The sequence below is a fragment of the Lynx canadensis genome, chromosome C1 (assembly GCF_007474595.2).
Source record: "Lynx canadensis isolate LIC74 chromosome C1, mLynCan4.pri.v2, whole genome shotgun sequence".
Taxonomy (NCBI): domain Eukaryota; kingdom Metazoa; phylum Chordata; class Mammalia; order Carnivora; family Felidae; genus Lynx; species Lynx canadensis.
In genome coordinates, this window is record NC_044310.1 from 24219893 (window position 1) to 24350123 (window position 130231).

Consider the following 130231-nt stretch of genomic DNA (forward strand, 5'->3'; position numbering starts at 1 on the left):
TCTAGGTTTTTATTAAGGTGGAGGATCTAAAAACATGTTCATTTGCTGATGGGAGTAGTCCAGGAGAGGGGAGGATAATTGATGGTGGAAGAGAGGGGCAGTTGATAGATCGAGGGCAGACAAGGTCCCTGTACAAATGGCAGGGACAGTCTGGCTCTGCATGTGAGGAAGGACAGTTTGTTCGTAGGAACAGGAGTGAAAGCAGACCACATGTGTTCATAGGAGAGTTTGGGGGTAGCTGGGAGCATGTAGAGGGTCTCTTCTGATTGCTTCTCCTCAGTTAAAGCAGCAAGGATGGTGGCTGAAAGGAAGGAAGGGGCAGTGGGGGTGGAGAGCTGAGCAGAGGGAGGGTGTGGAATAGTCCCTGAAGAACCGAGGGCTCTGATAGTAGTGCTCAGAGAGTGATGGTTAGATGGATTTGAAGTGAGACTAGAACACACAGTTGTGTTATTTTTCACCAGTGATGTTAGCTTGCCTTGTTTCAGGTATGGAATAGGCATAGATTTGTATTTACCCAGAATTTAGGTTTAACCAGGGGAATACAGATAGAGGGAGAGAGAAGACTCAGGCAGTTGAGGGTGGATGTGAAGGAGTGATTTCAGTGATGGATTGTGGGTACTAAACTGGGGAAGGAGAGGCATGAGGATCCAAGGAGGTGAAGGACAGTAAAATGGCAGCATAGTCCATGGCTTGGTCCCAGCCAAGAAAGGACACTTAGGGGGTGAGCTGGAAAGATATGAGATGGTGACTGGGAAGTGGGGTGCTTGAAATGTGGACTGTGGAGCAAATGCAGTTAATGGCAATATCTTGGTATGGGGCCATGATTCCGCTCCCAACTATACACTAGCAGGGTGCTTTAAAAATATGCTTGGGAGGCACTTGGGTAGCTCAGTCAGTTAAGCATCAGACTTTGGCCAGGTCATGATCTCAGGGTTGGTGAGTTTGAGCCCACATCTGGCTCTGTGCTGACAGCTCAGAGCCTGGAGCCTGGAGCTTGGATTCTGTGTCTCTCTCTCTTCCTGCCCCTCCCCAACTCGTGCTCTGTCTCTCCCAAAAACAAATAAGCATTAAAAAAACTTAAAAGATATGCTTCAGACAGAGATTGGACATCAGTATTTTTTAAGTTTCCCAGGTGATTCTTTTTTTTTTAAGTTTATTTATTTAATTTGAGAGAGAGCATGAGTGAGGGAAGGGCAGAGAGAGAGGGAGAGACAGAGAATCCCAAGCAGGCTCCACACTGTCAGCGTGGAGCCCGACATGGGTCTCAAACGCATAAACTGTTGAGATTGTGACCTGAGCCGAAATCAAGAGTTGAATGCTTAACTGACTGAGCCACCCAAGCACCCCTTTCCCAGGTGATTCTGATATGCAGGTCAAGTTGAGAACTCTTGGTCTGGGACCGGGTAGCTGACATGGGGTAGAAGACAAGGAGGAAAGGAGGTCATGGAACAGAGAGGCCAGGGTGTTGGGTCATTTTCAGTATTCACACCAAGAATTACGCTAGGAGTTATGTTGTGAAGGCAATGTGCTCAGATCTCCATGGAATGACGAGGTGACGTCGGGGCTCCTAGATGACTATGATAAGGAGAGGTTGGTATGCTACTGATGAGGTTTTGGGGTGATGGTAGGGTGGTCTGGAGCTGATGGCCAAGAAGGAAGTCTTGAAGACGTCTTTGGTGCAAAAGGTGATTTTATTAAAGCTTGGGGACAGGACCCGTGGGCAGAAAGAGCTGCGCTGGGGTTGTGAAGAATGGCTGGTTTTATAGTATGGAGTTTGGGAGGAGGCCTCCAGAGGGACTTTGACATGCTAAAGCAGACTCCTAAGATACCTGAGGCCTTGCTATCGTCAAGCCAAGGTTGTTTTCCCTCTAAGTAAGGCATTAACATTAGGACAGTAAGGGTTTCCTGGAGAAATGTTATACTCTGTATTTGCCTCAAGTATTTGTCAATGGGCTGCAGGTTATAAGGAATGTAATTTTACCTGCCATTTCCTTCTTGCCTTTGTTTCCCACATCACTATTGAGGGGTGATGTTGGGGCTCCAGGAAATGGAGTCTATAGGTTTCTGGAGATTGGGCTGTGGATAAGATTGCCTTTTTCTTGCAATTTACTAAGATATTTGTAAACCCATGTCCTATAAGACTGTGATCTCTGTCAGTTGGCCATTTCCTTTGTCCTTAGGCAGCCAGGAGTGCCTAAGGAATATCACACACGTCCCACCTGGGGAGGAGGGTGTGCTAGCTTGCATTTTGTCCTTAGCCCACCTCATGCTCTCTCATCACTATCATTCGATGGTGTGAGCTTCAAAAGATTCTTAAGGTTTTCGAAGATGGAGGGAGGGACAGTGGTCTGGAGATGACAGTGAAGCACAAGGAAGATCCTACTCACCTCCGACCCAGAGATGTCAGGGTTATGGGGTAAGGGAAGCAGGGTGTTCAGGGGAGAGCCGGGTCTCAATTAAAGCAACAGGTCCAACTTGCTGAAGATTTGCAAAACTGTATTCTTCCCTTCTTTCCCTAAGTTCCAGATGTATCTGTCTAACCCAGATATTCCCCCATGGATGCTATGGGGCTGCTCCAAACACAGTAAAATCCAAACTGAACCCCTCATTGTCCCAGTACCTGCTTTTTCTCCTGTGTTCCCTGCCTCAGTTTATTCCACTGTCATCTACCAAATCAACGGACCCACAATCTGTGTCATTTTGAATCTTCTCTTTCCCTTCTCTCCCCTCCCCCATGTGGTCACTGCATGCTGTTAACTTTACTTCTCTGCTTTAATTCATGACATCTCTCATCCTCTCCCCCTCTCTTCCTGCCTTTCATCTTGCCTCTCTTAAATCCTTCCCCTGCATTGCCCTCTGAGGGAGCTTTTAAAACTCAGATCTGACCATGTACTCCCCCTCCTTAAGATTCTAGCTGCTTAAAGAATAAAGTCCAAGAGAGATGCCTCGGTGGCTTAGTTGGTTAAGCATCCAACTTCGGCTCAGGTCACAATCTCAAGGTTGGTGAGTTCGAGCCCCGCGTCGAGCTCTGTGCTGACAGCGCGAAGCCTGAAGCCTGCTTCGGATTCTGTGTCTCTGTCTCTCTCTGCCCTGCCCTCACTCATGCTCTGTCTGTCTCTCTCTCAAAAATAAATAAACATGAAAAAAAATTCTTTTAAATCTTGCTCAAAGATCACTCTTCTGTGAAATCCTTTTCTGAACTCCTAGAGAGAATTCATTACTTTCCTGTCTATACTTCTTCATCACTTTGAAATTTGCATGTGTTACATTACATTGCATGAATTTGTTCACATGTCTTTCTGTCCTGCTAAACTTAACTTCTTGAGGGAGGAAACCGGTGTCTTGGTAATGATGGACCTTGTTAACGCAGTGTTGGGCATTCAGATGAACGTTTGTGTTGGTGAAATCAGATCATGAGAGGGGAAGGGGAGTGTGCTAATTCTTACTTTTCTGGTGGAGAAATAGTTAACAATTGTTTTTTCCAACGACTAACACTGGACCCATTTTACTTAATGTTTTTGTAGATAATTGAGAAGAAAGGTAAAGTATAACACCAGGCCGGTGAGGATAGATGGCCAGAAGGTTCCACAACACCTGAGGAGGGAGCAGGAAACTGGCATCTCAGCCCCAGTGTGACCAATGAGAACTCAAATGATCTAACATATGTATATAGTGATGAGCCAAGAGCTGCTGCTTTTATTCTAGGAAACCGCTTTGGACTCACTATAGATTATGAAGAGTGTTAGGCATTATCGGACGGGAACTAGAAACCAGAGAAAATCTCCACCCTTATGTAGAATGATGTTGGGTTCTCACTTGCGGTTCAGCTTGCCATATTTTTGGCAGCACCTTGGAAAAGACCAAGCCCAGCTAGGTATCCCGAGAAGGTCCCAGAGAAAAGGAGTTACTCCAGTGTTGAAAGAAAACACAGAAGCCTGGCCTGCTTCATCAGTAAGGACACCAAGGACTTGGTGTTTGTGTTTATTGATGATGGTGACAAAAATGGCTGATATTTATGAGCCCTTACCATGTCCCAGGTGCCGTGCTTTAGGTGTTACTTCATTTCATTCTTACCATAATCCTTTAAGGTGGGAACTATTATCATCCGTATTTTACATACGAGTAAAGTAAGGCGCAGAGAAGTTACGTGAGATGTCCAAGGTCACACGGCTGGTAAGTGGTACAGCTGGGGCCTGAACCCAGGCTTCGGTGCCCGGAAAGCTTGAGTCACTAGTGCCTTCCTATGTGACGTGATATGGGCAAGGTCTACAAAAAGTCCTGAAGGGCGTGGATAGAGGGGACACATCTTGGAATACTGTAGTAAGGGTAACTCGGGAAACTTGAACAGTTTTTATACCTGGGGATTAATTGTGTTGCCAACCATAATGGTTGTACAAGTAAGATGGGGAAAAAAAGTTGGAAAACGATTTAAGTGAATCCCTGGATAGTTGATGATCTCAGGTATATAGAGTTAATACGAATTCTAGTTTACGGTCTGTGTCATAGCACACCATTTCTGCACATGCCTGGAAGCTGTTCTTAGGAGCTCCTGTCAAAGAAAGCATGGATCTTAGGGGAGAGAGAGACAGAGAGAGACAGAGAGAGACAGAGAGAGAGAACATGGATCCTGATCCGGGGGTGTGATCCATCAATAACAGAGGTTTCCAAACTTTTGGGGGTCATAAGGTCAATTGAGGAGGTCTGTGTTAGTCAGTTCAGGCTGCCACAGCAGAATACGACAGACTGAGTGGCTTAAACAACAGAAATTTGTTTTCTCACAGTTCTGGAGGCTCAGAGTCCAAGATCAAGGTGCTGGCAGGGTTTTTTCTTTCTGGCTGGTGGACAGCTGCCTTCTTGCTGGTCCTCACGTGGCCTTCCCTCTGTGCATGAACAGAGAGAGAGTGAGATCTCTGGTGTCTCTTCCTCTAATTATAAGGACACCAGTCCTATCAGGGTAGGGCTCCACCCTTATGACCTCATTTAACCTTAATTGCCTCCCTATCTCCAAATATAATCACACTGGAGTTTAGGGCTTCAATGTATGAATTGGGGGGGATGCAATACGGTTCATGACAAAGTCTCAATCAGCGTTGTCTTAAAATGAAATCAAACAGATTGACTGTTATTTTGGGAAGCTTTTCCACTTATCCACTGGAAGACACCCCTGAGGTGGTGATGTAAGCTGTATCTCTAACTGAGCCACAGAGGTTGAAAGCCAGTAAGAACTGTACGGCATTCCTTGCAACCCTTTACCCTCCGGCTGATGGGGAGCCAGACAAAGACTTGAAATTTGCAGTGTCTTGCCGTTGGCTTGTGGTAGAGTTGATGTCCTCCCTCTCAATCTGGGCTGGAGGAATTCCCCAGCTCCTGATCACCTGTCGGAGGGTGGCTAGTGTCATTGTTGCTTACAGTGCAGCTAAATCAACCCATTTGGTTCCCCAGGTGATGTGCTGGTGGTCCCCATCAAGCTCCACAAGTGTCCTTTCTGCCCTTACACTGCCAAACAGAAGGGCATCCTTAAGCGGCACATCCGCTCACACACAGGCGAGCGGCCCTACCCCTGCGAGACGTGCGGCAAGCGGTTCACTCGACAGGAGCACCTGCGGAGTCATGCCCTAAGCGTAAGTGTCTGGACTGGCAGGTCTCCTGTGGTGAGGGCAGCGGGGGACACAGGGGAGGGGGTTCCCGACATCTGTCTGAAGTAAGGGTAAACCAGCCTGTCTTTTGGGGCGCCTAGGTGGCTCAGTCAGTTAAGTGTCCAACTCTTGATTTCGGCTCGGGTCATGATCTCACAGTTCGTGAGTTTGAGCCCTGCATCAGGCTCTGAGCTGATAGTGTAGAACCTGCTTGGGATTCTCTCTCTCTTTCTTTCTCTCTCTCTCTCTCTCTCTCTCTGCCCCTCCCCTGCTGGCGCTGTCTCTGTTTCTCTCTAACAACAAAAACAAAAACAAAAAACAACAAACAAACAAACAAAACCTTAAAAAACGAACAAAACAGTTTGTCTTCTGTGTCTTTGTCCACTGGACTATTTTCAGAGAATTTTAAACATATGTTTCTACTAAATTAAAGCTGGGTTGGTAGCACTTAGAGAAAGTTAAAACTTATATGATTACAGACCAGTTTTCTTAGACTCAAGAAAGTTTAGATCCTAGTTAGGGATGGTTGTCATAAGGCAGAGAACAGCGGGGCTTGGACAGGGGATTGTGGGTCTGTTCTCACCAGTGTGATACTAAAGGTGAGAAAGCTGATCCTCAGTTTCCCACCTAATGCCAGTACCTGGACATAGGAAAAGTACATGCTGCCCTTCATAAGGCCACCTGTGGGCAGCAAACAGGGCTCCAGACCAAGGTGACCTCCCCTCCCACTGGCTACTCCCTGGGAGCCCATCTCCCAGGTGAGTGGTTAATTCCCACCAGTTAAAAGGCATTCAGGCCATTTAGGAAGGCATGTATTTAAGATCATCTTTGAGCAAGGCAATCAGTCTTTGGGAAATCAAACATAAAAATGGGTTTGGACTTCAAAGGACACTATCAAGAATGTGACAACCCACAGAAAGGGAGAAAATACTTGTGAACCGCTTATCTGCTAAAAATCTAGTAACCAGAATATATAAAGAACACTTTCAATTTAACAATAAAAAACAAATAACCAGATTAAACAATGGATGTGAAGAGACATTTCTCCAAAGAGATACAAATGGCCAATAAGAACATGAAAAGATGCTCAACATCATTAGTCATTAGGGAAATGCAAATCAGAGCCACAGTAAGATACCACTTCAAATATACTAGAATTGTTATCATCAAAAAAAAAAAAAAAAAAGTGTTGGCAAGGATGTGGAGGAATTGGAATGTTCATACACTGCAGATAGGAATGTAAAATGGTGTAACCAATGTACAAAACAATTTGGTGGTTCTTTAAAAAGTTAAGCATAAAATTGCCATAGGTCCCAGCAATTCTACATCAAGGTATATACCCAAGAGAACTGAAAGCATGCATTCACCCAAAAAAGTACATGCCCACAAATGTTCACACCAGCATTATTCACAGTGGCCAAAAAGTGAAAACAACCCAAGTGTCCATCAACTGATGAATGAATGAAGAAATTGTGGTCTATCCATACAATGGACCCTTATTCAGCCATAAAATGGAATGAAGTTCTGATACAGCTACAACATGGATGAACCTTAAAAGCATCATGCTGCTTGAAAGAGGCCAGTCACAAAAGGCCACGTATTATATGATTTCATTTATATGAAATATACAAAATGTGCAGACTCGTGCATATAGAGTAGATTAGTGGTTAGTAGGGGCGAGAGGGGTGTCGGATGGTAGCGGGGTGACAGTTAATGGGCACACGGTTTCTTTCTGGGGTGAGGAAAATGTTCTGGAATTAGCGGTGCCTGGGTGGCTCTGTTGGTTAGGCATCGACTTCAGTTCAGGTCATGGTTTATGAGTTCGAGCCCCGCATTGGGCTCTCTGCTGTTAGCACAGAGCCCGGTTTGGATCCTCTGCCCACCCCATCCCTCTGCCCATCCCACCTGCCCTTCCCCAGCTCATGTTCTCTCTCTCAAAAATAAATAAACATTAAAAAAAATGTTCTGGAATTAGATGGTGGTGATAGTTGCACAATCTTGTGAGTGTACTAAAACCCATTGAATTGTTTGCTTTAAAAAGGTGAATTTCGGGGCACCTGGGTGGCTCAGTTGGTTGAGTGTCCGACTCTTAACTTTGACTCAGGTCATGATCCTAGGGTCATAGGATCGAGTCCCACGTTGGGATCCGTGCTGTGCACGGAGCCTGATTAAGATTCTTTTTCACTCTCCCTCTGCCCTCTCCCCTGCTCCTCTCTCTCTCTCTCAGAAAAAAAAAAAAAAAGGTGAATTTTATAGAATGTGAATTATGGGTTTGAAAGAATCCAGACTTAAGATAAGTACAAAGTTACTGACTGCCTCTGCTCTCAGGGCTGGCCCCAGCACACTTGTCTGAAAGTACCTTCATTCCATGGTCTTAAGTTTTTGTTTGTCTTTTTTCCTCCTCAATTTATATCTCCAGTCTGTCTTGGCAGCAACAGGTCCCTGGTGCCCCTAAGATGTTTCATTGATTGGAATCCTCATTCCCTCTATCTTTCCACATTATACAAAGTCCAGTCTACTGCAGCCTAAAGACGTGGTTTTCAAAGGCACCATCAGGTTGCAAAGGTCATGTACATATTCTGGTTGGCTCAAGTGCTGTGGGGTGAGTGTAGGAAGCCCAGAAGACCCCATGGAAGACAGGGACATTGGCCAGGATGTAGTGGCAGCTCCAGCAAGCTGGGTATAGTGCTGTTGGCCCTTGTCCTCCACCATTTCTCTCTGTCTCTACCTCTTGTGTCCATCCTGCATCCAGAGTCTCTACAGGAGAGGCTTTGGTTCACAGAGCTCCTTTAGGCTGGAGCTCCTGAATAGCGCACACATTAGACAGTCCCTTATATGGAGGGGGGCCCTGGGGCTGCTGCCCTGAGGAGTTGCTGCATGGGGTAGGAGATCAGGTTCCTTTTTCTAGTATGCAAAGTGCTTCTCCTCGGTAAGGAATGTATTTATCAATGAAGAGTTAAGAATGAGACATCTGCCACAGATGGAGAAGATACCATCTAACAAGTCTGCCTCCCTAATAACTAGATAGTCCCAGGTACAGAAAAAGCCATGCTTAAAATCCCCATCAGTTTCCTGAATGCTCTTTATATGCTGGACATAGGGATATAGTAACAAATGTGACAGAGAACATGAATGACAATGGTCCCTGCCTTCTTGGAGCTTATAGTCTAGTGAATTTACCAATAATTTGTTAGAAAATCAACAAAGGAAGGAGTATAGGTGGGAATATATAGCTGGGGACCTAACCTGACCCAGAGCATCAGCGAAGAGTTCCTTCAAAGGTATTAGTAGTAGCGGAGGCCTTGGCAATGGGGGGTGGGCACGTTCCTCGCATATCTAATGGCCTTGGGGTGGAAACACCTTCGTGAGGCTGAGGCTGTGGCAGAGAGAGCAAGCAGGAGAACGTTTACTGTGTCTGCTTGTAATTTTAGGTCCATAGATCCAACCGTCCAATCATCTGCAAGGGCTGCAGAAGAACCTTCACGAGTCACCTGTCCCAGGGACTGCGGCGCTTCGGGCTGTGTGACAGCTGCACCTGTGTTACAGACACACATGATGATGAAGACGATTTGATGCCCATCAATCTTAGCCTGGTGGAGGCCTCGTCCGAAAGCCAAGAAAAGAGTGACACAGACAATGACTGGCCAATCTATGTGGAGTCTGGTGAGGAAAATGACCCCGCTGGAGATGATTCTGATGGCAGACAGCAGATTCGGCCCAACTTGTCAGATCAAGAGACACTTACGTAGCGGAAAATTCTGGGGGTGGGTAGGGGGAGAGGTTTTAGAATTTGTTGTTGCTCATTCTATGTTCGAAAGCCACCATCTGTCCAATTTTATGGAAACCCGAGAGGAACATGTTTTCACTGTTACTATCGTTACATTTTTGTTACATTACACGGTGAAGGTTGGATTTTGTGACTCAAAGGACTGATGACTTCTTAGTGGAATGCCCTTGCTTTCTGAGGGCTTTGTTGAGTTAATTCTGAGTGAATTAATGCTTGCCCCAAGGCTTCCCATTTTTCCTGTTGTGCACCTAAACTCTGGTTAGGAGAAAGACAAGAAAGTCCCCATGCTTGAGACATTTAATTGTCTCATTCCTCTAGATTCCTTTTTTTTGGTCAGGTTTTTTCTCTGGAAATGTAGGCAAAAATATTTTGACATCAGTCTTACCTTTGCCAAGCTTCTCCTGATGGATTCCATATTTTAATTTTCTGGTGAAGTATTTTTTTTTTTTAACATTTATTTATTTTTGAGAGACAGAAGGACAGAGCACGAGTGGGGGAGGGGCAGAGAGAGAGGTAGACACAGAATCCGAAGCAGGCTCCAGGCTCCGAGCTGTTAGCACAGAGCCCCACATGGGGCTTGAACCCATGAACCGAAGTTGGACGCTTAAACAACTGAGCCACCCAGGAGCCCCTCTGGTGAAGTCTTAAAGACAAAGCTTCACTGATATAAGGCAGGCAGGGCTGTTTGGCTCCATGAGTGTAAAGATACTTCTAAGAGTTCAGTTTTAATGGCTGGGAGTATTTATGTGCACGCAAGCATGGCAATGAGCTGAGAGACTCCTGGGCACTCTGACTTGCCCAGCTAAGTTCAACTTTAAGTTAGTCCTGAGAAAGGAGACTGTGAGCCCAAGTCTGGGTGGTTTCCCTGTTTAGTTTGGGATCTGACCGGTCTGCACACACAGATGACCTGTTTTGTGATCATAAAACAAGTCATTTGGATGAAACTCAAACCCCTTCCCTGTGTTTTCCTGCCATTTTCAAGAGCCGCTGCTGTGTAATGTGGAAATGTAGCCCCTGCTGACGGCCTTCTACTTCGATTATGAATAGAACTTTGATTGGAGGGAAAGTGTGAGCCTGTATAAACAAGTTATATTTCTAAATCGTTTGCCTTTTAAAGTTTATTTATTTATTTTGAGAGAGAGAGTGAGAGTGAGTAGAGGGAAGGGGCAGAGAAAGAGGGGAGAAAGGATCCCAAGCAGGCTCCGGGATATTAGCCCAGAGCCTGATGCAGGGCTCGATCTCACAAACCATGGGGTCATTACCTGCGCTGAGATCAAGAGTCAGACACATCTTTTACCTTTTAAAAGATCCTCTGGAGGGAAAGAGAAGATTGGTAGAAGAACAGGTTTTTAAAATCTTTGCAGCCAACACAGTTATTCTAACAGAAGAGGCTATACTTCTTTAAAAGGCTGAAGAGCAGGAAATATTAGGGATTAAGGGATAGTCAAGGCACTTTCATAATTTTGTCTTATATTAAAGACATAAGACAAAAAGATAAAGACCTAAAGATAGATTTTAAAAAATTATTTATGTATTTATTTTAATTAGACTCCACACCCCACATGGGGCTTGAACTCATGACCCTGAGAGCCAGCCAGACACCCTCCAAAATGGATTTTTAAAAGAAATCCCTTTTTCTTCCTTTAATTTTAGTCTACTTGTGTTTCCAAAGGTAGTGAAATCACCTTTCTGCCTCTTGAGCAAAAATAATAATAATAATAAAAAAAACCATTATAAATTGGCTTGTGAATGTTAGTCATTGAAGAGTTCAAAATGTGCTTAAATCATCTTCTCAATAGAGGTTAGAACTCCAGAATGGTATTACTCGAACTGTGGCCCCCAGACAGCTGGTCTGTGAATTCTTCGATACCAAACTACACAGCAGGACCATGTGTTGGCCTGTAGTAGGTTGGAAACCTCAAAACTGGTCTTTTACCACAGATAGTTTGAAAATTATTGTTCTAGATCAAGAGTTGAAGACTAGAAATTATCAAGGACCAGAAACACTTTTCTTACCTGAAATGGAAATATTAGCTGTTGTTTAAAAGGAGGGATCTTCGCAAATGGGAAACCTAACCGATTGTGTAGAAGGTGTACTTTGCAAGGAGTTAGGTTTGATATTTTTGCTCTGTTGAAGTTATTTCTGATGGGGTTGTTTTTTTTTTTAAAGATTTTATTTATAAGTAATCTCCATACCCAACATGGGGCTCAAACTCACAACTCTGAGATCGAGAGTTGCACGTCTCACCAACTGAGCCAGCCAGGCACACCTAAATTATCTCTGGTGTTTTAATGTGACTTTTCTACCTCCCAGTTCAACTTCTGTGCCCACTTTCTTTGGTAGAGCAACCTCTTCAGTGACTCCATGACTTAATCATATGGCTGGGTCCAAAGTAAACACATTTACACTAGCAATTTCACTTTAGGACAGTGACTTTCAACTGCGGGTGATTTTGTCCCCCAGAGGACATTTGGCAATGTCTGGAGGCATCCTCAACTGTTACAACTCAGGGCAGGGTACTGCCGGCAGCCGGATGAGGTTGGTGTTCAACATCCTACAACGCATAGGATGGCCCCTTATAACAAAGGATTTTCTACTCCAAAATGTCAGGAGTACCAAGGCTGAGGAAACTTACCATCAGAAAAGTTGGATTTTTAAAATGACCTTTAATGAGTGAACTTAATTTTGTGTTATGTTTTAGGTTACCTTTTACCTTCATAATATTTAGTAGGCCCTCATGCTCCCACAAGTCTTGGAAAAGAGTGGAATTAGTAAAATCAGGAGCTGAGGCTAAATTGTTCATAACTTGCCTAAGCTCTGATTAGGTTTGTGATGTAGAAACTTAGAAGTTCTAGGAGCACCTGGGAGGCTCAGTTGGTTAAGCGTCCAACTTTGGCTCAGGTCATGATCTCATGGTTCATGCGTTCAAGTCCCGTGTCAGGCTCTGTGCTGACAGAGCTCTGTCTCTCAAAAGTAAACATTAAAACAGAAATGAAGGAAGGAAGGAAGGAAGAAAAGGAAGAAAGAAAGGAAGAAACTCTGATCTGATTCATACTCCCAGAACCATTACTAGGTTCTCGTCATTTTAGCACATTTTATTTTATTATTATTTTTTTTAATGTTTATTTTTTGCGAGAGAGAGAGAGACTGAGCATGAGCAGAGGAAGGGCAGAGAGAGAGGGAGACATAGAATCTGAAGCAGGCTCCAGGCTCTGAACTGTCATCACAGAGCCTGATGTGGGGCTTGAACTCACAGACTGCGAAATCATGACCTGAGCTGAAGTCAGACGCTTAACCAACTGAGCCACCCAGGTGCCCCTATTTTATTATTTTTTTTAAAGTTTATTTATTTATTTTGAGATAGAGTGCACGCATACACATGAGCGGGGAAGGGGCAGAGAGAGATAGAGAGAATTCCAAGCAGGCTCTGTACTGTCAGCACAGACAAACTGTGAGATCATGACCTGAGCCGAAATCCAGAGTGGAATGCTTAACCTACTGAGCCACCCAGGTGCCCCTTATTACATTTTACAGTAGCAAAATTACTGGGAGGAAAATGGAACATGAAGCTTAATATTTAAATTATTCTTTCTGTAATGTCTCAGATTGTTGCATTTCCAATTGGCTGTTTCGAGTTTGTATGCTGACTTTAGTACTAACTGGACCACTGAGTTCTATCACTTTTAATGGAGATAATCCCTTTATTTGGATTATTGAATCATAAACATCCTCTGTTTTAAATTTATGTTCACAGTTAGCGGTCAATATTTATAATTGCACAGTGTCTTTGGGGTGTAATTAATGGGGCTGGTGACATCTCTATAAGTAAATTAATAGTTGGGTCCAACACAGACCATTAATGATTTATTTTATATCTGGCGTCTTTCTGGCACCCTCTTCTTCCCCTCCTCCCCCTCCTCCTCCCCCTCCTCTTCCTCCTCCTCATTTTTTTTAATATAATTTATTGTCAAGTTGGTTTCCGTACAACACCCAGTTCTCATCCCAACAAGTGTCTTTCTGGCACATTCAATCCAAGTTCACAAAGAGATTATTTGTCTTATGTTAGATACATTGCATGGACAGTAACAGAATTCTTATTGGTAATGGAATTTAAAAATGGCATTCATGGGAAGTTGTTTCTTTTGGGGGAAAGGGACAGACCTTCATAGCAAGGGTTGGAAAGGAATGTAAATGAGGCTTGTATCTGTAATAGACTAAGAAATGACATAGAGCAATGGGACTTCTGGTCATTTGGTAGATAGATGCCATTTTGATGTAAATATTTTGGTGGTCACTACAGTTGGAATATTCCTTGAGAAAACTACTGACCTGGTGGTTTGCAAAATATTGTGAAATTGAGTATTCTGGGGGTTCAGAATACACGATGGGTTTTTGTTGTCATTAATTGATGTTGTGATAAACTGCTTGGGGAAAAAAGCCATGTGTATGGCTGCATGTGCTGATTCTGAGGGCAGTGGGAAGACTGGAGTGGCCTTTGGTCAACTGAGTTCATTGGACTTATAAGTTTTTTTATGTGTTTCTTGTGCATTGATAATAGAATGACCTCTGTGAAGTCTAGTGTCATGGGGTGGGAGGGACAAAGGGTTGGGGTGTGTGAGAAGTTCCTATTGCGCTCTGTTTTGAGCAGCACCACTGTACTTCCTGTCGTTGTTCGTCTCTTGTAGCTTGCTTTGTGCTTTCATGTGGCTGTGCTGTCTTCCAAGTCCAAAAAGGGGCACTTGATTCAGTTGCTTATGATGGACAATGTTTTCATGGATTTTTGTTCAGTATTTCTGCTACATATGACTGTGCTCCTCAAACGTTTCATTGTAGTGTGGAAAAATTGAATTCTTTTCTTCAGATGATGCTTCTAGAGGGAGAAATGAAAAGGTTTTTTTGTTTTGTTTTGTTTTTGTTTTTTGGCAGGAGGAATTTGGTTGGTTCCTAACACGCCCTAGTTTTAAAAGGTGACAGTAACTCACACTGTTGTGATCAGAGGATATGGAACCTTCATAACTGGAGGACTTCTAGCACCTGCTCTGACCTCCAGGTAGATTATTTTACTACCCCCAATTCTTCATTCACAACTCTGGTCTGAGGGAACAATTTTATATCCATCATTTGATTTTTGGACCTTTGTCAGTAGCATGTTAAAAATTGGGGGGTTAGCGTGGGGACTGTGTGCTTGGGTAGAGAAGGTTCAGTAGGAACAAGCTTGGGGATTTTAAGGGAAGGCATCAAGTTGAGATATATGTCTTGGTGACGTAATGGAGATGGATTGTCCATCCTGCAGACAGTGAAGGGTACGATCACGAGTCTTTTGGAAGCAGAAAACCATGCCACACAGTGTCACATCTCTCATAGTCCCTGTGGAGCATCCACTACGAAACAAAATGAAACGAAACGAAACAAAACACGAAGCAAGTAGTATACGATGCCCTCCGGGGGTCTACTTAGGCTCAACTGAGCATTTAGAAACATTCATACTCTGAAACTGCTACACTTGTTATCATCGGAGTCACTTAGAAGGATGTGGGATGAGGAGCACAGCTCAGCAGCAGGGCAGAACTAGATGTTGCTCTTCTACGGGAGTCCCTACAACTCTCTGTGTGTCGTAGCTTCAGTGCAAGGAGACGGACCCACATCAGGCATGTATGGAACCTATCCTGGCTCAAAGCCTCTTGTCTCGTGGGAGCAAGTGTCGGTTATAACCACTCCCTAGACATATTTTCCAGGGTCCCCTCAAGAGATATGTCTGTTCCAAGAGTCACTGTGCTCAGGGAAGCCCAGAGCTGTGGCTTCCTCTCAGGCATTTATAGTTCTCCCAGTCTGGATGCAGTTTACCAATTAGGGGTCAGCTCTACCATATGTAATGATTCCAGCAACATACGTGATGCACTATTCTTTATTAGGCTGCCAGGGGAACAGAGCTAGAAAGTTAACGAAAGGTCAGATTCTCATATGGAAGGGGGAAAAGGTCCTGTTAATCCATTACCAAGCAGTATGCTGAGCAATTGCACAGCAGATACCCCACCTAGTTCCTATAACATGCAGCCAGAGGAATGTCCTATTAAAATATAGCCGACACCAACTCATTTTCTTCTCTTGAAGGGTATTCATTCTTTGTGTTTAGCAGCTTGTGGTGAACACGCAGTTGGCAAATTTTCTGAGGAATGAGTAAGAGTTGGGTAAATTGTCAAAATGGTCCCACGGAAAGGCCGTACATCCTTTGGTGCTACTAATAGTAGGCAGGTATAGTAGGACATTCCAAAAGGACATTATTGAATGGACGTTTGTGGGGATTCCGTGAGTCACACATTGATGGGAATCTATGTCCTCCGGGCAACCACAAACACTAGGCTCTTGGTAACAATGCCTCTTATTGCTGCCACGCGGTCCTACTCTTGCTTGCTTCTGTTGCTTCTGGAAGATCAGTAAGTGGAGATAGCTGGCTATTTATGCAATAGTTATCCAACAATTATTCATGGAGTCCTTGCTGTATGTCAGGCACTAGGGGTACACCAGTGAACAAACTCCCTGCCCTCAAGGAATTTGCAGTGTGTGGTCAGGGGGACTAGCAATTAAGCAGCTACAACATAGGTCTAGGTGTGACAGTGGGGCAAGGATGCAGTGGGGGCTCTGAGAGAGCTTGGGTAGAACACCTGCCCCATCTAAGCAACTGTTATTGTGGTCCTTCTCATCCGGTAAACTTCTGTCTCTGGGATATAATTTATAAGCACTACAAAATTTTTTTTAATGTTTACCTGTTTTTGAGACCGAGAGACAGAGCATGAGTGGGGGAGGGGCAGAGAGAGAGGGAGATATAGAATCCGAAGCAGGCTCCAGGCTCTGAGCTGTCAGCACAGAGCCTGACACGGGGCTCGAACTCACGAACCATGGGATCATGACCTGAGCCAAAGTCAGATGCTAACCGATTGAGTCCCCCAGGCACCCCAACACTTTAAATAGTTTCTGACACTTCCTGCCTTTTCCAAACATGGTGGCTTTAGACATCAACAACGTTTAGATTACTTGTTTTATTAAGGGATGCACAAATATTGTAAGCATTTCAGAATATCCTACTCTTTAGAAAATATGCATCAGATGCTATGGTTTTTGTATTCAAACACCACTCCCACCATTCCCACCACCACCACCACCACCACCACCACTAAATAACTTCCCATTATCCTCATCCCGTGTGATAAGATAGAACAAGGTATTGTCACTGTGACAGATGTGGAGGAGCCCCATTGTGTCTGGATTGGGTCTTGGCTGGCCATGTTAACTAGTTAATACCCCGGAAACCAGATAGATATGGAACAGAACCATTCAATCAAAGAATTAGAAAAATAGAAAGGACTTTAGGGATAGTCTAATCTAACTCTATTTTACAGAGAGATGAAATGACTAGTCCCTAGTTCCCACACAGCTAGTTAGGGTCAGAGACCAGTTCCTGCCAGGCCAATGCTGATAATAAACATGTTGGGGCAGGCAGCAAAGACCATCCATAGATAGCATTAGTTTCCTTGGGTGCCCATCAGACTAAAATCACAGAAGAGGAAAATGCTCTGACTCTGTGTGATCATGGCTTACATTCTTGTAATGCTTAGACAGGAAGAGGGCAAATCACATGCTGAGAATGGGGAAGTTACTTTAATTTCTGTGCCTGTAATACCTACACATATCTGAACAACATAAACCACCATCAACACACACACACACACACACACACACACACACACACACACAGGGCAAATCAAAATCTTTATTGCTCACTTATTTAATATGTATCATGTATTTGATTTTTTAAATAGAGGTTTTTTATTAAAGATATTTTTAAAGTTTATTTATTTATTTTGAGAGAGAGACAGCACAAGTGAGGGAGGGGCAGAGAGAAAGAAGGAGACACAGAATCCCAAATAGGTTCTGCACTGTCAGCATGGGTTCAAACTCATAAAACCATGAGATCACGATCCTGAGCTGAAATCAAGAGCCAGATGCTTAGCTGACTGAGCCACCCAGGAGCCCCCACAAGAACAATCTTATCTGAAACACGAACCACATATTTTAAATCAGCAGCACATATAATATAATATTATGGTATACACAAAATGAATTTGGGTATTTCTTGATTTAGTGTATTAAAAATTTTTTAAAAATTTTTTTCATGTTTATTTATTTTTGAGGGTGGGGGCAGAGAGAGAGAGGGAGACACAGAATCCAAAGCAGGCTCCAGGCTCTGAGCTGTCAACACAGAGCCCAACGTGGGGCTTGAACTCACAAACCATAAGATCATGACCTGAGCTGAAGTCAGATGCTTAACCAACTGAGCCACTCGGGTGCACTCCCCCAAATTTTTTTTTAAGTTTATTTATTTAGGGACACCTGGGTGGCTCGGTCGGGGTTAAGCACCTGACTTTGGCTCAGGTCATGATCTCATGGTCCATGAGTTCAAGCCCCACATCGGGCTCTCTGCTCTCAGCGCAGAGCCCGTTTTATATCCTGTTTCCCTTTCTCTCTGCCCCTCCCTTGCTCACACTCTCCCTCTCTCTCTCAAAAATAAATAAACATTAAAAAATTTTAAAGTTTATTTATTTATTTTGAGAAAGAGAGAGAGACACACACACACTAAGTGGGGGAGGGGCAGAGAATGGGAGAAACAGAATCCCAAGCAGGCTCCACAACATTACTGCAGAGCCCCATCTCGGGGCTTGAACCCATGAACTGTGAGATCATGACCTGAGCCGAGATCAAGAGTCTGTTGTTCAACTGACTGAACCACCCAGGTGCCCTGATTTAGTGGATTTTAATAAACTTTCTGCAAAAGCTAATTTTATTTAAAGGTCCATGACAATATATAATAGTTATTTGTAAAATAGATTAGCCACTTTATGATCTAAAAATATGTAGAACCGGTGATCTTGGTTAGTAATGAAATATTTATCAAGTTTGGGGTTAAAATTAGTGCAAATCATCTGTGACTTGGTTAAATCAACCTGAGACTAAGTAGGAAATAGACTGAAACTAAATTTTTCTTTGGATTTATGTGAAATCAGATTGAGACACCCTAGTGACAAGTTTATAATAGAAACAGCCTTATCCTGGTTCAGGAAAAAGGTTTGTTTGTTTTCTTCATTGCTCATTTTGTCTTCAGAAACCAATGTAATTTAACTATTTTCTATACTTGGAGAATTTAAAATTGACCTAAGTTAGATAACTGGGAATGTTGGAATGACTAAGTTTGAAATGGTTAAGGCAGTTGTAGAATGAATGAAATGAATTGAGGATTGATCCCCTCACATGAATGAGTTAATAAACCATCGTAATTTAAAGTTAGTTAACTTTTTCTCAGTGCAATTATTTTACGTGAAATTCTAATGAGGAATTCTATGAATAAGATATTAGTTAAGAAAACAAAGAAAGCTGTTAAATAGAACTCTAAACAGAAGCAGCTCCCATCAAACATCTTTTCACACCTTTCTGTCCCTTGGTGATAGGACCAATTACTTCCTTAAAAGAGACAGTTTCTGGGCAGAGAATCCCAAGCCAGGACACCTAGATTCTGTGACAGAAGACTGCCCACTGTTTGATGAGTGAGTAATGCAGAACGCAGTAAGAGGCAAAACTAATGGCAGGCAACACAAAAATCAGAGAAGACACAACCATTCTAAGCCCTGAGCTCTACAGTCACACACTTTGCAACAACTCTTAGAAGGAAAATAAAAACTGACTTGATCTTTGGCCGTCAAGTCTTACAAAGGCACTTGTCAAAACTGCTATCAGAAAAAAAAAAAAAAATTGAGAGAGAAGATAAAGTTGGAAATGATTCTGACCATTAAAACAACAGCAACTGAGATCTTTTTTAAGGAGGGGGAAACCTGCTTTTTGGAACCAAGTTGGTCTTTATGTTAAAATGGCTATGTACAAAGTCTGTTTATATGATTCATTGTTGTCTGGGTTATGTGTTGATTTGCTATTTTTACTTTTTATATATAAAGAACTAAAAATAAGAGAGAATAAAGTAATACATTGGTGGATATAATCTATATAATATAGATCTAACTTCTTGTTTCTGTTGTCTCGACATTCCATTTTTAATGTAAACCTTTAAGACGTGCATATTTTTGTTTTGAAAATTATTTCTGCTTAAACAACAGTGTCAAATATTTATCCTTTAAAGATAGGAAGGTGGTTCAGTTTTAGCTATATATTGGTATAATTTTACATTTTTTGAAAATGTTTAGGCTGGGTTTATTTAAGATTGGCTGGGCTTACTGCCAGCTCTTGAGAAAACCTATAGTTTTTTTTTTTTTTTTTTTTAATTTTTTTTTTTTCAACGTTTATTTATTTTTGGGACAGAGAGAGACAGAACATGAACGGGGGAGGGGCAGAGAGAGAGGGAGACACAGAATCGGAACCAGGCTCCAGGCTCTGAGCCATCAGCCCAGAGCCCGACGCGGGGCTCGAACTCACGGACCGCGAGATCGTGACCTGGCTGAAGTCGGACGCTTAACCAACTGCGCCACCCAGGCGCCCCAAGAAAACCTATAGTTTTTAAGAGTCCCCATTAGAATATATAACTGCTAACAGTAAATACACTTTCCATCTGTTTGAAGACTCATTAACTTCATTTAATAATAGAAAAAAAAAGTACTATCTAAAACAGAAGTTGGGCCGAATCCTGCTTGCCGCCTGTTTTTTGCAAACAAAATAAAGTTTTATTGGAACACAGGCACACCCATTCCTTTCTACATTGTATAAGCCAGCTTTTGTGCTATGGTGGCAAAGTTGAGTGGTTGTGACAGATATCTTTCATGTGCAAAGCCCCAAATAGTCACTATCTGGTACTTTACAGAGTGTGCCTACCAGCGATCTAAAATGTTGGTTGGCACGAGAGAGAGATCTATTATACCTTATATAGGATAGTGGGCATCACTAGGATTAAACCTATCTGGTATGTATGGACCAATCTGTGAACATCACTAAGATTTAAACATATCTAATATGCATGAGGGTCAGGGAAGGGACACAGCTGATCCATATGAAGTTTTCTGGGGGGAAGTCTCTGGAAATATCTGACCAGGAGAAAAGATGGTCACTTGGCTCAGCTCCAGGGAAGTATGCCTGAGCCTGCAGCGCGAGAGCTATAGGCAGAAACTAAAGGAGCATGAGCTTAAATCTTGGTGAGATGCTGGGAGCTCAGACTGCACTGCTTGGAACACCTGCCAAAAGCATGAGGCAGAGCAGGAGGGTGGGGGCACTGACTGCCCTGTGTTTCGCAACTCTGCACATCCTCTATCCTCGTGTATCCTTAGCACAGCTAAGGCAAGAGAGGTTAAATCCAGCTGGATGGGCCCTATTGGTGAGCACTGCAGGCAGCCAGGACTTCAGCTTTTCCAAGCCCCTACAGATTCAGCAGCAGACATCAGAGTGCTTTTGGCTTCAAGGAACAGGCATTCAAGCAAGCTGAAGGTAATGGTTCTCAATGTGTGGTCCCAGAACCATCAGCATCAGCATCATCCCAGGGGCGTTCTGGTGTAAACTAAAATTTGAAAGCAGTTTTAAAAGGATTTGTTTCAAGATTCATATGAGGGATTTTATGAACATCCTAGGGGAAGAAATCAGCAGATCACCTGGAATTAGCAAGTAAGGACTGGGACTGCTCCTGGTCTCCCATGGTCCTTGTCTATACTCCTTGGCTGCTTCTCTCTGCCAAGCGTGAAGTTCCCCAGCCACTCTTAGAGGATTAGCTTTCTTCTGTCCATTCATTGAGCTCTAAATGGCTGTCCCAGCCCTGACCTGACCACTGCTCTGTCCTTCAGGTAAAATTCTCCAAAGGAAAACACCTCCATTTCTGCCCAGCAAAGCTGGGTTTTATGGGGTCACATGGCACCGTGGGTCAGGCAGCAGGGGGTTCTAATCAAGAGGTTAGGGTGGGATGGGGAGTGTGTTATTTGGAAGCTGGGGCTGGGTGATAGTACAGGGGACAGATTCTCTGGGAAGGGGTGTTGGAGACAGCAGAAATATTGTCCCATGTGTCTCCTTTTTAAAAAAAAATTTTTTTTTTTTTTAGTGTTTTATTCATTTCCTGAGAGTGAGTCAGAATGTGAGCAGGGGAGGGGCAGAGAGAGAGGGAGACACAGAATCCAAAGCAAGCTCCAGGCTCAGCTCAGATGCCAGACTTGAACTCACCGACTGTGAGATCATGACCTGAGCAAAAGTTGGATGCTTAACCAACTGAGCCATCCAGGTGCTCCTGGCCCACATGTCTCCTATATGAACAAAATCAAGGCAGACAGGAAATTTTACTAGAGCAGGCATTGTATACCTCCAGGAGTTCCCAGAATCAATGGGGAGAAACCTGCAGGTGGCTGGACAGTTTTTCCATTAGTAGGACAGCAAAAGTCAATTCAGTTATACATACTCAGGAGAACTGAATTTGGAAACAGGTGTTCATACAACTTGTACGTACATGCAAACGATCACAGCAGCTCTATTCACGATAGCCAGAAGGTGGAAACACCCAAATGTCCATCAACTGATGAATGGATAAACAAAATGTGGCATATGCAATTGGTGGGATATTCTTCACCCATCAAAAGGAATGAGGTTCTCATACAGTCTACAACATGGATGAATCTTGAAAACACTATGCTAGGTGAGAGAAACCAGCCACAAAGGGCATCATATTGTATAATTCCACTTACATAAAATGGCTGGAATAGACAAATCCACAGAGACAAAAAAACCAAAACAAAACAAAAAACAAAAAATAAAAAACTGTGGGGGTTGCCAGGGGCTGGGTGGGAGACAATGCAGGTTTCCCTTCGAGGTGGAGGGAAAAGTTCTGGAAGTAAATAGTGGTGATAGTTGCACAACACTGTGAATGCATTTAATACCAAGGAGTTGTCCTTAAAATGATAGGTTTTATGGGTACTTCACCACAATCTTTTTTAAAACGTCTATTTACTTAGCGTTTCTGGGGTTCCCGGAGGTGTTCGCGCGGAGGTCGGGCGGGGCGTCGGGGCTGCCAGGACCGGCCGCGCGCCTGGCTGCTGGCGGAGGGCGGGCGGCGGGATGCGGCCCGGGCGCGGCGCCCCCAAACGTCCCCGGGCCGGGAGAGCGGCGGGAGGCACAGAGGCGGGCGGGCGCCATTTGCAGCCCCGGGCGCGGCGGCGGCGGCGGCGGCGGCGCGCCGGTTCCGAGGGGCTAGGGACGGTCACAGAGGCGGTGCGGGCGGCTGGCGGCGGGGGCCCCGGCCTCGGGGCGGCGGCCCGCGGGGAGAGGCGGGCAGCGCCGGGGCGCACCGGCTCGGGACCCCGGAGGCCGCCCTTCTCCGCGGCCGCCCGGCCGCCCCTCCTGTGTGCCCGGGAGGGGCTGCGAGACAATGGCCGCGCCGTCGCCGCCCGCGCCCGCTGCGCCGCCCGGGCCCGGCCCAACCGCGGCGCGGGGAAAGGTGGGAAGGCGCGCGGAGCCTCCTGGCGGCGGCGCGGGGACGGTGCCCGGCGTGTGTGGAGCCGTCGGGCGCCGCGGACTCCCAGAGGGTCGGCGGCCGGCCGGGCTCCGGCTGCGCGGCGAGTGACGGGGTCCCAGCTAAGGTGGAGATTGTCCCTCCGTTTGCTTTTGTGTGTCCAGTCTTGCCTGCATCCAGGCTATGCATTTCTGGTAGGACCATCACAGAAGTGATGCTGCGTCCTTCTCAACGTATCGTATCAAGTGGCACTCAATTTGTCAATTTGGCACTCAGCTTCGTCGATTTGTCTCATTACTGATGCTGTTCACTTGGATGCTTGATTAAGATGATGTCCCACATGCTTCCCCACTTGTACAGTGACACTTTTCCCTTTTGAAATTATGAAGTGTTATATACAGAGGTATTTGAAACTGTAGCAATCACCCATTTTTCATCAAACCTTTTAATATTCATTTATTTTTTTATACCACATGGACTCGCGGTTTCCTGTTTTAGCCATTGGGCTAGAATCTGTTGCTGTCATTTATTTTAATGCTTCAGTTCCAGATTTGGCCAGTGAAAGCCCATTCAGCCAGCTTCTGTGTCTACTTGACATGTCCCAGCTTCTGTGTCTACTTGACATGTCTACTTGAACGCTTCCTTTCTCCCACAAGATGTTCCAGGCTCGCCTTGTGTTTTATCCTTGCCCCAGTCCTGGAATCAGATACTTCTCCAAGTAGCTTTGGTTCTTTTAGTGGAGAGCTCTTACTTAGAAATGGATATCATCATGCTGGGTATGCTCATTGCTTTTGAAATGTTGCTGTTTTCATGATCTCTCAGTGGACATTTACATAGAGACTGTGATAGCTAGATTGACACCTAGGTGTAGATACACAGATACAGATTGATATATACATAAGTAATTCTAGGTCCAGTCCAATACCACAGGATTCATTCTACAGGTATACCACAGAGATATTGCAGGTTCATTTCTTTTTTTTTTTTTTTTAATTTTTTTTTCCCAACGTTTATTTATTTTTGGGACAGAGAGAGACAGAGCATGAACGGGGGAGGGGCAGAGAGAGAGGGAGACACAGAATCGGAAACAGGCTCCAGGCTCCATCAGCCCAGAGCCTGACGCGGGGCTCGAACTCACGGACCGCGAGATCGTGACCTGGCTGAAGTCGGACGCTTAACCGACTGCGCCACCCAGGCGCCCCTGCAGGTTCATTTCTAAACCACTGCAATAAAGTATCACAATAAATCAAGTTAAATGAATTTTTTTTTTTTTTTTTTTTTTTTGTTTCCCAGTGCATATAAAAATTATGTCTGGGGCGCCTGAGTGGCTCAGTGGGTTGAGCATCCAACTTCGGCTCAGGTCACGATCTCACGGTTCATGGGTTTGAACTTTGGCTCAGATCATGATCTCACGGTTCATGGGTTTGAGCCCCGCATCGGGTTCTGTGCTGACAGCTCTGAGCCTGGAGCCTGTTTTCAGTTTCTGTGTCTCCCTCTTTCTCTGCCCCTTCCCTGCTCATACTCTGTCTCCAAAATAAATAAACATTAAAAAAGTTAAACAAATTATGTCTATACTATGCTGTAGTCTAGTAAGTATGCAATAGCATTAAGTCTGAAAAGTGTACAATACTTTATTGCTAAGAAATGCTAACCATCATCTCTTTCAGCAGGTCTAATCACTGATCACAGATCACCATAACAAATATAATAATAATGAAAGTTTGAAATATTGCAAGAATTACCAAAATGTGACACAGGGCACAAAGTAAGCAAATGCTGTTGGAAATATGGCGGGATAGACTTGCTCAAAGCAGGGTTGCTACAAACCTTCAATTTGTAACAAATGCTATAGGTGGAAAGTGCAATAAAGTGAAATGCAATAAATCAAGGTGTGCCTGTAATTTTCTCCTTCTTCATTATTTCTGGTACTACCACATTTTTTCTTTCAAAAATTGTTATTTTCATTATTAAAGTAAAATGTTCCCTTCAATAAAATTTGAAAGTACCGAAAAATAAAGAGAGGAAAATCAACCATAATTTGGCATAAAAATACAACCATGTTTTGTAGATTTACTCTCAGTCTTTTCTTTATGTGTCAGTCTCCTTTTTTGAGTTATGGAAATCACACTACAAATACAATTTTGCATCCTGTTTTTCACTCAATTTTGTATGGGTAGGCAAGTCAGCCACAGGCCAAACCTGGTCCACTGTTTGTTTTTGTCTACAAGCTAAAATTGGTTTTTACATTTTATTTATTTATTTATTTATTTATTTATTTATTTATTTATTTATAATATATTTTTTAAGTAAACTCTATCCCCAAGGTGGGGCTTGAACTCACAACTCTGAGATAAAGAAATCATATGCTCTACTGACTGAGCCAGCCAGGCACCCCTAAAACTGGTTTTTATTATGTATTTATTTTAATTTAAAAAAATGTTTATTTATTTTTGACAGAGAGACAGAGTGCAAGAAGGGGAGGGGCAGAGAGAGAGGGAGACGGAGTCTGAAGCAGGCTCCAGGCTCTGCAATGTCAGCACAGAGCTCGACACAGACCTCAAACTCAACAAACTGTGAGATCATAACCTGAGCCGAAGTGGGATGCTCAACCTAATGAGCCACCCAGGCATCCCTAAAATTGGTTTTTAAATTAATAATGTTTATTTATTTTTGAGAGACAGACAGAGACAGAGACAGAGCATGAGCGGGGAAGGGGCAGAGAGAGAGGGAGACACAGAATCAGAAGCAGGCTCCAGGCTCTGAGCTGTCAGCATAGAGTCTGATGCGGGGCACGAACTCACAAACTACAAGATCATGACCTGAGCTGAAGTTGGATCCCCAACCCACTGAACCCCCCAGGCGCCCTGGTATGAAATTCAAATTTAAGTGTCCATAAATTAAGTTTCATTGGAACACAGTCATGCATATTCATTTATATATTGCCTATAGCTACTTTTTGCTGCAACAGCATAGTTAAATAGTTGTAAAACAGACTGTATTGCCCACCCAAGCATAAAATATTATTTGGTCCTTTCCAGAAAAAGTTTGCCAACCCCTGAAATATTGCATCTTAGTCACATTATTAAATTGGCTGCTAAATCTGTGCTTTGAAATGTTATGGGAGTGACAATACTTAACATATTTTAGGTCCTTAATAAAGGAATTTCCTCTAAAGAATCCAGGAAGGGAAGGGAATAGGAGGAAGAAGAGGAAGAGGAAGAGGGACGGTTTTTAGACGTGTCTGTTTTCAGGTATCTGCAGAATTTATAATTCCAACCAGTGGAAAAGGTGTCTTCTCACTAGTCATTTAAAAGAAAGATGTCTTTCATGGCTAAGATAATACCTTTTTAAATGCCCTTTTAAAAACTTATTGAGGGCCAAGATAATCTTGTTGCTACCAAATTAGTAATATATCTAATTTTAGCCAGCTTTTCCCCTTAGCTTTGCAGAAACTTTGGTGAATTTTTAAAATGCCTCCATAACAAATGTGGACAGATCCTAGGGAGCTGAAGAGACCTCTCCTACCATTGTCCTCCACACCCTGCCAACCCCCAGCCATGGGGTCTGAGCAGGGATAAATGCTGAGAAACCGCCTATGTAGATCTCTTTGACCAAAAAACAGCCACGAGTTTGTTGTTTTTATTATTTATGTCTGTAGTTTTTGAAAGTGGCAAGGAATTATTTTAATCCTTCTCCCACCGAGAGATGGGTCTTTGGACTCTGTCCTTGAATCTGGATGGGTTTGTGACTGCTACACCCTATAGGGTATGGCAAGAGTGACGCGTGATTTCTGAGGCTAGGAGAGGCCATGCGTCTTCCACTTAGCCGTCTAGGAATGCTGATTCCTGAGACATGCCTTCTGGGTTTGCTCCCCCATGGAACCCAGCCACCATGCAGTGAGAAGCCCAGCCACATGGAGAGGCTGTGTACAGGTGCTCTGCAATGACAGTTCGAGTTGAGCCTAGCCTTCAGCCTTTCCAGCCCAGGCTCAGCCAAGTGAATGAGGAAGCCACTTTAGGATTCCTGCAGCCCCACCCCTTCTAGCTCCCAGCCGAAGCTCAGGATAGGGTGGAGCGCAGAAGAGCAGCCCCTACTGTGCTCTTTCAGAATTCCTGATGCGCAGAATCAGTCGGCATGATAAAGTGATTGTTTTATACCACTACATTTGAGATGGGTGTTGTGCAGCAGTGGTAACTGGAACACCACCTTCTCAGTAAAGGCCCTTACATATGATCGTTAAGTCAATGTAAATAACAAAAGCCACGGAGAGCAGAGGGATAATTAAGGGTAAAGGTAGTTAGTATAACTGAATATTAATGGGGCACCTGGGTGGCTCAGTTGGTTGAGCGTCCAACTTCGGTTCAGATCATGATCTCACAGTCCATGAGTTCAAGCCCTGCATCGGGCTCTGTGCTGACAGCTTGGAGCCTGCAGCCTGCTTCAGATTCTGTGTCTCATGCTCTCTCTGCACCTCCCCCACTCATGCTCTGTCTCAAAAATAAATATAAAAAAAAATTAAAAAAATAAATTTAGGGGTGCCTGGGTAGCTCAGTCGGTTAAGCGTCTGACTTCAGCTCGGGTCATGATCTCACGGTTGGTGACTTGAGATTCTCTCTCTCTCTCTCCCGCTCTCTGCCCCTCCCCTGCCTGCTCTCACACATGCTCACTATCTCAAAATAAGTAAATTTTATTTAAAAAAAATTTTTTTTTTCAACGTTTATTTGTTTTTGGGACAGAGAGAGACAGAGCATGAACGGGGGAGGGGCAGAGAGAGAGGGAGACACAGAATCGGAAACAGGCTCCAGGCTCTGAGCCATCAGCCCAGAGCCCGACGCGGGGCTCGAACTCACGGACTGCGAGATCGTGACCTGGCTGAAGTCGGACACTTAACCGACTGCGCCACCCAGGCGCCCCAAAATAAGTAAATTTTAAAAAATAAGGGGTAACTTCTTTATCATCAGTTTTATAGAATTCACAAGGGCCGTTTCAAATATGGACCATTAATAAAATCCAAGTACACGACACTAAGTCATAAACTCATATTGTCTAAGTGTGTAGTTTGATTCAGAGACAGAGCTTATAAAATCCAGAGGAACAAGTGATTAGCACATTCTTTTGACCCTCTGAGCAATCATATCAACCAGGCTTTCAGCAAGGCTTGTCAGCATCCAATTAATTAAAGAATACATATTCCAGAGGCGCCTGGGTGGCTCAGTTGGTTAAGCGTCGGACTTTGGCTCGGTCATGATCTCACATTTGGTGGGTTCAAACCCCACGTCAGGCTTTGTGCTGACAGCTCAAAGCCTGGAGCCTACTTCAGATTCTGTGTCTCCCTCTCTCTCTGACCCTCCCCCCTGCCATCTTAAAAATAAACATTAAAAAAAATTTTTTTAATAAAAAATGTGTATTCTGGTGAATAACTGGATCACGGGAATTCTGTGATGTTGATTGCAGGTAGTCCCTTGCATGATTTAAAACACACAAAAAAGAAGGTGGCAACACCTATAACATCTCAACATGGAGGTGGCGCTATAGACTGGAGGCAGGGCTAGAGCTGTCTTGGAAACTCATCAGAAAAAAACAATTCAATTTTTTAAGATGAGCAAAAGATGTGAACTTCACCTAAAAAGACATATGGATGGCAAATAAGCACAGGAAAAGATGCTCAACAGTATTAGTCATTAGGGAAATGCAAATTAAAACCACAATACAAAGTAAAACCATACCACACACTTATTAGAAAGGCTAAAATCAAAGCCAAAAACCCAAACCCAAACAAAACCTGGTAATACCATGCACTGGCAAGGACACAGAGCGCTGGAACTCTCATATGTTGCTGGTGGGAATGCAACATGGTACAGCTACTTTGGGAAACAGTTTGGCAGTATTTTGTAATGCAGAAAGGACACCTAGCATATGACCCAGAAATCCTCCTACGTATTTACCCCAAGTAAATACTCCTAAGTATTTACCCAAGAAAAATAAGCACTTAACATTTAAACAAAAATCCATATGTGAATGTTTAAAGCAGGTTTTTGCATAAATACCCCAAACTGGAAACAATCCCAATGTTCTTTGTCTTATGGATAGATAAATGGGTGGTATATTCATACAATGGAATACTGCTCAGCAGTAAAAAAGGAAGCGCATACATGCAACAACATGGATGAATCTCAAATTATGTTGAGATTCATTATGTTGAGAGAAACCAGACTCAAAAAGTTACCACCCAACGGTTTTATGGCAAATTTAATGCTATATTCATATTTTCACACACACACACACACACACAGACTACATAGTATAGGATTCCATTTGTGTGCCATTCTGGAAAAAAACAAAGCTAGAGAGATGGAAAGCAGATCAGTGGTTGCCAGGGGGCAGGGGCAGGGAAGGAGGAAGGTTAACTACTAAGGTTCAGCGTAAGGGAGTTTTCTTGGGGATGTGTGAGAATTGTTCTGTATCTTGATTGTGGTGCTAGTTCCATGACTCTACACCTTTGTCAAAACTCATGGAACGGGGGGAGCCTGGGTGGCTCAGTCGGTTAAGCAGCCGACTTCGGCTCAGGTCATGATCTCGCGGTCCGTGAGTTCGAGCCCAGCGTCGGACTCTGTACTGACAGCTCGGAGCCTGGAGCCTGTTTCAGATTCTGTGTCTCCCTCTCTCTGACCCTCCCTTGTTCATGCTCTGCCTCTCTCTGTCTCAAAAATAAAATAAACGTCAAGAAAAAAATTAAAAAAAAAAACTCATGGAACAGTACACCAGAAAGAGTGAATTTTATTCTATGTTAATTAAAAAATAAAAATTTTAAATTTCTAACAGACTAATTTAAAAATGATTAGATATTATCAATATTAAAATTAATATTATTAGTTTACCATTTTATTTAACTCAATGGGCTAAAAATATAATCTCAATATGTAATCAATATAAGAAATTCTTAATAAGATATTTTACATTTTTTGTACTAAGGCTCAGGGATTTGGTATGTGTTGCAACATACAAGCCACGTTAGTTTGGACCAGCCACATTTCAAGCGCTCAGCAGCCACATGTGGCTTGAGACCACCATAATCAGACAGCACGGGTCTAGATCATGGTCTTTTTTTTTTTTATGAAGACTTTATTTCTAAGTAATCTCTGCACCCAACATAGGGCTTGAACTCACAACACCAAGGTCAAGAGTCGCATGCTCCACTGACTGAGCCAACCAGGTGCCCCTACAGCACGATCTGAAAAAAAAAGTAAGGTAGTGTTTCCACCCTCAAGCAGCTATCATCAAATAAATAGTAAAATATTTCCACCAAGTAGCATACGCTGCTTAAAATGGTCAGACTTTTAAAAAATCTTAAAACAATCATAGTGAAAAGGTAAACATAAAGTTATAAATATTAACTCAAGGGAGTCATAGTCTTGCTGATGCAGCCAAACTGGCATCATCTTCAAAGTGACCTTGCCCTCTCACTTGCATCTTCTGGAATACTCCCTGAAAATGCCATTCCCTTTCATGTTGCATTTGCTTACGTTTTCTTCTGCTCGCTTATCTCTTCCTCACTCTACACACCCATATATACACTTCTCCACCCTGGGGAAGACTTACTTCTCCTTTACAGCCCAGTCCCAGTGGACTGTCTGTCCCCCAAATCCCTGCTCCATGAGGGCAGGAACCATGCTTTATTTTTCTGCACGGTGGGCCCTCAACGCTCTTCTTTCTTCCAATGTTTACTGAGTCCCTCTCCGTGCTGGAGATACTGGGTGAAAGACATACCGCCCTGCCCCCAAGTATCTTGCGGTCTGGTGGGAAGGACAGACAAATTAAAAAAGGACTCGACTACAGTTTGCTAAGTGCCAAAGCACGGTGCTGTGGGGAAGCCAGCCTTTCCTGCACAACCTCTGAGGCAGTCAGTCTCTCTCCTTTTTCCTTTAAGAGGTCACTGTGGAAGTCAGCACAGGATGGGCCTTGCCATGAGTCCCCATGCCTACTCAGCCTCAGCCAGCTGAGTCTTATGGGGGGGAGGGGCACTTCAGTGGAGATCACTGGGAGAGCGACCACGGAGGTGAGATTGCTTTGTCTCTATGCTAATATTAAAATGTGGACACATTCCCACCAGACTCATTCCCTGGTGAAAACTCACCAGCAGCCACCTCCCTTGGAAACCCCTGCCTGTACCACTTTAAAGAAACAATTGTCCCACAGTGGAATCCAGGGGACCTTGTCCTTGGGTGAGCAACCTCATCTACCAATCCTCTTGAGGGCTGAGCCACCCGTCCAACAATGTACACAGAAGCCAGCTGTCTTGAGCCCCCAGTGGGGAAGGGCAGTAAGAGGAGAATGTAAGGCTAATTGCACATACTCTATTTCTCACTTCTAAGGAAGAAAGGACATTTCCGCAGGAGGGAGGAGGTGGTGTTGGTGACAGTGCCAGTGGTTGGCAAGGGTGCTGATCCCATCCCTCTCTACCAGTCACAGAATGATTTGTGTTTGAACACCTCCTGTTTTCAAGTGCAGATAAATTTGCAGAAATTTAAAAGTCATTCTTTTTTTAAAAATTTATTTATTTTGAGAGAGAGTGCGCGTGCATGAGCAGGTGAGGGGCACGAAAGAGAGAGGGAGAGAGAGAATCCCAAGCAGGCTCTGCACTGTCAACACACAGCCAGACATGGCGCTCGAACTCACAAACCATGAGATCATGACCTGAGCCAAAATCAAGAGTCAGACACATAACGGACCGAGCCATCCAGGCACCTCTAAAAATCATTCTTAAATCACTGTGAAGTGTTAGAGTGAAATAGTGAGACTGACACCCTGAGTTAGGGAAGGAGCTTCAATGATGATTAGGAGGAAGGAAAGAAAATTAAGGGTGGGTGGGCTTGGAGGAGGCAGGAGAATGGGAGGACTTTATTAAAAACGCAATCTTTGTCTACTTCCTGAGTTTTATTGAATCTTTGCGGCAGCAAATCGATTTTAGCTTATTTTTATTTTTACCTATTTGTTTAAGTAGGCTTTACGCTCATCACAGAGCCCAATACAGGGCTTGAACTCATGATCCTAAGATCATGACCTGAGCTTGAGACTGAGAGTGAATGCCCAACTGAATGAGCCACCCAGGTGCCCCAATTGTAACTTATTTTTAAACATTGCATTGTTGACTGGTTGATAGGTGACAAACACCTGCTCCCCAGAAAAAAAAAAAAAATGAGTTTCTCCTCCTCTGAATTCTCACAGGCTTTCAGTCAACAATACTTGTTCAATGCCTGCTATTTGCCAGATCTGGTGCTAGGTTCTAGAGCTTTTGAATGTTTTGCACTTAGCATATTTCATCTTATATTACGGATGGATAAAAGTTCATGAATTTAAAAAATACTCCACATGTAGCGCTAGCTTTTCTTTTGCTGGATGGTGAGCTGTCTCTGCAGGGAATGAGATTCATTTGAGAAAAAGAGCTCACTGAAAATATTCCAGTCATCTCTGTAGCACTAAGTATCTAGCTTAGTGCCTGGTACATAGGCGGTGCTTACTCAATGTTTGTTGAATGACTACAAGGCCTCCCAAGTTCACCGCCATGGAGCTGAGAAAGGTGATGTCAGACAGGGAGAGATGTGCTACAGAGGTCCCCCTTCATGAAAGATCTGGCTGACAGCCTCTGATTGTTAGTGCCTTCAGCTACTTCAGCTTTCCAGAAGCCTGGCCAAAACACGGGACTCCTCCACCGGGCAATGACCGCTCTGGAGGTTCCCAATGCTTCTGCTTCCTTTCCTTCCCAGGCGTTACTCCCCACCAATTCTTTTATGTTCCCAATTTTGTCTCAGCATCTGCTTCCTAGAAAACCCAACCCATAAGGGACTTTAGTCCTAAGCCCATTCACTGTAGACTCGTAGGAAAACACGCAATTCTGGCAATAAACCAAAGACGATTGATGCAAAGAAGTAATGACAATAGTAAACATTTTCTTGGTGCTTTTGTACAAGGTTACTTTGCTGAAGTTATAATTTTTTAAAAATGTTTATTTATTTATTTATTGAGAGAGAGAGCGAGAGAATCCATGCTGCCAGCGTGGAGCCGGATGTGGGGCTCAATCTCACAGACCGTGAGATCATGACGCTTAACCAAGGCACCGCTGAGCCAACCAGGCACCGCTGAAATTATACATTTTAATTTCAGTGTAACAACGAGTGCCAAAATGGGCACAGAAAGAAATGTACCTTATTAAGCCTTAATAAAAAGGTTATTCCATTTAAAATTAATGCTGTAGGGAGCCTGGGTGGCTCAGTTGGTTAAGCATCTGACTTCAGCTCAGATTATGATCTCACAGTTCATGAATTCAAGCCCCGCTTTGGGTGAGCTCAAGCCTTGCTTTGGGTGAGCATGAGCCCTGCTTCAGATAAAACAAACAAACAAAAACAAAAACATAAACAAAAACATGAGCCCCACTTCCGGTGAGCTCCACTTCTCTCTCTCTCTCTCCCTCTGTCTCCCTCTGTCTCTCTCTCTGGCCCTCTTAGGATTCTCTCTTTCTCCCTTTTTGTCCCTCATGGGATTCTTTCTCTTTCCCTCTCTCTCTCTGCCCCTCGATCACTTGCACCCTCTCTCTCTCTCTCAAAAAAAAATCAAATAAAATTAACGTTGTAAAGTATAATACAAAGCTATAGTCATTAAAAGCAGTATGGTATTAGCACATCAGTGGATAATAGATGAACGGAACAGAATACCATAACCAGAAAAAGACTCTTGACTGTATGTAAGTTTAATGTATGATAAAAGTTTTTTTTTTTAAACCCAGAAGGTAAAGATGATTTATTATATAAACATCATTGGGACAACTGGATAACTTATTGGGAAAAAATTAGACCCTACACATTAAAATAAAATGTAGATGAATTAGAATTCCAAACATAATGAGATAGTTATGAAAGTATTAAAGGAAAATAAAGGATGATATTTTATAATCTTGATGTGAGGAAGTCTTTTCTAAGGAAGAGCATAAAACCCAGAGACCATAAAAGAAAAGGATGGATAGGTTTCACCATATCAAATTAAATCTTTTGTAGAGTGAAAGATATTATAAACAAAGTTAAAAGATAAGAATGAATGGAGTCACATATTTGGCAAAGAAAAGAGAAAAGATGAATATCAAAAACACATAAAGAACTCCTTAAAAGAAGCCCAAAGATCTCAATAAAAAAAAAAAAAAAAAGGCTGTGGGGGAACTTATAGAAGAAGAAATAAATAAAACACCCAATGGCATATGCAAAGATGTTCAGCCTCACTGGTAAACAGGGATACAAATCAAAACCATAGATGGTTATTATTTTTCTAACCAACCAGATTGGCCACAATTAAAATGATTCATAATATCCAGTTCTGATGAAGTTGCAGGAAAATGAGCACCCTCATGCACTATTTATGAGAGTGCAAATTGGTAATTTTTTGGAGGGCAATTTGTCACTATGTTAGCAATTTAAATATGCACACCCTTTGACCTAGCACCTCTTATTCTAGGAAATCTCTTTTAGAGGAATGTGGGAAAGCCATGGGGAAGGGAGATGGATGTAAACGGGGAGATCAGAAGCAGGCTGAACCGCAAGGAAGAGCTAGCACCCCATGGAGATGGGCTGGAACCCGCGCCAGCTTTTCACTGCTTCCAGTCTTGCTGATGTAGGTGTCCTGCAGAAGCTAGGGCCCTTTGTCACAGAGCAAAACACAAGCGCTTGGCTCAGGGGTTGCAGAAGCTGATGGAGGACCCAGGGGAAGGTTGAGAAGTTCAAGTCCAGCTGCTGCTTCACCTCTAAGGAGGTAAGTCAGCAGATCAGCAACTATGTATATGAACTAGAAAATGGCAGCTGCTTTCCTTCCGCCGTCCAAATATCCCCCCATATCTCCCCTATGGCCCGCTCTAAAGGAAACAGAAGAAAGCACATTCTGGGAAGTATAATTCAGCCCAGCCAAGTGGACACATCACAAATTGGACATACGAGCGGATACCTGTCGGTGCATCATCATTGTTTGTATCAGGAAAAACTGGAAACAACTTTAATGACCTTTGTTAGGGGAATGGGCAATAAAGTTATGGTGTACATATACCATGAAATACCATGCAGCACTTAAAAACAATGAGACCAAAAAAAGGCGGGGAGGGGAATGTCTGTGTGGCTCAGTTGGTTAAGCCTCTGGCTTCCATTCAGGTCCTGATCTCACAGCTCATGAGTTCGGGCCCACATCAGTCTCTGTGCTGACAGCTCCGAGCCTGGAGCCTGCTTCGGATTCTGTGTCGCCCTCTCTCTCTCTGCCCCTCCCCTGCTCACTCTCTGTTTCTCTCAAAAATAAACACTAAAAAAGTAAAAAACAATGGGATCACCACAATGACATGCCACTACACACCCACCACAATGCCTAACAGGAATAAAACTGACAATACTAAGTGTTGACAAGAATGGGTAGTAATGGGCACTCTGTACGTTGTTTGTGGAAGTGTAAAATGGTACAGCCACTTTGGAAAATAGTGTGATATTTGCTTATGAAACTAAACATACACCTACCCCATGAACCAGCAATTCTGTTCTTAGGTATCTACTCAAAGAGAAATAGGAATTTATGTGCAGTGATCTTCCTGGGTCTCAGGCTTTCGTTCCTGTGTCTGCCAGCTCGCTCCTATCCCGTGACAACAAAGCCTGCTATGACTTCCTCCCTTACCTCCGCCTGTAGCTGTGTCCTTGAGACTCTGCCACCATGTTCCAGGAGTGCCTGGTTCAGGGCTCCATCCTGCAGAAGGTGCTGGGGGTGCTTAAGGATCTCACCAAGGAGGCCCCCTGGGACAGAAGCAGGAGCGGCGTAAACCTGCCGAGCACAGATTCCTCCCACGTCTCCCTGGTGCAGCTCACCCTGCCTGTGGGCTTCCACATGTGTCACTGCCACCGCAACTTGACCATGGACATGAACCTCACCAGCATGTCCAAAATACTAAAATGTGCCGGCAACGAAGACATCATTTCACTAAGAGCTGAAGATCATGCGGACACCCTGGCACTAGTATTTGAAACTCCAAATCAAGAAAAGGTTTCAGGGGTGCCTGGGTGGTTCAGTTGGTTGGGCGTCTGACTTCGGCTCAGGTCGTGATCTCATGGTCTGCGAGTTCGAGTCCCACATTGGGCTCTGTGCTGACGGCTCAGAGCCTGGAGCCTGCTTCGGATTCTGTGTCTCCCTCTCTCTCTGCCCTTCCCTGGCTCACACTCTGTCTCTCTCTTTCTCAAAAATAAACAGACATTAAAAAAATTAAAAAAGAAAAGAAAAGGTTTCAGATTCTGAAATGAAGGTAATGGCTTTAGGTGTTGAACAACTTGGAATTCTAGAACAGGAGTATAGCTGTGTAGTAAATATGCCTTCTGGTGAATGTGCACATATATAGGGAGATCTCAGTCATATTGGAGATGCTGTCATAATTTCCTGTGCAAAAGATGGAGTACTAGGAGGTAGAAATACTAAGTTTTCACACACAAGTAATGTCGATAAAGAGGAGGAAGCTGTTACCATAGAGACGAATGAGCTGGTTTGGCTAACTTCTTTTTGCACTGGTACCTGAACTTCTTTACAAAGCCATTCCACTCTCTCCTACAGTGACACCCAGTATGTCTGCAGATGTATCCCTTGGTGTAGAATGTAAAATTGCTGATATGGGACATTTAAAGTACTATTTGGCTCCCAAGATCAAGGATGGAGAAGGATCTTAGGCATTCTTAAAATCTAAGAAAATGAAATTAAGCACTTTGCAAATTACTTCTTAGATGCCAACATGTACTTAAGTCTCTTTTGTCACCAAATTTGTACTGCTGAGCGCATATGTAGATATTTTCTGTAAATACCCTATTTTTCCTCCATTCCTTATAATCTGTTTAAAGAACAGTCCAAAGTCCAAAGTCAAATCTGATCTTGTTAACCTAGAGATATTTCTGTCTTACCTAGAAATACTCATGATTTTCATAGCAAAAGGGTTTTGACTCTAAATGCAGTTTTAAGAATTTTTTTTCCAATTTAGGGTCACCTGGGTGGCTCAGTCGGTTAAGTATCCAACTCTTGATTTCAGCTCAGGTCATGATCTCAGGGTTCGTGAGATCCAGCCCTGTGTGGGGCTCTATGCAGACAGCACAGAGCCTACTTAGGATTCTCTCTATCTGCCTCTCCCCCACTCACATGTGTGTCTGCTCTCCCTCTCCTCTCTCTCAGAATAAATATTTGTAAAAAAATTTTTTAACGTTTATTTATTATTGAGAGACAGAGAGACACAGAGCATGAGCAGGGGAGGGGTAGAGAGAGGGGGAAACACAGAATCTGAAGTAGGCTCCAGGCTCTGAGCTGTCAGCACAGAGCCCGATGCGGGGCTCAAACTCACAAACTGTGAGATCATGACCTGAGCCGAAGTTGGTCGCTTAACCAACTGAGCCACCCAGGGACCCCTCTCAGAATAAATATTTTTTAAAAAGAATTGTTTTCAATTTAAATAAAAGTTATTTGAATTTCAAACATCAAAAAACTTATGTGCAGGGGCACCTGGGTGGCTCCGTCAGTTAAGCATCCGACTTCGGCTCAGGTCAGGATCTCACGGGTCGTGGGTTCAAGCCCTGTGTCAGGCTCTGGGCTGACAGCTCAGAGCCTGGAGCCTGCTTTGGATTCTGTGTCTCCCTCTCTCTCTGCTCCTCCCCTGCCCATTCTCTTTGTCTCAAGAATAAACATAAAACAACAACAACAACAACAAAAAACTGAGATAAAAAAAAAGTTATGTACATAAAAAGATATACAAAAATGTGCATATTCATAATAGCCACAACCTGGAGACAGATCAAGGGCCCATCAATAGGAGAACAAATATATAAACTCTTCTATATTTATGTAGTGGAATATCATTCAATGATACAAAGGAATCACTACTACATGTAACAATATGGGTGAATCTCAAAAACATTATGCCAAATGAAACAACCCTTACACAAAAGAACACATGTTTTATAATTCCACTTATATGAAATTTTACAACAGGTAAAACTAAACTTTTATGGAATAAAATTGGAAGAAATTTTATTTCTTCTTATCTGCCTATAGAAGATTAGGGTCAGGAATTGACCTGGAAGGGAGCAAGAGGGAACTTGCTGGGGTGATGATAATGTTCTATGTCTTCACAGAGGGTTTGATTACACAAATGTATGAAATCTTAAAATCTCAGCAAAAGTAGACTTTAAGATTTGTACATCTCATTGTACATATATTTTACCTTGAATGAAAATGTGTATGCAAACTTTAAATGCTAATTAATTATATGTATGATGCTTTTTTTAGGGGAAAGTGTACTGATGTCTGCAATTTACTTTGGATCCATCAAAAAGGAAAATGAATGGGTGAAGGAAGTGAGGGATGGACAGATATGAAATAAAGCAAGTCTAAGAAAATGTTAATGGTAGGGTCTAGGTCATGAGTACACAGGCATTCACTGTAAAGTTCTTCCAACTTTGTTGTATGATTGAAAATGTTTATAACATTTGGAAAAAATGAGATTGAATACGTGTCTACTAATATTAGAGATATCCAAAACATATTGTTAAAAAACAAGCCTCAGAGGAAATGTATAGTATGATATGCATGTAAAACAACTAAGCAAAACAAAAACTTCACTTCTGTGAGTAAATTAATAGAGGATACATATTAAACTATTAACAATGGTGACCTTTGGGGAAGAAAGTAGGATGAGAGGGTTGGAATCTTAACTTGGTTCCCTAGAAAGCAAAGCCTAGGGCAAAAGCTTATGTGCTAACACTTTCGGGGATAGTGCAGTTCTAGGGAAGCAGGAGTGAGGGGCAAAAGAGAGTAAGGCAGGGAAGGGAGACAATAAAGATGTAGATGTATCACTGAGCTGGCCCAGCTTTATAGCAAGCACCAGTGATTATTTGGTCTCAAGAGAGGTCATCAGAGATGCTGTATAAACCTACTGTATCTTTCAACTGTCCATGGTGGGGAGGAAGGGAGAAGAATTTATGTGCTCATTGCTGTATTTCACTAGACAAAGCATTCACCCCCAAAGGCATCAACTCTCCCCACATTTTTGGAACCAGCCTGGCCAGCCAGTCTGCAAGCATGGGTGTTGAGTAGGTTGTATGGAATATTGTGTCTTAGCAGCAACAGATAAGCCCCAAAGGTGATTCTGAGGCCCAAGGCAAGAATGGGTCATGCCTGTGAGCAACATGGCGGGCCAGGAGTAGTCCCCATGGTAAGCCCTCCAGGATAAACCAGTAGAGCACCAAGGCAATTTCTCCTCTGCCTTAGGAGAGTGACAGGCCTCCTCCCTGCAGACTAGAGGAATGTACTTACTACCAGGCAATCGTTTCAGGGGCCTTCAATAACGGTGAGAGAAAAGACCACTGAGCACATCCGGGGAAATGCATAATTGGGATCCAGCACAACCGATCTTGGTAAGCGAAGACTTTCACTTTTAGCCATGTATACTTCTGCACTGCTTAAATCTTTTACAAGACTGCATTCACAAGTTGCTTGTGTAATTAAAAAAAAAACAACAAAACCAAAATGTGATAGTCTTTGTGTAATATTTTGTAGCCAAATATAGTAGGGAGATAAACAGAATGAATTATGGAAATGTTAGCCTAGGGGCGTCTGGGTGGCTCAGCCAATTAAGCCACCGACTCTTGATTTCGGCTCAGGTCATGATCTCACAGTTCCTGAGATTGAGCCCCTCCCCCCCCCCATCTCAGTCTCTCTCTGCCCCTCCCTGCTCATTCACTCATGCTCCCTCTCTCAAAATAAATAAATAAACATAAAAAAGGGAAATGCTAGCTTAATATTACCTGAACCAATAAGTTTAAATAAGATATTATTTTAGGTGGAGTAATACATTAAACGAAACAAAGTGAGATTTAATTTTTATTTCCTTTGTAAATAGTCTTAGGGAAATAAATTCAAAACTGGGAAAATAGTTCATTGTGATGATGTGTTCTGAATTGTGGCATGGGTATGGATTTATGGTCACTGGAATAATAAGGATACGAAGTACAGGTTTCTACTTCTGGGATAAGGGTAACATAATCACATTTGTTAAAGAGTTAGTAAAACATCACAGGAATCGGCCCATCTTGTCCTCTTAGCTCTCTGTTAGTCTCTGATCTCCCTGGTCACCAGGAGTCTTACAGCCTATTTCCCCTTTTTCTTCCAGTAACAAGCCCCACACCCCTCCTTATTAAATTTTGATAAGTTTTTCTCATTTGATTATCTCAGACAACACATGATCCTCCTACTTAGTTACAGTTCTTGGTGATGAAAACATTCATTTGGGGGCTCCTGGGTGACTCAGTCAGTTAAGCGTCTGACTTCAGCTCAGGTCATGATTTTATGGTTGTGGGTTCAAGCCTCATGTGGGGCTCTGTGCTGTCAGCTCAGAGCCTGGAGCCTGCTTCGAATTCTGTGTCTCCCTCTCTCTCTCGGCCCCTCCCCCGCTCATGCTCTGTCTCTCTCTCTCTCAAAAATGAATAAATGTTAAAAAAAATTAAAAAAGAAAACACGCATTTGTTCCTTAAGTGTAGCAATTTATCACATTATTGTCTAAATCTACCCTTCTTTGCCCTTTTTTGGTGAAAAGAGAAGGACCCTGTAAGCATGTCTTCTTTGTCAGCTGGAACAATGTTAGTCCTTGTTAATAGAGGGCACTGGAGAGACTGCAATAGCAGAGGCAGGGGTTCTGGCTCTGGTTTATCTTTGTTCTTGATCCTAAACCAGGGGAGTGGTGCTCACATTACAGCAAGTTATACTGGCCTGTAGGTGGGTGGTCTCTGACCCTCCAGTTCAGGCCTGTGGCACCTCAGTGAACTTTATCATCCAGTGAGCTGCAGAGAAATCATCAGTCATCTAAATCTCCTTCTTGGCAGGAGAGATGGGAGGGTCTTATAATTTTGTTCCTTGCTAGCCGCTCTTGTTTTTTGTTTGTCTGTTGTTTTGCCACTAGTTATTCCTGTTTTCTTTGAAGTTCTCTTTTACCCTTTTAGTAGATAATCACCTGTGATAGTTAATTTTATGTGTTGAATCAACTTAGAGGGTAGTTTTTGATGAGAGTAACATTTAAATTGGTGAACTTTGGGTAAAGCAGATTACCCTCCATAATGTAGGTGGGGCTTATCCAATCAGTTGAAGAACAAAAAGACTGGCCTTTCTGAGTAACAGGGACTTTACCAGCAGACTGCCTTTGAACTGGAAATGGAACATTGGCTCTTCTAGGTCTCAAACCTCCTCCTGCTCCTCCTCCTTCTTCTTTTTTTTAGGCTTATTTATTTTTGAGAGAGAGAGAGAGAGGGGGAGAGAGAGAGAATCCAAAGCAGACTCTGCACCATCAGCACAGAGTCCAACATGGGGCTCGAACCCACGAACTGCAAGATTATGACCTGAGTCAAAATCAAGAGTAGGTTGCTTAACTGACCGAGCTACCCAGGAGCCCCAGGGTCTTGAACCTTCTGACCTGCAGTGCAGATTTGGACTTGACAACCTTCATAATCATGTAAGCCAATTCCTTATAATAAATCTCTTTATATAAGTAAATAAAAATTTTTTTGTGTGTAAATATATATATATATATACACCTTTCACCAATTAATAATTGTTTATAGTGGGGTGCCTGGATGGCTTAGTCAGTTAAGCGTCTGACTCTTGATTTCGGCTCAGGTCATGATCTCATAGTTGTGAGATCAAGCCCTGTGTCAGGCTCCACACTGGGCATGGAGCCTGCTTGTGATTCTCTCTCCCCCTCTGCCTCTCTCCTCCACTCTCTCACTCTCTCTCAAAAAAATAGAATTCTCTATACTAAAGTTTCCATGCTTAAATTCATGGTATGCTTTCTGTCTCCTGACGAGACATTGATTGATACCAGCTGATATCAGGCCACACACATGAAGATGATCATAGTAAGATACAGTACCTTCTTTCAGTAGTTGAAAGAAATGGACAAAGGAAAAGCTATGAAAACATTACATAAGAACAATGACGGACATGCTTGTTAGGGCCATGCAGAAGCAGAGAGGAAGGAACACCTACCTCATGGGATATATCATAAGGCTTCACAGGATGAATGATGTCTGAACTGAATCTTGAAGGAAAATACCTTCCCAGGCAAATGAAGGTACAGAGTAGCGTAATCCAGATGGAGGGGAGAAAGCATGTCCAGAGGCAAGAGGAAGCACATTACATACTGGTAGCTTCCTGAAGCTGGGGAACAGGAGGCAGGAGAGAATGGTAAGGAACATGAAAGATATTGTGAGCCACTTTAAGTAGTTTGCATTTAGAGGTCCAGGCCAGAGATTTTCAACCTAGTTTGCATCAAGACACCCACCACAGATAATATTCATATTCACAACAATTCCATACCTGAGCCAGGTTTTTGCTGCAACACCCCTCCCCTAGTTCAAGGGTATAACAAAGCATCTGTAATTTATAGTTGCTGCATCCAAAAATGGAACATTGGTAATGCTTGCTCCTTACTGTCTATAGCATAGATAAAATAGGCTGTGGGGTACACAAAATTTCTGGCTCTTACCCCAACTCTTTCTCTTTCATTTAGGAAAACATAGCAGAATGCATATGTTCCCCTCTACCTTCTCCAACTGCTCTGATCCACCTACCAAGTAATCCAAAGGATTGACAACTTTGAGTAGGGCCCAAAGAAACAAAAATATTTCCAACAGGTTCAGGCTGCAGTGCGGAGAGCAAAAACCCAGGCTGCCAGTACTGAAAGACTGATATGGGGGCGCTGCCAACTCCTGCTGGGGGATCAAAGATGGGGGTGAACCGACTACAGCACGTGAGCATTCTCTCTGCCAGCCTCTCCTCCAAATACTCAAGGCTAAGGAATTACAAGCTAAGAGGATACCTTATCCCAATGCTGCTTCTGCTAAGGAGTTGAAAGGTAAAAGCTCAGAAGGGCTGCCGGTCCACAGTGACAGCAAATGGGAAGGATCCAGAGCAGTTTGGTGGTGCCTGGCACTCCCTTCTCTGAAGCTACTCCCTTCCCTCTCCTTAAACTCATTTCGACTACATTAGTCATTTTTGCTCCAGTAACAACCAACGTCAAAATCGCTGTGGCTTCCAACAGAGGCTGGCAAACTTCTTCTGTGAAGGGCCAGATAGTAAATATTTTGGGCTTTGTGGGACATATGGTGTCTGTTGCAGCGACTCAGTTATGCCCTTAGAGCAAGGAAGCAGCAGTAGACAATATGCAAACAAGCAAGTGTGCCTACGTTCTGATGAAACTTTATGAATACTAAAATTTGAACTTCATATGGTTTTTATGTCCCAAATCTCATCCTTCTTTTGATCATGTTTTATTGAGATATACTTCACATATAACATTATATTAGTTTCAGGTGTATAACATAATGATTTGATATTTGTGTATATTGCAAAATGATCACCTCAGTAAGTCTGGTTAATACCCATCACCACACTGTTACACATTTTTTTTCCTCATGCTGAGAACTTTTAAGGTTTATGCTTTTAGCAACTTTCAAATACACAATATGATTAACAACAGTCACCACATGTTCACTACAGTCCCATGACTTATTTCATAACTTGAAGTTCGTAACCTTTGACCCCTTTCACCCATTTTGCCCCCCACCCCACCTCTCACCTCTGGCAACCACCGATCTGTTTTCTGTATCTATGAATTTGTTTTGTTTTGTTAGATTCCACATATAGGTGAGGTCATATAGTATTTGTCTTTCTCTGACTTATTTCACTTAGCATTATGTCCTCAACGCCCATCCAGATTGTTGCAAATGGCAAAACTTCCGTCTTTTTTATGGCTGAATAATATTCCAGTGTGTGTGTGTGTGTGTGTGTGTGTGTGTGTGTGTGTGTGTATCACATCACATTTTCTTTATCCATTCATCCGTGCATGGACACACTTAGGTTGCTTCCATGTCTTGGCTATTGTAAGCAATGCTATAATGAACGTGAGGTGTGTATGTCTCCTCAAGTTAGTGTTTTCGTTTTCCTTGGATAAATATCCTAAAGTGGAATTGCTGGATCATATGGTAGTTCTATTTTTAGTTTTTTTGAGGAACATCCATACTGTTTTCCACAGTGCCTGCACCAGTTTACGTTTCTACCAGCCGTGCACAAACTTTCCCTGGTCTCCACATCCTCAGCAACACCTGTTTTCTTATCTTCCTGGTAACAGTCATTCTAACAGGAGTGAGGTGATGTCTCATTGTGGTTTTGATTTGCATTTCTCTGGTGGTGACGGATGTTCAGCACATTTTCATGTACTCATTGGCTACCCATGTGCCTTTTTAGGAAAAATTTCTATTCAGATCCTCTGCCCATTGGTTTGGTTTTGTCAGACTGGTTTTGATTTTTGGTTTTTGGTTTTTGGTTTTGCTATTGAGTTGTATGAATTCATTATATATTTTGGATATTAATTCCTTATCAGATATATGATTTGCAAATATTTTCTCCCATTCAGTAGGTTGCCTTTATTTTGTTGAGCATTTTCTTTGCTGTGCAGAAGTTTTTTTAGTTTGATGTTGTCCCAGTTGTTTATTTTTGCTTTTGACACCTTGGCTTTGGGGTCAAATCCAAAAAGTCATTGCCAAGTCCCACGTCAAGGAGCTTACAGCCTACAGTTTCATCTAGGAGTGTTATGGTTTTAGGTCTTATACTGAAGTCTTTAATTCATTTTGAGTTAATTTTTGTGTATGATAGAAGATAATGGTCCAGTTTCAATCTTTTGTTGTCTAGTTTTCCCAACACCATTTATTGAAGAGATGGCCCTTTCTCCATTGTGTGTTCTTGGTTCCTTTGGCGTAAGTCTCGTTAATATATGACTTACGGACCATATATTACTTTTCAACTTTTCAAAAATGAAAAAAATTCTTAGCTTATGGACCTTACAGAAACAGACAGTAGATTGGATTTGGCCCATGGGCTGTAGTCTGCAAACCCTTGGTTTACAACCACCAACATATATTTTTTGCTGTCTTTACAAGTTGGTGATTATAGGTCAGCTTCCATGGCTCAAAGTACCTCACTCTGGGACCCAGGTTGGGCTGTAAAAGCAGCCCCTATTTGGCTCACACTATTTTTTAAAATGTTTATTTATTTAGAGAAAGAGAGAGAGAGAGCATGTGAGCAGGGGAGGAGCAGAGAGAAAGAGGGAGAGAGAGAATTCCAAGTAGGATTTGTGCTGCTAGTGCAGAGCCTGATGCAGGGCTTGAACTCACAAACTGTGAGATCATGACTTGAGCTGAAACCAAGAGTCGGACGCCCAACTGACTGAGACACCCAGGCACCCCTGGGTCACATATTTATGCAGCAGAGAAGAAGAACAAGAGCACTGGTGGAAACATATGATGTGCCCTAAAGCTCCTGCTCAGAACTGGCATGCTGTCACTGTTCATACTCCGTTGGCCCAGGCAAGTCACAAAACCAAACTAGACAATGGGTCCGGGAACTGCACTCTGTCTCCGGAGAGGCAGTGAACATCACACAGCAATGGGTGGTGACATATAATCCTCTCAGAATGAAAGAAGGGGATAGTTGGAAAGGCTAATACAATATATCACTCTGAACCAATACCCATTTCCACTGTGCATTAGGACAATACTGGTCAATGTGTGGTTCACAGACTGATGTCCCAGTCTGTAATAAGTACAGAAAGTGAAAGTAAGTGAAAAAATGTAAGAAGTTTTATACAATAAAGACGCCTACAAACAAAAACAATCTGGTTCTTCAACACAGTTTGAGAAGCCCTTCATTAGCCAACACAATAGCCAATACTTTCAGGGGACATGAATTCATGAGCCAATATACAACCAGTATGAGAGAAACAATAAACTGAATCTCTCTGTCTCTCTCTCTCTCTCTCTCTTTCACACACACACACACAAGCACATATATATATATAAAATGTAAGAACTATTGGAATAAAATAAAAAATTTAAAATAAGGATGATAAAAATACTTAGAGAACAGATTATATTAACATATGAGGTAATGAGAAATCATAAAAAAGAACCAAGAAGAAATATGAGAATTGAAAATAGAAAGAACACAAAAGATAGAATAAATAGAGGGATAGATGTGACTGAAGAAAAATTAGTAAATTTCAAGATCATATTGAGGAACTTTCCATAAGATAGCAAGAAAGGACAAAAAGATAAGGAATATAAAAAGAAGTCAAGAGACATGGAGAACAGGAATAAAAATGCCAACATCTGAAAAATTAGGGGTTCCAGAAGGCAGGCGAAAAAACATGGAGAGGAATAAATTATTTTTTGAATAGTGAAGGTAACCTTCCCAGAATTAAAGAAGGATGAAAGGTCTTAGACTAAAAGGACCCATAGAGTGCCGAACAGGAGCATTAAGACAAAAATCTACACTCAGACACATTATAACAAAATATAAGACTATCAAATGTAAAATGCAAGAATATCAAAGACAAGAGAAAATTGTAAGGGAATTGTAAAAGAAGAATTCTATGGGAAGAGGGGTGCCTGGGTGGCTCAGTTGGTTAATCATCATGACGCATCAGGCTCTGTGCTGACAGCTCAGAGTCTGGAGCCTGCTTTGAATTCTGTGTCTCCCTCTCTCCGCCCCTCCCCCACTCACTCTCTGTCTCTTAGAAATGAATAAACTTTTAAAAAAGTTAAAAAAAAAGAATTCTATGGGAAGATGAAGAGTGAGTTGGTATCATACTACCTAACAGCAACACTGGATGCAAGATAAGAATAGAGCGATATGTTTTATAGTATCACAGGAAGAGAACTTTGATTCTAGAATTTTATATTCAGTAAAATTGTCATTCAAATGTTAGAGCATGATAAAAATATTTTCCGGTACACAATGCTTTGGAAGCTTTGCCACACAAACACTGAAAATAGTATTGGAGAAAGAATTTGAGATGAGATACAAATCCCAGAGATGCTCCAAGAGATTGGAGCAATATGAGTGTTCAAGTGCTTTGGGGTGCCTGGCTGGCTCAGTCGGTACAGCATGTGGCTCTCGATCTTGGGGTCCTGAGTTCAAGCCCCATGTTGGGCCTAGAGTTTACTTAAAAAAAGAGAGAGAGAGAGAGTATTCAAATACTTTTGTAAAGTTTATCTTTGTTTTTAAAGAAAAGGGGTTGTATCAAATAAGGTGAAAAGAGAAAACACATCTATAACAAATAATATCAATTCTCTGAAAAAAAAGAGAGATGAGCATAGGCTTAAGTACTTTCTTATTAAGGTGAAGAAATAAATATTGATACATTTAATTATTCACAGGAGTAAAAAACATGAATATAGGTAATAAATTAAAGACAACCACAACATGAACAAAATATAAATATATAACTTTTAAATCAGGAGAAGAAAACTCAATCTAACCAATAGACTAAAGAGAAGAACAGTAAAAATAGAATAAAAGGAATAAAACATAAAGCAAATGTAAAATATGACAGAAGTAAATCTTAACTGCAAATACAATAATTGCATTAAATTCAAAACTAAAAGGCTGAAATTCTCAGACTAGCTTTTAAAAATCCAACAATATAATTTATCAAAGCATATACTTAAAAAGAAATGGAAAGGTTGAAAATAGGATAGAAAAAGCTATGCCAGGGGTGCCTGGGTGGCTCAGTAGGTTAAGCATCCAATTTTGGCTCAGGTCATGATCTTATGGTTCGTGAGTTCAAACCCTGGATTGGGCTCTGTGTTGACAGCTCAGAGCCTGGAGCCTGCTTTGGATTCTGTGTCTCCCTCTCTCTCTGCCCCTCCCCTGCTCTCCCTCTCTCTCTCTCTCTCTCCAAAATATATTAAAAAAGAAAAAGCTATGCCAGGCATATGCAAATCAAAAGAATCTAGAAGGCAATAATCCTAATATGTAATAAAATAGGCCTTAAAGCAAAAAACAAATCATAAAAGACAAAACATATTATGGGACATAACAAAGGAAGGAGAGGAAGGAAATTATAAATGCCAACTATTCCCTGTGACCAGTTTTAGAAACAAGGACTGTAGTAACTATACACATTTTCTTTCTTGGTTACAGAATATCATATTATGATTTAATGGATAAGACATGAATATTTCTCAGAGAATGATGTAGTTCTTCATGAGTCATTGGGTATTCCCTTTCACTGAGATAATGAGAATTTTTTTTCTATGACAGTTGAATTATATTAGGCGGGAACATTTTGTTACTTTTTTTTTTTAATTTAAGTATGGTAAGTTTGTACGGATAACTAGTATACAAAATGATGGACTGTGGCATATACTGTGTATTGGCTCATTTAACACACTCTCCAATCCCCTTCTTGTATTCCTTCCTATACTGCATAGGCTGGAAAGCTAAAAACTACATTTCCCAGACTCCCCTGAAGTTATTTTTCAAATAGATGCATCCTCGTGAGACTGAAATGGAGGAAAGGAGAAATGTGAGGCAAAAGCCATGCCTCTGGGTATGTTAGCTATTCTTGCAAGCCTAGTTTGAAGGGGCTGGTTCTTCTGGGGCAGCTTGGCAGAGATTTCAATGTCTATTCCTAACGTCATAGTATTAGGTGGTGGCAGCATTTGGGATCCTATGACAATAGTCACGTGGTGTGGTTGGGAGTTTCTCATGGTTGATGTTGTCCTGAACTTTCAGCATCTAAGCATGATTCTCTGGCCCACCGGGATATTCATAAATCGCACAATGTTGTCTAATAAAAAGCTCTTTCAGTTTAAAGTACCCTGAGTGGATTCTATTCTCTACAAGTAACAATATTGACTCTAGGAGACTGTTAGTGGTCCCTCAACATCTTTTCTCTCTTTCTTCCTTAGTAAGAGAATGTTTAACTATACATATTACTACCCCATGTAAAGACCGTATTTCTCAGATTCTCTTGCAGCTAGATGTGACCATGTGACTAAGTGCTGAGCAATGGGATGTAAATGAAAGTGTGATGTGGCAGATTCCAGCAATCTTCCTTAAGTGACAGCAAATATATGCCTTTTACCCATTCTTCTCCTTTTCTCTATCTTCGTTGAGAGTTGGCAGTCCATTTTAGAATAGGAGCATTAGGGCCACAAGCTAGGTATGGTGGAACAGAAACTTGGTAACAGGCTTGGTTCCCTGAAGGCTTCATAGAATGGAGCTCCTATACTAGCCTTGAATCATCCACCTCCAGGTTTTTTATGTGAGAGAAAAAGAAACTTACGTCTTGTTGAAGCCATTGTTATTTTAGATTGTCACTCTCAGCCAAATCTAATTCAATGAATCAATGACCAATAAACCATCACCCCAATTCAGAAAATATATACCCTTCCTTTCTGCCCATTAATCCCTTGTTCATATTTAGGGATTAGGTAAATTTTCATGTCATCCAGTCTCTCATGTGAATCCACATCTTACAGTAACTCCCAAGGGTATAGTTCCTTAAATACAGCTCCTTGAAGATGGTCCCTCTTGATCTGAAGACCCAGGAACTAAAGAGAAAAGTTATCTGTTTCATGCTTACCCAACTGGCAGTCGTGGTACATATGGGATAAGCACTATGGACATTCCTGTTCAAAAGGGATGAAAACGCAGGCACAAATCAATCACTGGTCCATAGTAATTCTGAAATCTATCTGGACAAATGTTGGAAATTCCTTGATTAGAACTCAAGGCCTGGGGTTAATCATCCATGGCTCTTGGTTCTACTCTCTGGGCTCTTGATTCTGCCCTCTGAGTCATCCTTCCTTTTGCATGGGAAACAATTCCAATGTGCAACTATGTAGTTTTCTTTAATTTTTTTTTTAACGTTTATTTACTTTTGAGACAGAGAGAGACAGAGCATGAATGGGGGAGGGTCAGAGAGAGGGAGACACAGAATCTGAAACAGGCTCCAGGCTCCGAGCTATCAGCACAGAGCCCGACGCGGGGATCGAACTCACCGACCGCGAGATCATGACCTGAGCCGAAGTCGGCCGCCCAACCGACTGAGCCACCCAGGCGCCCCGCAACTATGTAGTTTTCACAGATTGCATTCTACCAGCAGAATTTTGGGGGTCAGAAGGTGTCTTTTCATTTTGTATTGCCTCTGATCCTTTCAGTCCAAGTGGGCAGCGTTCTTCCAAACACTTCTGAAAAACATGGGGCTCTCGTGAATCTTCTTGAAGTTCACTCCATTAGAGAAAAGGTATCCTCACAAAGCTCTTCAAGATAAACCCTTCTCTGCCTTGAGCTTCTGTTGAGGAACAATAAGCTTAAGTTTCGTAGAATTCTACTGTTTGAGGGGCTCAGGTCATGAGCTCACGGTTCGTGGGACTGAGCCCTCAGTTGGGCTCCTGCACTGACAACACAGCCTGCTTGGGTTTCTCTCTCTCCCTCTCTCTCTCTGCCCCTACCCTGCTTGCTCTCTCTCTCTATCTCTCTCAATAAATAAATAAATAAACTTAAAAGGAATCCAACTCTTTAAATGAGGGTCCCTGAGTCGCATCCTTAAATCTTTAAAGGGTTTTTTTATCTAAATGAACAATACTCTGAGGTAATACCTTCAATCTTTCTTAGATCTTGGCAAAGGATTTTAATGCTACTCCCTTCACTTCACCTTTGGACTGTGTTTTCCTGGATTTAATATTTACTCAGAAGCCATTTCTTAATTTTAGCACCATTTGCCACCTGGAGAGGCTAGGAATTTTCCAGAAAGTTCTGGAAACCAGAAAGTTCTGGCTTCCTTTTGTCAAATAGTCCTTCCTTTACCTTATCTCTTTCCTTTCATATTTTACTACAAGTGGCAAGAAGAGACCAGGCAGCCCCTTCAACATTCTGCATGGGAATCTCCTTAGCTAGATTACCTGATTTATTAGGTACATTTTCCACTTTTCACCTTACTGCAGGCAATAGTGCTGCTAAATTTCTGCCAACACATCACAAGGACCCCTTTTCTGTCAGTGTCCAATCAGATTTGTATGGCTTTCCTTTAAGCCCTCACTGGCAGCTTCCTCAAAGGCCATCAGGACTCTAATATTTTTTGAAAGAGTCAAGTTTCATTAACACTCATCTTTCAAAGTCCTTCCATTTTCCCCCAATGCCCAGTTCCAAAGTCACATTTTTTAGGTTTTTGTTATGGTAGCATTTTTAGGTACGACAATGTGTATAAGTTATCTATTGCTGCATAACAAATTGCCCCCACAACTTAATGACTTAAAAGGACAAATATTAATTACTTCACAAGATTTCTGAGGGTCAGGAATCTGGAAGCAGGTTAGCTGGTTGGTCCGGCTCAGGGTCTCTTGCAAGGTTTCACTCAAGTTGTTAGCTGGGACTGCAGTCTGCTGAGGGCTTGTCTGGGGCTGGAGGATCCATTCCAAGGTGGCATACTCTCATGGCTGTTGGCAGAAAGCCTCAGTTCATCTCCATGGACACCTGAGGATACTGGCTTCTCCCAGAACAACAGATCCAAGACAGAGAAAGAACAAGCAGGAAGCTGTTTTGCTTTTATCACCAAGACTCTGAAATCACACACTATCATTTCTACTTTATTCTATTCTATAGAAGTGAGTCACTAAGTCCAGCTCACACTCATGCAGAGGGGAATTAGGATTAACGTCTTGAAGGGAACAGTGCCAAAGAATATGTAAGCATTCAAAAATCACCATGACTAGGGGCACCTGGATGGCTCAGTTAGTTAAGCATCTTACTTTGGCTCAGGTCATGATCTCACGGTCTGTGAGTTCAAGTCCTGTGTTGGGCTCTGTGCTGACAGCTCAGAGCCTGGAACCTGCTTCTGATCTGTGTTCCCTCTCTCTCTGCCCTCCCTTGCTCAGGCTCTGTTCTCTCTCTCTCAAAAATAAACATAAAAAAAATTTTAAAACCACCATGACTATCCATGTTCTTGTCCTTGCCCTCTAGCTCCAATGGAGATAGTGGAGTTTTCACTTTTCCTATCTAGGCGCTGCTCCTCTGTTTGAGATTTTGATCTCTTTCTCCCTCAATTACACAAATTCAGCCACTATTAGTTATTCTTCTTGTATATTTAATCTCTTTTGTCTTCACGCTTTCCATTAGCATTTAAACACATTTATTTTTAAGTCTTTTACCATATTGCCTTCTAGCTAATACCCTCTCTCTTTGCTAATAGTTTTATTTATTTATTTATTTATTTATTTATTTATTTACTTACTTACTTACTTACTTAATTTATTTGAGAGAGAGAGAGGGAGAAGTGGGGCTCACCTGAAGCAGGGGCTCTTGCTCACCTGAAGCAGGGCTCATGTTCATCCGATGAGGGCTCACATTTACCCAATGCAGGGCTCAAACTCACGAACCATGAGATCATGCATGATCTGGGCAGAAGGCAGATGCTTAACTGACTGAGCCACCCAGGTGCCCCTATAATAGATTTTTTTTTATAATGTTTATTTATTTATTTTGAGAGAGACCGAGTACAAGCTGGGAAGGACCAGAGAGAGAGGGAGACACAGAATCCGAAGCACGCTCCGGGCTGTCAGCACACAGCCCAACACAGGGCTCAATCTCATGAACTGTGAACTCATGACCTGAGCTAAGATCAAGAGTTGGACACTTATGAGTGCCTGGGTGGCTCAGGTGATGAGCTCACAGTTCGTGAGTTCAAGCCCCACGTCGGGCTCTGTGCTGACAGCTCAGAGCCTGGAGCCTGCTTCAGATTCTGTGTCTCCTTTTCTCTGCCCCTACCCTACTCATGCTTTCTTTCTCTCTCAAATAAAATAAACATTTAAAAAACTTAAAAAAAAAAAAAAGAGTTGGACACTTAACCGATTGAGCCACCCAGGAGCCCCTGCCTGCAGTAGTTTCAAAACATGTCCCCAAATTCTCTGAGATTCTTCCTGTTAAGAGATAGCAGCTATGTCCCTTTCCGCTTAAATCTTGGTAGGTTGTGACTACTTTTCCCAATGGAATATGGCAAGTGAGGCAATGTAACTTCTGTTGATAGGTATAAAAGATCACACAGCTCCTTCCTAGTTCTCTTGGATACTCCATCTTGGTAGGCTCTCTTGAGAGGACACTTCCTCTCAGAACCCAGACGCCATGCTGCGAAAAGCCCAAGCCGCATGGAGAGGCCATGCATAGGTGCTCCAGGTAGCAGTCCTAGCAGAGCCAGTTTTCAAGTGATCCCAATCTTGGTGCCAGGCCTGTGTGTGAAGAACCCTCCAGATGATTCCAATTCCCAGCAGTTCGAGTCACGCCTAGCCATTTGTGTCTTCCCAGCTGAGGCTCCAGACACCGTGAAACACAGACCGGTTATCCTTGCTGTCACTTGTCCAATTCTTGATCTGTGGAATCCGTCCGTAAGCATGATGATATAGCTTTCTTTTATTCCATTGAGTTTTGGGTTGGCTTGTTACATGGCACTGGAACATACCCTTTCTACCCAGCTCTCTCTAGAGTTGTCTATTCTCATCATCTCTATTTTTTTTTAATCCCCTACTTATTCCTCTTATCTGGATTTTACTCCTTTCTTTCAAGTTTAAGTCTCTGAAGTCAATGATCTCCAAGTTATTAAATCTAATAGACACTTTCCTAGACAGGGCTTTTTTTTTTTAAGCTCATTTATTTATTTTGAGAGAAACAGAGCACAAGGTGGGTAGGGGCAGAGAAAGAAGGAGACAGACTTCCAAGCAGGCTCCACACTGTCAGCGCAGAGTCTGACTTGGGGCCCAAACTCACAAACCGTGAGATTGCGACCTGAGCCGAGATCAAGAGTTGGACACCTATGCGACTGAGCCACCCAGGCACCCCTCTCTTAGACTGCTAAGAGAAGTATTTAACACTATTGTTTAGTTCTTCATTTTTGAGTTACTCTTCTCCTAGTTTCTATGACACCACCCTATCCCAGGCCTTTTCCTTCCTTTCTAGTTGCTTCTTGGTGTCGTTTGCAATTTCATCTTCCTCTAACCAGCCATTGGGTGATGAAGTGGCTGCAGGTTGGTTCTAAGTCTTCTTCTCTTCTCACTGTGTATTCTCTATCCAGATCCATGGTTCTAATTCCCATCCATGTGACATCAGTGACAACACTTTATCCCTAACTATTGTATCTAGTAAGCTCTATGCCATATGTCCAGATGCCTTCTTAACATTTTGTACCAGTCAGGGTTCTTAGTTGCACACAGACTGGCCTTGGCTGATTTAAGCAGAAATGAATGGATTAAAAGTTCCCAGAGTTCCAGGCAGAGCAGAGCACAGGGGCTGGAGTCTACACTAAGCAGGCAGAAACAATAGCCAAATCATACCACAGGGCTGGCCTGGTGAGCATACCAACAACTGCTCTCAGCAAGCAGAGACATGGCAGCTGGCACCATTGAGAGCACTAACCTTGGATAATGTGGATGCTGCCACTAACAGTCCTGCCACGACAGCACCTGGAGATACTACCTTGCTGTAGCTGTTACCACTGCACGAAAAGCTTCTTTGAGGTTCCTGCTTCTTGGTGTCATAGCTCCCTCTTCAAAGTCCCTGGTGCATGCATCTGATTATCAAAGTGTAGTCCATGGGCATTGTCCTAGCTGCAGGGATTCTGGGAGAGCAAGACACTGGCACTTTCAGATTCTATTGCAGAAGGCAGAATCTACCTCTCACCAATTAATCATAACGTAAGGAATTCTCCAAATATATAAACAAGTTTCAGAAGCTAGGAGGGGGAAAGAAGGTGAGGGGAAAAAAATTCCCATTACTTCTTCCTTGGAACAAAGAGTTTATCACCCACCTGACGTGCTCTCTTGAGGAACAAGTTTGTAGAATGCCTTGGCATGTTTTAATGAACGAAGGCTGAAAGAAAACCTTTTGCTATAAAAATGCCCAGGTCTTTCTTGGCGAGTTCTCAATGGGGATGCTTGCAGAGTACTTTGAGTACACCTAACCCTCCTTTTTGAACATGTTTCCGTTTACCTGTTCAGAATGTGAGGATATGCAGCTAAATAGCAAAACACCTCTAGAGTAATAGGTTAGTGACGTTAAGAGTTGGTTGTGGATATTCTGTATCCCTCTCATAGAACATATGATCCTCAAAATGCATAGCTAATTGTTGTTGGAACCAAGGCAATAAACTTTGCCTGATATGACTATCACGTAGGAGAGGAAGCCATCGAAAAACTAAAGGTTTTCACATTTCCTCCCCAGTTTTATTACATCATAGTGCTTTTCAGTACCTGACCCAGCATAAGGAACTAGAAACTTATCTACAGAATTCATGTTTCTGCAGAAATCATGTTTCTGCAGTTGCAGTGAAAATTCAGTGATTTAAGATTTTTAGCAAATATTTAACCTGTCTGTACTTAGGGTCATAAATACGTCCTCGGAAAGTCTTGATGTCCAATGAATCTTTGTATTGGAAAACACAAAACCTGCTATTTTTACTACTTTTATATTTTCTCTGAACTTAAGCGAGAATTATTTTCTCATATCTCAGACTCTCTGGGTTTTCCTCTGGAAATAAAATGCTTGCGACCTGTAGAGGTTTAGAAAAGGTTATCCCCGACCAAAACGAGTGCCTCAATAAAGGGCAAAATTTCGTGGAAATCGCTTATATTTGACGTTGCTAAACTTAAGTACAATAATGTCACATGTACTTATACAGTAATTGTGGGCACGCCTAAATCCCTCCCTCTTTCCTAAACCAAATTCTCCAGATCCTAGAAATCCAGCCCTTCTGCCCTCCGGAGGCGCCTTTCTCAACGTAAAGTACAATTTTAAAATTTAAGCTCCTGCCTAAATAATGGTTCTGTAGTCAACTGCCAGGGAACCTGGGCACCCCAGAGCCTCTGGAGGGTGCAGCGGGGTGTAGGCTAGGGCAGGGGGAGTGGGCGAAGCTGCTGGTTGGTGCCTGAAATCTGTGCGTTGCCCCTTTAATTGTGTCCCCAGCCCTCGGGCGTTTCTGTCCAACGCCCACGTCAGCAAATACCTTTTGTTTCTCTCACGTTGGGGCTACTTGTTTTAGGGCGCAAAGGAGCGGCTTCGAAAGTGGGTATTTCCCCTGCCAAAGACCAGGAATCCTCCCCGAGCCCGCGCGCGCGACCCGCCGGTGCGCCGCGGCCCGCGGTAAGTGGCTGCGCGCGGCGCGGGCGGAGGGCGGGCGGGGCGTCGGGGCTGCCGGGACGGGCCGCGAGCCTCGCTGCGGGCGGAGGGCGGGCGGCGGCGGGATGCGGCCCGGGCGCGGCGCCCCCAGACGTCCCCGGGCCGGGAGAGCGGCGGGAGGCGCAGAGGCGGGCGGGCGCCATTTGCAGCCCCGGGCGCAGCGGCGGCGGCGGCGGCGGCGGCGGCGACGCGCCGGTTCCGAGGGGCTGGGGACGGTCACAAAGGCGGCGCGGGCGGCTGGCGGCGGGGGCCCCCGGCCTCGGGGCGGCGGCCCGCGAGGAGAGGCGGGCGGCGCCGGGGCGCACCGGCTCGGGACCCCGAGGCCGCCCTTCTCCGCGGCCGCCCGGCCGCCCCGCCCGGCCAGCCCCTCCTGCGCGCCCGGGAGGGGCTGCGGGACAATGGCCGCGCCGTCGCCGCCCGCGCCCGCCGCGCCGCCCGCCCGCCCGGGCCCGGCCCGACCGCGGCGCGGGGAAAGGCGGGAAGGCGCGCGGAGCCTCCTGGCGGCGGCGGCGGCGGCGGCGGGAAGGCGGCGCGGGGACGGTGCCCGGCGTGTGTGGAGCCGTCGGGCGCCGCGGACTCCCGGAGGGTCGGCGGCCGGCCGGACTCGGGCTGCGGGGCGAGTGACGGGCGGCCCGCCCAATGGGGCGGCGGGGGGCGGGCGGGCCGGGGTCCCGGAGCTGCTCCCCCGCGTCCCGGGCGCTTCCTCGGGAAGGTGGCTCCCTAGGCAGTAGTCCGAGTTTCTCCTCCAGCTTCCATCCTTTGGTTTTATGTCGTGATGTAACAGATCCGGGCTCAGAACCGAAGGCAGACTTGCTACACCTAACACATATTGAGCCATAATTATTGGCTTATGACGGAACCGCACAAACGCACCTTCTACCCATGTGTAGACTGCCTCTTTTGTAAGTTAGCGGTTTGGCCCCCTCCCCTTCAAATGCGCTTGTTTAGCATTGATTGTGCTCCTAAGCAGACTCCACATCTTTCCAAGAAGTGTTAGGTTTTCGTTCTCTCTTAAAAAAAAAAAAAAAAGATATAATCGATATGTAACATTTTGTGTTAGTTTTCATTTAAGACGTCTTTGGAAGCAGTAGATTCCCACCTAGTGGGCTTCTAACTACACACGTCAGTATTCTGTTCTCAATAAACGTTTCTATTTGTGGAACTTCAGTAAATGGAGTGCCTTCACCTATATGAATTATTTCACTTAATTTCACATAAAACAGCAACCCAGTTAGGTCGATGGTTATTATACTTTCCAGATGAGGAAATGCGTTATGTGCAGAATGTAACCGTTAAACCAGAAGGTGAACGATGGCAGCCTCCCAACGCCCTTGCCTCCTGTTCTTGTTCTTCATTCCCTCCTAAAGGCACCTCCAGAGTCTTCTGGAAAGCAAGTCAGTCATTTTGCTTTCCTGCTCTAAAAACCTTAATTGATCTTTATCAGAAAAAAAACTCCAAAATCCTCAGCAGAAGAACCAAGGCTCAAACTTCCTCTCTAGGGTTATCTTCCCCAAGCTGCAAATATGGGTGGGTTTGTGGAACCCCTGAAGCAAGAGTTCTTCACTGATAACCGGTGATCAGGTGTCTATTTCTGGGAATCTCCCTGGCCACACCAGTGGTAAACGGGAAGGGAGAATCTAACCCCAGCCCTTGGGCAAATAGGCATGGGTAGGTTAGACTCTAAGATGTCAGCAGAAGGCATCCTGAAAACCTGGGCTCTTTCCAGGTCATGTAAATTTCTGACCCCTTGATACTTGATTCATCCTATATAATTTCAGTCTTATTTCCTATAATAAAACTGGGTTTCTGTTTAATAGGTTTAGCCCTTTCAGTGATATAATTATATGTTTATAATATTTAAAGGATTTGGTGTAAGTTTTTGATCCTCTCAAGGGAAGTTTTTGTCACTTCTTTGTTCAGAATTGGTCAGTGCCTCCCCATTTTCAGTGGTTCCCCATCTTACTCATAGTAAAAGCCAAGGCCTTGTAAAAGTTGGTCCCGTGATGTCTTTCTGGCCGCACAATCTCCCCTTCCTTTCTGACTCCATTTCTCATTGCTCTCTCCATCCCTCCTTAATGTTCCTCCAGTCCTCCTTGCCTGCTCCTTCTTAGAGCCTTCGCCCTTCATCTGCCTGGAACACTCTTCCCTTAGATACCACATGACTATCTCACCTCCTTTGGACTTAAATGCCAACTTCTCAATGAGACTTTCCCAGCTATGGTTTTGATTTTCTTAAACATTTTAATACTTCATTCTAAATCTTACCAGGGTTAAAAGATGTTCATTCACCAAAGAATTCAATTACCATGCTAGTTAGCCCAAATTCTTTGACTCAGGGATTTTTGCTAGGGAGGCTAATGAGATTTATTTTGGTGACCCTGATGGACACACTAAATTCTAGATTAATGATTATATATCTTAAAAGAGATGGTCTTCTAGCCCGCAGTCTTAATTGACTGTACTTGTTACCTAAATCTTCAATCATAAAATATGTGTTTTTTCCTTCTATTCCAAGGACATTTGAACTTTGGTTCCTAAAACATGTAATTGACTTTTCCATTCACCTGTTTAAAGATCTTTCAACTGGGAATCTAGATTTCTTTAATATTCTTAGGATTTTATGATATTTAACTCTATCTCTTTTATAGATATCTAAAATATTTCGTTGAATTTTGGATGTCCCACATGAATTAAAGTAATTTGCTGTTTCAACTTATAAAGTCAATCTACCAAGAGAAGAAAATTTGAAACATATTACCCATTTCCATGGCTGAATCACATATTTTGAAAGTAACTTAAAGCTTTCTTAATGAGGGGCGCCTGGGTGGCGCAGTCGGTTAAGCGTCCGACTTCAGCCAGGTCACGATCTCGCGGTCTGTGAGTTCGAGCCCCGCGTCGGGCTCTGGGCTGATGGCTCGGAGCCTGGAGCCTGTTTCCGATTCTGTGTCTCCCTCTCTCTCTGCCCCTCCCCCGTTCATGCTCGGTCTCTCTCTGTCCCAAAAATAAATAAAAACGTTAGAAAAAAAATTAAAAAAAAAAAAAAAAAGCTTTCTTAATGATGTTAGTACAGTTATGAATGTAGGTTATGTTAATGTCCTGTGGATGTAAATATTACCAAATTGTAACTGAACCCGATTTATAGGACAATTCCTATTGTCCTGTAAAAGTTGCTGTTTTTGCTCCTGCCTATGTCTCTACTGCCTGTCTTAGTGTAGTCCCTTTACCATGTCTTGCTTTGACCATTGCGTTAAGCTTTTAAATTGGTCTCCCTGGGCCTGCCTCTCCCACCTTTTCTCTTCCGTGCCCTCTCAAGTTTTCTTCTGGTAATACAAATGGAATCATTGTAACAATAATACCTGATATTTATTGAGCCCCAGCTGCAGGCTGGGTCTTGTGCATACTCTCTGGACAGAAGAGTGCAAAACTCAGGGTTGTTGGTTTAGGGTCAGTCAGCCAGAATTCCAGTCTCTGTTCACTTGATCCTGTGCAATCTTGGAAGTTTTTAAAAATTTTCCGCATGCCTCAGTTTCTTTATACAGTGTGCATCATGGATCGCAGCTTGAGGCTGTTGTGAGGACTGCAATAAGTGTATAGTGTTTAGCACAGTGCCAAGTAAACATTCAAATATTAGCCATCTGGGGGTGCCTGGGTGTCTGAGTCAGTTGAGCGTCAGACTCTTGCTTTTGGCTCAGGTCATGATCCCAGGGTAGTGGGATTGAGCCCCGGGTTGAGTCCCAAGTTGGGCTCTGCGCTGAGCATGGAGCCTGCTTGAGTGTCTCTCTCTCTCTCTCTCTCTCTCTCTCTCTCTCTCTCTTTCTCTCCCCCTCTCTCCCTCTCCCTCTCCCTCTCCCTCTCTCCCTCCCTCATTCCCTCTTTTCCTCTGCCTCTCTCCCCTGCTTGCGCTTACTCTGTCTGTCTGTCTCTCTCTCAAGAGCCTGCTTGAGTCTCTCTCTCTCTCTCTCCCTCTCTCCCTCCCTCCCTCCCTCCCTCATTCCCTCTCTTCCTCTGCCCCTCTCCCCTGCTTGCGCTCACTCTCTCTCTCTGTCTCTCTCTGTCTCTCTCTCTCTAAGAGCCTGCTTGAGTCTCTCTCTCTGTCTCTCTCTCTCTCTCTCTCTCTCTCTCTCTCTCTCTCGCAAGCTATTTTTATTGAAGTATAACTTACAGGTCATAAAATTCACCCTTTAAAGTGTATGTAATTCAGCGGTTTGTAGTGTATTCATAGAGTTGCACAACCGTTGCCACCCTCAAATTCCAGAACATTTTCACCATAGTATAAAGAAACCTCATACCCATTAACCATCACTCTCCATTGCTGTATCTCCCTAGTCCTGTGACAACCACTAACTTGGCCTGTCCCTATCTGCCCATTCTGGATGTTTCATTTATTAAATTTTTTTAACGTTTATTTATTTTTGAGAGAGAGAGAGAGAGAGAGGGAGAGAGGGAGGGGCAGAGAGAGGGAGATACAGAATCCGAAGCAGGTTCCAGGCTCTGAGCTGTCAGCACAGAGCCTGACATGGGGCTCAATCTCAGACTGCAAGATCATGACCCCAGCTGAAGGATAGCTGACAGAGCCACCCAGGCTCCCCTGGACATTTCATTTAAATACAATCATAAAATATATGGTTTTTTGTGACTAGCTCCTTTCACTTGGCTAGAGGGTTTTAAGGTTCACCGATGTTGTAGCAAGTATCAGTACTTCTGTTCTTTTTCTTGGCTTAATAATGTTCTATTATGTGGATGTGACACGTTCTGCTTATCCATTCACCAGCTGATGGACATTTGAGTTGTTTCTGTGTCTGAGCTATTATGAATAATGCCTCTGTGAACATCTGTGTGCAAGCTTTTTTGAGGACAAATGTTTGTATTTATCTTGGGTGTATATCTAGGAGTGGAGTCATTGGATTAAGTAATTTTTAAAAATAGCTTTATTGAAATTCAATTTGTATACCATAAAATTCACCTATTTAAAGGGTAAAATTCAATGATTTTTCGTCTATTCATAGATATGTACAACTGCCACCACGGTCTATTTTAGAACATTTTCTTCACCTCAGAAGGAAACCCTCTACCCTTTAGCTCTAAGGTCACTCAGCCCATCCCCCTCCCCACAACCCGTCCTCCTAGCCCCAGGCAACCACTTATCTACTCTCTGTCTTCTAGATCTTCCCATTCTGGACTTGCATAGGAATTGAATCCCATAGTAGGTGGTCTTTTGTGATTGGCTTCTTTAATTTAGCATAATGTTTTCTTTTTTTATATATATTTATTTATTTTTGAGAGAGAGAGAGAGAGAGAGAGAGAGCGCGCGAGCGTGCATGAGTGGGGGGAAGGACAGAGAGAGAGAGAGAGAGAGGGAGGGAGGGAGGGAGACAATCTGAGACAGGCTCCAGGCTCTGAGTCGTCAGCACAGAGCCCAAGGCCTGGTTCCATGTGAACTATGAGATCATGACCTTAGCCGAAGTGGGATGCTCAACTGACAGAGCCCCCCAGGCACCCCTTATTCATTCATTCATTCATTCATTCATTCATGTTTATTTATTTTTGATAGGGAGCCAGAATGTGAGCGGGGGTGGGGCAGAGAGAGAGGGAGACACAATTCAAAGCAGGCTCCAGGCTCCGAGCTGTCAGCACAGAGCCTTATGCAGGACTAACCCACAGAGCGTGAGATCATGACCTGAGCTGAAGTCGGAGGCTTAACCAACTGAGCCACCCAGGCACCCCATGTTTTCAAGGTTCATCCCTATTGGAAGCATGTACCCGTACTCCAAACCTTGTTAAGGCTGAATAACATTCCATTGTATGCATATTCCATTTTCCCCTTGGTGGTCATTTGGGTTTCCACCTTGTAGCTATTCTGAATAATGCTGCTATAAACATTTGTATACAGATTTCTGTGGGGACATATGTTTTTATTTCTCTCGGGTACATACCTAGGTGTGGGATTGCAGGGTCCCATGGTAACCCTATGTTTCATCATTTGAGGAACTGCCAGACTGCTTTCCAAAATGGCTGCATGATTTCACATTCCCACATTAGTGTCTGAAGGTTCTGATTTCTCCACATCCTGGCCAACACTTGTGTGTGTGTGTGTGTGTGTGTGTGTGTGTATTGTAGCGATCCTAGTGGATGTGAAGTGGTATCTCACTGTGATTTTGATTTGCATTTCCCTAATGGCCAATGATGTTAAACATATCTTTATGTGCTTGTTACTATTTGTCTTAATTTATTTCTTATTCTATGAATCTTATTTATCTTAGCTATTATCTTATTTAATCCTCTTAACAGACTTCCTTAGAGCCTCTTAACAGTCAATATCCTCATTTTACAAAGAAGAAACTGATGTGTAAAGTAGCTTGACTAAGTCACACAGTCACTGGTAGACCTATAATCATGTCACTCTTCTTAAAAATCCTTCAAAAGTGCCCCGAACCTGCAAAAGTGGAGGCGCTTCAAGATCTGGTGCTTACATGCTTTTCTCTTTTTATCTTCCACTATCCCTCCACAGGCCTTAAGTCTGTAGCCACAGCAACATTTTTATCATCCCCGAAGAAGGCATGCTGTTGAATACCTGCCTGTGCCTTTGCCCTTGGTGCTGTATCTGGAATGTCCTTTGTGTCCTCTTTTTCATGAATGAACTTTTACTCCTCCTCCAAATAATAAAGAAAGTACAAAATATACAGAAAAATAAACAAATTAACCTGCACTTACCTCTGAAAACCTTCAGGGCTGGTGTGAGAGAGACAAGAGAGAGGAGGGTTATTGTGGAGGACGACTTTCACTATCACTGACGGAATCACTGCTATCTATTGGCTCAATGGAATCTTTTTCTTTTCACGCACCTTTAACAAGGAACCTATCCAGTGACACTTGCTTTTGCCTCCGTTTGAGGATTTCACAGAAATGTGACATTGCGTTGTCTTTAAACGGATCCATCACTGCCACTGCTATTGCCTTATTCAGGTAGTGTTTTCCTACAAAATTTTGCACCGTTTCCCACGTTTTACACAGCTCCCTAATCTCATTTGAAGTGAGGGATTCCTCCTCCTTTTTCTCCTCCTCTTCTGCAGAGGAGATGCAGCCATAGACATCAAATCTTGCAATTTTGGCCACTCACATACCTCGTTCGTACTTCTCAGTGATTTCCTTTTTCACTTCCACCATAATCACCTCCTTCTTCTCACCGCCTTTCTTTTCACCCTTCTTCTGCATGGGGGCCATTGTATACGCTCACACGGATGCTGACTACAGTACAGTATTAATAAACTCTTGTCATCTACTGTATTTAATGTAACTGACAATAAGGCAGCAGAGGAGAGGGTCTATATCGGCAGGCAGCCTGACCTAGAATGAAGCAAAGCATTCCTAAGCTTACTTTTGTATGGAAAAGCAGAGGACTGTTGTCCATAGGTGCTTTGAAGTGACAAAAAATACACTAGTGCCTGTTGTGGACACCTCCCAACGTTCTGAAAAATCACTGATTGCTGTCAAACACTGCGGCCTGAGAGCAGTCATCTGAGCATGGGAGATGATCACCCACAATCCCACAGTGAGAGAGAGAGAGTGCGCAAGAAAGAGATGAGAACCATTGATTCGGTTGTGATCATGGGATGTTCCGCGTCAGGTACTGCTTGTATTGCAAGACATCGCTCACTTGTCAAGTTAACATTTATTAGAAATGTTTGTTTGTCTTGCAGAGCACCAGCAGAACAAGTTACTCGCAATCCAAGGTTTTACTGTATTGTTTCCATTGTGTTGTGACTTTATTTAAAAGTTTCTTTCTTGGGGTGCCTGGGTGGCTCAGTCGGTTGAGCGTCCGACTTTGGCTCAGGTCATGATCTCACAGCTTGTGAGTTAGAGCCCCGCGTCGGGCTCTGTGCTGACAGCTCGGAGCCTGGAGCCTGCTTTGGATTCTGGGTCTCCCTCTCTCTCTGCCCCTCCCCCGCTCAATGCTCTGTCTTGCTCTGTCTCAAAAATAAATAAACATTAAAAAAAAATTGGGGGGCGCCTGGGTGGCTCAGTCGGTTAAGCGTCCAACTTCGGCTCAGGTCATGATCTCGCAGTCTGTGAGTTCGAGCCCCGCGTCGGGCTCTGTGCGGACAGCTCGGAGCCTGGAGCCTGCTTCAGATTCTGTGCCTCCCTCTCTCTTTGCCCCAACCCACTCGCATTCTGTCTCTGTCTCTCTCAAAAATAAATACACATGAAAAAAGTTTCTTTCTTCCTCACTGTCTCTCTCTTTCTCTGACTCTCTGTCTCCATAGATAGTGTGGTGTTCCAGAGCACTGACCTTTGATGTGTCATCATCTTTGTATTCCCAGAGTCAGAGAGAGACTGCCAAAGAGTTGGTGCTCAATAAATATGTATTGAATAAATACATTTATCCTTTCGGTTTGAGGATCTTTCCTTCTCATAAAAATAGAATAAAAGAGTTTTGCTTTAAGAAAATTAGAGAAGAAAGCATATAGAGCTACGTGGAGTTCAGAACAGGGTGAAAGTATTCAATCAAAGGTTGAAGTTGCTCTCTTTCCATTTTTTTTTCCCCCTAACCGTTCAGAAAGTCTCCACTGCTGTTGAATCCTTCCTTGGATCTCAGCAGCATCTGAACCATCGAGGGTACAGCAAATACCTTTGTGTCTGCTTCAGTTCCCTCTGTCTCACTGGTTCTGTTGGATAAGGTGCAACATAAGGTTTTTATGGTTCCAGGATATTTGGGAGAAGCTTTATTTCAAGATCTACATCTATAGTGTAGTTTCCATCAACAGAAGATACCAGCAAACCAAAAAAAAAAAAAAAAAAAAAAAAAAGGTGGGGAGGGGGATGCCTGAGTGGTTCAGTCAGTTGAGCATGGGACTCTTGATTTTGGCTCAGGTCATGATCCTGGCGGTGTTGTGGAATCGAGCCCTGCATCAAGCCCTGCGCGGGGCTTCACACTAAGCATGGAGCCCTGCTTAAGATTATCTTTTGGGGCGCCTGGGGGACTCAGTCGGTTAAGCATCCAACTTCAGCTCAGGTCATGATCTCACAGTCCGCGAGTTCGAGCCCTGTGTGGGGCTCTGTGCTGACAGCTCAGAGCCTGGAGCCTGCTTCAGCTTCTGTGTCTCCCTCTCTCTCTGCCCCTGCCCTGCTTGCACTCTGTCTCTCTCTCTCTCAAAAATAAACATTGAAAAAATATGTTAAAAAAAAGATTATTTCTCTCTCTCTGCCCCTCTCCCCCACTCGCACACACACTCTCTCTCTCTCTCTCTCTGAAAAAAAGAAGATACTAGCAAACCAAACAAGGCCATAATTTTATCTAAGGCCTTTTTTTATTTTTTAAGACTTTCTTAATATGTACATTAAAATAGTATCCTAAGCCTAAACACTAAAATTAGAAAAAAAAATTTTAATGTTTATTTGAGAGAGAGAGAGAGAGAGAGAGAGAGACAGTGTGAGTGGGCGAGGGGTAGAGAGAGGGAGACACAGAATCCGAAACAGGCTCCAGGCTCTGAGCTGTGAGCACAGAGCCTGACGTGGGGCTCGAATCCACGAACCGCGAGATCATGACCTAAGCCGAAGTCAGACGCTTAACTGACTGAGCCACCCAGGTGCCCCTAAACACTAAAATTTTAACTTTCAGATTGTAAATCTTTTTTTTTTTTTAATTTTTTTTTTAAACGTTTATTTATTTTTGAGACAGAGAGAGATACAGCATGAACGGGGGAGGGTCAGAGAGAGAGGGAGACACAGAATCAGATTGTAAATCTTATGGAGAGTATAGATCCTATTCTCATGAAATCTCTGTAATAAGTTTAAAAATCTAAATGACAAAACAAGCTCAGTGTTAACAAATGTAGGGGTATGAAGATGTGAGATATAAATGTAGATATAGATATAGATACAGATACAGATACGTAAAATGGAATAACATTCAGCCATGAAAAAGAAAGAAATCCTGTCATTTGCAACAGCATGGATGGACCCAGAGGGCATTAATGGTAAGTAAAATAAGCCAGATAGAGAAAGACTAATGCTACATGTTATCACTTAAAGTTTTTTTTTTTTTAAATGTTTATTTATTTTTGAGAGAGAGAGTGAGACAGAGTGTGAGTGGGGGATGGTCAGAGAGAGGGAGACACAGAATCGGAAGCAGGCTCTAGGCACTGAGCTCTCGGCAGAGAGCTGACGTGGGGTTCGAACTCATGGACCATGAGATCATGACCTGAGCTGAAGTCAGATGCCCAACCGACTGAGCCATCCAGGCGCCCCTACATGTTATCACTTAAATGTGGAATCTCAAAAAAAAAAAAAAAAAAAAAGAAAGTTGTACAAATGGACTAGAAAAGTGGTTGTGAGGGGCTGGAGGGTGGAGAAGATAGGGAGAGGTTGGTAAGAGGGCATGAACTTTCAGCTCTAAGGTGAATAAGGTCTGAAGATCTGTAGTGTAATGTGGTGACTATACTTGATAACACTGTATTGCCTAATTGAAATTTGCTGTGAGAGTAGAACTTAAATGTTCTCACCAAAAAGCAAAAACAAAAACAAAAACAAACCCCAACACCCCCCAAAATCAATGACAGATATGTGAGGTGACAGATTTGTTAATTAACTAGATGGAGGGAATCCTTTCACAGTGTATATGTATATGAAATCACCACGGTGTAACTTTAAATATCTTAGTTTGTCAATGATCTGGTAACTGAAGCCGAAGAAAATCTGAATAGCAAACACCCAGGTTCCTAGAGCATAATTAAGGAGGTAACATTTGAAAGGGAAAATGGCAACAATTGTTTTTAAAGAATAGCTCTTCCTTAGGGCGAGGTCTACAATAGCTAGTTAGAGTAGCTTTAACTAGTTGCCCAGTGAGAATGGAGTTTTGCTATCTTCATGTACCCTGGGGTTTTGGAAAGATCACTTTCTTTGGGTACAAATATGATGGACTCAGTCACATTTTTTTCTGTGTCCACCTTTGTATAAGTTAGCATTTTACGGGCCACAAGAAAATGTATGGTAGGAAAATTATAAACTGTTTACTTTTTCAACTCAGTTAAAAAAGTGTTTTAAAGTGGTCTGCATAATTAATAATAGTGATTTTATTATTATTACTATAATCATAGCTAACATCTGCCAAGGGCTTGTTATAAGCCAGGCACTGTTGTAAGCACTTTACTTAGATGATCTTCTCATTTACTCTGTCCTGTAACTGTAGAAGGTGTTATTATTATTATTCCATTTTATAGAATGAGAAACTGAGGCTCTAGGAAGTTAACTTCCTGTGTTATCTAGTTGTGTGTGGCAGAGCCAGAATTTGCACCTGGATAGTCTGATTCCAGAGCCTGTACCCCTGAGCACACTACCCAGTACTGCTGCTCACAGACAGACTACTCCCCCTTCTGCTTAAATTTTGAGGCAAGCGATGTCCTAATATGCCATCTGGGCCCTTTTGCAGGAAAAAGACACCACACCAGTGTTTTAATTCGTTTACTAAAGGGAATTGAGTGCTTACAAAATCCCTGGAAAGGCCGGGAGGAATGGGCTCCAGGCTGGGCCTGCAGAAATCATTCCCAGAACCAGACTGCCAACCAGGTCCCTTAGGGGAGGGCATCAGGAGGCCGCCACAGCACTGCTAAGTTCCAGATGACATTGCTAGCTGCAGTTCAAGGGTTAAGAAATTGCTGTCCCCAAACTGCCCCTCAGCACCCACCAACTGGTGACAGTTGTCTCCACCCAACTTATGTCTAAACAGCCATGAGTGACGCTCTGGAGACTGGAAGGCTGCTGCAGGAAAATCCAGTGTTTCCATAAATGTGCTTGCCAGCATTAATGCCTAAGCAGCAGAAAGATGGTCCCCGCCTCATTTCTGCCTTCCAAATCTCATAGAAGAACATCTGATGGATGGACCCTATTTCACATGGGGAAACAACTGTAAAGGAGTCTGGGAAATGTACTTTTTCATTTACCAAAAGGAAGTAATAAAGGATGCTGAAGGTTAACACACAAACTAATATCTGCTAGGGTAGGGGCATTTGGGTGGCTCAATCGGTAGAGCATGTGACTCTTGATATCAGGGTTGTGAGTTCAAGCCCCATGTTGGGCATATACATATATATATATATATATATGTTAGGGTAGAACGTGGTGGTTAGCCCTAAAAACGATATTTTATCCGTATGTAAAAACTGTTTCGGGCACAGACTATATTCAGAAATCAGTGCTCTTTGGGGCGCCTGGGTGGCTAAGTCGGTTAAGCGTCCAACTTCGGCTCAGGTCGTGATCCCATGGTTTGTGAGTTCAAGCCCCACATCGGGCTCTGTGCTGTCAGCTCAGGGCCTGGAGCCTGCCTCCGATTCTGTGTCTCCCTCTCTTTCTGCCCTTCCCCTGCTCGTGCTGTTTCTCTCTCTCTCTCTCTCTGTCTCTCAAAAATACATAAAGAATCTAAAAAAATTTTTTTAAGAGAAAAAAAAGAAATCAGCGCTCTTTAAAAGCTACAGAATCAACTTTTGCTTTCCACCATACAGACCCAGTACTAGTTAGTGTGCTGTTAAGTACCTTTGTTGAAATAGTAAAGCTATCACAGAAAGTCCCTTTACTGAGTGTCCTCCTAGCTCACTGGGCTGGGTGATAGATGGATGAGCTTTTAGTGTAGGAAGGAGTTGTTTTCAAAAATTAATAATTTTGTTCCCCCAACTACAGTTTTCTCCTCAAAGATTTTTGTAAGCCTCGAGGCAGCAATGTTTTGAATGGTTTAAGTTGCCAGAATTCAGACCTCCTCATGAGTGGGTAGTTGACGTGCAATCGCTTTACTAATTTAAATATATTTGAACGGTTCTTCTTTCTCTGGTGGTGTTTTCAGGATACTCATTTAAAAATTATTTCAGTTTGTTTCCTTCTTTCTACTGGCTTGTATTTTCTAAATTTTCTGTAATTATATAATACCTTTATAATCAGAAAAAAAAAAGATTACCTTAAAAAGTGATCCCATTACTTTAGGCAAAAATTTTTTGGCAAGAATTCTTAACTGATTGGTTTAGAAAGCATCAAATTCATTTTCCACTGCCTGTGGACACCAAGCCTGACACTCTCTTTGATTAACAAAACTTCATGGTCAATGAAAAACATAATCAAACCGATTTAAAAAAAAAATTTTTTTTTTGGTAATGGAAAAGGTTTGGAATAGAATAAAAACTGAACATTTTATAACATTGTTACAACTGATATTGCAAATTACGGTACACTCAGGGAACCCTGAGGGGCAGGAAAAAAAATTGTGTTACACTCTGGTATAATCTGGCAAATTGAGTAAGTTACAAAAGATCTGGTGACTGTAGTAGGGCTTTCTGAACATATTTTTTTTCCCCACTTCCCGCAACCATACAGTTTTCCAGAAATGTTGCGTTTTTCAAGTTGAATCTTTAAAGCTCTTCTGTTTGGTTTTCTTGCAAATCATATTAGGCCACTTGGAGGCAAAGGGTAATAAGACATGTGTTGCTGTTTTAGTATCTCATCTGCTGGCCTGCCTTCGAACAGCTGTTGTCTAAAGAAGTTTATTTTATTGTCACAGTTAAAAAGTGTGTCTGCTTTCAATTTGCCATAATACATTTTAATATCAGATCTCTCTTCTTGCAGATTTGAATATTAAGGTTTCCGTTAGAAATACAAATTTATTTATTTCCATTAATTAATCATCTGTGCCGATTATCTATTTTTACATGCTCAAAAGTGATACCTGATAAGGGCTGCCATGTAATTTATTTCAATAAGTATCTTTTAAGGACCTTAGCAGATGTTTCTGTCTCTTATAATGTAAAAGTACATTGTAAATAGCTATTTGCTCTCTCTACAGGACAAACCTTCATATACAGAGTGTTTTTGACTTGGAACCTTCCCTTTTTTACTCCACTCAATTGACTTAGCAGGGTTTCAAGAGCAGCGTTCATAAATTTGCAGGTATGAACAATTTTAATTCTTGATATTGTATCTAACTTAAATATATAGACAGAAAGTAGAATTTCGTAACTATAGATTTTATATGTCAGAGGATGGATTTATTGCTTGAAAAGTCACTGTATAAAACATTCAGCATTCTGATTTTCTTGGCCGGGTCTCCCTGTTCACTTATTGCTAAATTTTTAATCCATTGCCTCTCTTGTGTATGTATACCTTCCATTCTGCCTTAATCAAAGATTCATATTATATTAGAGCTGGAGATTATGTAGGCCCATCCCCTCAATTTGCAGAGAAGGAAATGAAGCCTAGAAAGGTGAAGGTAGAGTCCACGGACACAGAGCCAATTGAGTAGTAGAGCTAGTGTCAGATCTCTCAGCTCTTCCCCCGACACTTGGGCAGGAGTATAGTTCAGAAATTATATCCCGCAGCTTTGGAGTCACTGTCTGGGTTAATACCCTTTTCTGTGGGGAGAATAATACCACCTACCTGATGGGTTGTTGTGTGTGAGGATTAAAGAAGACAATATATTGTGCTTCTGCTATTATGGTCTATGGCCCTTTTTACTTCCCGTTGGGTTGACCCCTTCACTGCTTCTTGAAACTCCACACCTTGGCTCACGGTTGCAGTGCTGTCCTGATTCTCCCTGTAATTCTCTGTGACACTGGCTTCTCTTCCCCATCTTACTCCACAGACGAGGGCAGCCCTCCAGGCTCTCATCTCAGCCCATGTTTCCTGTGAGCCCCTCCATCCCTGTTTGCTGAGATCTTCCACTTCTCTGTCTTCAAGTCTGACTTACCCCCTGAACTTCAGATCGGCATTTCCAGTGGCCCCATGGCCGTCGCTTCCCGATTTCCCATTCACCTCAAGCATGATGAACTTAAAACCAAAGCCATTCCTTTTCCCGTAAATAAGTTCTTCTAACTGACTTCCTAATTTCTGTGAGTGATACTACCAAATACCCAGGCTTTAAGAATCCCCACGTTCTCGGGGCGCCTGGGTGGCTCAGTCGGTTAAGCAGCTGACTTCGGCTCAGGTCATGATCTCGTGGTCCGTGAGTTCGAGCCCCGCGTCGGGCTCTGTGCTGACAGCTCAGAGCCTGGATCCTGTTTCAGATTCTGTGTCTCCCTCTCTCTGACCCTCCCCCATTCATGCTCTGCCTCTCTCTGTCTCAAAAATAAATAAACGTTAAAAAAAAAAATTTTAAAGAATCCCCACGTTCTCTTTATAGCTTTCTAGCCTTCCACAGCCAATGACAAATTGTGGTACCCTCTGGTACAATCTGGCAAATTGAATAAGTTACAAAATATCTGGGTGGCTGCAGTGAACATTTGTAGTAGGATCTTTCAATCAGCCATCAAGACCCGTGGATTTATTTCCCATTGAAGAATTTTTCATCTTTTCTTTCCTTCCCATTCCTGCCATCATCACGGTGTTCAAGCCATTAACCAGATCCACAGTTGCCAATAAAGTAGCTGTTCTTTCACTTGGAAATGGCTGGGTTCTTTTTCTCTCTCTCCCCCAGAAATACAGCCTCTTGACTTTCCATGCTTGTTCATTTAGCACATGCATCTTGACTTAAGTACAGACACAAAATATCCTTAACTCTGAGAACTTCCAAAGTATCTTAATCTTGAATTACAACCTAGATCTGGCTAAATGTAAGACTCATGCTTAATATTTCACCCATATGTTTGACAGACTTTAAAATTTTTTATTTTTGAATATATTTTTAATACTCAAACCTCAAAATATTTAAAAGTTTACCATATAAAATCTCCCTCCCATTCTTGTTTCCTGTCTCCCAGATCCCATTTCCACTCCAACTGGCAACCACTGTTCTATGTTTCTTGTTAATCTGTTTAGAGTCTCTGCTTATTTTTTTCCCGTGTGTGTGTGTGTGTGTGTGTGTGTGTGTATGTATGTATGTATATATATATATATATATATATATATATATATACACATAACTTAACTATGCTTTTTACAAAACTTAACTATGTGTCATAGCCATCTTTCCATATAGCTATCCCTTATTCGTGGATATTTTTCTAACCCTTCACTGTCACAGTTGGTTCTTCAGTGAATAACCATATACGTGTGTCTTTCTGATTATGTACCAGTGGCCCCGTAGCATAAATCCCCAGAAGTGAAATTGCTTGGTCAGAAAAGATACGCATTCGTAATTTTGAGAGCTATTGCCAGACTGACCTCCAAGGGGCCATACTAATTTACATTCCCACCAGTAATGATTGAGGGTACCTGTTTTCCCACATTTTTATAAATATTATCACATTTTTGGATTGGTTTGCTGCCTTGAGAGGGGAAAGAATGATACATCAGTGTGGTTTTAATGTGCATTTATATTTTATGACCAAGGTTAAATATACTTTTCATATGATAAGGGACATTCATATTTCTTTTCCTGGGGACTGTCCTTTGTCTCATTTTGTCTCATGGTTATTGTTCTTTTACTTGCCAATTTCTTAGAAGCTTGGTGTGTATTGAGATGACCCTTTTCTCTGATAGACTCTTTTACCATGTTGTCATATGCCTTATGCCTTTGCTTGTGGTATTTTTTTATTATGATTTTTTTTGCTATTCATGTTTCATCTTTATGTAATCAAATGTATCAATCTTTTATTTAAAAAAAATTTTGGCGGGGGGAGCACCTGGGTGGCTCAGTCAATTAAGCGTCCAACTCTCAGTTTCGGCTCAGGTCATGATTTCGTGGTTTCACGGGTTTGATCCCTGCATTGGGCTCTGCGCTGACAGTAGAGAGCCTGCTTGAGATTCTCTCTCTTCCTCTCTCTTTACCTCTACCCCACTCATGCTATCTCTGTCTCTCAAAATAAATAAATAAAACTTAAAAAAAAATTTTTTTTTTATCAGTCTTTATGGCTTTTGTATTTTGAGTCAGAGGCCCTTCCCACTGTGTAGTCTTCCATATTTTCTCTTAGAACTTTTATGGCTTTGTTTTCACACTTAAATGTTTGATCCATATGGAACTTATCCTTGTATGAGATGGGAATTGTAAATCCACTTTAATTTTTTTTTTCTGGAAATCTAAAATTGCCCCAGTGCCATTTATTACATTGCTCAGTTTTTTATGACAGGCTTATTGTCTATTAAATTCCCACCTGAAGTAGGGTGTATGTCTGGATTTTTTTAATTTTTAAAGATTTTATTCTTGAGGCGCCTGGGTGGCTTGGTCGGTTAAGCGTCCGACTTCGGCTCAGGTCATGATCTCGTGGTCCGTGAGTTCGAGCCCCGCGTCGGGCTCTGTGCTGACAGCTCAGAGCCTGGAGCCTGTTTCAGATTCTGTGTCTCCCTCTCTCTCTGCCCCTCCCCTGTTCATGCTCTGTCTCTCTCTGTCTCAAAAATAAATAAACGTTAACAAAAAAAATAAAAAAAAAAAAGATTTTATTCTTTTAATAATCTCCACACCTAATGTGGGGCTCGAACTCACAGCCCCGAGATCCAGAGTCACACTCTACCGACTGAGCCAGCCAGGCACTCTGGAGTTCCAAATATACTCCACTGGTCTTTTGCTTTATCTCCCTCACCACAGTTTTCTTTACCGAGGAAGTATAATATAATTGAATAGATGTTGGTGCTAACTCCTTCTCTTTATTCTTTTTTTGTAATGTTTATTTATTTTTGAGAGAGAGACAGAGCGTGAGTGGGGCAAGGGCAGAGAGAGAGGGAGACACAGAATCTGAAGCAGGCTCCAGGTTCTGAGATGTCAGCACAGAGCCTGATGCGGGGCTTGAACCCACAAACCGTGAGATCATGACCTGAGCTAAAGTTGGATGCTTAAACCAACTGAGCCACCCAGGCACCCCCTCTTTGTTCTTCTTTTTTCAGAATTTTAACTAGTTATTCCTGTGTGTTTATTTTTCCATAAAACTTTAGCATCAACTTGCATTGATCTTAAACTAACCTGCTGGTGTTTTTATGATGCACATGTTATTACAAAATGTCTTAGGAAGAACTGACATCTTAACATGTCGAATCTTCCAATTCGAAAGGCTTGGCTTTCGATAGTCTTCTTTTGTGTCCCTGTGTTTTCTTCATATTATGAGTCTTGTGCATTTCTTGTTAAATTTATTCCTAGTATTTCGTATTTTTGATGCTATTGTAAATGGGAGTCTTTTATTCCATTATATCTCTTACCTAATGTGGGTGTCTTTTTGTATATATGAAAGTTAGTGATTTCTAATATTAATTTTATAATCTCTTTCCCTTCTACTTGTTTTTGATCATTTTGCAGTTGAGACTGTTGTATTTCCCAGGTATACAGTAATAATATTTGCAAATAATAATAATTTTACCTCCTGCTTGCCAGTGGTCCTTTCTCTAGTTTCTTTCTCAAGTTAAATGCCTTGGCTAACACCTTCAGAACAGTGTTAAATAATATGGTATTAGTGGGTATCCTTGTCCTTTTGCTGGCTTTACTGGAACGTTCTATTCAGATGCTAGGTTTTAGACTGAAACAGATAGATATATTTTATCACCACAAGGTTTTACTGAGTACAGATTATGGACCAGATGCTGTACCATAAAATAGAGATTTAAAAAAAAAAAAGAAAATGAGGGGGCACCTGGGTGGCTCAGTCAGTTGAGTGTCTGACTTCCGCTCAGGTCATGGTCTTACAGCTCGTGGGTTTGAGCCTCGTGTCGGGCTCTGTGCTGACAGCTCAGAGCCTGGAGCCTGCTTTGGATTCTGGGTCTCCTACTCTCTCTCTCTGCCCCTCACCCACTCACGCTCTGTCTCTCAAAAATAAATAAACATTTAAAAAAATTAAAAAGAAAAGAAAATGAGTATGACTCTACCTGGCTTCAAAGAGTTTACAGGGAAAGACAGATACACAAATTAGTGTATTAACTGTATTAACTTCCTTGCTGGTCTCTGCAACATCTGTGTATCCATGTTATGGATGTCACAACAAAGTTATATAGAGTATACAGTGGAGACACAAAAAATGGCGATAGCTGATCAGCTTAAGCCCCATGTCAAGATAAAATTCCAAAGAACAAGGTACTAAAACATACTAGCTTAGTTTGCATTGAAATGTTTTCATTAAATTCATTATAAGATGTCCTTGACTTCGGAGGCAACATATAGGGAAAGTCGCGTGAAGAATCTTTGTTAGTTCAGTAAGGACACTGGTGAGAATATTTATCAAATGCCTCCAACATAACAAACATTAAACTAAGGCCAGGCATACACACAGACATGATCTCTGCTCTTATGGATGTTACAGTGTAGCAGGGAAGCACCTTAAGATAGACCAATAGGGGCGCCTGGGTGGCTTGGTCGGTTAAGCATCCGAGTTCGGTTCAGGTCATGATCTCACGGCCCGTGAGTTCGAGCCCCGCGTCAGGCTCTGGGCTGACAGCTCAGAGCCTGGAGCCTGTTTCAGATTCTGTGTCTCCCTCTCTCTCTCTGCCCCTCCCCTGTTCATGCTCTGTCTCTATCTGTCTCAAAAATAAATAAACGTTAAAAAAAAAAATTTAAAAAAAAAGATAGACCAATACAATCCAGCACTTGCCACGAAGTACATGTATAAGGTACATTGGAGGGAGTGTGGAGGAAGTTGAAATTAACATCAGCCCAGGGAAGTCCAGGAAAGCCCCCAAGGGAGGCTCTGTTTGAGCTGACTCTGAAGGAGGAATGAGAGCTTCTCAGATTGAGAAGGATGGTTTTATTGTAGCACAGGAACAATATGTACAAAAGCTTGGCGGCCTGAAGGGTACTATGTGTCTGGGAATTGGCATGTAGCTCAAGGATGGGAGGCGAGGTAGGTGGTAGGAGATAAGCATGCCGAGATTGACAGAAGCTGAGTCCCAAAGAGTATTAAATCCATTCATAGAAATAGGGATTTTATCCAGCAGGCAGGAAGGAGCTATTAAAGAATTTTAAGCAGCAGAATCCAGAAAGATAACATACTTCAGGGTGGATTGAAGGGAAAAAGATAAAAGGCAAGGAGACCAATTAGGAAGTTTATTGTATTAGTCCAAATATTCTCTATGATGACATTTAGTGTCCTTATATAAGGATTCATGTGACAAATTCCTCCTAGAAGTCAGTGGCAGAAAAATGCTCATTTTTACTGGGGAGGTGATGTGAACACTAGATAAATCATTTATTTTCCCTGTTGTTTGTTTTTGCCCTGGATTCCAGAACAAATGTTGTTAAATTTAAGTGTATAGAAATCATCTCATTTCCTTTAAATGTCTAATTTCTATTTTCAAATACGTTGTATATATATTTTATTTAAAACTACTTGCAATTGCCTTAAAAAAGATAGATAATCACTTCAGAAAATGTGGACAAATATAAAAAAAAATATAAATTCCTGAAATTATGCAGTCTCACCTCTCCCCAAGTGCATTCATCCTAAATCAGGGACACTCAGCCTCCACTACAGCAGAAATATAGAACTCATTACTTTGCAAGGGGGCAAATTCTGTTGTTGAACAGCTTAATCCACTACTTCTCTATTTGTTTTACCAAACCCGCAGGAGGAAATGTATTTTACATCATGACCCAGTACACACATATTTGTGATTCTGCATAGTACTCTGTCTCTCTATCTGAAACAAAAAAACTCATGAAAGAATTCTTACTACTTGAAATAAGCCCTAATATTTTAAATTCTATTCCGTGTTCTTTAAAATCCTAAATTGATTTCAAAACCCACTAATGGATTGAGACAAGCAATATAACTGTTGGCTTAGTACTTAACCACACCTCAGTTTGCTGGCATATAGGTATGAAGGCACTAGATCAGGATACCTGAGTTCAACAAATCCCATTAAGTTCTCACTTTTCAAAAGCTATTCTTCACACTGAGCTAAACTCTGGCTCCCTTTAGTCCCATCCTTGGTCCACTTTGGCTTTCAGAACCACACTGAACGTTCACTCAATAAACACTGATTGAACACCTGTGTGCCAGACATTATGCTCTGTACTAGGGATGCTCAGGTGAACAAAACAGTCTCCACCCTTTAGGGGAGCGCATTCTAGCGATTGGTCCAGAGGACTTGTCTATTGGAGCGACTAAAAGAATAATTCTACTTCTTCCACATAACTGGCCTTCAGTATTGGAAGACAGCCGTCATGTTCCCTTTGCATCCTTTCCCCTGGTCTCTAAACCATGCCTCCTAGGACATAGTTTCTCTGATACCAGCCACTGAGCTATGGTGAGCTATAGTGATACAGTAGAACTCCTCCCCATACGGCAGATGGGCTTGTTAAGATAACCTCTGATAACATGACATTGAAGCAAAGACTTGCATAAAGTTGGGGAACAAGTTATGTGAAGATCCAGGTGAGGAGTGTTCCTGAGATAAGGGCCACCAGAAGTGAACTGGCACATTGGGAAACATCAAAACCAATGAGGTTGGTGCTGGGGGTGGGGATGGAGGTAGGAGAAAAAGACATCTTGCAACCCTTTTAGATCAGGGTAAAAGATTTTGGATTCCTTTCCTAGTAAGATAGAAGCCTTTGGAGGTTTTGAGTAGAAGAATGCTACGCTCTGACTTAGGTTTGAGTAGATCCCTTTGGAAAAAGCAGAGACCAGCAAGGAAGTGAATACAGTAGTCTGTTTACTCAAGTGTTCACTTACAATCCTTGGTAGGGTTTTGCCATTTTTGTGACAAACTTCCTGCATGCTTCTGATTAAAATAGTTTCAATTATTTTCGTGAAAGGGATCTTCCATTGTATCTGCAAACTAGCTATTTACTTTTCTGTATTAATTTTATAACTAGTTATCTTACCAAATTCTTTGGTTTCTGGGATTTTGTGTTCAATTGACTTTATTAAGGTGTAATTTACATACAATAAAATGCACCCATTTGAAGGGTACAGTTCAATGAGCTTTGACATATATTCACGTGTAACAGTCCCCATAAGTAAGATAGAGAAAGAATATTTCTATCGCACAAAATTTCCCTCATGTCTTTCCCCACCCCCCCTTATGCCTTTTTGTAGTTAAACCCTCCTGTCTGTCTCACTCCCAACCCCAGGCAACTATTAATCTCCTAATTCTGTCACTCTGGATTAGTTTTGCCTGTTCTAGACTTTCATGTAACAGGAATTGCACAATATGTACTCCTTTGTGTCTGGCTTCTTTTGTTGAGGCTAATGCTTTTGAGATTCATTCATGCCATTGTGTGTATCAGAGGTTTGTTCCTTTCTATTGCTCAGTACTATTCCATGGTACAGATGAACCACAATTTAGCTATTCACCAAGTGATGGACGTTTTCTTTCTAGTTTGTGGACTTGTATGAATGAAGCTGCTATGACAGTTCTTGGACAGGTCTCTTTGTGGATGTATGTTTTCATTTCTTGTGGGTAAATACTTAAGAATGAAATCATTGGCTCAAAAGTAGGTATAACTTTATTAGAACTGCTAAGCAGTTTTTCAAAGTGACTGTCCCAAGGCGCCTGGGTGGCTCAGTCAGTTGAGTGTCCAACTCTTGATTTCGCCTCAGGTTATGACCCTAGAGCTGTGGGATTGAGCCCCGAGTCAGGGTTCACTCTGAGTATGGAGCCTGCTTAGGATTCTGTTTCTCTCTCTCTCTCTCTCTCTCCCCCTCTCCCCCTCTCCCCTACTTGTGCATATACTCTCTCTCTCTCTCTCTCAAATTAAAACAAACAAACAAACAAAAAACAAAAACCAACAGTGACTGTCTCATTTCGTATTCCCACCGGCAGCGGTGAGATCCAATTTCTCCACATTCTTGTCAACACTTGGTACTGTCCATCTTTTTAGTTTTAGCCATTGTAGTATGTGTGTAATGATATTTAATTGTGGTTTTAATTTGCATTTCCTGTATGAAGAGTGATGTTAAACATCTTTTCATGTACTAATTTGTATATCTTCTTTTGGGAAATGTATGTAGTTTGTCTTACTGAGTTCTTTTTTTTTTTTAATGTTTATTTATTTTTGAGACAGAGAGAGACAGAGCATGAATGGGGGAGGGTCAGAGAGAGAGGGAGACACAGAATCTGAAGCAGGCTCCAGGTTCTGAGCTGTCAGCACAGAGCCTGACGCGGGGCTCGAACTCACAGACCGTGAGATCATGACCTGAGCCAAAGTCAGAAGCTCAACGGACTGAGCCACCCAGGTGCCTCCCCCCCCCCCTTTTTTTTTTTTGAGGTCTTTGTATATTTTGGATACACGTCTTTTGTCAGATATATGTATTGCAAATACTTTATCCTAATTCCTGGCTTGGCTTCTCATTTCCTTAATAGTAACTTTCAAAGAGCAGAATTCATCAAGTTTTTCATTATGGCCCATGCTTTTTGTGAGCTAAGAAATCTTTGCCTACCCCAAGGTCCTGAACTTTTCCTCCTATGTTTTCTTCTAGAAATTGAACTTTACATTTAGTTTTGTGATCCATTTTGAGTTAAAATTTATGGAGCGCCTGGCTGGCTCCGTTGGTTAAGTGTCCGACTTGGGTTCAAGCCCTGCATCAGGCTCTGTGCTGACAGCTCAGAGCCTGGAGCCTGCTTTGGATTCTGGGTCTCCCTCTCTCTCTCTCTGCTCCTCCCCTGCTCGCACTCTGTCTCTGTCTCAAAAATAAATAAACATTAAAAAAATTTTTGTCTGTGGTGTTAAGTAAGGGTCAAGTTTCATTTTTTCCTGTAATGTATTCTGGAAATGCTCAGTTATCCTGGCACCATTTGTTTGAAAGTATTATTTCCTCATTGAATTATTGTGGTGCCTTTTAAAATTTTTGATAAAATGAACTTGACTAAAAAACTTAATTGGTAATATATTTGTGTGCATATTTCTGTACTGTATGCTATTCCATTGATCTTTGTGTGTATCCTAATGTTAATATTACACTGTCTTCTTAATTAAATTTAATGTAATTCTCTTTAATATAACTACAGGATAGTTATATTACATCTTAAAATCTGGTAAGGCAAGTTCTCTTTTACTCTTTTTAACATTGTTTTGGCTATTCTAGGTCCATTTCATGTTCTATTAGTTTTAGAATGAGCTTGGTAATTTCCACAAAAAGAACCTTTTTGGATTTTGATTGAGATTACATTGATTCCATAGGTTAATATGAATAAATTGACATATTTAATGTTTTGGTCTTCTAATTCATATGCACAGCCTGTCTCTCCATTTACTTAGATCTTTGACATTTCTCTCACCCATTTTGTAATTTCCAGTGTGCATATATTTTATTAAATTGATCCCTAAGTGTTTCATGTTTTTGATGTTCTTATGAATGCATTGTTTTTTTAAATTTCAGTTTCTAATTGTTCATTACTAACTTATAGAAGTAGAAATGATTTTTATATGTTGACCTTATATCCAGTGACCTTGTTAAATTCAGTTGTTAGTTCTAGAAGACTCTTGTAGATCTTTTTTTTTTTTTTTTAGTTTATTATATTTATTTTGAGAGAGAGAGTGCATGCGCACAAGCAGGGGAAGGGGAGAGGCAGAGAGAGAGAGAATTCCAAACAGGACCCATGCTGTCAGTGCAGAACCCCTCATGGGTCTTGAACTTATGAACAGTGAGATCATGACCTGAGCTGAAATCAAGAGTTGGATGCTCAGCTGAGCCACTCAGACACCCCAGATCTCTGGGGATTTTCTATGTACATTATTGCTCTTGGGATTTACTCATTTGTACAATGAGTAAACACTAACAGTTTTTTTCTTCCTTTTCATCTTCTTTTATTTCTTTTTCATCTTATTACATTGACCAAGACCTCCAGGTCAATGTTGAATAGAAGTGGTGAGAGCACAAATCTTTGCCCTGTTCCCTATCTTAGAGGAGAAAGCATTTATTTGATCTTTAGCTTTTTGTAAATGCTTTTTACTAGGCTGGGGAAGTTCCCTTTTATTCTTGTTTTACTAGAGTTTTTATCATGAACGTGTGTTGAACTTTTCAGATGCTTTTTCTACAGCTGTTTATAATCTATTCTGTTAATATGGTGCATTTTGCTGATTGATTTGCAACTGTTTAACTGTATTGGCTTCCTGGAGTAACCCTTAGTTGCTACAGTCTTTTTATATATTTGATTTGCTAATATAATGTTAAGGATTTTTTGTGTCTCTGTTTACAAAGGATATTATTCTGTAGTTTTCTAGTTTTCTTTCTTATGGTGTCTTGGTTTAGGTACCAGTAATACTGGCCTCATAAAGTGAGTTGGAAAGTTTTCCTCTCTCCATACTTTCTGAGTGTTTGTATAGGATGGGTATTATGTCTTACTTAAATGTCTAATAGAATTTAACATTGAAGCCATGTAGGCCTGCAGTTTATTTTGTGTAGGCAGATTTTACAATTACATTTTCAATTTCTTTAATATTATATGTTCAGTTTCTTTTTTTTTTAATGTGTTGACTTTTTTTTTTTAATTTCCTTTTTTATTTTTTAAAATTTACATCCAAATTAGTTAGCATATAGTGCAACAATGATTTCAGGAGTAGATTTCTTAGTGCCCCTTACCTATTCAGCCCATCCCCCCTCCCACAACCCCTCCAGTAACCCTCAGTTTGTTCTCCGTATTTATGAGTCTCTTCTGTTTTGTCCCCCTCCCTGTTTTATATTATTTTTGTTTCCCTTCCCTTATGTTCATCTGTTTTGTCTCTTAAAGTCCTCATGAGTGAAGTCATATGATTTTTGTCTTTCTCTGACTAATTTCACTTAGCGTAATACCCTCCAGTTCCATCCATGTAGTTGCAAATGGCAAGATTTCATTCTTTTTGATTGCCGAGTAATACTCCATTGTGTGTGTGTGTGTGTGTGTGTGTGTGTGTGTGTGTGTGTGTATACATACATATATATACCACATCTTCTTTATCCATTCATCCATCGATGGACATTCGGGCTCTTTCCATACTTTGACTACTGTTGATAGTGCTGCTATAAACACGGGGGTGCATGTGTCCCTTCGAAACAGCACACCTGTATCCCTTGGGTAAATGCCTAGTAGTGCAATTGCTGGGTTGTAGGGTAGTTCTATTTTTAGTTTTTTGAGGAACCTCCATACTGTTTTCCAGAGTGGCTGCACCAGCTTGCATTCCCATATATGTTCAGTTTCTTTAATTGATACATGGCTACTCAGATTTTTTTTTCCTGTATCAGTTTTGAATATTTGTATCTCTTAAGAAATGTGTTCATGGAGCACATAGGTGGCTCAGTTGGTTGAGTGTCCTACTCTTGATTTCAGCTCAGGTCATGATCTCACCCTTCGTGAGTTTGAGCCCCACATTGGGCTCTGTGCTGATAGTGCAAAGCCTGCTTGAGATTCTCCCTCCTGCCCCTCCCCTGCTCACCTGTGTGTGCGCTCTCTCTCTCAAAGATAAACATTAAAAAAAAAATGTTCATTTTATCTAAATTGTTGGATTTATTGACAGAGTTGTTCATAGTATTTTGTTTTTGCTCTTTTAATGTCTGTAGGATCTTTAATGGTGTTTCCTTTTTTTATTGCTGCTATTGGTAATTTTTTTCTTTTTTTTTCAATTGTTTTAGAGAGAGAGAGAGGGAGGGAGACGGAGGGAGGGAGGAAAAGCATGTGAGTGGGGAGGTAGCAGAGCAGGGGGGAGAGAGGATCTGAACCGGGCTCTTCGCTGATATCAGAGAGCCTGATGGGGAGCTCGAACTCACAAACTGTGAGATCATGACCAGGGCCAAAGCTGGATGCTTAACTGACTGAGCCACCCTGGCACCCCTCTTTTTTTTCTTAATTGGTCAAACTAGAAGTTGATAAATTTAATTAATATTGGTATCAGTTTTATTGCTAGTGGTCAATTTATTGATATTGATATAGAGAACTAGCTTTTGGTTTCATTGATTTTCTTCTGTCATTTACTCAATTTCTATTTCATGTATTTCTGATCTTGTCTTTATTTAATTTTCTTCCTTCTCCTTATGTTGGGTTTAATTTGATCTCCCATTTCTAGCTTCTTAGGTAGAAACTTAACTCATTGGGTATTAGATCTTTTTTCTTTTTTAATATAAGCATTTGAAGCTATACATTTCCCTCTAAACACTGCTTTAACTATGAATGAGAAATTTTCATATGTTGTGTTTTCATGCAGTTCAAAACAGTTTCTAATATTGCTTATGATTTCTTTTACCCCTAGGTTATTTGAAAGTTTAATCTTCAATTTCCAAAATTTGGGAGATTTTCATTTGCTATTGATGTCTAATTTAATTCCATGTTGGGAGAGAATATACTCTGTATGATTACAATCTTTAAATATATTAAAAAATTGTTTTATGGCCAAGTCTGTAGTCTATTTGGTAAATGTTCAAAATGCACTTAAAAAGAATGTGTATTTTGCTGCTGTTCTGTAGAGTGTTCTATAAATATCAATTTGGTCAAGTTGGTTGATAGTGTTGGTCAAGTATTTTATATCCTTATCAGTGTTTCCAGCTATTCCTTCTATCAATTACTGAGAGAGTAGTGTTGAAATATACAATAATAAACATGAATTTCAACATTTCACTTCTGCCAGTTTTTGCTTTCCATATTTTGACCTCCTGTTATTAGGTGCATACATACTTTTGGTTATATTTTCTCAATGCATTAATTTTTTTAAATTATAAAATTTCTTTTTAGCTCTGGTATTTTCTTGAGTCTACTTTGTCTGATATTAGTATAACCATTCCAGCTCTCTTATAATTAGTGTGTTTATGGTATACTTTTTTACAGTTATTTACTTTTTTTTTTAACAATTGCTTACTTAAAAAATTTTTTTTAATGTTTATTTATTTTTGAGAGAGAGAGAGACAGAGTGCAAGCAAGGCAGGGGCAGAGAGGGAGAGAGGCAGACACAGAATCCGAAGCAGGCTTCCGGCTCTGGGCTGTCAGCACAGAGCCTGATGTGGGGCTCGAACCTATGGACTGCAAGATCATGACCTGAGCCAAAGTCAGACGCTTAACCGACTGAGCCACCCAGGCACCCCTACATTTATTTACTTTTAACATCTGTATCTTTATATTTAAAGTGCATTTCCTGTAGACAGCATATATTTGACTGGTCATTTTTCATCCAGTCTGATAATGTTTTTAAGTGTAGTTGAGAATATTTACATTTAATATAATTATCAACATAGTTGGATTTAAATATACCATCCTTCTGTTTTCTGTTTATGTGATCTGTCTTTGTTTCTTTCCTGTATTTTCCTGACTTTTCCTTATCCTGCCTCAATAAAGAATATTGAGTAATTTTTGTATTCTGTTTTATCTTCACATTAATTTATTAGCTTAATCTCTTTGTTTTACATTTAGTGGTTGCTGTAGGGGTTACAGTATATGCATTTTCCCTCATCACAGTATGCATTTTACTTATTACTCATCTCATATTATACCACTTCATATATAGCAGGGGTTGGCAAACTGCAGCCTTAGGGTCAAGTTTGGATCCCTGTCTCCTTTTGTAAGTAAAACTACAGCCATTCATGTACATGTTGTTTATGGCATATTTTGTGCTACAGTGGCAGAGTTCAGTTGTTGCAACAAAAACCATTAGCCTCTAAACCTAAAATATTTAGTATCTTGTCTTTTTTGCCTTTTGGCAAAAAATATTTACTTGTTTGCCAACTTCTGATGTACAGTAAAGTATATTTCTGTTTCTCATCTTTTCTTCAAATATTTTTTCTGCCTCCACCTTTTTCCGAACTTCAATTACATATTAGACCATTTGATATTGTTCCACATGTCACTAAGGATCTGTTCATTTTTTGTCAGTTTCTCTTTTTTTTTTTTTAAACATCTGATAATTCCTGTTGTTATGTCTTCACATTCATGGATTATTCTGCCATTCATAACCTGTTATTACTATTTCTTTTAATTTACATCCAAGTTAGTTAGCATATAGTGCAACAATGATTTCAGGAGTAAATTCCTTAATGCCCCTTACCCATTTAGCCCATCCCCCCTTCCACAACTCCTCCAGCAACCCTCTGTTTGTTTGCTGTATTTAACAGTCCCTTATGTTTTGTCCCCCTCCCTGTTTTTATATTATTTTTGCTTCCCTTCCCTTATGTTCATCTGTTTTGTCTCTTAAAGTCTTCATATGAGTGAAGTCATATGATATTTGTCTTTCTCTGACTAATTTTGCTTAGCATAATACCCTTTAGTTCCATCCACGTAGTTGCAAATGGCAAGATTTCATTCTTTTTGATTGCCAAGGAATGCTCCATTGTGTGTGTGTATATATATATATATATATATATATATATATATATACACTACATCTTCTTTATCCATTCATCCATCGATGGACATTTGGACTCTTTCCATACTTTGGCTATTGTTGATAGGGCTGCTATGAACATTGGGGTGCATGTGCCCCTTCGAAACAGCATACCTGTATTCTTTGGGTAAATACCTAATAGTGCAATTGCTGGGTTGTAGGATAGTTCTATTTTTAATTTTTTGAGGAATCTCCATAACTGTTTTCCAGAGTGGCTGCACCAGTTTGCATTCTCACTAGCAGTGCAAAAGAGATTCTCTTTCTCTGCATCCTCGCCAACATCTATTGTTGCCTGAGTTGTTATGTTAATGTTAGCCATTCTGACAGGCATGAGGTGGTATCTCATTGTGGTTTTGATTTTATTTCCCTGATGATGAGTAAGGTTGAGCATTTTTTCATGTGTCCATTGGCCATCTGGATGTCTTCTTTGGAGAAGTGTCTATTCATGTCTTTTGGCCATTTCTTCACTGGATTATTTGTTTTTTGGGTGTTGAGTTTGATAAGTTCTTTATAGATTTTGGATATTAACCCTTTATCTGATAAGTCATTTGCAAATATCTTCTCCCATTCTGTCGGTTGCCTTTTAGTTTTGCTGATTGTTTCCTTTGCTGTGCACAAGCTTTTTATTTTGATGAGGTCCCAATAGTTCATTTTTGCTTTTGTTCCCTTGCCTCCAGAGATGTGTTGAGTAAGAAGTTGCTGCAGCTGAGGTCAAAGAGGTTTTTGCCTGCTTTCTCCTCTAGGATTTTGATGGCTTCCTGTCTTACGTTTAGGTCTTTTATCCATTTTGAGTTTATTTTTGTGTATGGTGTAAGAAAGTGGTCCAGGTTCATTTTTCTGCATGTTGCTGTACAGTTTTCCCAGCACCATTTACTGAAGAGACTGTCTGTATTCCATTGGACATTATTTCCTGCTTTGTCAAAGATTAGTTGTTCATACATTTCTTCTGATTTTAGCATGATTTTTTTTTCTTCTTCTTTTTTTCTTTCTCATATGTCTAGTAATTTTTGGTGAAATGATGATCAAAGTAAATGTTTTTTGAGTGTCTGAATTTCGTTGTCTTTAAAGACTTATGAATTTTGGTTTACTTGATAGTTTAGTTGTTAAGGGATCAGTCTGATGATTTCAGGCCTGTTTTTGAGCTTTGGGGGCAGTTCTAGAATACTGTTAAGTTATTTCTTCTACTAAGGTGTTACTGTTCTGGGGTCTCTACTTAATGCCCTGGGTGTTCAGCAGGGAATTCTTACTTGGGCTGGTCAAAACTCAATTGTTTCCTAACTCCTCGTGAGCTCTGGGAATTTTTCTGCCCACAGTAGTTCTTTACTCAGAGTCCTGAAGTTTCACACTACACCTGCACGGATTAGTGTTCAGCACAGAGGTAGAATATTCCTGTATAGATTTATTGACCTCTTTGCCTGTGTAGTTGCCTCCTCTGTCACTTTACCCTATAATTTCCAGGTACCACAGCCCTCCTGAACACTAACTGTGTTCATTCTGTGCCCTGCCCTTCCCTCCCTGCCCCTACACTTTTTTTTTTTAATTGAACAGGCTCCATGCCCAACATGGGGCTCCAACTCACAACCCTGAGATCAGGAGTCACATGCTCTACCAACTGAGCCAGCCAGACACCTCTGTTCAGTCCATTTTGATTTCCCTTCCCTGTATCACAATCCAGAGAGCCAAAGTGATTAGCTGACCTCATTTGATTCCCTTCTCTCAGGGATCATAGTCCCACTTTGCCGTTTTTTATTGCCTGCAAACATTTTTCTCATGTATTTCATTCAGTTTTCTAATTGTTTATAGCAAAATGCCAAGTGTAGTACCAGTTACTCCAACATGGCAAAAGCCCAAGAATTTTACTCTAGAAAATAGTTTTCTGGAGGCACCTAGATGACTCAGTTAGTTGAGCATCTGACTCTAGATTTTGGCTCAGGTCATGATCCCAGGACTGTGGCATCAAGCCCCACATTGGACTCTGCATTCAATGTGGAGCCTGCTTAAGATTCTCTCTCTCTCCCTCTGCCCCTCTCCTCCGCTCATGTTATTTCTCTCTCTCTCTCTCTAAAATAAAAAAAAAAAATCCATGAAAATAGTTTTCTAATTTTACTTTTGCATTAATTTTTTTTAATTTTAGAAAGAGAGAGAATGAGTGGGATAGGGGCAGAGAAAGAGGAAGAGAGAGAATCCTAAGCAGGCTCTGCAGTCAGTGGGGAGCCTGATGCAGGTCTCAATCCCATGACCCTGAGATCATGACCGGAGCTGAAATCAAGAGTCGGACTCTTAATGGACTGAGCCTTCCAGGTGCCCCACTTTTGCATTGAAGATACATAATCTTACCTGCAATATCAATAACTGTTTCATCCTTTCCAGTATCCATACTGTATATTTAATTATCTTGCCTAATTCATTGGCTAGTACTTCCAGGCCAATGTTAAAAATAATGTTATTAATATTTTCCTGGTATTTTTCCCCAAGGGTAGATGGGAAAGGACTTTAAAAGGACAATATCTGGAGTTAATGAAAGTGTTGGAGGAAACAGACACTGTCAAATGGTGTTGGTGAAGATATAAATTGATAAAATGTTTTGGGAAGGTACTCTGTACCCACTCAGCAACTCCACTTCTGGAAACCAAATTATTTCACAAGTGCTCAAGGATCTGTGTGCAAGCGTTTTTGCTGTGGCATCATTTATAATAGCGAAAAGTTGTAAAGTCATGCCCCATGACCACATTTCAGATGAGAATGGAGGACTTATTAGATTTTAACCGACAGGATATGATAGTGAAAAATTGGGTATTGATTTGATGCTTTTCTAGCAATATTCCCAGGTGTCTCGTTTTGGCAATTGTATGCCATAGCCCCGAGTATGTTCCGTTTCTTTCAGCCTAGTAGCTCTCGTTGGCCTGTGCTCTGGAGACACGGTCATACGAGAACTCCGAAACAGCTGGGTCTTTGGGCATATAATGAGACTGCAAAGTCCCCAATCTCTAACCAAGTGATTCACTGTTTTTTATAAAGTAATTTCTGGATTTTGAAGCCCACTATTAGCTAGAATCTGGATTACATTAAACGTGGAAGAAACTTCATTAGAGACATAACTCCTTGAACATGAGTTTATTAGAGTGCTCTTCACCTCTAAATACATCCATATTTATAAATTTGATACAGTACTGGATTGTAGTTAATGCGTTTTTATTTTTATTTGTTTTTTTTTGTAGGTAATGCGTTTTTAAAATAACTGCTCAGTCTGCTCAATACAGGTAGCACGAATGAGAGCTGATTTAACGGACTGTTCCTGAGTCTGAGAGACCTCACTAATCTGTTTGTGTTCCTAGGCCATGGTCTCACCTTCTGTCATTATTTCATGTGTTGCTGAATGATTTTGACCCATAATGACTTATCACAGGTCTGCAAGTGTTAAGGCTAAGGTTACTTTAAACACAAATATTACTTGGGATTTGAAATGGATATTTTACAGTGGCTTGAGTTAGGGAAACACCCTCAAAAAACTTGTCAGCTGTTAATTAGAGATTGGTGGAAGACTTCTGACATCATGGAAGGCATCATAAAAGTTATTGTGGCCTGCAAAGAAATGATTCACAGCTATGAACGAACCAAGCTGAAGGAAACTCTGTCTGTAGAGATAGCAGGACTTCAGCGGGTATGAAGGGAAAAACAAAACATTTTTTAAATGCTTATTTATCTATTTATTTTTAAATTTTAACGTTTATTCATTTTTGAGAGATAGAGACAGAGCATGAGTGGGGGAGGGGCAGAGAGAGAGAGGGAGACATAGAATCTGAAGCAGGCTCCAGGCTCTGAGCTGTCAGCACAGAGCCGATGTGGGGGCTTGAACTCATGAACCATGAGATCATGACCTGAGCTGAAGTTGAACACTTAACCGACTGAGCCACCCAGGCATCCCTGATAATTTTTTTTAATGTTTATTTATTTCGAGAGAGACAGAGAGCATGTGAGTGGGGGAGGGGCAGAGAGAATCCCAAGTAGGCTCCATGTTCAGTGCAGGGCCCGCTGCAGGGCTCGATCCCACAAACCTTGAGATCAGGACTTGAGCCGAATCTGATGCTTAACCAGCTGAGCCAGCCAGGCTCCCCTCTCTCTGCTAAATAGACTATTCTTTTTTTTTTTTTTTTAATGTTTATTTATTTTTGAGAGACAGAGACAGAGCGTGAGGGGAGAGGGACAGAGAGAGAGGGAGACACAGAACCAGAAGCAGGTTCCAGGCTCCACAGTGTCAGTGCAGAGCCTGACACGGGGCTCGAATTCATGAACCGTGAGATCATGACCTGAACCGAAATTGGATGCTTACCCGACTGAGCCACCCAGGCACCCCTAAATAGACTGTTCTTGAATGGGCTACAGTTGCAGCCTTGGAAAGTATCACAAATTAGGAATAAATGATTCTTGGTCACATTATAAAAACTCAAATTTCAGTAGATAAGGAAATCTATTGACTCTTGTTACTAAAAATCTAGATAGAGTATTGGCTTTAGGCATAGCTGGGTCTAGGAGTTAGAATAATGTTACCAGGACTGTCTCCAAAACAGTTTTGTCTGGCCTTCCTCTGTGTTAGCATCACTCTCAGGTGGGTTTCTCACTTCTTGAAGGTAACTTTTTGTAATCCTAGGTTTTTATGATTCTTAAGGCCTCTAGTGAGAACTTCATTCTCTAATTTCCATGACACAACCAAAGGAGGGAGGACTCAGACTGACCAGTCTGGTCATGCATTCAGGGGGTCGCTGAGGAAGAGAGGCATGCTGTGCACACAGAAGATGGCAGAAGTGCGAATATAACAACAGACCTGGAAGGAGGATCATGTAAAAAAGTACACCTGAAAAGTTATGGGTGACATGACTTAATGCCTGTGATGTTATTTTTAACTATTGGTGGGAGGGGGAGAGTGGAGGCAGAGGGAAGACAGAAAGTTAGAAAAACTGATCAGTGTTAAAGATGGATAGTACATATATGAGCACTCCTTTTATTATCTATTCTTTTTTTTTTTACTTTTTAAATGTTTATTTATTTTTTAGAGAGAGACAGGGCACGTGCAAGTAGGGAAGGGTCAGAGAGAGACAAAGACACAGAATCTGAAGCAGCCTCCAGGCTCTGAGCTGTCAGCACAGAGCCCGACATAGGGCTCGAACTCATGAGCTGTGAGATCATGACCTGAGCCGAAGTCGGATGCTTAACCGACTGAGCCACCCAGGCTCCCCTTGTATTATCTGTTCTGCTTTGGAGAGCGTTTAAAATTTTGCTTAAAGAAGTTAAGAACAAAAATGCAGTTTCTAATTGGCTACAATTGTTTCTAAGAAATAAAAGGTAAGAGAGACACTGAGAGGAAAGATTATATGTCACTTGTCCAGAAGGGAAAGTCTTGGGATAGATCCTTTCCTTAGACAGCTGATTTATCTATTTTTGGTCCTAGAAATGTTATCAGTCAGAGTCTACTCAGGAAAACAGAAACCACTCTGGGTATTTCAGAGAGAGTGAATTTAATATATGAAATTGGTTCCAAAAGTCTTAGAAGGGCTAGAACAGCAAAATGGAAAGGAGGGCCCAGAGGGAGCAAGAAGGATTCTAATCATACATCAGAAGCTGCTGTGTCCCTGACCCGGAGCCCACGAGCCTGTGCTGGCTGCTGTGTAGTTGATGCTGTCACAGTCAGTTCTGGATCTGCCAAACAGGTGCCACTTTTATCAGCGATGGAAAGACCAAAGGAAAGAAAGGCTGTGGAGTCCAGAATCACCCAACCCTAGGCCACTACACCAGCCAGCAGCCACTAGCCATTGCTGCCTTTCCACTGCCCCAAAACAGGACATTTCTATTGCTTCTCGGCCTTTTGGCTAAGATCAAGTATAAAACAGGAAACTTCTTTTCCTTTTACTGACCTCCTATCGTGCTTCCTATTGAAAGAATTGAACCGGAAGCCAGCTGCAAGGAAGGAAGCCCAGGAAATGTCATTTGCAGAATTCCAATTCCATCAGAGAGTAGAGTAGAGCAGGGCACGTGTTGAGCTGAGAGACAACATGTAAATGACCAGCGCAGTCCGCCCTCTGGGCAACTTGGCATCTATATACATCACTCTTCCCATCTTTAAAATTCTAAATAAATTCATGAGTCTGTTTTACAATATGTAACTATCCTTCATACCAAAAAAAAAAAAAAAAAAAAGTCCTCACCCACTTCCAAAATGGGTGATGTTAATTCCTTTTCTAGGTCAGTCATAATCAAATTTATTAGAATCATGTGATGTTTCCCTGCTGGAAGTGTTCCTGTCTTGGGAGCTAAGACCTTGGCAAGGACAGAAAGCAAAAATTCTGTAAATGGGTTATTAGAGATAAAAGTGAAAGCACTCCCATCCCTTGATTTCTAGCCATGGAAAAACATAGCATTATATATTGGTCAGTGGTTAAGAGCATATTCCACATCCATTTGCAGTTTTTTTTTCAGTTTATTTATTTATTTTGAGAGAGAAAGCGAGTGCACACGCACAAATGGGGGAGAGGCAGAGAAGAGAGGGAGAGAGAGAATCCGAAGCAGACCCTGAGCTGTCAGCATGGAGCCCAAGCCTGACTTAGGGCTTGATCTCACAAACCATGAGATGATGACCTGAACTGAAATCAAGGGTCAGCTGCTTAACTGACTGGACCACCCAGGCGCCTCAACCACATGCATTTGGATAGCACCCCTATCTCTCAGGCTGTCATCCCTCAGATGGGGTCATAATGGAATATTCACTTGGTTATTCTACCATTTTATCAGGCGAGCTGCTTCTGGGTGGCAGAGTAGATGGCAAGCTTCATGGCGGCCAGGGAAAGAGGCCAGCTGACAGCCACAGAACAGGTCGCCTTGTCCACTTGATTTCTGAAAGCCTCCTCTGAAGTGGGTACCCTTTAGTAAACATTCACCTGAGCTCTAAAACTTTATACTCTGTGCCCGCTCCAAGAGGTATATCCACCTGCCTTTTCCCCATGCCTCTTCCTCACATGGCCACCAATCCTTCTATCCAATTCTTTGTAAATCCTTGATTGTTTGGCCAACTTGTTAGCCATTGTCCATGGATCAAGGTAAAACCTGTGCCTGTGTCTATCTCTTTGGCCATGCAAAGTGGACCACCAGATGCTCACTGGGGAGACTTTCCTTACCAGCGTCTTTCAGGGGCACTCCTGATTGGAGTTATGATGTTTCTGCCACCCACTTCCAGCTGGTGCCAGCATATTACACAGAACCATCTATAAATCACGCTTCAACATTTTCTTCCTAAGTCAGCTAGTTTAGGAACCCAACAACCATATGTGTGAGTGGTGGAAAAGCAGCAGTGTACTAGGAGTAGGAACTGTGGCATGGGCCCCCTGCTCATGAACTTATTTCTGGATTCAGGACCTGTTCAGTTCAATCTTGTACGTAACATTTGACCTTGGTATGAAGTGCTGCTGCACATGCCCAAATGTATAATTTGATACATCAGGAACACCCATGATAGGCAACTCAGGCATACCCACTTGATGTCCATGGTCAGGCATCAAGCTCTAATAAGAGGGCCTGGTGGCATTCCAAAAGCTCTTTTTCAAAAGGAGAATAGTTATTTGGTGGAGAGGTATGATGGTTAATTTTACGTGTCAGCTGGACTGGTCTACAGTGTACCCAGTAATTTGGTCAAACATTATTCTGGGTGATTCTGTGAGAATGATTTTGGATGCATTTAACATTGAAATTGATAGGAAAGCAGTTTGCCCTCCCTAATGTGAGTCGGCCTCATCCAGTCAGTGGAAGGCCTGAATAGATCAAAGGACTGATCTTCTCCCACGTAAGAAAGTATTTCTTCCTGCCTGACTACTTTGAGCCGGTACACTGGGTTTTTTCCTGCCTTTGGACTCAAACTGAAACATTGGCTCTTCCTGGGTCTCAAGCCTGCCAGCCTTTGAACTGGAACTTGCGTCATTGGCTCCCCTGGTTCTCAGGCCTTCAGTCCTGGACTGGAACTACTCCATCCAGCTTGCCAACTGCAGATTTTTGGACTTGTTACCCTCTAGACTCATTTGAGCCAATTCCTTATAATAAATCTTATATATACATATGTGTGTGTACGTGTATGTTTATGTGTGTGTGTGTGTGTGTGTGTGTGTGTGTGTGTGTGTATGTGTGTATGCATTCTATTGGTTCTCTTTTTCTGGAGAACCTTAACTAATACAAGAAGTATTGAATTTTCTCCCAAATTCTAAGGGCCATAATTCCTCTACTGGGGATGGCCATTGGTGCCATCAAGCATCCTCTAACACCACTGGAGTTGCTGTGTCATAAGGCCTATGTAACAGAGCAACTTGCACTGTAGCCTGGACCTTCTGCAGAATCTTTCCTTGCTCTGGGCCACAATTAAAACTGTCCATCTTGTGAGTTACTCAGGAGATATAGGTTGGAATAGCTCCTAGACTGAGGCATAATGTTGCTCCCAAACCAAAAGATTCCTGCAACTTGCCTCTCTTTCTGTGGTGGGTGGCATAAGGTAGAACAGTTTGTCTTTCACTTTATATTGGGCTAATCCCAACTTGTCGCAGATCATATGACCCCTAAAAATTTCAGCAAGGAGGCGGGACCCTCAATCTTCAGGGTCTTTGTCTCCTACCTTCTGGCATGCATCTGTCCTACTAAGACACCTAGGATAGTTGCTGCTTTCTGCTCGTTGTGTCCAGTCAGGACGACATTGTCAGTGTGTGAACTGTTGTCCCTGACAGGTAAGAGCAAACTGCAGCTCATGTTCTTGCTAATCCATGTAGAGACGAAAACATCTCTCCAAGTCAATAGCTGTATCCCAGGTGCTGGCTACTATGCCAGTTTGTTCCAATGGAAAGATCACAACGCTTGACCTTGATAAGCCCCTGCCTACACTGGTGGGTCACGATGCTGTTCTGGGTACCCAGAGATTAACATCAATTCAGAACCAATATCTAGCAATCCCTCGGAGCTCTAGATATTACTCTTTCTCAGTCTTCAGTCATCCTAGTACATGGTTTCACTTACATTCATTTAGTAGGACATCATTTACCAGGACATTATTTCAGGTCTCTTTGAGGAAGACAGGGAGGAAATGTTCCAGTACGTACTCGTGGTAGTGTAGTATCCTTCTCTGATCAAAGGTTCAACAAATCCAGTTCTGTACATTGGTTTAGGTCTGTGGTATACATGACAGGCTGTCATGCCCCCAGTAAGGCAAACCAGGTCAGATTCTTGCTCAAGAGACGTAGAATTTCTGTTTATTTGTTTTTACTTTTGTTTGTTGGCTTTTTGGTGATAGAGGTCAATTCAACACTTTAGGAAGCTGTTCATCTGGATAATTCTTAGAGACAACATGGTCAACTAGCCATCACCAAAGACCCACTCCTGCTGTGTATATGGTAATTGTGTACACATTGTCTCTGGCATTTAACCACTGTCACTTGGCCTTTGCCACTCTGGGATCTCGTCATCCCCATTTCAGTGAAGACATCTCCCTTTGTCATTTCCATCCTATAGGTGACAGCTGCATCTCTTAGTGAAGGAAGTGTCACCTGGATCTCTGGGTTTCTTCCTCCACATTATGGCAGGAGTTCTGGCATCTCAGCTTCATTGAAAATAGTCCACCCTTGAGTTCAAGTTGTGGTCTGCCCTTGACACAAATTTTTAGAGCCATTCCTAAGGGTTTGAACTAACACATAAAATCCAGTGCGGCCTTAGGAATAAATCCAGCCTGTTTCAACATGGTAACCCTCAGAATCCATCACTAAACATACTCCTGTGTTTGCCAAGGTAAATTAGAAAAACCTTGCAATAGTTTTGGTTTTATAAATTATCTCCTCCCATATGATATTTTTTTTTCATTATTCCCCGGGAGAAATGCTGATTCTGGTTATGGTCCGTGGCAATAAGGGGTGGTGAGGTGTGTTTGGAGGAAAATTGGCATCCTCTTGTAGGGCAATTCCCTCTGGTGTGTTATTACAGAGTCTTCGAGAAAAGGAAGGCTAGTCTCCTCAGACGAAGGAGAGGCTGCTTCCTGACAAGGGAGACTCATGGGAATTTACAAGTTCAAGGTTTTCAGAGTGTCTGAATCTATTCAAATGTTCCCAGTCCCAGGGTCTCCTTCACAATCAGCACCCATCATATAAGAGACTTGGTCAGATGTAAAATCAACTTAGGCTGCAATTTTACAACCCACACAATTACATTTAGTGTCTGATTTTTAGCTATATCTACCCTGTGGCTTCACAGAGGTTCCTTTAAGGTCCCTGTCAAAGTTCTCTGGGTTTCTAATGGTTGACCTGAGCTGAGTTTTAAATTTTTTTTAATGTTTATTTAAAAAAAATTTTTAGAAAAAAAAAAAAATTAAAAAAAAAAAAAAAAGAAGGGGCGCCTGGGTGGCGCAGTCGGTTAAGCGTCCGACTTCAGCCAGGTCACGATCTCGCGCTCCGTGAGTTCGAGCCCCGCGTCGGGCTCTGGGCTGATGGCTCAGAGCCTGGAGCCTGCTTCCGATTCTGTGTCTCCCTCTCTCTCTGCCCCTCCCCCGTTCATGCTCTGTCTCTCTCTGTCCCAAAAATAAATAAACGTTGAAAAAAAAATTAAAAAAAAATTTTTTTTAATGCTTATATTTATTTTTGAGAGAGAGAGGGAAAGAGAGAGGGAGAGGGGCAGGGAGAGAGGGAGACACAGAATCCAAAACAGACTCCAGGCTCAGAGCTGTCAGCACAGAGCCGAACGTGGGGCTCAAACTCCTGATCATGATCTGAGCTGAAGTCCGATGCTTAACCAGCTGAGCTACCCAGGCACCCCATTAAATGTTTATTTATTTTTGAGAGAGGGCGAGAGAGAAGGGGACAGAGGATCTGATGTGGGCTCCGTGCTAACAGCAGAGAGCCCAAGTGGGGCTCAAACCCACAAACCGTGAGATCATGACCTGAGCCGAAGTCGGATGTTTAACCAACTGACCCACCCAGGCGCCCTAAGCTGAGTTTAAAGCTTGGAGCTTGTCATTTCCTTTCTGTAAGTGCTCCAGTACAGTCAGAAGCAGCTCACCTGATGTGTCCTTGTAGTCATCATTACTAGTGTCATGGTGAGATAGAGCAGCCACTTAGTCTCCCAAAGTGTTCGCTTCAGTAGGACTTCACCTGAAACAAATGATGATAAGTAATCAGAATGCCACTACAGGACATGGATTACCAGTATTTCTGTTTTTCATTGGCAATAAGGCCATTATTCTGTTCAAGCTCAAAACAGCAAACCAACCCCCAAACCCTATTTTAGAGATTCTATTTCCTGGGACCTTTTCTGTTACCCAGGTTATAAAGTAAGAATCCTATCCAGAAAACAGATGCCATTCTAGATATTCCAGACAAAGATACTTTGGAAATTATACAGGTGTGGGAAGGTGTGGGAGAGCACAAATGAGGATGGGGGCTAGGAGAACAAAAAGAAGGAAATGATACTCAGGGATCACAAGCTGCTAATGTCCCTTGAAGCATATACCCTTGCTGGAGCCCTTGAGCATATACCTGCTGCTACACTTTTGGAGACACAGTCCAGGATCCGCTGAGAGGTAACACTTCGATGAGAGCTGGAACCACCAGAAAGATTCCACATCTGCCTGAGCTGCTGTAGTCCAGAATCTTGCCACCCAGCTGTCACTACAGCAACCACTAGCAACAGTGAGAGCTAGAGCAGGGAGTTCCCCTCTTCCTCCAGCCCTCCAAGTCCCATTGTACATATCCTGCAGGAAGCCAGCTGGTGAGAGATACGGGGTAATGTAGTTTGCAGACTCTCAGCCCCATCAGAACAGAGCAGAATATGGGGTGCCTGGATGGCTCAGGCAGTTAAGCATCTGACTTTGGCTCAGGTCATGATCTCATGATGTGTGAGTTTGAGCCCTGCATCAGGCTCTGTACTGATGGCTCAGAACCTACTGAGCCATCAGCACAGACATATGGCAGGGAGAGCAAGTGCAGAGCCTGCTTCAGATTCTGTGTCTCCCTCTCTCTCTGCCCCGCCCCTGCTCATGCTCTGTCTCTCTCTCTCAAGAATAAATAAACATTAAAAAAAAAAAACAAAACAGGGGCACCTGGGTGGCTCAGTCAGTTAAGCAACTGACTTTGGCTCAGGTCATGATCTCACGGTTCGTGGGTTCGAGCCCTGCGTCGGGCTCTGTGCTGACAGCTCAGAGCCTGGAGCCTGCTTCGGATTCTGTGTCTCCCTCTATCTCTGTTCCTCCCCTGCTCGTTCTCTGTCTCTCTCTGTTTCTGAAAAATAAATTTTAAAAAAGTAAAAAAAAAAAAAAACAAACAGAGCAGAATATAAAAAGGCAGTTTGGGGGCTTAAAAACAATAGGTAGATAACCAGTACAAAAACCAAAATCAATTGCCTTAGTTATGAAGGCCCTGCTTACTTACAAGGGCAAAGAACAAATGTATTCAGCCAAAGATGGGTAGGTTAAAGAAAAATGGCAGCTTCTTCTGCCTGTCAGTTGCTGTAGTCTATCCATGGAACAGTTTCACCAGTAGAAATCCCTTAAATATTTGCTGAGTATTACTATGCTGTAAGCTGGGCTCATGCTGTTATACTTTAATCTTGTGATTTAAGTGGAAAATATAAATCAGAGTAGATTAAACATCAGATATACATTTTTATATTAACTACTGTAATTCTACCAAATTTCCCATATCCTCATCGTTTTCACAAATAATGCTATTTTACTTAGAGATCAAAGGCATCGGAAATGAGCCCTGATATCATCTTCCTTTAGAGATCTGTACACTTTTTCATTATCTCTTTCTGTTGCAAAGAAGAAGGTATCCTGTCCTCCTACCCCTCACTAATCCTTTTCAACAATAACCATTTTAACGTGTTCTCAATCTCATTCCTCCCTGCCTTATCTGGAAATTTATTTCTTCAGTGAATTTTTTCTTTCCAGAATACTCAAATTCTTCTTCAGTCTTTATGACACCTCCCCTTTCGATCACTATCTGCCTTATCCTTTCACTTCACAGCAAAATTCTGCAGAAAGAGTTGTATGTACTCTCTCCTCCATCCCATTCTCTGTGAAACTCACCCCAACACAGGGACACAGATACACACGTGCACACACATAGACACACACAGGCACATACAACATATGCAAACATGCACATCACACACACACACCACATATGTGCACATGCACACATGTGCATGTGTACACACACACACACACACACACACACACACACACACACTACTGATCCATCCAGTGCTTCTCCTTGAAGCACTTTCTTCACTTCCGGGATGTCTTCCTGACTTTCTGGTTTTTCTCTGGTATCTTTGCTTGATCCTTATCCTTCTATTCCCTAAATGTCAGAGGGCCAGGGGCTCACCTCTATTCTATGTGGCCTGCCTCCTTTGGTAATCACATCTAGTCTCATGACTTTAAATACCATTCAAATGCTGATTCCCAGTTCCCATCCCCAGCCTGGACCTATTTCCTCACCTCTGCTCGTATGTCCAACCGCCCACCCTTTCTCTCTTGTTGGATGGATAACAGGACATGTTAAACTTACCATGTCCAAACTTGAGCTGCAGAGACCAGCCCCCACGGGTTCCTTTCCTAGTCTTCCCCATTTCAGTAAAAGGTAACTCCACTCTGCCAGTACCACGCCATTGGCCTCGGGGTCACCCTTGATTGTTCTCTTGCTCTCCCTGCCATATGTGTGTTACCTGGTTGTGGTCCTGTGTGTGTGTGTGTGTGTGTGTGTGTGCGCACATGCGTGTGAATTGCCTTTTCCCTTTTATCTATCGGAGTCTTTTCATTAAGGCTCTTAAACTTATTCTTAATCCTATCTTGGAATTAGAGCCTCCTTTCAAGACGGGAGAACATGGCACTGGGAATTCAGCCGCCAACGTGGGATATTTCACTTTAGGGAATAGTCTTATGACTGCCCTTTGACACAGTCTGCTGCTGGTCATTCTGCCAGGCCTCAGCCTTCTCCCTCAGAGGTCCTCTGTTACTCCTTCCACTTGTCAAAGGCAGTGCTCAGATGTCTCCAGTCAGGAGACCGTTTTCTACTTTGCTTTCACTGTTAAACATCTTCTCACTCCCTATCAACTCTCAGGAGCCTGTTTAAATTTGCACAGAGTGACTACCGTTTGCAACACGTAACAATACTGAAGCTCACTTAGAACGTCTACAGGTTGCCTAGAAAAGAAAGCAGTATCTGACTGAAATTTAAACTAAAAAAACAAACAAAACATTTTTCCTCCACGGAATTAACTTTTCACTAAAACTGTATAAAACACTTTCATGTCTGAAAAAGAACTAACAATGTGTTGGATGTCAATTAATCATTCCTCTATGAAATCAATTTTGATTCCTTTCAGAATCAGGAGTAGATTTTAAAGAAAAGCTGCACTGGGGCTCCTGGGTGGCTCAGTTGGTTAAAGCATGTGACTTCGGCTCAGGTCATGATTTTGCAGTTTGTGGGTTTGAGCCTCACATTGGGCTCTATGCTGACAGCTCAGAGCTTGGATCCTGCTTCGGATTCTGTGTCTCCCTCTCTCTCTGCTCCTCCCCCTGCTCCTGCTCTGTCTCTGTCTCTGTCTCTCTCTCAAAAATAAATAAAACGTTAAAAAACATTTTTTTAAAAGAAATGCTGCACTAATAATTAGAAGAAGTGATCAAAGAATCCAGAACCTTCAGAAATAACTTATAAAGCGGATTCTCTGGTTACAAGTAAAAGGGAAGCCAACTCATGCTGGCTTAAGGAAAATGACATTTATTGGGACAGGTAACTGGAAAGTCCAAGGATAGATATAGCTTAAGGCATTGCTGGGACTAGGACTGGGGTTGGCAAAAAGCAGCCTGTGGCTATTTCTGTAAATAAAGCTTTATTAGAACACTACCCTACCCATTGTTTCTCCTGTTGCCTATGGCTGCTTTTGTGCCACAGTGGCAGAAGTGAGTAATATAGTGGTGAAGCTGAGGAGTTGTGAGAGAGAGCCCCACTATGATGTGTGGGTTTCCCGCCCCAAATCAAGCAATTCTCCAAGACTAATCCAACTCCGTTCTGACACTGTCTACCTGGAGACAGCATCAGATTCACAGGTTAAGGGCTCAGTCCCGCAAGATGGCCCCCACATCAGATGCCCATCACTAGTCCAGGTTGTTACCTGTGCTTCTGACTGACTGGAGGACCCCCTCCTTGGGTTCGAATAGTTTGCTAGAGTGGCTCACAGAACTAAGGAAACCAGTTTACTCACCAGATTACCAGTTTATTACAAAAGATATTAAAGGATACAGGTGAATAGCCAGATGAAGAGATACATAGGGCAAGGTTCCAAATGCAAGAACTTCTTTCCCATGGAGCTTGGGGCCAACAAGTGGATGCATTCTGGTTCACCAACCTGGAAGCTCTCAGAACCCTGTCCTTTCGGGGTTTTATGGATGCTTCATTACATAGATGTGATTGATTAAATCATTGGCTGTTGGTGCTTGATTCAATTTCCAGCCCCTCCCCTCTTTCCCAGAAGTCATGGGGAGGGACTGAAAGTTCCAAACCTCTAGTCTAATTAATCTAATGTAATGGTTGGTTCTCCTGGCACAACCCCCCCACCATCTTAGGGAACTTCCAAGAGTCACCTCATTAACATAAACTCAGCTGTTGTTGAAAGGTTTTTTTTTTTGTGAATAGCAAGACACCCGTGGCACTTTTATGGCTCTGAAGTGATTTCGGGAACTGAGGATAAAAGACCAAATATGAGAACAAAACATGCTCTTGGGGACGCCTGGGTGGTTTAGTTTGTTAAGCCTCCAACTCTTGATTTCATCTCAGGTCATGATCACGGTTTGTGAGATTGAGCCCTGCGTCTGGCTCTGCACTGACAACGTGGAGCCTGCTTGGGATTCTCTCTCCCTCTGTCTCTGCCCCTCCCCATTCATGTACATGCTCTCTCTCTCTCTCTCCCTCTCTCTCAAAATAAATAAATCAACATTTTTTTAAAAGATGCTTTTATTGCTCTTATTGCTTAGGAAATTACAAGGGTTTGGGAAGCAATGAGCCAGGGACCATTGGCAAAGTCAAAAACATATTTCCACAAACCCTGAAATATTTCCTGCCTGGCCCTTTACAGAAAAAAAAAAAATTACCAACGTAGGAAACAGAATGATGTCCGTGGGATCTGGCCTTTCTCTGTTTCTCTGCTCTGCTTTCCTCAGCGTTGGCCCTTTCTCATGGAGGCTCTGTCATGGTGGCAGAAAGAACATCTACAATATATAACTCCAGGGTTACATCCTCACGGGAGTGGTCTTCTTTCCAGTTGCTCCAGTAAAAATTCTAGGATTCACTTTGATTGAACCTCCTTTCCTTGCTTTGCTTGGTGTGTCCATCCTCAAGCCAGTAACTGGCCATGGGAATGCAGTGCCCCGATTTGTCAGGTCTAGGTCACAGGTTGACCTCTGGAGTGATGAGTCAAGTCAGTATCTCCCAAACCATAAGAACTGAAAGAGATGAAGGGGTGATCCTCTCAAGAAAAGTTGTGGGAAGCAATTGCCAGAAAAATGAGAAGAGGGAGAAGTCAGAATAGAATAATGAGTAAATGGTTCCAATTTTAGTATATGTGCTGCCGAAGCGAGCACTAATAATGAGTAAATGGAAAGGAAGTTGTATAACAGGCTGGTAAACGAAAACATCACTGAAAGAATTAAAATCACAGCTTTTATTTTTAAATTTTTTTTATTAAAAATATTTTTTTCTAACATTCATTTTTTGAGAGACAGAGAGACAGAGTGCAAGTGGGGGAGGGACAGAGAGCAAGGGAGACACAGAATCCGAAGCAGGCTCCAGGCTCTGAGCTGTCGGCCCAGAGCCTGACACAGGGCTCGAACCCATGGACTGAGAGATCACGATCTGAGCCAAAGTCAGACGCTTAACCAACTGAGCTACCCGGGCCCCCCTAAAATCACAGCTTTTAAAGGGCTGCAGCTTCTTCTGTTAATGCAGAAATAAATATTTTCCCTTTCATCAGTTCATTTAAAATCAAGAGTTTAGATCCACTATATGAAATTACTATTTTTATTGGTCAGAATGGTTAAATCCTGGCAATTTCATGCAGTGTGTGCTGGTTACCTAGGGCTGCTATAACGAAGTACCTCAAACTGGGTTGCTTAAAACAACCAAAATGTATTCTCTCAGTTCTGGAGGCTGGAAGTCAGAAATCAAGGTGTTCCCTCTGAAGGCTCTAGAGGAGACTCCTTCCAGCCTCTGGGGGAGGTATTTCTTGACTAGTATTGCATGACTCCAGTCTCCACCTGTTATTTCACAAGGTTTTTTTTTTCTTCTTTGTATTTATGTGTCCTCTCCTCTTCTTACAAGGACAGGAGACCCTAATCCAGTGACCTTGTCTTAACCAATTATTTCTGCAAAGACCCTATTTCCAAACAAGGTTATATTCTGAGGTTCCAGGTAGACATGAATTGTTTTTTTTTTTTTTTCAAGTAGACATGAATTTTGAGGGGACAGTATTCAACCCACTAAGTTCACTTAGTATTATTGGAGACTATGCTGAAAAAGCAGAAAATTTGTCTTTTCAAAAGTCTCTGATTTGGTAGAAAAACAAAAGTAAAGACTGGGTTAAAGTATCTCAGGAATGCAAAGATAATTCAACACCCAGAAAATGTAATATACTAATGATTGTTGTGGCTTGAATTGTGTTCCCCCCAAAAGATATGTCTAAGTGCCAACCTGCAGTACCTTATTTGGAAATACAGTTGTTGCACAGGTAATCAGTTAAGATGAGGTCATATTGGAGTAGGATGGGCCCTTAATCCTAAATGACTAATGTCCTTTTGTGTCCTTTCGCTCCAGATCAGAGCCTGGAGCCTGCTTCAGATTCTCTGCCCCTCTCCCCGCTCTGTGTGCGTGTCTCTCTCTCTCAAAAATAAACATTAAAAAAAAATTTTTTTTAATAAAAAAAAAAAGGACTAATGTCTGGGGCTCCTGGCTGGCTCAGTCGGTAGAGCATGTGACTCTTGATCTCGGGGTTGTGAGTTCAAACCCCATGTCAAGCCTAGCGCTTACTTTTAAAAAATGGCTGTAGAAAATGACTAATGTCCTTATAAGAAGACATTGTGAAGATACAAGGAGAGAGGTCCTTGTGAAGACACAGAGACACAGGGAAAAGACAGCCGTGTGAAGATGGAAACAGATTGGGGTTTTGCTGCCACAAACCAAAGAACTCCTGGGGTCACTAGACACTAGGAAGAAGCAAAGAAGGATTCCTCCCTCACAGGTTTCAGAGGGATCATGGCGCTGCTGACACCTGGTTTTAGATATCCAGCATCCAGACTGCAAGATAATAAACTTCTGTTGTGTTAAGTCACCCAGTTTATGGTACTTTATTACAATAGCTCCAGGAAACTAATATACAGATTAAGAAAGAAAAAAAAAACATGTAAATACCACATATGCGTTTATAAAATTTAGCACTCATTTATGATAAAAATTTTTAGCAAGTTGGAAACAAAAGGGTAACCATCAAACACCTATACTAAACATCAGTCTTAATGCTGAAATTTTAGGGGCATTTCCATTTAGTCAATATAAATAAATCTGAAAAAAATATGCAAGATCTTAATAAAGAAAATAAGGGGGAGCTCCTGGGTGACTCAATCGGTTAAGTGTCCGACTTCGGCTCAGGTCATAATCTCACGGTTCGTGAATTCAAGCCCTGAGTCGGGCTCTGTGCTGACAGCTCAGAGCCTGGAGCCTGTTTCAGATTCTGTGTCTCCCTCTCTTTCTTCCCCTCCTCTCCCCTGCTTGCTCTCTCTTTCTCTGTCTCTCAAAAATAAATAAACATTAAAAAAAAAAAAAGAAAAAAGAAGGAAACATTACTGAAGAATACAAAAAAAGGCCTAAATAAATGGAGAATTATACTATGTTCCTGGATGATAAGACTCAATATCATAAAGATGTGAGTTTTCCCATAATCTATAAATTCAATTCCAAAATAAATGCTTATAGGATTTTTTTTTTTTTTAGTGAAACTTGATAAACTTACCCTAATATTTACATGGAAGTAGAAAGAGCCACTTTTTTTTTTAAATGTTATTTGATGAATTAGGTGGGGGAATTCATTTTAAAGTTTTGGCAATTAATACTGTGAAGTATTACTGCAGAGATAGACAAATAGACCAACTGAACTGAACAAAGAGCTCAGAAATAGATCCATGAATTTATGTAAACTAAATGTATAACAGACATAGTATTACAAATTAATGGGGAAAGGATAGACTATTCAATAAATAGTGCCAGAAAAATTGGTTACCTGAATGAAAAAAATTAGAATACCACATGCAAAATAAATAGTAGATTAAAGCCTTAAAAGTGAAGAACAGAACTTTAAAAAATATCTTTATGTCCTTGAAACAGGAATTTTTTTCTTTTTTTTTTTTTTTTTTTTTTTTTTTTTTTTTTTGAGAGACAGCATGCATGGGAGGGACAGAAAGAGAGAGAGAGAATCCCACGCAGGATTGCACTATCAGCAGGGAGCCCGACTCGGGGCTCGAACCCATGAACTGTGAGATCATGACCTGAGCCGAAATTAAGAGACGCTTAACCGACTGAGCCACCCAGGTGCCCCTAAAAGCTTCTTTTTAATGAAAACCACCTTAAGTGAAGTTAAAAAGTCAAACCACAGACTGGGAGAAGATACTTGCAAAGCATATAGCTGATGAAGGATTAGTATGTTGGCTATTTAAAGGATATCTATAAATAAATAAAAAAAAGACAACCCAACTTGAAAAATAAGAAAGGTTATTGTGTAGATAGTATTATTGCCCCTGTTCAATATTCACACCCTTTGCTGTGTGACTTCACAGTTCTTCCCACTCACGCAGCAGGAGATATTTCTTCCCTTGACTTTAGATTTGGCCATGGCATTTGCTTTAGACTATTAGAATTTGGTAGATGTAACAGTGTGCCACTTGCGAGCCTAAGCCATAAGAGGTCTCATATATTTCTACTTGGTCTTTTGTACCTTTGCCATTATCACGAGATGAAATTGGCCAAGCCAGCCAACTGGTTCCAGGAGGAAGGTATGAGACCATGTAATAACACAAGTAACCTGGACAAGCTGCCTAAATCAGCTGACTCCTAGGTATGTGAGTGGACCCAGGCAAGATCACAGAGCTGCCCTAACAAGTCCAGCCTAAATTAGCCAACCCACAGGCATGTGAGCTAAATAAATACTTACCGTATGGCATTGTTTTTTGTAGTTAGTTGTTATACAGTGTTAGTTAACAACACTGTAATGAGCAAGAAATTCTCCGGCTCACAGTCAATAAACATTAATTGTACGATCCACACAAATAAAAGCAATGACATACCATTGCATATTTGAAAGATTGACCAAATTAAAAAGTATAATACTAAGTTCTGACAGAAATGAGAAGTAGTAATTGATATATACCGTTAATGGGAGTGACAGGGCTCTGGCCATTGCGTTGCAAGTGTAAGTCCCCTGGGTGAGGCATCCAGGAAAGCCATTCCACACAGCCCCCGCCCCGATTAAAAAAAGAAGACAAACTGGGCTGGTAATTGTCTTTTGTCTTTTCCTCTCCCTGCCAGGAATGTGGACATCAGGCTGGAGATGGGGCAGCCGCTATCTTGCAACATGAGGTGTTTTAATTTCATTGATTATATTTTCCATATATTAAATCCATTTGGTTCCCCCTCAAACCTACCTCTTCTTCCCGCCCCTCCCCCCACTGGTTTCTTTTTTTGTGGATAATAATAAAAGTAAAAGGAGAATGGCTAACATTTATGAAGTACTTTTTACATGTCCAACATATAATTTGGAGTGCTCTGTGTACCTCAGCTCATTCAACCCTCACAATAATCCTATGAAAGAAGTGCTATTTTTTGTTCCATTTTACAGGTTAGGAAATGGGTACAGAGGTTAAATAAATTGCCTGGGTTCATACAGCTATTAAGTGGAGCCAGAATTCCAAATCCAGCTACCCGGCTCTAGCGTCTATGCTCATGACTATTTGCTACTTTTTATTCTCTTTTATCTCTTCGACCGTCTTAAACGCGCTTCTTTAATAGTCTCTTGGGTTTTTATTTTCTAAAATTGTTGGCGTTCCTATTCTCCTGTTTGTTCTACCTGCTGATGATTCTTTATAAAGATTGATTCCCTTGTATGTTTTAACATTTTTGATTCATTCATTCAGCAACACTGATTGAGCACGTATCATGTGGAGCTGGGGATACATAAGTAAAGCAGGCCAAGTCTCTGCTCTCTTACCTTAAATTCTAGTAGGAGAAAACAGTAAACAAGGGGACAGAGAACAGAAGGGAGTGATTATATAGGATGGTAAAGGAAAGATCTCTGATAAGGTGACATTTGAAAAGAGACCTGAAAATGTGAGAATGTGAGCTATGTGTATATCTGGGAGAAGAATCCCCAAGCAGATAGAATGGCCAAGACAAGGGCTGCACGGCAGGAACATGCCTTGAATGTTCAGGAATGGGCAGAGGCCTGTGTAGCTGGAATGTGGCATGTGAGGGACAGAGCAGAGCAGATGAGGGCAGAGAGACACCTGGACGCGTGAGGTGCCCATCACGCAGGGCCTTTGAGGTCATAACTTTGAGGCTGGATGGTGGGGGGGCCTTTGGAGGCTTTTTTGTGAGTCATAAGCTCAGAGATGGTATTTAAAACTATGAGACCAGATGGGCTCACCCAGAGAATAGTGTTAAGTAGAGAAGAGGTCTGAGCCCTGAGGCCTGGGACCTTCCAGCTGTAGGGGAGGAAAATTTTTCTTTGACCGTCTTCCTGGCTGGGTCTGGAAGTTAAACTGACAAAAGCAAGTTAACACGAGGAACGCAAACAAATTACTTAATGTAAGTTTTACATGACCCAGAAGCCTTCATAAAGAAATGAAGACCGGAAGAAACAGACAGTATATTTTTATGCTAGGTTGGATGAAGAGCGGACAGGACAGTCATGGAGGAATATGGTAGGTCAAGGAGTAGGAGATAAATTTAGTAAGTGGGGGAAACTCGCCAAAGCCTGTTTGTTCACATTCTTTTCAGCGTCCCTTTGTTTTCTGAGATAAGGAATCTCTTTCTTCTGGGTATAGGGAGGGCACCTCTCACAGTAGGGTTATTTTAGTTGCAGGGGAGAAGGGAGGGGGGTGTCAGAGTGACCTTTCTGCTTCTGCTGTTTTCCCAAACTTCTTTAGTTCAAAATATTCAATACACCAAGGTGCCATATTTTAGGGTAGCGTGTCCGGAATCCCCCAGCACTGAGAGATTAGGAAAATGAACACCCAGCAAAGGAGACTGAGAAGGAGTGGCTGATAGGAGAAGAACCATGGAGGAGTTGGTGTCCCAGCATCAAGTGAAGAAAGTGTTTGAGGATGAAGAGAAGGACCCACTGCTTCAGTAAAATGAGGACAAAGGAATGGCCGTTGGATTTGACATGCAAGTTACTAATGAGCTTTTTAAAAATGATTTTGATGGATCGGGATGAAACCTGATAGAGAACAGAAGTGAAGACGGCAAGTGAAAAGAGCAAACCAAAACACGCTTTCAATGAATTTTGTGTGAAGGGAGCAGGGAAATGAGTAGTAAGCTGGGCACCTGGCTGGCTCAGCCAGTAGGGCATAGGACTCTTGATCGACTCTTGATCGCAGGGTCATGGGTTCGAGCCCCATGTGTGGTGTAGAGTTTACTTAAAACAAAATTTAAAACCATTATAGAGAAATGAGTAGTAGCCAGAGGTGGATTGTGAAACCAAGGGAGGTTTTGTTTGCTTGTTTTTTTTTAAGATAAGAGGTATTAGGCACCATGACGATCCAATATTGGAAACTATCCACTTTATATGAAGAAGGGAATGACTTTGAGTTCAGCATAAGCAGAGCTTACTTCCCACCTGGCTTGGTTCCTGAGAGCACCCCTCCTGAGCGGTTTTGCATTTACTTCTGCCAGGCGCCCAACGGGCCCTACCAGCCCAGGACTAATTTTCACATTAAAATTTCACCTTGTGGTTTGCCACACCAAACAGGTAAAATCAATTTGGATTCCAGAACCTCAAAAAGCAAAGGGTTGGGGGTGCCTGGGTGGCTCAGTCGGTTAAATGTCTGACTTGGATTTAGGTCATGATCTTGAGGTTCGTGAGTTTGAGCCCTGCGTCGGGCTCTGTGCTGACACCTCAGAGCCTGGAGCCTGCTTTGGATTCTGTGTCTGTCTTTTCTCTCTTCCCTTCCCCTGCTCTCTGTCTCTCAAACATTAAAAAAAATTAAAAAGCAAAAGGTTTGATATCTCACCTAGGTACTTTTTTTTTCCCCCCAGTCCCACAAAGACAAACTTTCTTTGTTTTTTTTGCCAGGGATTTATGGGCAAAGTTTACTAGTATTTCTTCATTGAGGTTGTGGTCCTTAGAGGGTTCCTACTTGTTACTTATCAAAACCCGAGCCCGTAGATCACCATTTTGCTGGAAGCTGTAATCTTTCCCCTCATTCTTCCCCTGGCTAATTCCTGTTCACCTTTGAGGTCCCAGCCTAAAGATTACTTCTCAGGGAGGTGTTCCCAACCCTCTCCATCCCAATCTCGACTGACTTACTCTTCTACTCACAACATTGTCTTTCTGTCTTTGCCCTTGGCAAGTCATTTGTGACTTCACGTGAGTGTTTGCTTAGTTCCTGGTCCCCTTCTAGACTGAACACTGCCTGAACCCAGGAAGCAAGCCTGTTCAGTTCAGCACATAGCAGAAAGCCTGATTCATAGAGGATACTCAGTAAAGGTTGGTGACTGAACAAATAATTGTCCCCGAATCACGTAACTAATAGCACAGTACTAAGTAATCTCCTGTGTTTTGGAGACTGTATTCTCTAAGAAAGTGTTTTTCAGTGGAAACAAGAGAGAGGTTTCTGATGGCTATTTCAGTTGCCTGTGTCATTTCGGTTAACCACGTGTCTTTTTCCCTCCAGCATGGAGATCTCCTCTCACCAGTCCCACCTCCTGCAACAACTGAACGAGCAGCGCAGGCAAGATGTCTTTTGTGATTGCAGCATTCTGGTTGAAGGGAAGGTCTTCAAAGCACATCGAAATGTATTATTTGCTAGCAGCGGCTATTTCAAAATGCTTCTTTCTCAGAATTCAAAGGAGACCAGTCAACCCACTACAGCTACATTTCAGGCTTTCTCCCCCGACACTTTTACGGTTATCCTGGACTTCGTCTATTCCGGCAAACTCTCTCTTACTGGTCAGAATGTCATAGAAGTGATGTCAGCTGCTAGCTTCCTTCAGATGACTGATGTCATTAGTGTATGTAAGACCTTTATTAAATCTTCACTAGACATTAGCGAGAAAGAAAAAGATCGCTATTTCAGTCTCTCCGATAAAGATGCTAATTCTAACGGTATAGAACGTTCCTCCTTTTATAGTGGTAGCTGGCAAGAAGAAAGCGGTTCTCCACATTCTCACCTAAGCCCAGATCAAGGAACGGGTATAATAAGTGGGAAATCTTGGAGCAAGTATAATTACCATCCAGCCTCCCAAAGGAACACCCAACAACCTTTGGCCAAGCATGAACAAAGGAAAGATTCCATTAAAAAGTCCAAACATTGGAGGTTGTCACAGCCTTCTGAAGTTGCTCATTATAAGTCTAGCAAACGAGAAGCTCGGACATCGGATTCTTCCGGCCACATTTCCCAGTCGGAAGAACAAGCACAAGTTGATGCTGACATGGACTCTACTCCTGTTGGCTATCCGTATGGTCCAGGATCTGATGTCACATCCAGAAGCTTTCCAGGTACCCCAAAAAAGCATCAGTCCTCTCAATGAGTTTCTAAGACTCCTATCCAAATCAGTCCTATCTCAACATGCCCTTACTTTGAAGTGTTACAGGCAGTTAAACCAAGAGGTTTTTTTTAAGTCCTACTTCTCTAATGAAATTTATTGTATAAGACATAAATTTAAATTTTTAACTAAAAATAATATTGGCTAAATTTGAGAATAGTCAAAACTTAACAGACTTCCGAGGTGCAAAGCCCAAGATTTCCAAACCTGTGTCAACAGATGATTAGATCACTGTTAAGTGTTTAAAGCTCTCTTCTAAATGGTTTAAATCCCTAAGGGGCATAGCTTCACTTTAAATAGGTTATTTTTTTTCTGAGTATTCACTCGGGAGGAGTACTTTTATAGAGAAAAGTTAAACAGAGCAACCATGTGAACTTACAAAGGTTCACAGACCCAAGACCTACCAGAAATGAAACTACATCTGATTTTATTGAGATATAAATACATAATTAAAAAAAAACAAACTTAACACACAACCCATAACATTGACACTGTAATCCTATATGCAACAATAATATGAGACATCTCATTTTTATGATAGTAGTAAAATGCAGAAAGATTATTATGTAGGTTGTTGGTTTCAGTAATTCTCCCCTCCCTGCCATAGAGAACAGGGATTAGAAATGCATGTCATTTTTTTTTTATGTTTATTTGTTTTTGAGAGAGAGAGACAGACTGTGAGTAAGGGAGGGACACAGAGAGAGGGACACAGCATCAGAAGCAGGTTCCAGGCTCTGAGCTGTCAGCACAGAGCCCGACATGGGGCTCGAACCCATGAACTGTGGGATCATGACCTGAGCCAAAGTCAGAAGCTCAACTGACTGAGCCACCCAGGTGCCCCAGAAATGCATGTCATAATCAGGCAGCAAATCAATTAATCAAGTAGCAAATTTGTTTAATAGTTTATGTGTGAATTTAAAGGAAAATCATAAGATGAAACTCTTACTGATTATAAGATTCAGATTATATATTTAAAATTTTTTTTAATTTAGGAAAATTTCAAACATATAAAAAAGTAAAGAGAATAGCATAATTCACCTCCATGTACCCCATTACCCAGTCTGAACAACTTCCGACTCATGGTCAATCTTGTTTCATCTGGATCACTACTTCTCACCCTTCCCTTTAGTATTTTTTTTTTTTTAATTTTTTTTTTCAACGTTTATTTATTTTTCGGACAGAGAGAGACAGAGCATGAACGGGGGAGGGGCAGAGAGAGAGGGAGACACAGAATCGGAAACAGGCTCCAGGCTCCGAGCCATCAGCCCAGAGCCTGACGCGGGGCTCGAACTCCCGGACCGCGAGATCGTGACCTGGCTGAAGTCGGACGCTTAACCGACTGCGCCACCCAGGCGCCCCTAGTATTATTTTTTTAAGTTTATTTATTTTGAGAGCGCGCGCGAGAGAGAGAGAAAGCCTGAGTGGGGGCGAGGCAGAGAGAGAGGGAGAGAGAGAATCTCAAGCAGGCTCTAATGCAGGACTTGATCTCACAAACAAACCATGAGATCACGACCTGAGCCGAAATCAAGAGCCAGACACTTAACTGACTAAGCCACCTAAGCATCCCTCCCTTTATTATTTTTAAGCAAATATAACACATCATAAGTTTTCATCTGTAAATATTTCAGAAAGTGTCCCTAAAATATAGTCTTTTAAAAAAAACCCACTACAATACTATAATTGTACCTAAACAAAATTAACAGTTTCTTAACATCAGTAAATAGCCAGTCAGTATTCACATTTCCTGGGTTGTCACATAAATTTTTAAAAATAATTCGGTTGTGGGTGCTTGGGTGGCTCAGTGGTTAAGCATCCGACTCTTGATTTCAGCTCAGGTCATTTTCTCACGGTTTGTGGGTTCCAGCCCTGCATCATCAGGTTCAATGCTGACAACACGGAGCCTGCTTGAGATTCTCTGTCCCTTTGTCTCTGCCTCTCCCCCATGCTCACTCACATGCACATTCTTTCTCTAAATACATAAATAAACTTTAAAAAAAAACAATTCAGTTGTAGATAAGATACCTTAAAATAATAGGCAACCAAGGGGCGCCTGGGTGGCTCTGTTGGTTGAACGTCTGACTGGCTCAGGTCACGATCTCAAGGTTCGTGAGTTCAAGCCCTGCATTGGGCTCACTGCTGCCCGTGCAGAGCCCGCTTCTGATCCTCTGACCCCTTCTCTCTGCCCCTCCCCTGCTCGCTCGCTTTCTCTCGAAAAGAAACATTAAAAAAAATAATAGGCAACCGGATTGATCTTTACTAACCACATTTTTCTGTAGTACTAACCTGAAAAGACATGAAATTCTATCCTATTACAGAGCTTACTAAACGTCCTGCTGAGCTCTGACCATTGACCAAGGCATACTGGTAACAGAGCAAAAATGAGAAATCTCTATTGAGTTTTAAAACAGCAAAAGACTGATCTTTTCTCTGTTTATGCTCTGTACTTCTGTAATTCTAGGCTATGTTAACCTAACTTCAGTAATGAACAGCTGAATTTAACAGCTATTAAATTGATGAAATTTGCCTCCAATCATAACTAACATCTTGAATACATATGGGTTTTATTTATTTTTTTAAAGTTTATATATATATGTATATATATGTTTTTGTTTTGTTTTGTTTTGCTTTTAGTAATCTCTATGCCCCACATGGGGCTTGAACTCATGACCCCGAGATCAAGAGTTGCATGCTCTACTGACTAAGCCATCCAGGCACCCCTTGAATACAGTTTTATTAAAAACATTTTTTTTTTAATATTTATTTATTTTTTAAGAGAGAGAGACAGACAGAGTGCCAGCAGGGGAGGGACAGAGAGGGGGAGACACAGAATCCAAAGCAGGCTCCAGGCTCTGAGCCGTCAGGACAGAACCCAACACAGGGCTCAAGCCCACAAACTGTGAGATCATGACCTGAGCTGAAGTGAGATGCTTAACCGACTGAGCCACCCAGGCGCCCTTTTTTTTCGTTTTTCTTTTGAATACATGAGTTTTAAAACAAAAAATTAAATATCCTTGTCATTTTTTCACCTTTAAAAGTACTACAAGTGTATGAAAAGAAAAGGCAAGGGGCGCCTGGGTGGCGCAGTCGGTTAAGCGTCCGACTTCAGCCAGGTCACGATCTCGCGGTCCGTGAGTTCGAGCCCCGCGTCAGGCTCTGGGCTGATGGCTCGGAGCCTGGAGCCTGCTTCAGATTCTGTGTCTCCTTCTCTCTCTGCCCCTCCCCCGTTCATGCTCTGTCTCTCTCTGTCCCAAAAATAAATAAAAAAACGTTGAAAAAAAAAAAAAAGGCAAGAGGATAAAAATAGGTAAATAAAAAAGTCACTTAAAAGCTATAATATTAAATACTTTTACTTCGGATTGTATCTCCAGTTTTAAAATCCAGCACCACCTTTTGACATTTCAAATCTAGGGACTCTATAACACTGAGTAGAAAGATAAGGGTGAGAGTCAGTTAACCCTGACTTTGTAAATATATCAAATACTGAAGTTACAGTTCTGGACTCAGGATCACATTAATGATCTAGTCTTAATAAAATTTCTTTCTTGGGGCGCCTGGATGGTTCAGTTAAGCGGCCCACTGACTCCTGATTTCCGTTCAGGTCACGATCCCGGGGTCATGGGATAGAGCCCCGAGTCCAGCTCCGTACTGAGTGTGGAGGCTGCTTGAGATTCTCTCTCTCCCTCTCCCTCTGCCTCTCCCCTGCTTGCTTGCACTCTCTCTCTCTCTCTCTCTCTCTCTCAAAATAAAAAAAATTAAAATAAAAAAAAGGAAAAATAAAGAAATAAATGCAATTTCTTCCTTCTCCTTTTCTCCTGCCTTTCGAAGACGGGACTCACCAACTCCTTTGGGATTCTTCGTGTTATACAATTGTTATGATGAACTTTCCAGTAATTTAATCAAACTGTCTCCTGACAGATGATCTGCCCAGGATGCGGTTCAAGTGCCCGTACTGTACACACGTGGTGAAGCGGAAAGCAGACCTCAAGCGCCACCTTCGCTGCCATACCGGAGAAAGGCCCTATCCGTGTCAAGCTTGTGGGAAAAGATTTAGCAGGCTGGACCATCTAAGTAGCCATTTCCGAACAGTATGTATATAATTTTTCATCATCTTACTTCTTAAGAAATGTGTGCATTTATCTGCTTTAGGATTTACTAAATCTCATTTACTGCGGGAAATCTTTTCATACAACTCTACCATATTGGAAATGTTTCCAACTTAATGGTTTTCCTTTACACGTGATGCATAATTTAATATATAATATATATACATTTTTTTATTCTCCTTTGAGACCTTGAAGTAAGAGATATTCTTTTGAATATCCATTTTACTTTTTTGTTTTTTATTTATTTTTTGGAATATATATTATAATTCATTTAAAATCTAATATGTTTTTGTATACTGGTCTTTTCAAGAGCCGAAGACAATGTAAACCAAAGATATTTGAATGTCTAGGTCAGAGTCACTACTTCAGGTACTCAGCCTCTGCTAGTGGTTCTTGAATCCTTTTCTGAAAGGATCTCAGTCTAGTTTCTACTGTTCAACCTCTGTCCACTATACTCCCTTTTTAGTCTCTCTCTAGTTTATCTGTAGTCTCCTAAGGAAGGGAGCAAGGTGGGAGATTGAGCCACTTCCAGCCAGGGACAGGATTGTCAGCAGTCAGAAATCTCAGGGAATTTGCTGTTCAGTGCTCTGGTGGGTTAATAAGGTAAGGACATTGGAAAATTACTCTGCTGTTCATCTTGAGGCAAGAATGTTTTCCAAAATCTGTTGTATTACTCATACTTTTATTCCATTTATATGATCTCCTTTTAGCTTTAAAGGACAGTGGATTGGGGCACCTGAGTGCCTCAGTTGGTTAAGTATCCAACTGGATTTTGGGTCAGGTCATGATCTCACAGTTTGTGAGATTGAGCCCCAAATTGGGCTCTGTGCTGACAGCACAGACCCTGCTTGGGATTCCCTCCCTCTCTTTCTGCCTCTCCCCTGTGCTCACTCTCTCTCTCCCTCGCTCAAAATAAATAAATAAACTTTAAAAAATAATAAATACCGACTTCGGCTCAGGTCATGATCTCGCGGTTCGTGAGTTCAAGCCCCGCATTGGGCTCTGTGCTGACAGCTCAGAACCTGGAGCCTGTTTCAGATTCTGTGTCTCCCTCTCTCTCTCTGACCCTTCCCTGTTCATGCTCTGTCTCTGTCTCAAAAATAAATAAACGTTAAAATAAATAAATAAATAAATAAATAAATAAATAAATAAATAAAATAAATAATAAATAAAGGACAGTGGGTCACTTAAGGCAATTTCTTCATGCATTGCTTTATAGTTAGTCAGCAAATATATACTGAGCACCTATGCGCCAGCCCCTTTTCTCAGTGCTAGGTATCCAGCAGTGAGTGAGCAAAACAGACAGAATCTCTACCTTCATTAACCTTATGAAGCTGGTTTTTTAAAATTAAAAACAACCTTTTATTATTTAAAGCAATGAAAAAGTATTAAACAAAGTAAAAATAAGAAAAATAAAATACTTTATTTTCACCACCGAAATATACCTTTCTTAACAGTTTATCACATGCATATATATGGGTTGTTTCTAACTAAATTAGATCATACTACTTGTGATATTTTGTAGCCTGCTCTCTTTCGTGAATAATCTACCTTGCCATCTCAGTAAACTTTTATCTGACATCCAGTTCAATTTCGCATTTCCCTGTAGTCTCCCAATACCTTTTATAGCTGGTTTTTCCAAGCCAGTATCCAATTCAGGACCCAGGGATCTCACTGTTAAGTCCCTTAAATATGTTTTTAAGAGAGCATAGTTCTCTCAGCCACCCTTTTTATTTCCATAACACTGACTTACTTGAGATATCAAGATAATTGTTTTATAAAATAACCTACCTCTTGATTTCTCTGCTTGCTTCCACATGGTGTCATTTAGTTTGTTCCTCTCTCCCCCCTGCATTTTCTATAAACTAGAATTTTTATCTAAAGTCTTAATGGATTCAAGAAAAATACTTTCCGGGGCACCTGGGTGGCTCAGTTGGTTGAGCGTCCGACTTCAGCTCAGGTCATGATCTCGCGGTCTGTGAGTTCGTGCCCCGCGTCCGGCTCTGTACTGACAGCTTGGAGCCTGGAGCCTGCTTCGCATTCTGTGTCTCCCTCTCTCTCTGCCCCTCCCCCATTCATGCTCTGTCTCTCTCTGTCTCAAGAATAAATAAACGTTAAAAAAAAATTAAAAAAAAAAAAAAAAAAGAGGGGCGCCTGGGTGGCTCAGTCGGTTAAGCGTCCGACTTCGGCTCAGGTCACGATCTCGTGGTCCATGAGTTTGAGCCTCGCGTGGGGCTCTGGGCTGACAGCTCAGAGCCTGGAGCCTGCTTCCGATTCTGTGTCTCCCTCTCTCTCTGCCCCTCCCCCATTCATGCTCTGTCTCTCTCTGTCTCAAAAATAAATAAACGTTAAAAAATAATAAAAAAAAAAAAAGATTGGTCACTAAGCTAGGTAATGATACCATGATCCCACCGTTGAGCAGTTAAAGATGCCACCACGTGATTAGAAGGGAATCTATGTGGAACTATTTTGGCATTATGCTATATCCATTTCTTCATCAAGCATTCATTTAATGAGATTAACAGCAGTTGATAAACTCTGCCCAAATTATTAATTTTACTTGTGGTATGATTTACTGATTTTATCATTTCTTCTACATTATTAGCTAGAATTCTATAAAGTAAAACCTTCCCTCATCACCTGGAACTACTTGGTTACTTTGACATACAGTTACTACAGGAGAAACGGGATAAATATTTAATTCTTTCCCTTTAATTATCAATTTTCAAAATAAAGAGTTGATTAAATAGCAGTTTCAAATGGTAATATGAGTTTTTTCTGGCTTTATTTTTTTTCTAAATAGCATACAGTCTCATGAATTTTCATTGGTTCATTGTGTTTGGGACCACAAGAATTATTATTCTTTTTGATACTCAAATTTTCAGTTTTGTCCAGTTGGACGACTTGAAACTGGTTCTTGTGTCCCTTTGTCATAAGTCCATTAAATATTCAAGGTGGCCTTATTCTCTGGCCCCCAAATTTCCCTAGGCTCACCTTGTATTTTCCCTGTCACAAAACTGGAATCAGCCATTTCTCAAAAGACCTGTGGGTCCTTTTAATGGGGAATGAAATTAGAAACCAAACTTTGGACACCTGGGGTGCTCATTGTTACTAGGGTGTCATTCCCCTTAGATTATTTCAGTGGACAGGGGCACTGTGGTGGCTCAGTCGGCTGAGCGTCTGACTTCAGCTCAGGTCATGATCTCACAGTACGTGAGTTCGAACCCTACATTGGTCTCACTGCTGTCAGCGCAGAGCCCACTTCGGATCCTCTGTCCCCCTCTCCCTCTGCCCCTCCTCTGCTCCTTCTCTCTCTCAAAAATAAATAAACATTAAAAAAAAAAAAAGATTATTTCAGTGGACAGAGCTGGAAGATATATGTTTTTAAAATAATGAATTCATGGGGCATCTGGGTGGCTCAGTCGGTTAAGTGTCCGACTTCGGCTCAGGTCATGATCTCACAGTTCGTGGGTTTGAGCCCCGTGTAGGGCTCTGTGCTCACAGCTCGGAGCCTGGAGCCTGCTTCGGGTTCTGTGTCTCCCTCTCTCTCTGCCCCTCCCCAGCTGGTGCTCTGTCTCTCTCTCTGTCTCAAAAATAAATAAAAACATTAAAAAAAAAAGTTAAAAAAAATTAATTCATGATGATATATTCAATTTTAACATAATGTTTTATTTAATTTCTTTGACTTCATAATCATATTGGAATTGAAGGGATGGGGGATGAACATGAATCTGTGCCAGAACTTTCTAACAAAAACAGTACCACATATGATACCCATAACATTACTATTTCAGGAGAAATAAAGGTACACTCAAATTGTGTACTTTCAATGTTTACTGATTAATATGTCAGGAGTTAAGTAGAAAATAATAACTATACTGAGTTGTAGTCCTATACATTTTCTTAGATATTTTACCACACTGCATTAGTTTTCTTGGGGTTTTTGGCCATTTGTGTTTGGTGGTGTACTTCCATAGTGTTCTGATTTTATCTAAATGAATATGCCATAAATATTAATTCAACATTATGATATTAATTATAGTGATTTTTAGAGTAGAACCCATAATCTCTGCTCTGACAGCTATTAAAGAAAGTTATTTAGGGCATGTGGGTGGCTTAGTCAGTTAAGCATCTGACTTCGTCTTAAGTCATGATCTCACGGTTCGTGAGTTCAGGTCCTGCTTCAGGTGAGCCCCACTTCTCTCTCTCTCTCTCTCTCTCTCTCTCCCCCTCTCTGCCTCTTGTGGGATTCTCTCACCATCTTTCTCTGCCACTCACTTGCACCCTCTCTCTCTCAAAAATAAATAAAAAAGAAAGAAAGAAATCTGTTTATTAATAAGTATAATTATATAATTACTCATCTTACAACTTTTTTCTAAAGCAACTTCACACGTATTAACTCATTTGGTTCTCACAACCCGAGTTGTATTCCCACTGGTTGTTAAGGAAGGAAGCAGGGATAATAATAGTCTGACACATAGCCGCCTGTGTTGTTTTGACATATGTTGTTGTTTGGACCAATGTCCATTGTGATTTTCAGGCTTCTGTTGTTTGGGTGGTACTTCTACCTTGCTAGTTGCTAGATATTTTGACTATCACCCTGGAAGCAGGTTTATATTGTTTTCAGTTACTTGCTTCAAGATACAGGGTTAATAAATGACAAAAGCAGGGCTAGAACCCAAGCCTTCCAGTTCCTGGTCTAGTCCTCTTTCTACAGGATCTTTCATTAATAGAAGTGACAAGAGATCCTTCTATCTAAAAATATGTATCCTGGCTGGCTCAGTCAGTGGAGGATGCAACTCTTGGTCTCAAGGTTGTGGATTTGGGCCCCACGTTGGGTGTAGAGATTACTTAAAGATAAAATTTATATATATATATATATATATATATATATATATATATGTATATGTATATGTATATGTATATACACACACACACACATATACACACACACACATACACATATATACACACGTATATGTATGTGTATGTATATATATATATATTTTTTTTAATGTCTCATTTTTTATTTTTGAGAGAGTGTGGGGGATGGGCAGAGAAAGAGAGAGAGACAGAGGATCCAAAGCGGGCTCTGCACTGATAGCAGAGAGTCTGACGAGGGGTTTGAATTCACAAACGTTGAGATTGTGACCTGAGCTGAAATCGGACACTTAACTGACTCAGTCACCCAGGTGCCCCAGTTTTATTTATTTTTTTATTGTTTTAAGTTTATTTATTTATTTTGACAGAACATGAGCAAGCAGGGGAGGGGCAGAGAGAGAGGAAGGGAGAGAGAATCCCAAGCAGGCTCCGTGCTGTCAGTGCAGAGCCCAACTTGGGGCTTGATCTCTCCCAAACTGTGAGATCATCACCTAGGCCAAAATCAAGAGTCAGACATTTAACTGACTAAGCCACCAGGCACCCTGTATATTTTTTATTCTATTTTAAAGAGAATGAGAGAGAGAGAGAGAGAGAGAGAGAGAGAGAGAGAATCTTAAGCAGGCTCCATGCTCAGTGTGGAGCCTGATGTGGGGCTCAATCCCACAACCCTGGGGTCATGACCTGAGCCAAAATCAAGAGTTAGATGCTCAAGCAAATGAGCCACCCAGGTGCCCCAAAGATAAAATCTTTTTTAAAAAAATGTTTCGATAAACTTAAATTTGGGACAATATATTTTTCTTTCTCTAGCTGATAATAATAAATTAACACACAAAACAAGAGGTTTCTCCCTCACCAAAATTAAGGTATATAAAGTCCTTAGAATAGTACATGTGATATATTTAGTGTTTGCAATTATTATTATTCTGGAAGGTGTCCCTTGTTACCTTAGATATCAAAATATTGTTGGATTAAGGGATATGTGAAATTATTAAGCATGTGATATTAATCATAAAAATGTTATAGCCATCATTTAGAGAAAGTTGGTATTTATTTGTGACGTCAGTTTATCATCAAAACCTGTGATCTTTTTCTAATAATTAGACGTTAATTTTAATATTAGTGCTTGGTTTTGGACATCTTAAGCTTATGCACTGGTACCGAGATCTCGAACTATGCCGCTTTTGAAAAATCTTTTTTTTTATCGCTATTTAAATCTCTACACAGATTCACCAGGCATGCAAACTAATCTGCAGAAAATGCAAACGCCACGTGACTGATCTAACAGGGCAAGTGGTCCAGGAAGGAACCAGGCGCTACAGACTCTGTAACGAGTGCCTTGCTGAAGTTGGCATAGACAGCCTCCCCATTGATTTGGAAGCTGAACAGCATCTTATGTCCCCATCAGATGGAGATAAGGATTCCAGATGGCACTTGAGTGAAGATGAGAATAGATCATACGTGGAGATTGTAGAGGATGGGTCTGCTGATCTGGTCATACAACAGGTTGATGATAGTGAAGAAGAAGAAGAAAAGGAAATAAAACCCAACATTAGGTAGCTGATGTGTGACCCCACAGAGCTGTGGTGTGTATGCAACTTACATTGACTTCCTGTATCTCTCTTTCCATGGTCAGAGTCTGGTTAACAAATTTATCAGACTGACTTAAAAGTAATGACCTAATATAACTTGCATGCTTTCCAAACAGGTCATTGTATCCATTCTGAACTTTGTTGCCCTAAAATATGTTGCTGCACCGGAAAGGAAGACCTAGCTTGAGTTGGCATGATGGATGAACAATTAATCCTCTTTTTTTTTTTTTCCCCCTTTTAATACTGGAAGATCTACTTAGCAAACTTTTCTCAAAGAAAATATTTTAAATAAATTTACCACAACCAAACCTTATGTAAGAGAATTTCAAGGTGTTGCAAAAACACAAACTAATGAATACTGAATTTTCACAGGGAACCAGGTAAGAGCACATTTAAGGGTCTGGCACCCAATCTGACTGAACTGATAAGTCTTTCTATTAATTTCAGATCTAAAACAACCTATCATTATCCCAATATGCTACATATTGTTTTAGGATCATGGCAGAAGACAAATCAAAAATGTTTGAAACGATTCATATTTGAATGTTTTGTCATGAAGTTAAAAATTACTCTTACGTAGTCCGTGTTGTTTCAAAAAAACAAAAACCTAAAGTAAAGGCAGACCAGAGATTACATACAGACCTTATTTTCTAAAGCAGGAACTAATACTGCCTAAAAGTCAAGGTAGTTTGTGAAGATCTGACAATGTAATCCTCTTCTTCTCTACAGGAGAAAAAAACAACAAAAAACGATACACAAGAAAATTGGAGGTTACCAGTTCTTAAGAATGATTTCTAACATTTATTTTTCTGCTCTATTGTTTTTAAAGTGCTGTCTCACACATTTTCTCACTTAATCAGCAAGGCGAATATTAATTGCCTCTGATTTGCAAATGACGAAATTAAGGTCAGAAAGTTTAAGCTTTGGGACTTGTGACGGACAGGTTTTGATTTTACACAGCCCTCTTCCAACTGTCTCTCCCTGTATTGTCTCTGGAAATGGCAGAGAATTAAAGTCAAACCTCACCAATCTGCAGTAATTAGAAAAAGAAGCCTATCAGAAAGCATGAAAGATTTTAATAATCTCTAACAACATATAATAACTTGAACTAGAGTTATCCAAGAGTGCTCAGTAATGTCCCTACAGTGTCTTTTGACATGTTTTTAATGTCAAGTTATTTATATGTAAATTTTATATATAACACTATTTGAACCAATTCTCTTAAATGCTTTAAGCATTTTTACTTATCTTGTTTATGTAATTTTTCAAAACAAACTTTTCCCCAAGGAAACAAAGGTGACTTTAAACTCCTCCCCTGTATGAATTAGGAAACATTCTAAATGTACAGTTAAATTGGAGAAGCATTATTTTAGTTCTGAAGATAAAATCTAAATGCCAAAAAAACCTGACCTTACTAAAGGTCACTGCAAGTTATTACAATTAAGCTTGATCTGATTTAATTTTGATTGAGAGAGGCTCTCTATCAAATTATACTATATTTCTAAATGTCATAACATATGTCAATATGATCCTTTTCATTTTATTCTTTCTCTCATTCTTTCATTAGTGATTGTCCTTTGATACAAGTTGAGGGCTAAAATGGTTAATTTCTAAAACATTTTTTATAAATAGATGACTAACCATTTGTTTTTGTTTTATGGTACTTAATGCTGAGACTTTTTTCAAGATTCCCCTGACGGTAAATTTCCATTCGCTTCAAGACTGGATGGTATGCACTGAGTTCATTGTGCTCCCAACATGACTGTTCCTGAATCAGGAGTCTTAACAATGAAGTTGTATCCAAATGAGGGAGGGAACACTTGTCATTCTCTAGTCTCACCAGATGGTAGCATCTTTTAAAATTGTTATCTGATTTTTTAGTCCTTGGAGCCAAGAGGAAAAATGAGTGATGGGAGCTTTATTCATGAGGATGATTAGTGCTTGCATGTGTATGCTCTAATGCACTTTAGTCTGTGATCTAAATGTTCTTTTATGCTGTTCTCTTCTGCATGCGAACATCAGCATGAATGTCAGCAAAGTCCACTGGACACGGTGCCACCAGCACCTTATCTGAAATAATGCTTTCTCATTGTTTATAACAAGCAACAAGCTATCCCCACAAAACAGCCATCAGGCTCATCAAACTAGACAGCTCATCTATCCTACCATTTTAGTATCCTAAAAGAAAAACATTTGTGACATGTTTGTAAGTTGTAAATAATAACTCCAGTTATCATATCATATGTATCGAAGACTTTAAAGACCAGTTCTTTCCCAGAGTGAGACTGTCCAGTAATGGTTTCTGAGAAAACAAAAGTCTTTGGCTTTTAAATGTGGGGAAATGTTACATAGGGGTGTAATCTCTTAATGTAAGCTTAATTTATGCCAAGGGTTTTTTCTTTTTTTAATATTAGCAAAATAGCGGGAGTTGGTTAGAACAAAGTTTGCTCTTACAGTAATGCTGCTTATCAGCTGGTGAATGCCTTTCTAACTGTGTGGTCCTCAAGAGTGTGTGGCGATGGGAAGAAGTGTTGCAAAATAAAGCAATACTGCAGTCGTGCCTAGTGGCTGGAGGAGGCAAAATGGACTAGATCGGTGGTTTAAAAGATTTTTTTTTTTTAACCCAAGAAACCCTTTCTTCAAATGAATTGTTTCAGAGAGAAGCCCACCATTTAAGGTGGGCGAAACCCTAAAATCAGAGCTGCTCTTGTTAAAGCCCTCTGTGAGCCTTTCACCAGACACCTCTGCAGAGCTCAGGAGTGCGGTACTGAAAACCTTGGAACCAGGGAACTTTTTGAATTCCATTTGAGCATTGCGGTCTTACTTCATTACCTCTGTTACTCACCGTGCTGATAAACTGGTAATCACGGGGTCTCCTAGAGCAGCAGATCACAGCCTTCATCTGTACAATATTCCTTCTATAGTTAGCATGTCTTTTGAAGAACAAATTTTTCAACCTTGTATTTTTGACTAATGAAATCAAAACAAGCACCGTTACTGCTTTTATGCCACCAAGTCATTGCTTAATGGATGAAGAAAGTTTGGTGTGTCAGTTACTTAAGAGCTCAGACTGAACTCATTAAAGTTATTTTGCTAAGTCATGCTAAGATATATTGAAACTTCCACTCATATTGGATATATATATATATATATATCCTATATATACATATATATCCTATATATACATATATATCTTAAATTAATTAATACCATGGAAATTTAATACTGTGGAAAATCACTAAAAGTGACATAGTGTAAGATTATTTAACTGGGAAGGCTGATAATAATAGGTACTGGAGGACCAAACTTTAGATCATACATGGAAAGTTCTATGTTATTTTATATTAGAGTGGATCAGTATTACTATTTATCATTTATATAGCATTTTATATTTACAAAGTATTTAATAATTTTTGTTATTCTTTACATATCTATGAAATAGGACAGTTCTCTCACATGAAAGGTAAAGAAATTGAGGCACAGAACAGTAAAGCAACCTCCCTAAGACAACCCAGTGAAACAATGGCAAAAATAGGAACTAGAATGATCGGATTTTCTGAATCCTAGAATATCAGCTTAATTCACTGAGGTGTGTTGTGTATTACTCGATTTTATAAGATGCCTTTTACAAATAATAGTCAATTGTCTTAAAGTTGACGTCATTGTATGTGGATAAATCCTATACAGAATAAATATTATGTAAAGGATGTGACTTTAGTTATAAGAGTTTTAATGATAAAATTCAGGTTATCACAGAAACAGCACTGTTTAGCCAGTGGCTTTATATATTGTGAAGTATAATTAATATTTTATTTTGATATAGGAGTTTCTTAACTATTCATGCTAATGGAGCCATGAATAGACCAGAAAAATGAAATCCACAGAGGATCTATACACTTCGTCTTCATGCCAACAAAAAGTCAAATATGTTAATAAGTGATAAACCACACACAAGAGAAGCCAAGGGCCTCTTAACTTTTCGAGGCTTTTCAATACTGAAATAGGATAAACACTTTTCTCCATCTCTTTATTTTTTTTCACATCCGTTTCAAAAGCCATTGGATACTTACCACCTTGAGATTGGAAACCAGTGACCAGGGTAATGCCAGTCATCTCTTTACCTTTAGACTTGATTAGATAGATCATTTACAAACATTATTAAATGGAATACAGCTTATAAAGTATATCTAGGAATTTATTATACTCTGCTTTGCTCTTTCAGATTTCTAGATATACAAATCCATTATATAGTTGCTTAATTTTCCCATTGGGAAAATCTTTTAATCCCTTGTTGATATTATTTACAACCACTTAAATTTCTTCATTAAAGAGTAACTTTATATTTACATTTACATTTACATTTATTCAACCCTTAAGGGGAGAAAGGGGAACATTTCTGCCTAGACCATGGTTCTCAGCCTTGGCTGCATATTAGAATCACTTGTGGAGCTTTTATTTATTTATTTTTTAAGTTTATTTATTTTTGAGAGAGAGAGTATGAGCCGGGAGGAGCAGAGAGAGAGTGGGGGACGCAAAATCTGAAGCAGGCTCCAGGCTGTCAGCACAGAGCCCAACACGGGGCTTGAACTCATGAGTAGTGAGATCATGACCTGAGCTGAAGTCGGATGCTTAACCAACTGCACCACCCAGGCGCTCCACTTCTGAAGCTTTTAAAAACACAGATGCCTAAGCAAATCACAATCTTTGGCAGATGGGACCTTGATGAGATATTTTTTAAAAATCTTCCCAGTGTCTTTTGTGCAAAATAGGACCCCTATTCAAGGTTTCCCTCTGTCCTTATATTTGCCCCAATGGGCATTTGAACCATTTGACCTTCCAGCTTACTGGTTCTCAACCTTATCTGAAAGGAAGATATTAATTTTTGTGAAATGTCAAGATACCGTATATGTTTCCTTAAAGTTTTTATTAGGACAAATAATAACACTCTAAATTATTGGGTAGTCTTAAACTAGTCCATTTTTACTTTGGGATACATTTGGGTTTTATTTGATTATGGGTATTGCATTCTGGGAATTCACACAGTACTTCAGATTAATAAAAGCTACATTAGGAATATGTGACTGAAATGCGGTATCTTGAAATTATGTCTTGTTTTTGAAGACGGAACCAGAACACTCTCTAAGCACTATGGAACTTAATTGCTACACATTAGAATTCCATCAATGAATTTAATTAAATCATTTTTTATTCAAGTTAAATGTCATACTGGAAAGGTAGGATTCAATACTAAGATGTGTTATTTAAAGAAGGCTGAGGACAAATTAGGAAACAAAAGTAATTTTCTTCCTTATTCTTCAAATATTACCATTAATTTTTTTTTTTTTCTTTAATGAGAAGACTTGGGTAGAGTACCATCCTCATTCCCACCTTTAAGGTTGTGTTTGCGATTCAAACACTATGGGTATATCCCTTCACCAGTATAGTATACACACACTCCCTTGCTTGGTCCCCTACAAAAAAAAGAATGTTATCCAATAACGAAGTGGCACTTTTTTGCTTAGTTCAAAAGGTTAAATGCTGGAACAAAATAGAAATAGATACTGTGCCTTTTGCTGCGTTTTTGAATTGACTTAAAACTTTTTTTTTCCCCTGGAGGAAAAAAATCCATGAGGAACACAACTCTGAAAAGCGGCACCTATAAGCATTAGCACTAGAAGGCTCCAGCATTTGGGGGCCATGTTAAAAAATGAAAGCCTGTTTTTTCTTACTAACTATCAGCGACATTTATTCGCAGTCAGGTGGGTAAACGGCTTGGTTTTATATCTTCTTTTCAGGGAGGAGTACAGCAGTGAGTAGTACGAACCTTCCTTTTCCTTTTCAGTCCTGTTTTTTTCCCACAAATGCTTTTCCTGGAAAGTTATCACAGAGTCCCGCAGCTAGATCCCAGGAGAGGCCCGCGACCTATCAGACACCCCAAGACTACATTCTAGGGGAAAAACGTAAAGGTCTGCAAAGTGGGCACCAGATTAAAGAGCCCCCATTTCCCGAGTGCCTACTGGATCCCAGTCCTCTGAGGTAGGCATTGGCACCATCCCTGTTTATGACTGAAAGTGATGCTGGCAGCCCTGGTGAGGACCCAGAGGAGATCCCAGGGAACCAGTCAAGAGGGTCCCCGGATGCAAGCAAGGGTAGAAATCAAACAGGAGCCAGCAGGAGGTGAAAGAGTTTATTGAAGGTATGGAGAGAGTGCAGGTAGAGTGGGAGACTCAGAAAGGAGAGCCTCGTCTTTGCTGGGGGTCTGGGGTTTTTATTGAGAATTGTGATCTGGTGTATACTCCTCGCAGGCATCCAGAAACCAGCTAGAACAAAGAGGAGGGCCCAGGAGTTATTCTTTGGAGCCAGGGGGTCTTGACCTGGAACTGTCTAGGCCAGTGGTCTGGAATACGTATACGATAGCTTCTGCTGGTAATTCTCACCTGGTCCTTCCTTAGATGCTATCTATTCTAAAGAAATCATGAACTCCCTGTCCCTTACAAGGACATATGCTATTTGCACGATGAGACATGTGTAAAGTGGGGGTGCAGGTCTTAGCAAGAATAGGAGCAGGAAAAGGAACGAAACGCAGATTTTATGAAGTCCTTCAGTTTCCCCTGTCTCAGGAGGAAATTGAGGCTTGAGAAGGTGAATGGCTGACTCCGAAGCCACGCTGACTGATGTCCCAGCAGGGATTTGAGCCCACGCGGTGGCACACCCACATGTGCATGCCGAAAGTCGTGGCCACGCGCAGCTAGTCCATTTGATCCCGACTTCCGGTTACATTATTGCAAGGTCTGCGACCAGGCGCTTCCCCGCTTGCCAGTTCGGGACCCTCACACACGAACAGTCTACCGAGGCCGCTGCGCACGCCGGTCAGGTGGCTTGGACAGACAGGCCTTGGCGGCCAATGAGAGCCTTAGGCTTCCGCAGCTAAGCCAATCGCAGCCAGGCAAAGACACGTGGGGCGGAGCCGGACCCGCTGTTGGCCGAAACCCCTGCCACTCCAGAACGCCCTGCTGGTCAGACTCAGCCGGACCTCGCTGCTGTTCTCCAGTTTATCCGGCGTACCTGCCCTTTCTATTTCTTCGCCCCTCGTCCCTCGTTCGTTCCCTTAATTTTTAGAGGGTCATAACTCTTTAAGAGGAGCATTGAACAACAAATGTTTTAACGGTCCAGCCCTGTGAGGTAGGTGCTATTATGGTAGATGAAGAAACAGGCTTAGGGAAGACCACAGTCGGGAAGTTTCCAGACGGAACTGGAAGCAGAGGCTCTGGCTCCTGCTTCTAAGTATATATTGGGAGATTAGGCATTTATAATGACTCAGGGAACCCTGTCACGTGCAAGGCAGAGGAATGAAATGAAAAGGGTGGAGGAACACTACATTCCAGGTGGGGAGGCGTACATACGGCCAATAATGATGTGAGGTAGAAAAGTACCAGCTGCCAGAATCGTATCAATTTGTCCGTTCAACAGATACCTGAACCTCTACCATTTGCAGCCTCCTCCAAACACACGGATCCCTAGGTGGAGTTGAGACAAATTATTTGGGTGGGGAGAGTATTACGTTTGTTTTTACACAAAAACGAATATAGATAACAAAAATGGCCATTCATCCCAACATACAAATAACATGCTGATTTAAAAAGAAAAGGAAAGCTGGCTTTGAGCTATGCCTCGAATGGAAAGGACATCAATATAACCACGGAATGAGTGCAGGGAATAGAAGTCTAAGAGGAATCCAAGACAGCTGCAGTCTGGGGAGTGGGAGGCTAAGGGTGCTATAGATAGAAATAAGAAATATGGAATTTGGATATGAAAACATGACATTAAGGATCTCTTCCTAAGGAGCGTGGCGCCAGGAGCTTTGGAATCCAGGAAAACCTGGGTTAAGTGTCACTGAAACAGACCACTAAAGATAGAAGGTTCAGGGGTGCCTGGGTGGCTGTTGGCTAAGCATCTGACTTCGGCTCAGGTCATGATCTCATGGTTCATGGGTTGGAGCCTGGCATCGGGCTCTGTGCTGACAGCTCAGAGCCTAGAGCCTCCTTCAGATTCTGTCTCCCCTTCTCTCTGCCCCTCCCCACTCACACTCTTTCTCTCTCCATCTCTCAAAAATGAATTAACGTTAAAAAAAAATTTTTTTTTAAGCATTAAAAAAAAAAAGAAGAAGGTTTAAAAAAGGTATAGGGGCACCTGGGTGGCCCAGTCGGTTTAGCGTGGGCTCTTGATTTCAGCTCAGGTCATGATCTCATTGTTCATGGGATCAAGGCCTGTGTCAGGCTCTGCTGACAGCACGGAGTCTGCTTGGGATTCTCTCTCTCCCTGCCCCTCCTCCACTCTCTCAAAATAAATAAACTTAAAAAAACGTATATAAAGCAGAATTGTGACTACATATATTTACTTAAGGGACTTTATGCAGCAATGTATCCAAATATTTACAACACAGTCTAAGTATTTCTTTGGAAATCAGAGAACCCAGGAAAGTTGGGATCAAGCAGGTGGGATGAGTCCAAATAGCTTCTAAAAGGTGAGTTTCCAGGGGCGCCTGGGTGGCGCAGTCGGTTAAGCGTCCGACTTCAGCCAGGTCACGATCTCGCGGTCCGTGAGTTCGAGCCCCGCGTCGGGCTCTGGGCTGATGGCTCAGAGCCTGGAGCCTGTTTCCGATTCTGTGTCTCCCTCTCTCTCTGCCCCTCCCCCGTTCATGCTCTGTCTCTCTCTGTCCCAAAAATAAATAAACATTGAAAAAAAAAATTAAAAAAAAAAAAAAGTAGTGGGTTTTTTGGAGGGTGAAAATGTTCTAAAATTGATTGTGGCAACAGTTGCACAACTGTGAAAATATACTAAAGACCACTGAATTGTACATTTTCAATGGGTGAACTGTATGGTAGAGTTATATCTCAATAAAGTAGTTATAAAAACAATCTGGGTAAAAAATCAAAGGGCAGAACTGGAGAGTTATGTAAACTTAGCTGGTTGGTGATGGTGAGTTGCACTGGTCCTGAGAGGGGCTCTGGAGGGCCTAGGGGAACAATGATAAAGGCAGAAACAAAGTCACCCAATAACTGGCTCACCTTCCTTCTCCTGTGATACACCCTTGAATGTTTAATGCTGTGAGCTACAAGGAAACCCAGAAGGGACGAGCGGAAGGGAGCGCCTCAGAAGGGCAACTGGTTTGGCATAAAGAGATGGGCACAGCTTTTGAAAATGGATGCTCAACTGACATATGGAAGAAAGAAAAACAGGAAAAACTTGGCGTAGAGAAGCAGGAAGGAAAATGAAGTCGAAAGAGAAAACAGGAGAGGGGAGAAGCAGAAAGAAGCGGCTTTTTTGCCCTTCTTCATAAACACAGACCTTCGCAGAATGGCACCGGCTACCAGGGTTGTCTCTAGGCTGGTGACACCCCTAACCAAACACTGTGGACTGTTTTAATAAGGAGGAAAGTTAAGGAGCTGTTAGCATTTATTATTCTCGTCAAAGTAATAATAGCCCTCACAGAGCATTTACTATGTGTCATGTGCTGTCCTTCATTTATATTTCTTAATCTTCTTAACAATCCTACAAGTACTATCATCATCACTTCAAATAAAGAAATTAAGGCAGAGAGGTAAAGCAACATGTCCAAAGTGGACAGTTAGTAAGT

The 130231-nt window shown here is 41.8% G+C and overlaps 2 protein-coding genes and 1 pseudogene across 3 annotated transcripts in view; all 3 read left to right on the forward strand.

Annotated features, from left to right (window-relative positions):
* Positions 1–9846, forward strand: part of ZBTB8B (zinc finger and BTB domain containing 8B) — a 16871-nt gene extending 7025 nt beyond the window's left edge. The window contains exons 2-3 of the mRNA XM_032594134.1: positions 5443–5621; positions 9068–9846. Coding sequence (XP_032450025.1) covers positions 5443–5621; positions 9068–9385 — 497 coding nt within the window. The 3' untranslated portion in view covers positions 9386–9846. The remainder of the gene's footprint in view (positions 1–5442; positions 5622–9067) is intronic.
* A 25778-nt stretch (positions 9847–35624) lies between these two features.
* LOC115521578 lies at positions 35625–36622 on the forward strand (annotated as a pseudogene).
* Positions 36623–55840: 19218 nt separating this feature from the next.
* Positions 55841–121225, forward strand: ZBTB8A (zinc finger and BTB domain containing 8A). 2 transcript variants are annotated; one of them, XM_030327171.1, is made up of 5 exons: positions 55841–55952; positions 69808–69911; positions 109151–109974; positions 113937–114106; positions 120230–121225. In XM_030327171.1, the coding sequence occupies exons 3-5, from the start codon at positions 109152–109154 to the stop codon at positions 120560–120562; spliced, it is 1326 nt and encodes a 441-aa protein (XP_030183031.1). In that variant the 5' UTR covers positions 55841–55952; positions 69808–69911; position 109151; the 3' UTR covers positions 120563–121225. The 2 variants fall into 2 exon arrangements, with proteins under 2 accessions (XP_030183031.1, XP_030183032.1); XM_030327172.1 differs by lacking the exon at positions 55841–55952 and having other exon boundaries at positions 69788–69911.
* Positions 121226–130231: the final 9006 nt, after the last annotated feature.

What these genes read in the sequence shown, in the direction of transcription:
- ZBTB8A (XM_030327171.1), top strand. Translation starts at nt 109,152, where the DNA reads ATGGAGATCTCCTCTCACCAGTCCCACCTCCTGCAACAACTGAACGAG. An exon ending in CACATCCAGAAGCTTTCCAG is followed by an intron (nt 109,975 to 113,936) that starts GTACCCCAAAAA and finishes GTCTCCTGACAG; the next exon opens with ATGATCTGCCCAGGATGCGG. An exon ending in TAAGTAGCCATTTCCGAACA is followed by an intron (nt 114,107 to 120,229) that starts GTATGTATATAA and finishes ATCTCTACACAG; the next exon opens with ATTCACCAGGCATGCAAACT.